The sequence below is a fragment of the Notolepis coatsorum genome (assembly GCF_963971535.1).
Source record: "Notolepis coatsorum genome assembly, chromosome: 9".
NCBI lineage: Eukaryota > Metazoa > Chordata > Actinopteri > Aulopiformes > Paralepididae > Notolepis > Notolepis coatsorum.
The window spans coordinates 75263752-75393751 of record NC_140173.1 but is presented as its reverse complement, the minus strand read 5'-3'; the positions used below and the strand labels follow the sequence as shown (position 1 = coordinate 75393751).

Here is a 130000-nt window from a genome sequence, read left to right as displayed (position 1 = left end):
CAATTCTTTACTTTGTAAGATTGTGTTCATTGATTATTTAGGAATAATCATATTATATGGGGTGTCATATTGTCATGTTGGAGAATACAAGAAATGTAGTGTCCTTCTTAAAGCCAGTGGTTTGGTAGCTACTGTACATGTCCATATCAAGTGGTTTGGTAGCTACTGTACATGTCCATATCAAGTGGTTTGGTAGCTACTGTACATGTCCATATCAAGAGGTTTGGTAGCTACATGTCCATATCAAGTGGTTTGGTAGCTACATGTCCATATCAAGTGGTTTGGTAGCTACATGTCCATATCAAGTGGTTTGGTAGCTACATGTCCATATCAAGGTAGCAATATATGAAGGCAACAATGGATAGGCTGCTACAGAATAACTTTTAAACTATTTGTTTCCATATTGCAGTGCAGTATGATATTTTAAAGTGACCTTACCGATACCTTAATGTAGATACAAAGATAATACATTAAATGATTGCATTCAACATATTTCCTAAATGGTAATAGATAAATCAGAGATAATTAACATGCAAAACAAAGTGCATTCCCTAGATCCTAGAAGTAACCATGTTGCACAGCGGTTATTTCTAACCTGATGCACAGCGGATTAAAAACACATTATTCCCAAAAGAGACTTGAGACTTGACTTGGACTTGTGAGTCGTGACCCAAAGACTTGAGACACAATGTCCTCTAAAGAGAATGCAGGATACTCTGGGGGAATGGCTGTATGGCTTAAGATGGCTGGAAATAGTCATGTTTCTTTACTTCAAGTACACAAATGTATAAACATAAATGTCTTCAGCATGTGGTGGCAACCCCAATGGGCCCCAGAAATGTCTTGTAGCGAGCACACAACTGCCATCAGATCTCACTCCAAGGTTTTTCTGAAAAGTTGGCCACCCTGCCAAAATAGATACTGTACATCCGTCACAAACCAATGCAGTCAGAAATAGCCCCAATTGAGCAGCTTTTTATGTCATTTGTGAACAGGCCACAGAGAGGAGAGACAGAGAGGAGAGACAGGAGTAGAGACGGCGTAGCTGGCTAGCCATGCAGGCATGCACTCAGTTCTGTAGTGGCGGACTAGCTGGCTAGCCATGCAGGCATGCACTCAGTTCTGTAGTGGCGGACTAGCTGGCTAGCCATGCAGGCATGCACTCAGTTCTGTAGTGGCGGACTAGCTGGCTAGCCATGCAGGCATGCACTCAGTTCTGTAGTGGCGGACTAGCTGGCTAGCCATGCAGGCATGCACTCAGTTCTGTAGTGGCGGACTAGCTGCCTAGCCATGCAGGCATGCACTCAGTTCTGTAGTGGCGGACTAGCTGGCTAGCCATGCAGGCATGCACTCAGTTCTGTAGTGGCGGACTAGCTGGCTAGCCATGCAGGCATGCACTCAGTTCTGTAGTGGCGGACTAGCTGGCTAGCCATGCAGGCATGCACTCAGTTCTGTAGTGGGGGACTAGCTGGCTAGCCATGCATGCATGCACTCAGTTCTGTAGTGGCGGACTAGCTGGCTAGCCATGCAGGCATGCACTCAGTTCTGTAGTGGCGGACTAGCTGGCTAGCCATGCAGGCATGCACTCAGTTCTGTAGTGGCGGACTAGCTGCCTAGCCATGCAGGCATGCACTCAGTTCTCTAGTGGCGGACTAGCTGGCTAGCCATGCAGGCATGCACTCAGTTCTGTAGTGGCGGACTAGCTGGCTAGCCATGCAGGCATGCACTCAGTTCTGTAGTGGCGGACTAGCTGGCTAGCCATGCAGGCATGCACTCAGTTCTCTAGTGGCGGACTAGCTGGCTAGCCATGCAGGCATGCACTCAGTTCTCTAGTGGCGGACTAGCTGGCTAGCCATGCAGGCATGCACTCAGTTCTGTAGTGGCGGGCTAGCCATGCAGGCATGCACTCAGTTCTGTAGTGGGGGGCTAGCTGGCTAACAAGCCATGTGTTACAGCTCAGCTCACATTGCCTGCTGACTTGCTCTCAAAGTTGAGCTTTACTGAACATAACACAGGCACATAACAAGACAGGGCTTCGATCAATGAGAGGCAACGAAGGGTGGAGTTACCTGGGTTGTCGATAGATTACGGAAGCCCTCTTCCCATGGCTTGGCCACCTTTAGTTCCTCTCCATTTGCCTGTAGAGCTCTGGCTAGCGCAAGCTAGTGATATGCCCTTATTGGACAGCGTGACCAGGCTGGGTTACTGACAGTTCAGGTGTACACAAGATGGCAGTTTCACACGGACCATAACGTCAAACTGATACTAAACTCATTAACATAAAGATGACGCAAAACAACCTAAACATTAGCAAGTGCTGGAGAATTAGCATCGCTAGCTTAGCTTACTTACTGATGGCTACTCTAGGCTACATCATCAACAAAGGCTTTTACTAAACCAGATTCTGTCTATAATGTTACCCAGCATGATGGCTAAAATGTGTTGCTGGCTATTCATTAGCTAAATTAATAGATGAATTAACTTGCTAAGCTAATATAGCAGCTGGATACAGATTGTGTCAACACTAGTGTTTGGCCATCGTCAGCGGGTGCAGTGAAATAACTGTCTGTGCATCAGGTGTTTCCAATAGATATAGAATACTGTAATCTGTGGCGGCTGGACTCTGTGGCATGTCGATTCCACTCACGGCAGCAGCATTGCTTCTGGACGATATGTCTTCACTACCAACATCCATACAACAGAAAAGTATTATTCTGGCAGGCGTTACAGCAGCCACAAAATGTGTCGCTATGAGATGGAAAGAACCTGAGAATCTCACATTAATTCACTAGTCCATGACATTGCTGGACGTTATTTATTTGGAGATATCGACTGCTCGGGTGGTTGAGGTGGGACAGGCGGGTATTGAAATATGGACTGCGGCGGCCGAGTTGGTCAAAAGCTCCATGTAGCGGCAGAGTGGGGGTGGGGTGTTGGTCCTGGGGAAGGGTCTTGGGAGGCAGGGGGAGGAATGTCTGTCTAATGTCTAATGTCTTTTGTGTTTGTGGTGTGTTTTTGTTTGGTATATTTGTATTTTGTATTTATTAGTTAACACATTGGGTGCCATGCAGTATGCCCATCTTTACCACTCTCTGCCACCGCTGTAACCCTATGGAGTGGCTCACCTTCTTTGCAGGGCTATAACTTTTAAAATATTATAGCTATATCGACATTACTATGGCCCATTCAACATCGGGTATCTATCGTTCCGGATGTGGGAACGTTATATTTTTCCATTCATACATTGTCGTGTTAGTACCATCGAGAATATAAGTATGTTTTTAGACTGTATAGCAGTAATTCCTAGAATGCGCGTTATAGGCCCCAACGCGTATTATACATTATCGATTGACGTTTCGTCCCTATACACGCTATATTAAACATTTCAAATGCATATGATCGCTATACATTATGCTCCATCATGGAAAGGGGGGGGGGTCGTTTATGATTCCTTGATTGTCACTAATGGCTTTCTTTAGTAAGACACCATACGTTGATCGGACAGATTGAAATGAAATAAATGGACAATCGAGCTGGAAATAACGTTAGATTCCTCTTACCTCTGGCCGATGCGTCTGGAGAAAAATAATTCCAATTATTTGACGTCGATCTGCTAGATCCATTTTTCGTTTGTATGACGCAATAAACGCCGAAAGCATATTGATTCTTGCGTCTCGAAAGCGATCCAATGCACTCGAGGTGTGTATCTTGATCCACGTAACATATCTCTTGCGGAGCTTTTTCCCAGATGCACCGAGCGCCACTTCCGGTTTAGAGTGGAGTGTAACTCGCCCGAAATCCACCAGGCGGCGGTATTGAGGCGTTGCAATATCAGACAGGGTCCAGCTGGCTCCCGGAGGCTTCCTGGATGAATTATGAATGCCAATAGCGAATAAAAGAAATAATGATCATAACAACGAGTTTGTCACTCAACGCATGGCGGCCAATAACGAGAATACTCGTTATTGGCAATTAATGTGTTAAGTTTAGATCTGTATTTATTATTTGTTTTGTATTATTATTAGTGCTGTTACTGTTGCCGTATGTTTTTGTTCTATTTATTGTTATTTTTATTATTTCTGAATGTCTTATCGTTATTGTAGTTAATATTGTTGAAGTATGGTCTTGTGGTGTCCCTTGTATTATCGTATTATTATATTGTGTTTTGATTGTTGTGTTGTGAAAAAAAAAAAAAAAGATTTGATAAATATATATATATATAAATATATATATATATAGAATACTGACTGTCCAAGGAGGCTTGTTTTACAATGTGGGACACCATGTCACTTTGAGTTAGACTGTATCCTATCGAACCGGCGCTGAATCACACCGAATGAGTGCCCTATCGATCTGTATAGATACATGTTTAACTGTATCATATCACAGACCCATGTAATGAGATTAATATGGAATCGTCTGAGAGGGTAAGATACACACCCCTAAAAGGCATGTACGCCCACACACATGCACATACATACATATATACATACACACACACACACACACACACACACACACACACACACACACACACACACACACACACCCTGTGACACCACCTGACATCATCTTCTATCTCCTCACAGCAAAGGACAGGAAAGAGAGGATGTAGAGACGAAAGAGAGAGAGAGAGAAGAGAGAGAGAGAGAGAGAGCGAGAGAGAGAGGGGGGGGGGGTAGATTGAAGGAAGCAGGGGAGGGGGGGGGGGGGTGCAGGGTGGTGATTGCGTCAGAGCCTCTCGACAGCTCTGTGAATTTCAGCCCAATTAATCTGGAGCTTGTGAGCAGAGCCTGCATAACAAGACTCGTCTGTCTAACCTCAGGCTAGCTGTGTGTGTGTGTGTGTGTGTGTGTGTGTGTGTGTGTGTGTGTGTGTGTGTGTGTGTGTGTGTGTGTGCGTGTGCGTGTGCGTGCGCGTGTACGTGTGTCTGTGCATGCGTGCTCCATGCTGGTCAGTTGTGTGATAGGCTGTTTCACTGGGTTCTCCAGACACACAGCATCCCAATTGCGTTGACCACTGACTGCTGATTACACACACACACACACACACACACATACGTGCGCGTGCAAAGGGTGGCCAATATCATGCATAATATCTTCATCACCCTCACTGTCACTCTCCCCTACGCATGCACACATGTACACACACACACACACAGGGTGGCAACAGACAGCCACTCATGCATAATATCTTCCTCTCCCTCACTGTCACTCTCCCCTATGTGCGCGCGCACACACATACACACACAATGCATAAACACACCCTGTCATACACACACTCACATAGGCATAAACAGCCAGTCCTGCACATTCTTGCACTCTCTCTGTCTCTCTCTCATCACAGCTCTCTCTCTCTCTGTCTCTCTCTCATCACAGCTCTCTCCCTCTCTCTCTCTCTCTCTCTCTCTCTCTCTCTCTCTCTCTCTCGCTCTCTCTCTCTCTCTCTCTCTCTCACTTACACACATATAGATGGATGCATGAATGCACATAGCACACACACACACACACACACACACACACACACACACACACACACACACACACACACACACACACACACACACACACACACACACACACACACACACTAGGGATCCTCATTGCATGCACCCAGACCACCCTATCAGGGACTGCCTAAACTAAAAACTAAAAACTAAAATTAGATGTGAAAAATCATTTTAATTAACTGAAATAAAAATATATACTAGACTTTAAAAGAAAAAGAAAAACTAACGATAGTGTGTACTTATAAAACTATATATATATATATATATATATATATATATATATATATATATATAGAGAGAGAGAGAGAGAGAGAGAGAGAGAGAGAGAGAGAGAAGAGAGAGAGAGAGAGAGAGAGAGAGAGAGAGAGAGAGAGAGAGAGAGAGAGAGAGAGAGAAAGATCATTTTTACAATTACCTGATACAGTATACTGCAATGAAAATAAAGACAATTCAAGTCAACATATTGTTCATTTGCTTTCTTCAACACCCCTGCCATATTGCTTGATTTGACACAATCAGGTGGGGGAATGTGTAGTCAGGGCCGCCTCAGGGGGTGTGCGAGCAGTGCGGTCGCACAGGGCCTCGCGGGAAGGGGGGCCCTCGCAAAATAAAAAATAAAAAAAAAAAAAATTCGATTTTTTTATTTTTTTATTTTTTTATTTATTTTTATTTTTTTTGCGAGGCCCCCCTTCCCGCGAGGCCCTTTTTCATCACAGACATAAAATCTAGTTTTGCTTATATGCTTATATATTTCACATTAGACCACGTTTGTAGAATGTGTCTGACTTGTTCCTGGGTCTGCAGATATACTCACTATTGGAGCTCAGCCTCTGGGGTTCTGCAGCAGACACACTATTGGTTTCAACGAAGGGAGTGGTTTTACTTACATCATGTGTAGTACACTACGCCCGCGTGAGTCAGCTGCGTTTGACTATTATGCTTAGTTATGCCAGCCAAGACGAAGAAAGAGGTCGGTCATTATCAGTCGGTCGGTCACCAAGGAACGTTGACGAAAGGCGGGACAAATGGCCGGAGCCTTGTCATGATGCAGTCGGGATATAGCCATGATGATGATGTCGGCTAGTAGCTAGCTTAGCTAAAGGCTATCTAGCGTTAGCTAACCTAGAGACATGCAGCCAAGATGAAGAGGATGGTCGTTTGGCAGATGAACTTCGTCAACTCCACGCGGTTGTCTCCATCCTCTTGGACGTTTGGTGAGTTTTTAACCTATTCTATTAACTATATTCTATTCCCGCCGTGGACATCGCTCTCTCTCTCTCTCTCTCTCTCTCTCTGGAGCTAAACTGGCCGACTAGCTATTGTAGTACTACTAGTAGCTAACGGTGTGTGCCTGGTGTCAGCACCTGGCTGTATGTAGCCGCATAGCTTGCTTCTGCGTTAGAGCAATGGTTAGCGATAGCCTGGTTGAGCTAACTGTTAGCCAGTTAGCTGTTTAGCTTCGACGTTAACTGCCGGCTGCGCTCGGCTGGGAACGTTCGTTTGATGCTATCAGTTAGCCTTGAGTTAGCTGTTAGCTTGTGCTACGACCATTGACATTAGCCGTGAGAATAGCAGGGGGTTCTGGCACTCTGACTACGACATCATCTTTGACAGCTAGAAGATGTAGTCGGGCCTGCACCATGACAAGGCTCTGGCCATAGCTTATTTGTCCCGACAGCGAGAGGCCTTTCGTCAACGTGGAGACCTGTGTTGCGGCCTTTCGCCCTGCGTTCCTTTTGTGCAGGTAAGATTAATGAAAATGTCATGACATTACCCCACTCTTCCTTCCTTCCCCTCCCGAATGTTTTGTTAATAACGATGTTTTTTTCCAGGCAAAACATATGCTACTTCACAACATTTGGAGATACGACATGTGCTGTGTGTGAATGTCTTGGTCGTTTGTGTAGCTTGGGTAGCGTTGGGCCGTTGGCCAAAGCTGTGTGTGGCCTGGTGTCACAGTACCTGGCTAGCCTATTTAGCTGATGTCGGCCATTGGCTCCTTGCTGCTTTGGTTTCTCTGGTATAGACCCTCTTCTCGTTGGATTTAAGTGTTGATCTTTGTCCTTTTGGATCTCTCATACATGCTCTAGTCTCTCTCTAACACACACACACATGACAAACACACATGTTCTCTCTCTCTCTCTCTCTCTTTCTAACACACACAGTCTGCCTATGGCGGCCTTTCTCGATGGCTAGGCTGTGCTCAAGGATCTTCAGTCACAGTGCTCAGGTATTCTGCCACTGTGTACTCTCTGTTTAGGGCTAAATAGCATTTCAATTTCTTTCCAATGTGTCTCTCTCTCTCTCTCTCTCTCTCTCTCTCTCTTGGATTTAAGTGTTGATCTTTGTCCTTTTGGATCTCTCATACATGCTCTAGTCTCTCTCTAACACACACACACATGACAAACACACATGTTCTCTCTCTCTCTCTCTCTCTTTCTAACACACACAGTCTGCCTATGGCGGCCTTTCTCGATGGCTAGGCTGTGCTCAAGGATCTTCAGTCACAGTGCTCAGGTATTCTGCCACTGTGTACTCTCTGTTTAGGGCCAAATAGCATTTCAATTTCTTTCCAATGTGTCTCTCTCTCTCTCTCTGTACACTGTATATTGACTGTAGAACGGGAGCTCTCTCTCGCTCTCTCTTTTGCTATATGTTGACTGTATCATGCCCCGCCTCGGGCAGCGCTATTATTTAAGAATATGTTGACGCGTTAAATCTCGCACAGGGCCTCGCATTTCTCCCAGGCGGCCCTGTGTGTAGTACTGGACAGTGGGGAATGTGTAGTACTGTGCAGAGGGGAATGTGTAGTACTGGGCATTGATCCAACCATGATTTCACATTGATCGTTGCGAGTTGCGACCATGTGTAACGTACTCCAAAACGTATGCCGTTGGTGACGATCAAAGCATCAAAAAACTACCCCCCCCCCCTTTCATGCATTCATGATGAAACATAATACAGATTATATACATTTGATTTGGAAATGGTAGCATGTGACCAAAATGGTCTTTTATTCAACACAACAAAAAGTCCATAAGCAGAACACAAAACGTGCAGTCTTTCTCCCACCAGAACAAACTGAAACTGAAAACCAAAAACCATTTAAAGAAAAGTGAGCCAATATGGCACACCTGGGACACCTCAGCTGTCTGCCAGTTGATATATATATATATATATATATATATATATATATATATATATATATATATATATATATATATATATATATATATATATATATATATAAACATAAAACAAAAAGTTCGTAAATTTGTGTTTGGAAGATTATTTCTCAACAATGCTTCTTGGCAATACATTTTATACCGTTGGAAATCCACCAAACAACACAAAACAGGAGTCAATAGCAACTGCAGAATAAGCAGTTTGAATAAGATTTGGCAAGTTTTGGGCGCAACCCACATACTCAGCTGTGCTGCTCATCCCACAAATGCATGCTCCTTACAAATGGCGCACCATTTAAAAGGTAAATAAACAGGCTTTCCAACAGTATAAAATGTATTGCCAACGAGCATTGTTACAACAGAGAAATAATCTACCAGACACAAATGTTGAACAAAACTTTTTGTTCTATGTTTATATATATATAAGATAAGATCCTTTATTGATCCCCTTGGGGAAATTCGGGTGTCAAAGCAGCGTGCATGTGTGCGTGCGTGCCAGCGTGGGTGCGTGCGTGCATGTGTGTTTGTCCAGATACATTTTCATTGTTCATTAGTCCTCATCTACTGATTTGGGGGAAATAATCCAAGATTTGAATTTCTGTAAAAAGCCACCATCTGCTAGTTTAATCTGGTCTCTCCATGGAAAAGTTAAATCTAAAATACATGGTTTAATGACTCTTAAAAACTGCTGGGTTATACGTGGCAAATTGTGGACACTCACTCACTCATTAGGTATGTGGACATCTTGTGGAGGGACATTCTGAGAGATGCTTTGTAGAACGTACACTCAAATCATAGGTGCATCGAGCAACGCCTTTATCTGCATCTCCCAAAATCATCACCTGGAATGTCATTATCCACATTATCCAGCTTTCACTTGCAAAATATCAACAACACAAAAAGCCGCCCCCACTGCTAAAAAGCGCTCTGTCTGATCCAGGCCTTAGACAGTCTAAATTAAGCAGCAGTGCTGCCCCTCATGTCAGGATTTGCAACCCACAGCTTCATCGACTACTTTCGCCAAACTAGTTCACATACCTGCTGGTGTAAATCTGAAGTTGTTGTTGTTGTTTTGGTGTACTTGTACTTGCCTTACATGTGGAACATGACCTATTATAGAATCAAAGAAGCAGGGCAACGCTTCCTACATCAAGGCTGATGGTTGGCCTTGTTTCACTCACTCTATTGCAAAACTAACTGGCTAGATTAGATTAGATTAGATTGTACTTTATTGTCATTATATTTGATTTAGCATACAACGAGATTTGGGACTCAAACTTAAGGTGCAGTAGTGGAATATAAAATCACACAAGTAATAAGAGAGAAACAGAAAATACTAATGTAATAAAACAATGTTACAATACTGTACAATATACAAAATAACAACAATATACAAAATAACAATCACAGTGTCAGACGGTAGTGGGTGGGTATTGCACTGTGGATATTGCACTTGAGGGGTAGGATGTTGCACAATGTGGGAGGAGGGGGAAAGGGTGAATTATTGGTGCATATTAGAGTTCAAGGTGGTGATGGCTCTGCGGAAGAAACTGTCTCTGAGCCTGTTTGTTCTGGCTCTGATGCACCTGTAACGCCTGTCCGATGGCAACAGGTCGAACAGGTGGAAGCCGGGGTGTGAGCTGTACACACCCTACACTACTACACAGCTAGTGACAAACCACATGTCAAGCCAACATGAATGCAGCGAAAGCTAAACATGCCGTCGCTTTCAAAGCTTTTCTGTGGGTGAGAAGATAAACAGGTAAACGCTTTGATATAAACAAGCTTCCCACATTTTTTGCGCTGTCAAGCGGATGTGTTGATAAGTTAACGTATATGCCTTTTTGTGATAGGCCACTCCCACTGTCACACACCCTTTTTGTGATAGGCCACTCCCACTGCCACACATCCCTTTTGTGATAGGCCACTCCCACTGCCACACACCCTTTTTGTGATAGGCTACTCCCACTGTCACATACCCTTTTTGTGATAGGCCACTCCCACTGTCACACACCCTTACACACACACACACACACTTGACCTCCATGTCAGTCTCCTAGGGTGTAAACTGTGGCCGCTAGAGGGTGGGGACACTTCTGTGGACCAACCAACAGAGCGAGCGATAGCTTTCAGCTAGAATAGCCATCACCAGGAGTCAGGGACGTGCACAGGACTTTAGAGGGGCAGGTGCTCAAAGGCTAAAAAAGGCACTATACCTGTGTGTGTTGTAATGGAGCGCGCGCAGCACGCAAGCCCAATTTTTAAGGGCCCTTTTCGGGCGGGGGGGCCCCCTTTTTATGCTTTTTGGGGGGTTTTGGTGATCAAATATTAAATATTGAACTATAATAATCAGTGCAGGAGCTCACTTATCCTTGAAAGACACTTTTATCACTGACTTAAAAGGCCCATACATCTCCATAAATGTTCAGGGGAGAGGGAATAAGTGCTTACCCTACAGACCCCAAGAAGTGCTGTATATTCTGTATTGTTTAATATAAATGCATTTTTTATTCCAATCCCGATTTGTATTTGAGATTCCCAAATCCCATCGGACTTGACTTCTTCGTGTCCCTCAGTGAGTGTAATACCAGCATTCAACTGTATGCGCCACAGCGGTTTCTATCATCATCATCATCACCACCCACGCTATGCATAAAATATATAGGTCCGCGGAGAGGCATGCTGAGGAGGCCGTGCAAACTGCAATGGAATATGGGGCATCTCTCTCTCTTTACCTAATATTTTGATTCTATCCTGACATTTTTCAGTTGGAAGGGCAGTCTATATGCATAACAAAAAAAAACAAAAAAAAAATATATATATATATATATATATTATATACCGGTATATATTTTTTTTTTCTTATTTTTTTTTAAATGGCACTTTTTTTATGAGGCTCAAAAGGGCAGGTGCTCAAGCACCCCTTGGGCTCTATGTGTGCACGTGCCTGCCAGGAGTTTCTCAATTCCTGAAAAGTTGACATTTAGAAATTACAGGATTTTATCCAACAGCATCACATTGTATAGTTCATAAAGTTTTTCCTCCTTTCTCATCTCTCCCTACATCCCCGTTCTCCCTCTTCACCTTCCTTCCCACCCGTCCATCCAGGGCCTGTTGCTGGTGCGGACGGGTCGAGTCCCCCTGGGGGAGAAGGTTCTCCGGGACGCGGTGCAGGCCCACAGCACGGCCCACGAGGCCTGGAGCGGGCTGGGGGAGGCCCTGCAGTCACGTGGCTCCAGCCAGGCCCCCGACTGCTTCCTCACTGCCCTGGAGCTGGAGGCCACCTGCCCCATCCGACCCTTCGACATCATCTCCAGAGAGCTCTGAGGGCCTGGGAGGATGGGATGGGGAGGGGGCCTTACAAAACAATGTGTCATGGTAGTTTGATGGTCATTTCACTTTTGCCATGGTATCTGCCATTGTATAATTAATTTATAATGATAACCACTTTTGCACTTAAATAATACCATGGTATAATCCAATGTAAATCATGATGCCAGCGGTAATGATATGGTATGATGGAAATACCATTATATGTTTTTGCAAGGGGTGTAGGGTCCATGGCTGGATGATCATACTGTACACATTATATTTATATATACTGTCAACAGTGTAATCAGTGGGACAGTGAAGTTTCCTTGGAATTGATTTGATTGGAATTGATTGAGGCAAAAGAGCATTATTTGGCTTTCATGTTAAAACAATGACACATGGTCTAGAAGACCAAACTTCAGATTCAGATTCAGATTCAGATTCAGATTCCTTTATTGAGCCATTTGTGTAAAACACATTGGTAATTGTTGCAGCAATACAGTGTATGCATTCTTTCTTTTTTCACAGTAAACAAACACCAACACAGACAAGAAACGAAAACAGTGCAGTGGGGGATTAATCAATAAATAAAATACATATACAAATAAAATACATATATATATATATAAAGTGAAGTGTGCAGAGAGCCAGTACGGACTAGTGCAGTGCAGTCAATGTCATTGTGCCAGTGTCACTTGGGGGCAGAGGGGGGGGGGTACCGAGGGGGGGGGGGGCCTGAGGCATTGTGTATTGGGACACTTCACTCACTGTCCCAATACTCTACTACACATCTACAACGAACATACATAGTATTTTGGTTAATGGTTACAGAATGATGTTCTGGAGATGTGCCGGGTGCATGTTGGGCTGTGTATTGATGCATAATACAGTATGTGGAAATATATCCCACATATATTGTGTACATGCGCACATGTATATTTTATCAATCATACCAGCCATGCTACTTCAGCATCTTATTTCTTTGATGTCTTTTTGATCGTCCCTTTGATCTACTTTCTGATCTGAATTTTCTAGAACACGCACACACACATACACGCACACACATACGCACACACAAACACTCCCCCTCTAACATTACCAGAATGTTCTTTAGATCTCCCACCTCTTCTGTCAGGGACATTCTTGTGTCATTCCATATCATTCCAACTCACATCAGGAATGATGTGTGTGTCCCTGTTTATATTACTATCCACTTCCATGTACAGTATGTGTGTTCATGTGTGTGCATTGGTGTGAGATAATTCCTCAGGGGTGTTACTGTCAGCCGTGGTTCGGTTTGGTGCAGTAGGTGATTCATCTGTTCATAATGAGTGTTGTGTTGTTGTTTTTTGACTAATTTGTTCATAATGTGTTTTGTGTTGTTGTTGTTGTTTTTTGACTCACTGTTCTGTTCTCCATTATAAACAACAACGGCTTAAAAAAGGAACAAAAAGAAACCCTTCGATGCTGTCGTCTTCACCTGTCGTCACTTGTGACTAATAGACATCACTTCCGAGTGCCTAACTGTATTAATATGAGCAGTGGACATCACTTCCGAGTGCCTAACTGTATTAATATGAGCAGTGGACATCACTTCCGAGTGCCTAACTGTATTAATATGAGCAGTGGACATCACTTCCACTGTGCCTAACTGTATTAATATGAGCAGTGGACATCACTTCCGAGTGCCTAACTGTATTAATATGAGCAGTGGACATCACTTCCGAGTGCCTAACTGTATTAATATGAGCAGTGGACATCACTTCCACTGTGCCTAACTGTATTAATATGAGCAGTGGACATCACTTCCACTGTGCCTAACTGTATTAATATGAGCAGTGGACATCACTTCCACTGTGCCTAACTGTATTAATATGAGCAGTGGACATCACTTCCGAGTGCCTAACTGTATTAATATGAGCAGTGGACATCACTTCCGAGTGCCTAACTGTATTAATATGAGCAGTGGACATCACTTCCGAGTGCCTAACTGTATTAATATGAGCAGTGGACATCACTTCCACTGTGCCTAACTGTATTAATATGAGCAGTGGACATCACTTCCGAGCAGTGATGCCGGTAACGCGTTACTAAGTAACGCGTTATTGTAATCTGATTACTTTCCCCCGAAAATAGTAATCTAACGCGTTAATCTTTAAAAGCCAGTAATCTGATTGCAGTTACTTGTCCAAGTGGCTGTGCATTACTATTTCGTTACTATCTCATCATAAATTCATAATGCATGCGGAATGCAGTATTTTATTTCGTTTTCGACAGTCAAAAATACATTTTTGAGCTGTTTTTCTTATTTGGGAGTGACGTGGTGTGGCAGTGAAAGGGTTACACAAGAATGTGTCCTCGCGGCGTGACTGGACTCTCTGTCTGTGAGTGACTCTGCTTTGGCCCAATCACATTCCCCATCCACAGTCTGCGAATCAGAGGCAGAGTAGGGCGGGTCTTCACAGCACGTCATGTGACATATGCGCCAATCGTCTGACAGCAGGGCTCCGTCGCATTCGTCTGATAATTCCACCCCAAAACGCTTGTCTAAACGAAGTGAAACCGCAAGAAGACTAGAGAGACATTTATAAAAACAATTTAATAGTTACAGTTGATATAATTGAATAGTTCAGCCTGCATTTGTTAGATGTGAATGGATACACTGGTTTTGTAAAACCACTGGCTGGCTGCTCTAATGCTCTCCCACAGTTCTTCAGGTGGGAGAACACGAGTGACAGAGAGAGGGGAGAGAGACGGAGAGAGACACACACACACACACACACACACACAAGCACAAGCACACGCACACACGCGCACACACATACACACAGAGAGGGAGAGAAGGGATTATATTATAATAATAATAATAATAATTATTATTATTATTATTATTATTATATTATTATTATTATTATTATTATTATTATATTAGAGATGTAGGCTGTCTGGGTGGGGTTGGAGAGAAAGAGGCATGGGGTGAGAGAGAGAGAGAGAGAGAGGGGTGAGAGAGAGAGAGAGAGAGAGGGGTGAGAGAGAGAGAGAGAGAGAGAGAAAAGCTCTTATTTGCCAGATTTACAGTTAATTTACATGTTAAAGAGAGACTGATTGTATGTTTATAGAGAGACATTTATAAAAACAATTTAATAGTTACAGTTGATATAATTGAATAGTTCAGCCTGCATTTGTTAGATGTGAATGGATACACTGGTTTTGTAAAACCACTGGCTGGCTGCTCTAATGCTGTGAGCATCATAGACTGTTGCTTTACCATACTTGATGGTACAGAAGCTGAAGCACTAGTTTAACAATTTACGTTATGTGCAGAGAAACAAGTTAAAAACAATTTATGCACTTTCAATAAAGCGTTTAAAAAAAACTGTTGCGGGAACGACGACTTCGTAACCTAGTTACTTTCAAAGTAACTAAGTTACTCTGATAATCAAGTAATCAGTAAAGTAACTTGGATTACTTTTTAAAGGAGTAATCAGTAATCGGATTACTTTTACAAGTAATCTGTGGCATCACTGCTTCCGAGGGCCTAACTGTATTAATATGAGCAGTGGACATCACTTCCGAGTGCCTAACTGTATTAATATGAGCAGTGGACATCACTTCCACTGTGCCTAACTGTATTAATATGAGCAGTGGACATCACTTCCGAGTGCCTAACTGTATTAATATGAGCAGTGGACATCACTTCCACTGTGCCTAACTGTATTAATATGAGCAGTGGACATCACTTCCGAGTGCCTAACTGTATTAATATGAGCAGTGGACATCACTTCCACTGTGCCTAACTGTATTAATATGAGCAGTGGACATCACTTCCACTGTGCCTAACTGTATTAATATGAGCAGTGGACATCACTTCCACTGTGCCTAACTGTATTAATATGAGCAGTGGACATCACTTCCGAGTGCCTAACTGTATTAATATGAGCAGTGGACATCACTTCCGAGTGCCTAACTGTATTAATATGAGCAGTGGACATCACTTCCGAGTGCCTAACTGTATTAATATGAGCAGTGGACATCACTTCCGAGGGCCTAACTGTATTAATATGAGCAGTGGACATCACTTCCGAGTGCCTAACTGTATTAATATGAGCAGTGGACATCACTTCCGAGGGCCTAACTGTATTAATATGAGCAGTGGACATCACTTCCGAGTGCCTAACTGTATTAATATGAGCAGTGGACATCACTTCCACTGTGCCTAACTGTATTAATATGAGCAGTGGACATCACTTCCGAGTGCCTAACTGTATTAATATGAGCAGTGGACATCACTTCCGAGGGCCTAACTATTAATATGAGCAGTGGACATCACTTCCGAGTGCCTAACTGTATTAATATGAGCAGTGGACATCACTTCCACTGTGCCTAACTGTATTAATATGAGCAGTGGACATCACTTCCACTGTGCCTAACTGTATTAATATGAGCAGTGGACATCACTTCCACTGTGCCTAACTGTATTAATATGAGCAGTGGACATCACTTCCACTGTGCCTAACTGTATTAATATGAGCAGTGGGACATCACTTCCACTGTGCCTAACTGTATTAATATGAGCAGTGGACATCACTTCCACTGTGCCTAACTGTATTAATATGAGCAGTGGACATTACTTCCACTGTGCCTAACTGTATTAATATGAGCAGTGGACATCACTTCCGAGTGCCTAACTGTATTAATATGAGCAGTGGACATCACTTCCACTGTGCCTAACTGTATTAATATGAGCAGTGGACATCACTTCCACTGTGCCTAACTGTATTAATATGAGCAGTGGACATCACTTCCACTGTGCCTAACTGTATTAATATGAGCAGTGGGACAGGGCTGCGCGGCTTATGTAATCGTGCCAGTGCAGTTTCTGCCTCCAAACTCGCTCCCCTCCCCCTCGTCTCTCCCCCTTTCTCTCTCTCTCTCTCTCTCCCTCGCCCTCCCCACTTGCCTGATGTGATGTGATGTGGCTCGGTTGCCTAGCAGCCATCCCCTTGTTTGAGTAACTGGGGGAGCTGCGCAATATCTAGTCTGCTGAGCAACACACACACACAGAGGGAGAGGCGGATAATTCTCCTGTTGTGTAGGTTTATGGGCTCGACAGTGTCTGTCTGATGTCAACTGCCACTGTGAGGTATGAGGCGCTGCTGTAATCAATGTCTCTGGCATAAATTGATTTGTGTCATGGGAAGGATCCCTGCTTTCGCTCTCAGCAGAGCCCCGTCTCTTAACGCTTTCCCTCCCGGCCGGCTTGTCCGAGAGACCACCTCTCTGCGATGCTAACGACCCGCCTTCCCGGTCAGTTTGAGCGAGAGAATCCCCCATCCCATCAATAACTCAATGACTCACGGAAGTGTCATTGATCACTGTGGTCGGTTTGCCTTCTGAAATCTATTTTTACTTTCTTCTCTTCCTCTCCTCTCTCTCCCTCGTTCCATTCTCTCCTCATTAGCGGTGTGTGTGTGACACCTACACAGGGGCTGCAGGAGATGAACGCTGTAATCCCTGTGGATGAGGAGTGAAATATTACATGGTGGGCGCACACACACACACACACATACTGTACATACACACTCTCTCCCTCAAACACACGTATACACACTCTCACACACATGCAGTGTATCTCTCTTTCTCACACACACACACACACACCATGGTTAAGGTCTTCTTGACAGGAGCAGTAAAAGGAGACAGATTAATGAATGAAGTGGCTGCAAAGCCTCTCAGAATGACAACAACTGATGAAGAACCCTGGCCACCATCACCATTCACTGGCCCAAGCCCCCTACCCGTGCTGCACGCGCACACACACACAGACACACACACGTAAAAAAGGAAGAAAGAGAATGGGCAAGAACACGTGTGTGTGTGAGATGTTAGTCGGTGTACACTGGCTCCTCTCTGGTTACCCCCTACCCTCTCTATCTGAGCAATGCAGGATTGTGTGCGTGTGAATGTGTATGAGTTCAGAGGGGAGGGGTTTAACAGCAGGTGTCAAGCAGGTGCCTAGTCACCAATGACGGTCTGCGCACAGGCAAACACAAACCACTCCGAACACCACACCATGATGAGTGTGTGTGTGCGTGGGGGGAGGGCAAGTTCAGCGTGAACTTAATGTGGGCCTGGTATTCAGGACTGAAGAGGACGCTTGTAGCTGCCAGGCCCTCACGGGGTATATAGGGGGGGGGGGGGGCTCTGGTGCTGGGCGCCAGGTGGGTAACCATAGGTCATCTGTGATCATTTCTTTGTCCCGACAACAAGACAAGGGCAGTGGGGGGGGGGGGGGCAGTGAGAGATCAGAGGCAGGTGGTTTTCTAAGTGCATTGAAGATTTGATTACTTGACATGAAAGGGAAGGCAGAATCTTCCTTTGATACGGATCGCTCTCAGAGGGTGTCGCCGCAGAGACCAGAGACCACTGGTCTTTCATTGAGATGAGCCGTTTATGAGATTAATAAACAAGTAGCTGTAAACTAACCCCCGACAACACAGGAGCCTCCGGCGTCTCTCTCGGCCCCGGCGTCGTGTTCTGTTCTATCAATCACACTCACCTGATGGCCCACTGCCGAGCCGCTCTCGGTGCCCCGTTCACGCGCCCCAGCGCTTTACCGGCCAAACAATGACCCCATGTTCACTAAACAGCCACCGGTTTCACCTGATTAAACTTTTATACGTCATTTAATAGAAGCGCAATGTTGCGCCTCCGACGCGCTCGTCACTGGGCTGGGGGGTAAAATGACACCTGGTCACCCGCCTGGTGTCACGCTGCCTGGAGGATTCCTTTGCCGGCTAGTCATCACCCCGGCGTGGGCTGTGTTGATGAGAGTGGATGTGACCCGGGACTGGAAAGAGTGGCACCCCTTGGCCTGCTGCAGGGTTTCTTACCACACGGCCCCTTGGCGGGCTGTTTCTCAAGACAAGTCATGTTGTACAGAGGCAGAGAAAAGGGCACTGTGTGAAACTAGGTGGCCATTTTGGTTCAACACAATGTCAAATGGCTGCCCTGTTTTTGTTTGTTTGCCGACCTTCAGTGGCTCTCTGGGAAACTGATAATGCTGTTTACCTCACGCCAAAATCAGATCTTGGGTCTTTCTGCAAAAATGCACATTCCCGAGCAAATAACACCCTTAATGGTTTGCGTTTTTGTCATTCATGTTAAATGAGTCACACATGATTTCCTCAGTTATTTCTTAATTTGATTTCCAGTTGTTTCCAGCCCGGCTATACCACTGGGTTTGGGATCGCCTCCTGCTCTCTAAGCTGCCAAGAAAAAGAAAGAAATCTCCCTCAGCATCAAATGTTGTGGCACAGCTCCTTCTTGATGTGCGCCTGACCTCATTAAGCTATTCCGGGAATCCAAAGTTCATGATTGGGTTGCCTCGACGACCGGCGCTCTGGCACCAGATGCTCTCATGTCCTCAAAATGATTTAATCCCACTGTAAATGTTCACTTGTGCCAACCCAGTTACTTCCTCCCAATGAAGAGGATGTGATGAAGACTCATAGGCTATCTCCTTCTCTGACTTGCTGAATTTCAGTGGAAATAGTAACCAAAGGTTATACCGGATTGTATGTGTGTGCGCATGCAGAGAATGCCCTGTCCTGTGGTGGTGTGTGCTTTGCATTTGCCACCCATTTTAAGAATTCACATGTGTTCTTCCTGTGCCCCAGGACAGTTAAGTCAGTATTTGTGAACACGCACCACTAATAGATGGGGCTTTGATTTTACAAGGCCATAACATGTTTGCGTGAGCTCTTACACCCAAATTTACATTCTAGCATTGCCAGAAGGTCTGAGCATGAAACCCTCATTTGGGTGTAAGGGCTTTATCACAAACATTTTATGACCTCATAAAGTCAAGGCCCCCGTTTAGCGTCAATGGAGCAGCCCCAGATTTTACATCCCAGTTTGAAGGGTGCAGGGAGAGTTCTCTCTTGCATTTCTATACCTTTGGGAGAGAGTAGTGCATGTTCATGAATACTGTCTCAACTGTCCTGGGGGGCACAGGAAGAACATGTGTGCATTTGAATTCAAGTGTGTGTACTGTAAGTGTCTTTGCATCATGTGCAGTATGTACCGTATGTTTATCGCATGTGTTTTTGCGCATTCACGTGTGTGTGTTGTAGGTGAGCGTACAGTGTTATTATATGAGAGATTGATAAGCAGGGAGGGAGGGGTTCCCAGGCGTGCCTGTGGTCGATAGCAGACCGAGAGAGAGAGAGAGAGAGAGATGGCGGGTGCTAAGTCGTCAGTATGAGGCATATGTCAGAGATCAGAGAGAGATCACGGAGATGAGAGGGAAGGAGGGGCAGATTACCGGGGGGGGCTTCATGCCCCGACCACACAGGCACAAGGGCCACTGCATCACACACACATGCACACACCCCTCTCTCTTTCTCACTTTCTCTCTCTCTCTCTCTCTCTCTCTCTCTCTCTCTCTCTCTCTCTCTCTCTCTCTCTCTCTCTCTCTCTCTCTCACTTTCACACAGTTCTCCAGAGGCTGCCTGCAAAGCCCTGTGTTAATAAGATTGTCGTCCTCTCTTCGGCATGGAAGCGTGCGCTCCTTTTGTCCCCAGAATAATGACAGAGGGAATAAGAGCCGGGCCTCGCAAAAACCCCTTCAACCACTCTATCTGAAGAAAGCTAATTGGAAGGGGGGGTTAAAGTCCAGGTCAAACTGATGTGCTGCAATAAAATTCTGGAATGTTCCCTGGATCGTTGTCAAACGCAAACAGTGTGTTCCAGGCACCACGAGTGCAGATGAAAACAATACAATGTAATGAATAGTAATGGATTTAGGGAGATTTAAGATATGTGTTTTCCTGATCGCTAACAGGAAATTTTTTTGTGAAAATCAAATCTAAAACAGAATTCTCTTATGTAATTTTGGTTAGACCGCGGCAGTTAATTTAATATTGTGAACATGAGCAACTCCCTTCCCGAAGCTAGAAAGCAGAGTTAAAGGATCTTCTGTTACACAAACACGGAGCTGCTCTATTTGGACTGAACTAGAGACCGTGTTCTCCTGGCTTGTTTGTTTGAGCCATTACTTCGAAATGAGCTTTATTGCATTGTAGTGCAAACCGCTATGAACCAGAAGATGCGTCCGGTGTTCCCATAAGATCACCCTGGGTCCTGGAGTTGTTACTTCACCCACCATGTCAGGGTGGATTGTAACTGGAGCTGCTGCACGATTCGTCTCCTGGCGGCATCTGATGAAATCCATAATGACATCGAGAGAGTCGTAGGGCCGACTTGTTCATGGGAAGAACCTACGCGCGTAGAACGTCTCTTTAAGGAACAGGTTTTCCCTATTCACATTAAGCCCATCGTACCGTAACTTATACCACTGTTATTCTCTTTGTGCAGGGTCCTATCGACATTGGCGTTCAGAGCCTTACATTATTGCCTGGTGTTTGTCAAGCTCGTAGAGAGGGAGAGAGGGTATGCATTGTAGGTAGTGATAAGAATAGCTGTTTTATTGTGTGCCACTGCCTTGGCCCTAATGTTGAATGTGTTATCTGAGTGTGCAGCATGCCACACTAAGCTATGTGGTGCATGTGACGGATGGCTGAGCAGCATTCCACCTCCTGAGTGCATCGCGGGGCAGAGATAGCAGGAAAGCACAGCGGCAGCCTGCACTGCCAATAGAGAGAGAGAATGGAGAGACAGATGAAGGGAGAGAGTGAGGTGGAGAGAGCAGTACCAGGAACAAGTACTTAAGTGGAATGAAGTACCCCATGTTGTAGATAAGATCCTTCTGCTTCCCCCTTGGCCACCACCACTAAGTAAGATCATTCTGCTTCCCCCTGGTCACCACCACTAAGTAAGATCATTCTGCTTCCCCCTGGGCACCATCATTAGATCATTCTGCTTCCCCCTGGGCACCATCATTAGATCATTCTGCTTCCCCCTGGTCACCATCACTAAGTAAGATCATTCTGCTTCCCCCTGGGCACCATCACTAAGTAAGATCATTCTGCTTCCCCCTGGGCACCATCATTAGATCATTCTGCTTCCCCCTGGTCACCATCACTAAGTAAGATCATTCTGCTTCCCCCTTGGCCACCATCACTAAGTAAGATCATTCTGCTTCCCCCTGGGCACCATCACTAAGTAAGATCATTCTGCTTCCCCCTGGCCACCATCACTAAGTAAGATCATTCTGCTTCCCCCTGGGCACCATCACTAAGTAAGATCATTCTGCTTCCCCCTGGCCACCATCATTAGATCATTCTGCTTCCCCCTGGCCACCATCATTAGATCATTCTGCTTCCCCCTGGCCACCACCACTAAGTAAGATCATTCTGCTTCCCCCTGGGCACCATCATTAGATCATTCTGCTTCCCCCTGGGCACCATCATTAGATCATTCTGCTTCCCCCTGGGCACCACCACTAAGTAAGATCATTCTGCTTCCCCCTGGGCACCACCACTAAGTAAGATCATTCTGCTTCCCCCTGGGCACCATCACTAAGTAAGATCATTCTGCTTCCCCCTGGGCACCATCATTAGATCATTCTGCTTCCCCCTGGGCACCATCATTAGATCATTCTGCTTCCCCCTGGTCACCACCACTAAGTAAGATCATTCTGCTTCCCCCTGGGCACCATCACTAAGTAAGATCATTCTGCTTCCCCCTGGGCACCATCACTAAGTAAGATCATTCTGCTTCCCCCTGGGCACCATCACTAAGTAAGATCATTCTGCTTCCCCCTGGGCACCACCACTAAGTAAGATCATTCTGCTTCCCCCTGGGCACCACCACTAAGTAAGATCATTCTGCTTCCCCCTGGGCACCACCACTAAGTAAGATCATTCTGCTTCCCCCTGGGCACCATCACTAAGTAAGATCATTCTGCTTCCCCCTGGGCACCATCATTAGATCATTCTGCTTCCCCCTGGGCACCATCACTAAGTAAGATCATTCTGCTTCCCCCTGGCCACCATCACTAAGTAAGATCATTCTGCTTCCCCCTGGCCACCATCACTAAGTAAGATCATTCTGCTTCCCCCTGGTCACCATCATTAGATCATTCTGCTTCCCCCTGGCCACCATCATTAGATCATTCTGCTTCCCCCTGGCCACCATCACTAAGTAAGATCATTCTGCTTCCCCCTGGTCACCATCATTAGATCATTCTGCTTCCCCCTGGCCACCATCATTAGATCATTCTGCTTCCCCCTGGCCACCATCACTAAGTAAGATCATTCTGCTTCCCCCTGGTCACCATCATTAGATCATTCTGCTTCCCCCTGGTCACCATCATTAGATCATTCTGCTTCCCCCTGGCCACCATCATTAGATCATTCTGCTTCCCCCTGGGCACCATCACTAAGTAAGATCATTCTGCTTCCCCCTGGGCACCATCACTAAGTAAGATCATTCTGCTTCCCCCTGGGCACCATCATTAGATCATTCTGCTTCCCCCTGGCCACCATCACTAAGTAAGATCATTCTGCTTCCCCCTGGGCACCATCATTAGATCATTCTGCTTCCCCCTGGCCACCATCACTAAGTAAGATCATTCTGCTTCCCCCTGGGCACCATCATTAGATCATTCTGCTTCCCCCTGGGCACCATCACTAAGTAAGATCATTCTGCTTCCCCCTGGGCACCATCACTAAGTAAGATCATTCTGCTTCCCCCTGGGCACCACCATAAGATCATTCTGCTTCCCCCTGGGCACCACCACTAAGTAAGATCATTCTGCTTCCCCCTGGGCACCATCACTAAGTAAGATCATTCTGCTTCCCCCTGGCCACCATCACTAAGTAAGATCATTCTGCTTCCCCCTGGCCACCATCACTAAATCTATTTGAGTACAAAAATGAATGTAGATTATTATGCCTTGCCTTTGGCAGACCGCAAATCTCTCACTTACACACAAACACTTGGCTAAGTAATGAGACCATGGAATTCGTTTTCTTCCTTTTGCACATCTGTGATTTTACTCAAATAATCAAGGTAGTATCGGTGAGCCGAGGACTAGGGCATTGTGGGTCCAAGGTAGGGTTCGCCGAGAACATGCGGAAGAAGAGCTCATGGTTCTCCTGGCCTGCTGTGGCCTCTGTGCCCAGATGATAACCCATCTTCCAGGATGGTTCGTACGTCCCAGGTCCTGGAGTCTTCTGTGGAACGCGCACACACACACACACCAACTTTAACTATTTCAACATGATGTTGTTTTTCTAGTCGCACATTACACCATAGCATTTGTACATTACATACATGTATACAGAGTGGCTCTCAGGCTCAGGGAACATCAGAACTGTTACTGGTGACGTGTTCTACTCACAGAGGTAACACCGTGGAGTCGGGGCAAGGTGGATTTAAAACAAGAGGTGATGCCTTTGGCGGGTCTGGTTTGCAGGTTGTATTTGCATGGAGCAGGCCCTTCTTTCTGTGATGGACAAGATCAGAATCATTTATTGATTGAGTGTCAAAGTTCATAATACATCTGTTCATTCAGCTTGTGAAAACTATGTTGGTACTGATTAAAGATAGGTTTGTCCTAAATATCAGAATCCTAATGTGTGAGCCACGCTATTTGTGAGATCATTAGCTACACCTTGTATTAATCGACCTGCAGTTTAATCAGGGCATCTTTGACTTTTTCAGACCAGGGACCCAAGTGAGAAATGTACTGCATTGGGGGCGCCCCAGTGGCGAACCACATAGCGCGCTCAGCCGCGACACGGCCGACCCGGGTTCGACTCCCGAACCCGTCGTTATTTGCCGAATGTCTTCCCCCCACTCTGTCTCCCATTCCTCATCTGTCTCTCCCTACTGGACTGCCCAGTAGAAATAAAGCAATAAAACGCCAAAAAATAAACCTTTAAAAAAAAAAGAAATGTACTGCATTGCCCTGCTGGGACCCAGGCTTGTGCCAATGTAACGCTGAAGCACATTGCTCCTCTTGTCATGTGAGGGTCCCTCACAACAGCAGCAGGCCAATGCGTCCCGACTCAGAGTTTAAAACCTATCATCTGGCATTATGACCTTGTCCCAGACATGAATCACTAGGTTAGTGCTCATCTCTCCAGTTGTGATGTCAGTACCTTAATTGGTCAAGGGCAATGGTAGTAGTCTTCCTAGCATGCATGTCTTTTGGTGTGGGAGTACCCGGAGGAAACCCATGCAAACACAGAGAGAACATGCAAACTCCACTCAGAAAGGCCCCCCTGCCAAGTTTGAACCCAGAACCCTCTTGCTGTGAGGCAGCATTGCTAACCACTGCCCAGGATAGCCTTGTCACGAGAACACAAAACAAGATGAAGACATTGTTTCATTGCTGTCATTTATTGGGCCAGTAAAACGAGTTCCATGTATTCCCAAACTCCTCGTAATAAACTGCTCCATTGTTTGTAAGCAATGGTGTTTAATGAACCATTTATACAACATCCCTACAATTTGAGAGCGATAAAAAGGTCTTAAATAAATCCAATAAAATGCCACCAGTGAGACAGTCCTTGGTGTCTGACATGGCACTATTAATATGTGATCATGTAATTGCCTAATTGCCCTCTCTCTTTCTCTCTCTCTCTCTCTCTCTCTCTCTCTCTCTCTCTCTCTCTCTCTCTCTCTCTCTCTCTCTCTCTCTCTCTCTCTCTCTCTGTATCTCTCTCTCTCCCTCTCTCTGTATCTCTCTCTCCCTCTCTCTCACTAACCCCCCTCCTCTCTCCCTCCTTGTCTTTCACTTCTCCTTTTCTCCTACCCACTAACACACATTCTGGTCTCCACCGGTGGCGTGCCGGGCAGAAATAGCTCCCACTCTCTCTCCCCCTCCCCTCCTCAGACAGAAAATAAAACACCCTGGTCCCTGAACACAAGCCAGACATTCATTTTCGCCCTTCTCTCTAATAATGCGGAAAGAAAAATGAAAGACAGGGAGTGAGGGAGGGAAGAAGTCGAGAGAAGCCTCTGTTCCTCTCCTCTCCTCCTCGCTTTGGAAGGGGCGCGTGTTATCATCACAGGCCATCTGATTCCAGTGGCAAATTCACTTGATCCTCTGCTGCTGCTGCTGGCCTGCTGGCTCTGTGTGGCCGCCTGTCGGGGCCTGCTGCTCCCAGCCGGAGGTGTTAATGCAGGTGTATTTCACAGGGTCTGGTGGTGAGGACCTGGGGAGTGAAAGTCTCTTGCATTGCGTGTGTGTGTGTGTGTGTGTGTGTGTGTGTGTGTGTGTGTGTGTGTGTGTGTGTGTGTGTGTGAGTGTGTGTGTGTGTGTGTGTGTGTGTGTGTGTGTGTGAGTGAGGGAGAGAGATAGTACCACACTACCACAGGTATGCGTGTGTGTGGGTGTGTATATATATATATATATATATATATATATATATATATATATATATATGTATACGCGTGTGCGCATGTGTGTACGTGTACTATATGTGTGTGTGTGTGTGTGTGTGTGAGAGCCAAGGCACCTGGCCTAGATTCTGACTGGCTGCAGAACGCTAGCACCATTCTCCCACCGTGGCATGGAGAACTGGCACATGCCACAAATGTCTGCTGAACCTGTGACCTTTCATTAATTATTAGTGTCAGCGGGTCAAGCTGCACATGTCCGCTAGTCCAGCGTACAGTTCTACCAGACTGGAACCTCTTCATTCTGCCAGCTTCAAACAAGGCTGTAACCAAGGCTGTAATTACGAGCATCGTCTTTTGTTTTGAAATTCAAAGTAAAGCTTGAATCTTAAGGCAGCGTTTGTTCCTTCCGAGCGCCACGTGCGCCAGACATTGCACACAACACAACACACAGATCTAGGACACATACTGGCCCCAGGATAGAGAAATTAAATCCAATCAGAATAGGAAAAAATAAAGAAAGATTTTCTTTGTTAGGTTCTCAAACTCGCTGGAGATTTCTCTTTAGATATATGGAAATCAATTTCACAATCGGATCCCAGAATGCTGTGAGGCTCTGAGAAATCAAAGGTTCCCTCTTTCCCATAACGGTGCAGTCTTAAGTCTATCTGGCCTTCTACATCACGCCACCAGCGGTACAAATGGCCGTAGCCTTCGGTACCATTCCTTTGGGTTTCACTACTTAAGCTTTGACAATAAACTGGTCTTAGATCAGCTATGACACCACTAAAAGTTTTAAACTGCTCCCAACTCTGCGGTAATAACACCTTTCCTTCTCTTTCACCGCCCAGCAGCTGCCAGTGCAGCTCAAATGTCCATCAGCTACTATGGATACTCTGGCAGGCTGCGCCGGTGTGCGCAATGCAACCAAACATGACCTGTCAGTCAGCGCAGTGCCATAATAGGCATACAAATGGGCCAACGATATAATCAAATAACCATTGCAGTCTTTTTTTATTTGACAGACATGGGTGTCACAAACAACCTCGGCATTATACAAATAATGCAGATACACATTTTGTTATGTGGCCTGTAAACTAAACGTATGAAGGTACACTGTAATACACCCTAATTAACCATCTTTATGGGCACTGGGCAATGGAAAGACTGGTGATAGTAACCATTGGTGCGACTAGATACTCACAGGCGGAAAGATGATACGCTGCACGGTGGAACGAAACATCACATGCCTGCAAGGAGAGAAGAGAGAGAGGGCAGTCGATAAGAGAGAGAGAGAGACAGCAGTCAATAACAGAGAGAGAGAGAGCAGTCAAGAGAGACAGCAGTCAATAACAGAGAGAGAGAGCAGTCAAGAGAGACAGCAGTCAATAACAGAGAGAGAGCAGTCAGAGACAGCAGTCAATAAGAGAGAGAGAGAGCAGTCAAGAGAGACAGCAGTCAATAACAGAGAGAGAGAGAGCAGTCAAGAGAGACAGCAGTCAATAACAGAGAGAGAGAGAGCAGTCAAGAGAGACAGCAGTCAATAACAGAGAGAGAGAGCAGTCAAGAGAGACAGCAGTCAATAACAGAGAGAGAGCAGTCAGAGACAGCAGTCAATAAGAGAGAGAGAGAGCAGTCAAGAGAGACAGCAGTCAATAACAGAGAGAAAGAGAGAGGGCAGTCAAGAGGAGAAGACAAAGAGAGAGAGAGAGAGGGCAGTCAATAAGAGAGAGAGGTGACAGTCAAGAAGAGAGAGAGATGACAGTCAAGAAGAGAGAGAGGGCAGTCAAGAAGAGAGAGAGAGGGCAGTCAAGAAGAGAGAGAGATGACAGTCAAGAAGAGAGAGAGATGACAGTCAAGAAGAGAGGTGACAGTCAAGAAGAGAGAGAGATGACAGTCAAGAAGAGAGAGATGACAGTCAAGAAGAGAGAGAGGTGACAGTCAAGAAGAGAGCGAGATGACAGTCAAGAAGAGAGAGAGGGCAGTCAAGAAGAGAGAGATGACAGTCAAGAAGAGAGAGAGGTGACAGTCAAGAAGAGAGAGAGATGACAGTCAAGAAGAGAGAGAGAGGGCAGTCAAGAAGAGAGAGAGATGACAGTCAAGAAGAGAGAGAGATGACAGTCAAGAAGAGAGAGGGGTGACAGTCAAGAAGAGAGAGAGATGACAGTCAAGAAGAGAGAGAGATGACAGTCAAGAAGAGAGGTGACAGTCAAGAAGAGAGAGAGATGACAGTCAAGAAGAGAGAGATGACAGTCAAGAAGAGAGAGAGGTGACAGTCAAGAAGAGAGAGAGATGACAGTCAAGAAGAGAGAGAGGGCAGTCAAGAAGAGAGAGAGGGCAGTCAAGAAGAGAGAGAGATGACAGTCAAGAAGAGAGAGAGATGACAGTCAAGAAGAGAGAGGGGTGACAGTCAAGAAGAGAGAGAGATGACAGTCAAGAAGAGAGAGAGATGACAGTCAAGAAGAGAGAGAGATGACAGTCAAGAAGAGAGAGAGGTGACAGTCAAGAAGAGAGAGAGATGACAGTCAAGAAGAGAGAGAGAGGGGGGCAGGTGGCGCACGGAGATTACGTTCGTCACCAACACCGGGAGACACTAGGATTCGCCTGTTCGAATCCAGCTCCCGGCGTTGCTATCAGCTTGGCTGTCCTCTCACGCTGATACAATTGGCTGTATCAGGGGGTGGGAAGCTGAAGGGTGGGTCCTGGGCGTTGTGGACAGCGACCCCTACAGTTCGGTCGGGGCGCCTGCTCAGCGAGGGTTGGATCTGAGGAGAGATAGTGTGGCCTCCCACACGCTACACTCTCCCCGGTGAGAACCTGCGCGGCCAGGTTGGCCTGCCCCAGGCTGCACATGCGTCGGAGGAAAGCATGTGACAGTCTCCGGTCTCCCGGACCAACAGTAGGGGAAAGTACGCAACAACCAGGAAGGGTGGGATGGGAGAAAAGTCGGGAAAAAGGAGGGGAAGAAAGATAATTAAAAAAAAAAAAAAACAACAAAAAAAAAGAGAGAGAGATGACAGTCAAGAAGAGAGAGATGACAGTCAAGAAGAGAGAGAGGTGACAGTCAAGAAGAGAGAGAGATGACAGTCAAGAAGAGAGAGAGATGACAGTCAAGAAGAGAGAAAGAGAGGGCAGTCAAGAAGAGTAGACAGAGATAGAGAGAGCAGTCAAGAAGAGAGAGAGAGAAAGAGAGGGCAGTCAAGAGGAGAAGACAAAGAGAGAGAGAGAGGGCAGTCAAGAAGAGAGAAAGAAAGGGAGAAATGGCAATAAAGAAGTGAGGGAGGGCAGTCAGAAAGAGAAGAGAGGGGTGCGTGAAAGAAGCAGAGGTAATGAGAGGCAGGTTGTGTGTTTGAGCTCGCTGCTTAGAAGATGAGAGGGAGAGAGAACTTATCAAACAGGATGATTCAGCTGATCAAGGGAGTTCACAGGATGTCTGCTCCGCTGTGACTCAAGGGATGATCTGACAGGGAGGCGCAGAGTTTAAAAGGAGCCAAGAAGAGAGAGAGAAAAAAACGTGGAGAAGAGCTTACGTGCAGGGGATCTTGTCCACTGGTTTCTCTGTCACATTGTAGTGGCATGGTGAGGTGTTTAGATCCTAGCAGAACGGGAATATAAAGGTGGAGCGATGTTGGAGAATAATGGTGTTGGTGGTCCTACTATTGACCATATTCACACAGTGGCCATTTTGCTCTTATGTCATGCTCAGGTTGGGATTCCTTTCCACCCTAAGGTGGATAGCATCCATATCATCTACACTTGAGTTTGGAGGTACCACAGAGAAGAAAACATGCCATCACACACTGTCATAACACAACACCAGATGAGTAATGTGCTAACATCTGGGGTGCTAGCATCACAGTATCTCCTGAATGGACAACACCCCCCCCCCCCCCCCCCACCACCACCACCACCACCCACCCGCACCTTGTCCCTGATGCCCAGGGTGAAGATGTCAGGCCGGGGGCAGTTCTTGAAGGAGCAGGAGGCCTGACGCATGAGGGCCTTCTGGGTGGAGTCGATGTGGCTATAGGCCCCTGGCAGAAGAAGATCCCCCTGGCGCGTATGCTGACTCTGAGGTGGGGCTCTCCTACCCTGGCTCTTGAAACCATAGGTCTTCTTCACGGGGTTCAGCTCAGCTTCCTCCAGGAAGTCCCGGATGTGATAGTGACCTGGGATGGGTGTGTCCTCAGGGTGAGAGGAGAGTGGTGGGATGAAGTAATGGAACATACCCTCTGCTCTATATATATGTATGTGGTGTAGGTAGGTATGTGACCCAGGTTTGCTGGCTCCCATAACAATGTCACTCAACTCATTATTTGCTCACCTGGTCAAATTATGTGTACTCTGTGTATCTTATATTTATAAAATTATATATACTGTGAATATTCTGTGAATGTACTGTACATATGAATACACATATCCAATCGTTGGCGCATAGTCATACTGTCTGGTTTCATGTCTAACCCAGCTGCACAGTACAACCCATATATGATTATATTCGACCCATCTACTCTTTTGTCTTGTATATATTTTGTCTACTTTATACTAGCTTCATTTTTTACTTTTTACTTTACTGAGTATGTGACAAATAAACTTTGATGTGATTTGATTATTATTCTAGTATGGCAAGGAAAAGGTCAAAAAGAAAAGGCATGATGAAGGCATTGAGGACTAACTGGTCTTCATCAGGAAGAAAAAGTGATATTTGTGTCCATCATAATGCCGTTTTCCCCCGAAGGTATATTTTGTTTGTTTTTTTACAGTTACGTTTTGTAATACGTTTATTGTAATCCCATTACTTCCAAACCCTGATGACACTAATGTATGAGTTGACAGAGAGACCTACTTTCAATGTTCGCAGCCACCAGCCCCCTCTGCTACACAGGTCCCTCTTCTCATTGGCCTAGAGAGATAAGAGAAAAACCAAGATATTCGGTGAGTTCAAAATCAATGGGGCATTTCTTGATCACTTTGGTTTAAGACGCAGTCAGGTTGATTTTTCTGTAAAGGAATGTACAGGCAATAATTCATTTGTTACAGCAATTTTCCAGACGTCAAAATACTAAAAAAGAAAATGCATCGACACATGCCCACGTTCATATACTTGTCCTCCAACGACTGTGCGTATTCACACGCCATCCGAATCTGAATCAGAAAGGTCTTTATTGCCAAGTCGTTTTTTTCCCCACATAGCCTACAAGGAATTTTATTTTGTCGTTTTTGGTGCGACAGACAATTACAGTAGAGTAAAAAAAATAAAAAAAGTGGAATAATATCAAATGGAATAAACAAACTTAAAATAGAAGCACAATAGAATAGAATAGAATTATAAAATAAAATAAGAAACCCACCTTCTCTGGAGCTCTGCCATTCCTCGACATGTCACCGGCTCCAGGGACGTCTTTATCTTCCCATGTGACCACATCCCGCACTGTGCCCCGTCCTTCACTCACTTCTCTCCAGGCATCAGGTGACCGTTACTATAGTTACTATAGCAGCGACTCCACTGTTGATCAATGTTTCAACAAGCTGGCCGCGCAGAGGGCTACGGTTTGAAGATGAGGAAGGAGAGCGTAATAAGAGTCACATGTTAAAAAGTCGGGATAGTGCTGTGGGTTTTGAAAACACTTAATTGTTGTGTAATGAGGAGGATCTGTTCCAGGATGTCACAATGGAGTGATACAACAGTTTCATTATGTCTCCCCTCTTATCCCGAACTAATGTTCCTGTCTTTTTCATTAAGGTTTAATGCCATTGACTTGATAAACGGTTAGGTTGGGGGTTACTTCCCCTTGTTTTGCGTGTCCTATTATGATAATTTGCATGTTATTCTTGTCTCCCAGGACAGTTCAGTCAACATTTGTGAACTCTTCTAAAGCTAGAAACAAACCCTAAAATGTGTGCCGCCACCTGGATTTCAAATCTGGGGCGGCTCCATAGACAATGAATGGGGCTCTCTGACTGTGATGTCGTAAAGTACAATATAGCCAAATCAGACCTGTCGGCAATACAGGTATATATAGAATATAAGCCTCATTTGTGTTTCTGAATTCCCACAATACACACAAGTGTGTGTGTGTGTGTGTGTATGGCCTTATACATACAGTACATACACACACAGAGGTCAGCACAACAACTGAAGACCATCATCTGAAGCCTACTAAGATCTCTCTCTGGGAGCAAGAGTGAAACATTCGGCACTGTTGCTATAAGCTACATGGAACATATGATTCAGGGGAGCCAAGAATTTGTGTTTACGCGGCTTGTAAAAGAATACTCATGTGACCGTCAACGGCGTCAAGTGTATAAGGATTATGCACACATGCTGGGAAGGGGCTGTACTGTCTGGCTGAGGTTAAAGGTCTCTTCTACTTACAGCACCTACTGTTCTTAGCTAAATGTATCAAAGCAGCTGGGAGTATACAAACACAGAACTGTAACAGCTCTTTATGGGTATGCCATTTACTGTGGGGAGGAAAAACGCCCTATAATTGAATGTCTCCAGTCACTGATTCACATGAGCAACTACTCCTATCCCTTTCCCCACAGGACCTGAACCCTTTCACAGTATATGAAAAAAGTGAAAGCTCAGTCATTTCAGTAATGTGCATGGCATAACGAGATCAGGCAGGATTCTTACTAAAGGCATAGCTAGTGAACGATGGGTTAAAATTAAAGTTATGTCAAGATATGCACCCCGGGGAACATTTAATGTGCACACACGACCGGCCAAGACTAAAACAAGGCATGGCCTTTAAACTACAACTCCCAAAAGACGAAGCCTAAAGTACTTTTAAAAGATTCAAATAAGGCATGAATCTACCCAGGCCATCCGGAAGAAGGCATTCATATAGCCTACTTATACCTCAACTGTAGATAGATATACGCTATTCATCCCCTTGGGGAAATTTAGGTGTCCAGTAGCTCAGTCAAAACATTAGTTGAATGTTAAGAGTTGACAATTTACACACAATAGTCTAACGAGAAAAGCAATAAGGCATAAACTAAAACGGTACTAAAAAAAATAGCAGCACAGTAAAATCACTCAATGAGCACTATTGCACATTGTCCAATGAGCTGGTAGATCAAATATATACATATAGAAGGCAAGCGGTTTGTCTTTTCAGTCACTTTAGGATCAAGACACCATGATGGGATCGAGGGGCAACTGGCACAAACAGGCACAGGAGGCAGGGCAGAGGTCCACAATGAGTTTTATTGTCAATCATCAAAATAACAAACTTAGTATCTCTGCAAGCTACTGTAACAAACTCAATATTCAGAAATGAAAACAATACGGGTACAACTATTTACATCATGGTTTCTGATGTACGCTCATCACCTGCGTCTCGTGATTGGGGGCATATGCCAAGTAAGACATGAGGCAGTCAGCTTCTATCTGGTGCAGTGCCAACAGTATCAAACACACGGCCTATTCTAGTCAAAGGGGGCTGGACAGTGCATGGCTAATCTAACGTTGAGTACCATGTGTGCACTTCAAAACAGAAGCCTTTGATCCCACTCAGTGCTTTTATTTGAATGACAAGATTTAATCTGAGCGTAGCTGAACATTAAGAGGCATTGGTTGATGCTCCTCTTTCAGTCCTTGGGTGATTTTACAGGGACACTTTAAAAATGGTAAACATATTTTCATGTGTATTCCAAGAAAAAAAATTCTATCAAAAGGAGCATCCTGTCCTCGATACAAAAATGGGAATTATTACAGCATATACAAACTAAGGATCCATCATAACTGAGAAAACAAGACAATTTTCAAATCTGGGTAGATTGTAAATTTTATTGGAAAACAAAAATATACAACTTGGAATGGATTATTTGAGGCATGACCAGAGGCCATAAAGAAAAATAAAGTAATAGTGAGTAAAACATTAAAAAGCATAGTAAGATTAAAAACAACAAGTTGTTTTCTGGTATATAGAACAGCAGATACAAAAAGAGTTTGTACGAGTACCTAGGAGATACACCCGTGTCATTTTTTTTGCAGTAGTGCAATGCTGAGATTTTCCATATATACTTTGTCCGTTGTCCATGCAGAGTTTAACTCCTCTACATTGTTTCCATGCCAACAGCGTTGCCAAGTGACAACCAGCCGACAGGTTTCCAATGTCGCCATGCGTGGAGGGGGCCTGAGCCCACATGACGGGGAAGATTCGAAGTTCTCCAGCGCCCTAGGGCCTCCACAGGCATCTGGTTGTATGACCGCTCCGTCACTCCAAAACACCATGACAGCAAAAGAAAGGGACATGGGGACAAGAGCCTATGCAGTTTACATGCAGTTCCTTTGGACAGCAGGGGTACAGGGACGAAGGGGGCTATTAAGATTTTACAGATAAATTACACAAAGAAAAAAAGGCAAATTATTTATATAAGAAAAATCTGTACAAGGCCATCACTTCGCCGTCATCATTTGTACGAATTCTGCAAAGGGGACAAAAGGGTGGAGTCAGTGTCAAGCCCAGACTATCCACATGAATCAACTGACTCAAACAAGATATGAAAAAGGAACAAAGGAAAATGGGACCAACCTTCATAGTTGACCTGGCCATCTCCGTCAATGTCTGCTTCTCTGATCATCTCATCCACTTCCTCGTCAGTCAGCTTCTCCCCCAGGTTTGTCATCACATGGCGCAGCTCAGCAGCACTGATGTATCCATTGCCATCCTAAAACATTAAATCCTGTTAGTCACATACATACTTCACAGCAGTTTAATTACGTGGTGGCGGTCGGTAAGGGGTGCTACCTTGTCAAAGACACGGAACGCTTCTCTGATCTCCTCCTCGCTGTCCGTGTCCTTCATCTTCCTGGCCATCATGGTCAGGAACTCTGGGAAGTCTATCGTTCCATTACCTGGCAAACAGAAATGGAAGGAGATTAGAATTTCTGTTCAGTCAGTGTGCCTGAACTGGATATGATGCTGAACAGTGTGTCGAGAGTGGAGTCCTCACCGTCAGCGTCCACCTCGTTGATCATGTCCTGCAGCTCTGCCTCTGTGGGGTTCTGGCCCAGGGAGCGCATGACGGTGCCAAGTTCTTTGGTGGTGATGGTGCCATCGCCATCCTTGTCAAAGAGCGAGAACGCCTCCTTGAACTCTGAGGTACAAGGGGGGGGGGGGGGGAAAGTGAGCTTGAAGGAAAGTTGTAACTACCGGAACTAACGCTAATCTAAAAAAGACAAAATCACCATAAAACCTGCAAAAGTGTGACACCTTATCTACAAACAAAGCATGCGTTAGCAATAGTTCATCCTTGTTGCTCAACTTCACTGTTCAACTGGCAACATAGAAATCAACCCTGCATGAGCAAACAGAGTTGATCCTACCCCATGGTTTGGCATTTACACTTGAAACAAACTCTTGAGAATCTGCTTATGGCCTACAAAAGCACAAGCCAGTTACAGTGCACCGAGTGGCCTTTGTTTACAGTTCCAACTCTGCAGGTTGTTGCTGTATAAACAAGAACCGGAACCATGAGATGCAGCAGCAGCAGCAGGGTAAAGTCAGGCTGCAGCCATGAATGACACTGTGGGTTTGAGAGGACAAGGGGGCCCTTAGTATGATGGGGCAAACTGGCTATGTGTTGTGGCAGCTAGTCATCAGAACCACTACCTGCACTGCGGTTTACTTTCTAGGTAAAAGACTCAGGCGGAACACCCTTTCGTATCAAGGAAGGAATTGTGATAAGCAACTGCCTGCATCCTCCCGAGATAATCAGGAATCCCATTATGAGTCAGTCTACAAAAATAAGTCAATCGTCTAATCTTTCTGCACTTCTGACCAAGGTGTCACAATTCAAACAAGGTTGTGTCTATAGGGGTATTATGTTGTACATACAAACCGACACTAAAGAGATGCATGTTGTCAGCAAACCACAGAGAAAGGGTATATCCACTGAAAGCTGACACCATCATAAAATACAGCAACAGTCTGGACAGTGGTCAGCATATTGTGAAACCTGAGGCCTAAACTGAATACTGCCCAGTTGAAACAAGATACAATCTGACAAACTTCTACAAATCGGCCCGGCCTCACCATGCCTATCCTGGACAAGCATCCAGACTAATCTAAGCATCTCTTCTACTACACACACAATGTGTTGCTTTATCCACACTAGCTTTCTACAGATTCAAACCTTATCCAGCTGCATGCTTTAGACAGCCAACTGGGTTAAACTATGAGGTCATCCATAAAGACTTGGCTTATGTCACTACTGTACTTCACTGCCTTGTAACCAGCAACATCCCACCAGGCACAGTATGTAAAGATGGCCACAATGCCTCATTAGAACACAGCCTTTCCAGATATAATTTATTACATGGCAACCATGAAAATGCAAAGAGGTTTCCGTGAGGGAGTCCTTGAGCGCTACAGAGCCAGCAAGCAACAACCTGTCCATTCATTCCAATGGTTTTATGATCAGGAGGCTGTCCCATGGAAAGCCTTAAAAGGCAAAAGTATAAATCCACTGTAAGTGAAGTCTGGATCCACATGGTGGGCCACAAGCCAGGGTAACAGCACAGAAGCAGCACATCGATGTCTTACCAGCAATCTGCTCCTCTGTCAGTTGATCTGCCTGGGGGTCGAAGAAAGACAAGACAATTAAGACCAAGAATAGAGGTTCGACATAAATTCATATCCAAAATTAACTTTCATATTGAGCTGTACCCATTCTGCAATCTGTTAATACAATTTTCAATCATAGCATGCCAGCCTTGTTCTCAAACCCTTGTGAGTAGAGTATAAAGTTTGACCTGATCTCACTTGAATATCTGTTACACACGCTATAACATTTAAAATGATAGCCAATTGATATGTTGCGCCACTCAGTGGTGTGACAACTCCTGTACAATAAGCATAATCCAAGACCACACAGCCAATCACATTTATAAAAAAGGATGCCAAACAAAAATAACCTGGCAAAAAGACAATCAAAACTTGAATCAATGCTAATAAAATCGTCGTTAGCCTGCCGACTTGGCAAAGGCTCTAACAACGTCACGTTAACAGCTTCTGACAATGTAATAATTAATTAATTACAATTTGGCGGTAAATGTTAGCTGGAAGAAGCTAACGCTAGTTAGCCAGCCAGCATACAAAGACGATAATGACAAGATACTAAAAAAAATCTCGCTAATTGACAGATGTACAAGCAAGTTAGCCTTGTTATGTACATTAAAGTCAGATCATGTTGGTTCCACATTTACACATAGGCGGTTAGCCTGTGAGATCACGCGATAGCTTGGTGCAATAAGGCGAGGGCCCGACACCACCAGGGCTAACGTCATCGAACTCTCGCGTTACTTCAGGCTACATGAGCTAGCTCTGCTAGCTGTCAGCGTTAGCTCATGGCAACCCATGTTATAGTTAGTCTTTCAAGTTGAACCAACGGAACGTTTAAGACTGTCGTCCGGTCATCCATTTGAAGACGAGCTGACCCAACTATGGCGTTTGTAAAATATGCCAATAGTGCCAGTTAGAGTTAACTAATGTTATTAACGTTAGCCGTCATGTCGTCGACAAGCAGTACCGCAGTATCGTTACAGAGGCTTCAGGGTTCAGGATAATGGCGGATATCTCAACGTCATTATGATAACTACACGCAAATACAAAGAATAAGTAGTCACCCTGCCTGCCCGTGTGTCTAACCCTTGGGATATTAAAATATTATTATGCATTCCTTACCATTTCGACGTGAATGTAGCAGCGGGTTGACGACTAAAGTCCGTAGTAACAAACCAACGACGCCAAAGCACAGGAGGCTCAACACGACTGACCGGCTGCACTGAGAGGGAAGCACACTGGACGCGCCTTTAACGGCTCTCCTTAAACCCCGCCTCTTTTCTAGATCCATCCGCCGACTTCCTTTTCCCTCGATTACTAAATCGACCAAAATTATTATTTTTAATAAAACAAACGAAACGGTAAAAACGAGACGCAATTAAAACATCTGAATCTTATGTCAGCGAAGATTTTAATGTGACAATTTGACTATTAAAACGCTCGTCGCTGGGGAATCTATATAACGGCGTACGAATACTTTCTGCTAGTCTGTGATGGGGCTCGCGCGGCACAAGACGTAGCCGGGTGAAATAGCTGCTCTCCCCTGATTGGTGTGTTTGTACCCGCAATGCGTCACTACAGTCTGCGCCGCCGCCGCCGCCGCTGCATCTAGTCCACAGGCAGTCCATCCCACAGTCGGTGGCCCCCAGTAGATAGAGCAGGAGTGGTAGTCGATTAGTGTATAGCTGGTATAATTGGTAGTAGTTGATTAGTAAAATATACCAGGATATAGACAAGGATTGTTGCATATTGCATAATACCGTATACGCATCTCATCCGACACCCAGGAAGATGGTTTAGTTACATGCAGCATTGTGTATCACCTGTAACGGGACACTATTATTTGACCCAATTTGGGTTTGTGTTGATTTTCCTGTTCTTTAGTGCAGCAGTTCAATTCAATTATGATCCTGCTTGTGTTTACTGTCATAACATGCATTTATTTTCTGTATGTTTTTTGTTTCTATTTCTGCTGAACCATTCACCTTTGAATATAGTTATCCATTAGGCTGTCATGAATGTCACCATGTATACAGAAGGTGTGTCGCCTTTTAACACACACACACTGATTAAAAAGTTCCTCTGACCTGGCTGGCGGCTAGCCGGCTACATGTCTGTACCACTTTGAGTTATGTGTTTTGTGTGCATTGGGATGCAGAGTCAGGACTGGAGTGCCAAGGTGCATAATAGTGTGTGTGTATGCTGGCAAGGCCTGTGCGTGCAAGTTTTGATGTGTGATGTGACTGCAGCAGCCATGCTGTCAGATGACTGTGGATTCTCAGTTCTAATTGCACTGCTGGTGTGGATGGGAGTATCTGATAGCCTGATTTCTTATGCTTGGCTGCTCCCCTGGCTCCCACTGACCACCTGTCTCTGGCCCTGTCCCACAGGAGATGCAAAGGAGGAAGAGGGTAGAGAGAGTGTGAGGAGGATTTGAAGAACCACTGAAATAATAACCAGAACGTCTATCCCTAATCCCAAACAGCCACCCTCTGTTCCAATGGCTGTCTCTGGGATCCATGGAGAAATTGCAGCATCCTGGAAAGAACACAACAATACACTGCTGTGATCTTGATGTACGTCGGCGAGTAAAAACAAATGCCACCATTCATTAGACATGGTTGTCTTACAAGCACGGGAGAGCAGATGTGTTAAAATGATACCTCTCGTACGGATGAAAGACAAGAGAATCCAATGTGGTTTTCCTGCTCTGCTCACAGAGCTTGAGAGGTGATGCTGCCATTGCTGTGTGATCTTGTGCGCAGCCTCACTATCAGCAGGGCTCTTTCTCACATACCTAATCTGGAACACACTGGAGTCTATTCACTTCAATCTGTTTTTCTGCCACAGGATTTCTCCTCACACTGCAGATTATGTAACAGCGAAGGAGACGGCACAAAGGCCTAAATCTGTCACAAGAACAAGATAAGCTGGTATGTGTGAAAGAGAACGTGTTGGTGTATGCATGTTTGCGTATGCTTTGAGTATGAGACTCGGCATATACAGCACTGTACGTCCGCTGTATGCAAACGACAACACTACGTCGTATACTTATTTACTTGTGTTTGGCTATGAACAATATGTAGCTCTTCTCTACACATGTCTTGGACTTTATGATGCAATATTTCGGCGCAGTATTGATGCAATAAAATGCCTCCTGACAGACATTGGTTTAGTGCTGTATTATAGGAAATTAGCATAGCCTCTCTAGGTTTCTACTTCTATTCCATTGCTGTGAAGGTACTGTACATACGTTATGCTGTGTCAGCTGTTTGGCTGCTGGATGGCATGCAACTCAGATGCTCCCCGGGACTCTGGGGACGTGCTCCATGTCAAAGGTGACTGTAGGGTAGAGGTTAATATGGAGGGGCTTGATTGGAACCCAGGAGAAATTACTTCATGGTCTATAAAACCTGAAACCAATCTTCATGATGTAAGTCGAGGGGGATTTGCTCTCAGCAGGGAGCACAGTATTGTTGAAAGATTGTTTTTGCATTACGAGTGGTCTGTATTACATTGGCTCTGTACTCCATGTCAACATTAGTGAGTGTGTATGTGTGCGCAAGCGTACGTATGTGTGTGTGTGTGTGTGTGTGAGCATGCATGCATACATGAGTGTATGTGTAAATATGTGCATGGCCTGCACCCTTGTTTGTAAAACAGTATACCTTGACTACCATTGTCCCTATCATGTGCCCCCCACCCTTCTTACTGATAATATTATTAGTGAATGTGAAACTGCCAGAGTGAGACCCTATCGGATACAGGCCAGCCCAGAACGATCTTACACAATAGATGCTTTCATTTCCACACCACAGGGGTCAAGGGTCATTCCAGTTTAGTGGAGGCAGGGCTATAGGCATGGATCCCACCTCTCCATCTCCATTAACATCAGCTCTCAATAACGAGTAACATCACTCCCGCTGATAAAAGATAACAGTTGGTATTGTCCTCTTAGCAAAAGGCCACCTTGTGGGTCAATCTAATTCTGTGTCAGAGGTCATCCAGGGAGTGAGGAATCATTATTCCCATTGCTCAATCTTATTCTCAACTAAAGCAGCTTCTAAGGAGAGCTCAAGAGAGAGGCTAATTTATGAGCATAAGTGGCATGTGAGGACTTCCAGGGTAAGAGCAGGTGACAAATATGAGAAGATGTTCACCTGTGTAACTGGAAGACGTGGCCATCATTAATGGATGAAGCTTTGTAATGCACCTGTTGGCTCCGTGCCAAGCATGTGGCTCACCTTTCATGAGAGAGAATGGCTGTTGTTTGTGTGCAATGGATGTGGATTACTACCAGTGAAAAGAGCTTCATATTGTGCACGTGTGTGTGTGCGCGTGTGTGTGTGTGTGGGTCGATGTGTGTGTGTGTGTGTGATAGAGAGCCTGCATGCTTTGTGTGTTTATGTTTATGTTTATTTAGGATCCCCATTAGCTTTTGCACTTGACAAAAGCTATTCTTCCTGGGGTCCGGCACACACAACGATACAACAACATTCAATACATTACATCATTATCAACATCAACATCAATTACATCATCAATTACATCATTATCAATATCAGTTAGGATGATAGATATTGTACAAGATATTTATTAGTAAAAAGTACTAGTGTGTGCATTCTCTGTGTTTGACTTCACGTTCTTTTGGCTATGCATGTATGTCTGTGTCTCCGTGTGCTTGCATATTTATGACAACCACTATGGGGGGGGGGGGGGGGGGGGGGAGGGGTGTGTTCATGCATGCATGTATTTTTTATGACCTGCAAGCAATTTCAGCTGGTTCTGACCAATCTCCTTGGAGAATTCCTGATGGCCATTAGTGTTTTCCCAGCACATGCTGGCCAAAGGTCTGCTTCTGTCAATGGACAAAGGTGACACACCGGAGCCAATACACTCCCACTGAATATGAATGGCTGCGGAGGCGGCCACTCTTTATGGCTTTATGGGCGGGCGATAAAAGACGTTACCAGTATAAGGTCCAACAACACACCAGCAGCGTGTAGCCAATCCCATCAACCCGGTAGCCTACCTGCTACTGAGAAATCACTCCTTTATCCAAATTACACCATGGGGCCAAAAAACGATTAATGGGCCCCAAATCGGATAAGAGGATTTGGTCGGAGCAGCTATTCCCAGCCTATTTCAATCATGATGTGATGAAATGGATACAGTGTTAAGCATGCTCTCAGGCTCCCGCCCCCCGTCGGGTGAAACAGGACCTCCACTCGATCCTCGGTCCCTTTATATGCAGGGATCTGAGGGACACCACCACCTTATTAGCTGTCCAATAGGATCCACGCGGTTGATCCTCACTCACTCAAAACACCGGTGGTGGAAGAAGTACACAGTTCCTTTACTTGAGTAAAAGTAGAAATACCCAGATGAACGAGTACTCGTTTGTGTATTCCAGTGCTCGGGAGCATTCAAGCCTCGATCCATTGACCTCTAAAAGGTTAAAGGTTAAATGTTAAAGTGATATGTGGTCCAGTTATGCTGCTCTGATTACGTCCTCTTGAATTTGGCAGGCTTCAAATGTGAAAGTATATAATCCTCGTACATTTTTGCCATGTTTTCTATGCTAAATCCTTTTCTTCAAAGTAACTAGTAACTAATGGGTTCAGATAAATGGAGTGGAGTAAAAAAGTATAAAGTTCCCTAAAATGAAAATACATACTTGAGTAAAAATACTTACTTACTGTACTTTCCACCACTGCCAAAAACACACTCACCATTTCTCTCCTGGCCTCTCTTCACCCCCCCCCTCCCTCCTTCCCTCCCTGTCCTCTGTTCACCCCCCCCCCCCCTCTCCTTCCTCCCTCCTTCCCTCCCTGGCCTGCCTCCAGGTGTCTGCAGCAGTCGGTGGAACTCCAGTTCAAACGGCGCAGCCTTCGACTGAACATGAAGCAGCGCTCCTGATGGAACCTTCCAGAAGAGGGTGGCAGCATCGGGCTCTCTCGTCATCTTCAACTGCTCTCTTGTGTTGTTGTCACTTTCGGTAGCTACTTCTGTCAGATGTGCCGTCTCTCTGTCTCTCTCTCTCTCTCTATCACACAGGTGTCATGGCTGGGTTTGTTGCCGCGTTAATTGCACTCTGTTCCAGAACCTTCTTGCACCCAATGCTCTCGGTGTAGCATTATGACATAATTTCAGTTTACTCTATTGGTAAGCCCTCTGGAAACGGAAGCCGGAGGAATTGAGAGGCACTGCAGAGGTTATGCAGGGGTAGTGTGTTTGTGTGTGTGTGTGTGTGTGTGTGTGTGTGTGTGTGTGTGTGTGTATAACCACTATCAGGAAGTGGGTTAGGGAGAGTGCTTTGCAGTGCCCTGCCCTTGACCCTGGCTGTAGTGTGGTCCTGGTCCGTCTCTGCAGTGGCGAGGAGCTGCAGGACTGCTCGGCTCCCCTCTCAGATGATCTCATCTTGCAGGGGGCACCAGGCTTCGCCGCATGCTGCGGCCACTTCCAACCAGATGAAGGCTGCAGAGCAGGTGTCTGGCTGCGAGTGTGTGTGTGTGTGTGGCTGTGCGTGTGCGTGTGTGTGTGTGTGTGCGCTGCACAGTGCCTTGCTGCTTAAACCCACTCACAAACAAACGTGATTGATCAGTCTCTGTGGAAGACTCAGCGCTGACACCAGGTGGCAGGGAGAAGGGATTGCAGGCAGCTATGTGCTGAAGTGATGCGATACGATGGCGTAGAGACAGCAGCCTTATCTCACTGTTGATACAGCACAACGGCCCAACTGAAGGCAACCAAACTACTAAAGGTGACACGGTTGCTAGAATACGGTCTTATTTACCCCCACCCTAAGTTACATGGATAATTTTGTCCTTCAAAACTTTTTTCCTTCAAAATAAACACATCACATTTATTGATACAAGTCATATTTACAAATAGTTCATTTTATTTGCAGCAACATCCCACGTTCACAAAACAATCTCCGTTGAAACACGGAATTACTTTCCCTGTAACGGGTGACACATCCGGTAATAAGAGAATTATTCTGCAATTACACATTAGGTAATGCATATTGAATTGAGAGACTATGAGCGTGAGGGCTGATATGGCTAATGATAATGGTGCTACCAGGCAGAGTGTTGGCCTTGTGTCAGTAGGGAACTGAAGAACGCTGCAGTGGTTTACTTTTCATCACCATCCCCAGCCAAGTATTTTTTTTGCTGGGTCATACTGTAAACTGTTGTCCAGGCTAAAAAACTCTAACTTGGCAAGTCCATTGCTGAGCATTAAAGGAAGTGGGTCTAATTTACTTTAAAAGTCTCTTGGGTTTAATTACTTATATTAACTTATATATTAATTACGTATAAAATCATTCATCCTGTCATTACAAAACATATACAGAGCATGTGTTTTTTGTGTGTGTGTGTGTCCTTGTATGTGTGCATATCTGTGTGACTGTGTGTGTTTGTACAGTATATATACAATGTGTGTGTGTGTGCTTGTATGTGTGCACATCTGTGTGACTGTGTGTGTGTATTTGTATGTGTGTAGGTGTGCACTTTGGTTGGGTGTGTGTCCTTATACGTGTTTGTGTACATATCTGTGCAACTGTATGTGTGCATGACTGTGTGTGTATGTGGGTGTGTGTTATCTATGGTGTTTTCTGAGTGTGAGGTCGTCTATGATGCGCGGGCTGCAGTGACTGTTGTAGTGCAGGGCAGGGTCGTTGTAGTTGAAGGGCGGTGGGTTGTACTGCTCCTGCATGTTCTCTGGCAACAAGTGGGGAAGACTGAAAGAAAAAACAACAACAACCAATCAGAACGCGGCAATCGGAGGGCCCCCCCCCCCGAGGCAATCCTACGAGGTACTTTGTAACGGAAATGTTGTAACATGGTTGTCAAGGTCAGGGTTAACTCGCTTATACAATTCAATCCGTTCAGGAAGTGTTGGATCTTCATCAATTATTTAAATGTCCTGCAATCTCTGTTTACACTTTGAAATTATATAATTGAATTGAAATTTAATTGACTCCAACCCCCCCCGCCCCCCCCCCCCCCGATAAGACTGGGAAGAGTTGTAGCTCCATTTATTAATATATCTGTACGTCACAGATGATGGAATCTGACACTGATACTGATTAAAAGATGAAATATGCACGCCAAATGCTTCCTAAAACCATGCTACTGTGTACCTTCAGGTTTAGTCCAGTTTCTCTGCATAAACACCTGTGCATCGTCTTTGATAAATGAGGCCCAAGCTGCCCAACATGCACACTATTAATAATACTGTACGTTTATTACCCCCCCCCCCCCCCCCCCCCCCCCAAAAGAAAAACTTGGCATAGAATTCCTGCCAAAATTGCCTGTCAACTGCACACTGCATCAAACAATAGAGGCCTTGCACGGAACTTTCAAAATAAAACACCTCGTTTCTGTGCAGTGGTAGAGTAGGTAAAAACACTGGTAAAGCATGATACTACCATTCTACGGTTACTTGTTTACAAGATGCAGCAATAAAAACACAAAGTATTACGTTTGTTGTTGATATAGTTTGCATGATGCAGCTCAACCGTTGTTGTTTTGCACATATAGCAACCGTTGTTGTTGCTATTGCCCCGCTCTATCGTGTCCTTTAAATCTGGGGCATAAGGTAAATAAATCTGGGGCACACCATTATACTGCATAATCCAAATAACGTTTCCCAGCTGTCTAGTAGTGAGACTACAGCGTATCCTCCTCCTCCTCCTGACAATGGTTTAGTTCTAATCGAATGACCTAAACCCTACATCGCTGGCGATGCTCCAGGGCCATTATATCCATAGGGTCTCTAGGGTAGAGAGAGGGCATGGAAAACAGGTCGGACTTCAGAGAGAGAGAGAGGGGGGGGGGATTATATATGTCTCTGTCCGACACCTGGCGCAGATGCCATACATCTGTACACGTACACCGAGCCACAAGGACACACATAAGTGCACTCAGGACATAAACACATGGGAGAGTGTGGTACATGCACACGCACGTGCACACACACACACACACACACACACACACACACACACACACACACACACACACACACACACACACACAGACAGATGTGCCAACAGGGATTTTCCCAGGTCAAAAGAGTTGGAGGATTTTCGTTTGACATGGTGTGTTCTGTACTACATGTAAATCCTAATGGGATCTAATGTGTCTAAGAGTTGTCAGAGGAGTTTAACCTCTGGGCCCTCCGGGAGGCTGCAACTCGAAACTGGCCCCTGCTTTAAATACCCTAACCCAACCCCCCCCCTCCAATGTACAGTAAATGTCCTAACCCAGTAATACACGAGACTAGGGCTGACCTTCAAAGCTTTTTTTGGCAATCGAAGCTTCGGGGCCGAGCTTCGATTTTAATTCGAAGCTTCGATTAAAGGGGAACTATCTTATAAATGGCCTTTTTGAGTGTTTAGCATTGTTTCCTAGCTATGTGAACTTATATTAATATGATCTATGTCTAAAAATTCTCATATTGGCGCATTCTTCCAATTCTCCTCTCACAATATTCACCCTCACTGAACTGAGTCATTTTAAAATGTGATGATTTGTGATGTCAGAAAGACACCGCTGCATGTTAATGTTGAGATATAAGATGAGCTGCACACAGTGGCTGGACCTGGACCTGGAGCCCAGGCTCAAAACGGCTCGAGATCTTGAGGTAGAAAAATGCTGTTTTTGAGGACTTGATTAGAAATACAAAACAATGAATAAAAAAAATATATATATTACAGAGGTGTTCCATAGACTCACAGGAATTGTGTAAAAGTGCCCAAATAGTGAAAGAAATAGTAAAATAGTTCCCCTTTAAAAAGAATAATAATAATAATAATAATAATAATATATATATTTTTTTTTAATCTTATGTTGTGGGACTTGTACAGCACTTTGGTAAACTTTGTTGTTTTTAAATGTGCTCTATAAATAAAGTGGGTTGGATTAATTAATTAAGTAGCCCCTTTCGTGACTGTGACGCATCCAACAAGGTTTCACTCGGCTGTGTGATTTAATTCAAGGTGGATCGCTGTTGTCGTTTGAACAACTTCAGATTTCATGGGAACTACCAATCCCCCAAATCAAGAATGTTTAAGATGAATGAAGTAAGATTTTGATTATTTGAAATATGGCCTGTGTAGACTAAACTATGCACAGAATTATGTCAGTCTACAAGGTCCGGATTCTACATGGTCCGGCAATGTAGACCTTGTAGACTCCACTACAGACCAATTATCAGTGAATGTTCATGCATTTTTAAGAAGGGCAACTTCCACAAAAAAACAAAGAACTCACCAAAACATCTCGGTAGCACCTTATCTAAATGTTCTATTTCATATATGGAGATTCATATTTATTTATGTATTGCATGCATTTCTACATTTTATTTCCTATTTTGTTTATTCATCCCAGTATCTTTCTTTCTTATGTGTGGAATTCTACAAGGCATGTAGGTGTATATGTGTTTGAGGATGATATCCTTCAAACAGGCAATAGTGATGATATAATTTGGGCAGTGCTGAGCTGGGTTACTTTCCTCCAGTGTATTTGTCCCCCGGCCCCACCCAATGGCCCCATCCATACACACACACACACACACACACACACACGCACACACACACACACACACACAAATCGAATTAAAAAATTTAAATAAAAAATGAAAATCGAAAAGCGAGAGACTAAACCTAACGCACACAACACCAGAGGGAGCTCCACAAATCATGTTAACCCCAGATTCGGCTCAAATAAGGGACTAAACACGTTTCGCAATTATGCCACATCAATGTGGAACGCCCTACCCACAGCTGTAAAGGAATGTGAATCACTACCCACTTTCAAAACCACTCTCAAAGAACACCTACGTGAGACTGCAATTCGAAACTGGCCCCTGTAAATGTCCTAACCTAGTTGTACAGTAAATGACCAAGTAAGGCTTTGTCAGTATTCCAATGTACAGTGTAAAATGTGTGTGTGTCCCCTATCATGATTTGTTGAGCTTCCTCTGGTGTAGTGGTTGTGGTATTCACTGACCTTTGGGAAGTAAATTGAATGGAAGTTGAATGGATAAACGTTATTTAACATTGCAGAATGGGTACAATACAATACGGCTCAATACAAACAGTTGTTAAGGGGGGGTGCAGAGTCATCAACACAATGTACCACCAAGAGCAGAGAGTTTATGTCTCAAAAAGCGAGAGACTAAACCTAACGCTCTTGTTGTTGTTAGCTTATATGCTAACGTGAATGGGATCGACCATAGCATTGCGGCTAGGCTAGCTACCATAGCAGTACAGCAGCTAGTTGAATGGACAAACGTTATTTCGATGGCACAAGCTTCGAACATAAAAAAAAATCGAAGTTAAAAAAAAACATTTTTTATTTTATTTTTTTTTAAACTCCGATTTTTTTTTTAATGTTCGAACCTTGTGCCATTTAAGACAGCCCTACACGAGACCCTCTTCTTGGACCTAGTAAGGTTTTGTCGATAATCCAATGTACAGTTACCCCCCCCCCCCCCTGCCTACCCATCCCCCCCCACCCCACCCCACCCACCGCCAATGTACAGTCCCCCCACCCCCCACCCAACCCCACCTACCCAACCCCACCTACCCAACCCCCCCCCACCTCCTACAATGTACAGTTTCTTCGTCAAATGTATACTCTCTTCTTTTCTTTTTTTTTACTCTTTTTGTATCACAAACAGTACTGTATTTGTAAATCTGGTATGTCATAAATGTATAGATGTAGCAGTACTGTCTATCTGTATGTCATGTATGTCATATATATAAAATGGGGGACCCTGATGTAAACAAGACGAAAGTCTTTCTCTGGTCTGCATCCCCTTAACACTTGTGTGTATTGAGCCGTACTGTACTGTACCCATTTTGCAATCTGTTAATAACATTTTCAATCAATCAATCTCGTGGTTATTATTACTGTGCTGTACTTGGGCAGTGGTAGAAAGTAACTAAGTATTTCTACTCAAGCATTGTACCCAAGTACGGTTTTGAGGAAGTTGTACTTTACTCAAGTGTTTTCGTTATAGGAAACTTTGTACTTTTACTCATTTTGTTTTGATATAGAAGCAGAGTGGGAAGTCCACCCTCTGACAGCCAAACACACTTTGAGAAAGTGAGTGGAGGATGGGACTGAAACCCATGCAGTCTTCTGGGCAGAATTGTATTTCCAGGTGACTGTAACTCGACTGCTCGGAGGCACTCTGTGTAACACATGCAGTGTGTATGTGTGTGCAGGGGTGTAGCTCCAGAATCTGGGCCCCATGAAAGAATGTATTTGTAGGCCCCCAGTGAATGCGAGCGCGCGTAAGCGCGTGAGCGGAATTTTTTTTGGCCATTTTTTTATTGATGAAAACGCATAATATGGTTTTTACCTATACATTCGGATCAGCAGTTCAGCACCTGCACTGTTGGTGGGTGAGCCTAGTAAAGGATGTCGCATTGCGTTCATCTTCAATGAATGGACCAATGCAATAGTCTACCAAAGCCCCCCCTCTCTCTCTATATATCTCACACACACACACACACACACACACACACACACACACACACACACACACACACACACACACACACACACACACACACACACACACACACAAACACAAACACACACACACTTCAGAAACAAACATAGTATCAATGAGAGCATCAATAATACACCTGAGTGATGTCTAGTAAAAAAAATAAAAAAAATTTGGGGCCCCCTTCCAGTGCTGGGCCCTTGGAATCATCCTAAGCTACCCCCCCCCAGCTACGCCCCTGTGTGTGTGTATGTATGTGTGTGTGTGTGTGTGTGTGTGTGTGTGTATGTGTGTGTGTGTGTGTGTGTACAATGTATGTGTGTGACCTTCGATTTTTTTTGGAATTCGAAGCTTCAGGGCCGAGATTCGATTTTAATTCGAAGCTTCGATTTTTTTTTTTTTTTTATTAAATAAAATTATTATACTTTTTTTTTTTTTTATATATGTTGTGGGACTTGTACAGCACTTTGTTCAACTTTGTCAGTGCTGTAAAGTTTAAACCTTTTAAAATCTTAGACAAACTAAACACTTTGCTTCCATGAAATATTGTAAGCAGTCATTTGAGGCTTTATAAAAGCAGCACAATGAACACAAATCTGTCAGTGCCGAGTCTGACCTCATCTTAAATAACAAACAGCATTGCTTGTTGTAGTTAACAAAGAGAGGCAGAGTTGATTTAGCACACAAAAAAATATATATATTCATATATATATATATTTTTTTTTTTACATAATCGAATTTTATTTTCATATTCGAATCCCATGCCCATCGAACGAAGCTTCAAAGTATTTAAGACAGCCCTACTCACTCTCCGGTGACTCTCTTCTTGCGGGAGCAGCAGAAGCAGGCGAGCGCGGCCAGGAGCAGCAGCAGCAGCAGGGGGATGCCGATGCCCAGGACCAGCCCCAGTATCAGGGGCTTCTTATCCTCCGCTGCCTGGACCATGGCCACCTCGGTCTGGTTCCCCCCGTCCCCGTCTGGATGGATAGGACGGCATGAGTCAGTGTGTGTCTGTGTGTCTGTGTGTGTGTGTGTGTGTCTGGGGGGTGAGCAGAATGGGCAGAATTGGCACTGTACACGCAACAGTTTACTTTTGCTCCTCAGTAAGTACCATCAAAGACCACTTAATGATGCTATATCAAATGTAAAAAAATAAAAAAATAAAAAAGGCCTACAGTTTCATTTAAATGTCATAGTAATTGTTTTTTTAGCTTACATTTGATTTTGACATTTTACTGATTAGATTTTTGGTATAATATTATTATTATTATTATTATTATTATTATTATTATTATTATTATTATCATTATTATTATTATATATTTATGTGTGTGCATGTAGTCTCACCCTTTGGATCCTTACCCAATGTTTCCCCTGAAAAGAAATTCAACAGCGGTGCTATGCTGTGCGCACGCTGCCGGAATCCATATTTGTGTGCGCGCACGTGCCGCCGGAATCCATATTAGCGCACGCTGCCGGAGAAATAACTTAAAACTACCTTAGAATTGTTCGAGATTCCTGAAAAGCTGAGTTATAGGGCGCTATGTGAATTTGACTAGAGTCGTTGGCGTTTCTCGCCTGGACACGCTACTATTTCCAAATCAAATGTATATAATAGGTATTATGTTGATGTCTGATCGTCATCAACGGTTTTGAATACTACATACGCTGATCAGCTGGATCTATATGAAATCATTGTAGGATCAAGGTGGAATTGACATCAGATAGTCCTTACCTTTGATCGGGGCTATTCCAAAAGGAATATTCCAATTGTCTGATCGCGATTTCCAGTATTGGTGTCCATCGGGTCCCAGACATAATCCAGCACAACACATGCATTGAGTGTCCTGGACGCGTTCCAATGTGATCGGGTGAACCGCTAGGCTTGCCTGGACCAGAATTCTGCCCCCAGAGGGGTTTAGATGTGACACAGGGTCTGGAACAGGGTTTCAAAGGGTGGGCGATACTGCCACATAGCAGGATCTGGCCGGTACTGCACCCTCGGGATCCCAGTATGCCTTTTAACGGTAACATAGAGGTCCGTGACACTGAATAGAATATTAAAATCGAAAAGCGTAATATTACATGTTTGGCGCCCAACGGTTGTCGAGCAAACACATAATAATACATGGTTGGGGAGCTCCCGTAGCTCACCGCATATCTCGGCGCTATTTCGGCGTCGGGGAAAATCGTGCTCGTCACGGATCTGGGGTACACGAGTTCGATTCCCGGACCCGCCGTATTTTCTCAGAGTGTCTTCCCCTGCTCTACATCCCATTTCAACCTGTTTCTGTCGGTCATGATTGACCAGAAAAGCGATAAACGCTAAAAAATAAAGTAAAAAAAAAAAAAAAAAAAAACATGGTTGGCGCAGAATGAGTTAATGATTATTATTTGGGTAAAGTATCTAAACTAAGGCAGGCTATGAATATTTCAAACAACCTTAAAACAAATGACTGTATTAAGTATATTATAATGAAAGACAAAATTTGTGAATTTGAATTTCATCAGGCTGAAGTCAGAGTGGTGGAGCGGTTACTCCGCTCTCTTCCTGATAGTAAGTTAGCAGGCCTAGATAACCTGGATAGTAAAGTGCTGAGAATGACTGCTGGTATCATAGCATCTCCTATATGTCATATTATGAATAGATGTTTGGATGTGGGCCTATGTCCAAAGATGTGGAAGGAGGCTAAGGGTTTTCCTTTACCTAAGGATATCAAAACGAATGAGGGGAATTCTAGACCTATAAGTACTTTACCTGTCTTGAGCAAAATCATGGAAAAGTTGGTGCATTCACAAATTCAAGAGTATTTTGTTTCAAACAAGCTTGCAACAGATTCTCAACATGCCTATAGAGCTGGGCCCCGTTCCATGTACCGGGATAACCGAGTTAGCCGGATAACTTTAGCTGGATAACTGGGTTAGCCTGACTTTCCGATTTCATGTACCTGGATTTCCCAAATCACCATGACAACATATCCAAAAGTTTGAGCCTGCTCGAAAGCAGAGTTCAAGTTCAAGTTAGCCTGAACTATCGCCACGCCCCCGCAAAGAAGTGACAGCCCGTTTCCTGAAACTATTCCCACAGTCTACGATCTGCATTATACCATTCTGAATTACGTTTTTGTGCTCCATTCTTCCAGAGGGGGCTTTTGAAATGTAAAATAGACCCAAAATGCTGATATTAAATTCACTTTGTCCTAAATAATGCACGTTATATATACCGTGGCGACGGTGGCGCTCGCTCGTGCGATGTACACATGATGTGGTTATTTTAATTGTAACTGGGATTAAGATGTCTGATGAGATGCGCTGTTTGACGGATTTGAGAAATTGAATGAGCCGTTGACGTCACATTAATGAATGAGGATAAAGAGATAAACTTCATTCAAAACAACGGATATTCTAAACACGGGTCTCTCGTTCATTAATGTATAAACAATGAATTTATCCCATCTGGCCCAGTGGCCCAGCGGTAGTGCTCATGCCTGCCAATTCAGCGACCGGGGTTCAAATCCCCGTGTTTCCAATATGATTTTTTTGAATATAATATTAATGATTATACGCCAAAGTAGCCTGGTTTTAAGTTAAAATATTATAAATCTACATGCATTGAGGATGTCATTCTTTATATAGCTCTCAACGTGCACCAAATTGAATTATTCCTATATTGCAAAAAGAAGGAAAAGACTAGGGCCTTGAACCCCGGTCGTCCGTGTGAAAGTCAAAAGAAGAACCCGTTACACCACAGAGAAGATAAGTAAAAGATTGACTATACATCAATCAATGGGTAAGAGAGCCGTATCGTAATTCTGTATAACAGTTAACTAATAATTTTCGCTAGCAAGATCTCATTTGATTATTCAATCCAGCAGGCAAGTTTAAAGAAATATAATCTGATTGATTGAGGTAATGAGGGACTTAGAATTAGCCTATAGATAACGCATTTAACTTGTCGGCGAGGCGATTGAGCCTATTGCAATCTGTCAATAAAGTCTTAAATCAATTAATCAATCAATGCCGTTGAGAATCAGGGTCTCTGCCATCGATACGTGCTGGCTTTCCACCTAAAACGGGAGCGCGCATCTAGCCTGACTTGAGCCTGACTCTCAAGTCTGGCTTGAGTTAACGAGACTGAATCCTCCTTTGTGAAACAGGAAAATCCCGGCTTTGAACATCGGGTTAACTGAAGCTGGATAATGGACATGTTGATCGACTTAGTTGAACCACGTACATGAAACAGGGCCCTGGTCACTCTACTTCTACTGCTTTGATACAGATGACTGATGACTGGCTTAGATAACTCTATGCTGGTGGGAGCTGTGCTGTTAGATTTTAGTGCTGCATTTGATGTGCTGGACCATTCTCTACTGGTTGAGAAACTTAAATGTTATGGTTTTAACTCTCCTGCTTTAAAGTGGATACTACTGGCAGCCTGTCCAGTAGCAGAGGTCTAGACTCTAGGAAGTTGCCTATAGGACCTTTGCTCTTCTCTGTATTGACTAATGACCTATCTTGGGCTACCAAATGTGCTACAACAGTTCTTTATGCAGATGATTCGACATTGTATTACGCTGCACCATCATGCAATGTACTTAATGAAGTTTTGAGCAGAGAACTTAAAGTTGTGCATGACTGGGTAGTATGTAATAGACTTGTCCTTAACATCTCCAAGACTAAATGTATTGTGCTGGGAACAAGGCACAGGTTATCTACAAATCTTCATTTAAACTTGTGTAATTCGGCAGTTCAACAAGTTGAAAGTACTAAACTCCTTGGAGTGATGCTGGATTGCACTCCGTCTTGGTCTCAGCATATTAATTATATTGTTTTGAAAATGGGAAGAGCAATTGGTATTTCCAGGAAATGTGCTTCTTTTGTTGCCCGTCCCCTTTTATGTCAGATAGTGCAAAGTTTAGTTTTATGTCATCTTGACTATTGCTCTACAATGTGGTTATCTGCTGCCAGTGGTGACCTCAGGAAGCTCCAGGTGGTCCAGAACAGGGCAGCACGGTTGGTACTGGGCTGCTCACTAAGGTCTAATGTGAGCCGTATGCATGCCCGCCTCTCTTGGCTTAACGTTGAAAATAGATAGTCTTTAATACATTTGTGCTGTTCAAGTTGATCATGAGCAGTAAAACTCCTGTTTTTATACATAAACAGATTGTTTATAGTAATATTGTGCACGAGCATTACACTAGAGCAGGGGTGGCCAACCTTTTTTGAACCAAGATCTACTTTTTTATTTACCACCTAGCCCGAGAGCTACCAGCCAAAATTGTATATTGTAAGCAGTCATTTGAGGCTTTATAAAAGCAGCATAATGAACACAAATCTGTCAGTGCCGAGTCCGACCTCATCTTAAATAACAAACAGCATTGCTTGTTGTAGTTAACAAGGAGAGGAAGAGTTGATTTAGCAAAAAAAAAAAAAAAAAAAATTTTTAATAATCACATTTTATTAATCAAGATCTACTTGAAATCAGCCCGCGATCTACCTGTCGATCGCGATCGACTGGTTGGGCACCACTGCACTAGAGGTTCCAGTAGTGGGCAGCTTGATTTGCCAGGTCCAAAAACCAATGCTTTAAGGAGATCTTTTATTTTTAGATCATTAACTCTTTGGAATAACCTGCCTCAAAACCTCTGCTGCATTTACAGTAGATTCACTTTTTAAAAGAATCTTAAATTGTATTTAACACTGTAAAGTATTTTGTTTTGTTTTTTTGTTTTCTGTTTCATAGCGTGCATGTAATTTTAGCCATCTCAATTGTTAGTTTCATTATGCATTGTGTGTTGAGTACTGACTTTTAATAATTTAGTTTTGCAATAATAATTTTTGTATGTTTTTTTTGTGTGGACCCCAGGAAGTGGTCAAATCAAATCAAATCATGGGCCAGCTTAGTGTCAGCCCCACAGCCCCCAAACAACTAGGGACTCGTTGCGAGCAGCAGTGAGCAGGACACATTCGACAATCGCGATCGCCTAGAGTGAACTATTGGATATTATGAAGAAGAAGACAAAACGGATTATATTGATGATGATTATGGACGATAAGGTGCGTTTCCACCAGACTATGTTGGACTATGTTGGACTCAGCACTACTGGTAAAATGTAAAAAAAAAACTATAATCAAACCAACTGATGAGGAAACCTATTCGGCTCGGTCTAGTCTGGCCCGAGCAGATGAAGAAGTGAGAAATGGAGCACCTCTAAAACAAAGGTAACGTCTATTTTACGTGTACTTTATCGAAACTCCATCATAAAACATGCGTTTGTATGATCGCAGCCTCGGATAAACGACACCCCCCCCCCCCCCCCCCGGCTTTGTGAAGAAAAAAGGTAATGTGTTTACCTTTGACCTGGAAATAATATAGGTTTCAAGCGAGCAGCCACGAGATTTGCGCACACGCTGCACAAAACACACTTTATCTCACAATCTAGAAAACCAGCCTGGATTATTTTGAAACGGGGCAATGTTTATCTTGGGATTGTGAACAAACGAGGATATATGTAGAAACAAACTCTTTTTTACATGTTGGACTATAAATAGTGTCTGTCAAATGAGCCATACTATTGTCTCCATAGCTATAATATTGAATATACAATAGCTCCGCAAAGATCGTGAAAATGGTAAAAAGCCAGGCAGTACAGATGGGAAAAGAGCGTGGTGCTCAATGAGTTAAGCACCCCCCACAGCCCAAATGGAATGATAAAAAAAAAAATATATATATATATATATATTTATTTTTTTCGGGGGTAGTCTACGTAGTTCATAGCAGTGGTGGTCCTGATTCAGCAGCGGCGCAAGGACACTCTGCTTACCTAATATGCAGGATTGCATCTCGTCCACGTCAGTCGTGCCGTTGCACACACATCTGTAGCCGCCGTAGGTGTTGGCGCAGAGCGCAGGGTCGACGCACGCCGCCTCCTTGGCCTGACACTCATCCAGGTCTGTGGGAGTGGACAGTTGCAGAGCCAGCGGGAGAGAGAGAGAGGGGGATGCTGTTACCAGCACTTTCTTTTTGCTGTAAAGCAATACCAGTATTTCTGCAAATAGTCTTTTCCCCAATGTATATAATCTCCACACACCGTTTCCTGTGTGTATGTTTAACATTCAGTCTAGTTGCCACTATTACATCTAATGGAAATCTGCTTTCCAATCAACGTTACATAAGCATGTAATGTCACGTGGCTAAACAGAAATAAATGTTTTTTATTCTAATGAAATAAATGTTATACTCGGCATAAGACAGCAAATTAAAGGTTTCATATAAAAGCGCAATACAGTACAAAATAAAAAAAAAATACAGATGATCCCATTCCCAATTATTACTTTATTTTTTTTTTAAACTTTGACCAGTCAGCTGGTTCTTTTAGCGTTTATCGCTTTTTTCTGGTCAAGCATGACCGACAGAAACAGGTTGAATGGGGTATAGATCGGGGGAAAGACACTCTGAGAAAATACGGCGAGTCCGGGAGTCGAACTCGTGTACCCCAGATCCGTGACGCGCACGGTTGTCCCCGACGCCGAAATAGCGTCCGAGGTACGCGGTGAGCTACTGGAGCTCCCCTCCCAATTATTACTTTCAAATCAAAAGCAATTCCGATAGCTAATGACTTAGTCATTTCAGAATGACTTCAATTTTAATATCGGGATTTCATTTTGTGTTTTTTTTTTTTTTCAAATGACACCCAAACATAATACAGTGACCTCCTCACACGTGACCTCACATCACACCCTGACCTCCCCATGTTGACTGGGTGGCAGACTGACCTACGACCTCTGCAGACCTGATGATATAGTAGCGACTGACTCTGGCCAGGTAGTCTCTGATGTACCAGTGGGGCGTGTCACTGGAGACGTTGATGCGGTATTCGTCCATCCCGGGGCCGGACCCCTGGCGCGGACTCAGGCTGGCGTTGTAGAACTTGTTCTGGAAGCCCATCGACAGAATGGTCACCAGCTGAGGGACAGAGAATCGTACAGTAGAGATAGCAATACAGGGTCAGTATGCACTCGTCACTCTTTTTTATGTTTACTCCGTAGCTTTGTCATATACTACTCCACATATCCACATGTTACACTGTATAATGCTATGCACTTTACTGTTTACTTTGCACTCTGGTGCCAACTGCTGCCAATAGTTGGAGAACTAACGGCTGGAGAACTTGAGAACTGCTATGACTGTCTGACTCTTAATTAATAAACACTGCACGGACTCTGGAGCAGTGGGCTACTACTATGTACTGTATATCATGTATACTATTATCGATAGAATATACTGCCATAAATATTTATTATTATTATGTTCTATTATTATTTATCTTTTACAGTATTTGATTATTTATATTATTTTATATTATATATTATTATTATTATTATTTATATTATAAAACATTTTCCTGCTTGTACCTCCCCTCCCCTAGGCTGTCCCACATGCTGATATGATGCCTGTATTTCCCCAAGGGGTTAATAAAGGAATACTTGACTTGTTGTACTGTACAAATTTAATGTGATGTACTGTAATCTAATATGTACTGGGCAAGTGATCCACATAAACTGAAAAAGTGTTTTAAAGACCGCCTAGAGACATACACATGCACGCAGGCGCACACACACACACACACACACACACACACACAGACACACACGCACACATGCATGCATGCGACAACACACTCTGGACCCTGCTGACAGGCGTATCCTTAACACCACGTCATCAACACTTGTCATCCCCCCTTCAGATGAGCCAACCCCCCCCCCCCTCTCTCTCTCTCACACACACACACACACACACACACACACACACACACACACACACACACACACACACACACACGCACACACACACACACACACACAAAATACAACACATCACATACCCTTTTGAGTCCCTCACTCCTGTCACTCTTCCAGCCCATGGAGACGTTGAAGACATTAGACCCTGTGGAAAACAACAGTCATGTTCACCAGAAAGCAGGATGTTGTATCAGGCTACGGCACCCACTACTGCTTGACCTGACTCCTAGAACCCACCTCACCCCTGCACACTTTGCCAACCTAGGATGGCTTAGAGTAGACGACAGAGTACAGCAACTTGCAATGGGCCTGGGCCCTCATTCATCAATAGTGTGCGTAGAACATTTCTATTTCCACACGTAAGCACGGAATGTAGAACTAGTGTACGCACAGGGAAGTCGGGATTCATCACACGGTGCGTACGCAGGCTCTATGTCCCTCCGTGTTGATGAATACCACTTTGTTCTACCGTCAATGCTCGTGCATGATTATCCATATATGGTCATGAAAATGAGGAAACACCCCCCATGGGATGTGAAATAATGGACTGACCCGAGCGGAACCCTGAGAAACTCCACGAAGATTGTTCACTGCTGTCGAACCAAGAAGACACTATCGCGTATTGTGGGATAAATAATAAAAGGCGGACTTGTAAACGGTGATGTCAGATATCAACGGCTCCCTAAGACCATTGCTGCAATTCTGCCTGGACAGCTCAGAATACTAATAAAGACCGTTCGTTGACCACTGTTTGGCGTTGGTTGTGTGTCATTATAACCGTGCTGTAATATGAATGCCTTTATTAGTTGTGTTCGATTGGCTATATGATTTTTAGAGGCATCTATTTTGTTGTCGGCTAATAAAGACCGCACTGGAATATGACTGCCTTTTCCCGTGTTGTTTGATTGATACCCAGGGATTAAAGTTCTCCTCAATTCTATTCCAAATCGCGATGGATCTCCCGTCAATTTTCTACCTGCTGCATATGATTTCTAGAGGCATACTACAATCTATTTTGATGTCAGTATTGGGTAGCCTATATAAACAATAATAGAGAGCATATACAAGAACAATGAATCTCACTGCATGTATGATGTAGGCATGCCTTTCAATACATGAACTTGAATTCCATCATGTTTGTGTGCGGGACTCACAAGGCTGTTGTCACAATGGGTGGTACCGGTACAGTAATAATTACAGTCCACACAATATCACGATCCATGCCATAGCCTATGTTCTATTAGGACATGATCTGTGACGACAAATGTTCTAGAATGTTTGATTAAGATATCATACTCTGACAGCATGCCTATGAGCAACAAAAACGCGAACTTGAATCCCATCATATACATAGTCTGTCCACTATCTGCATGGTGTCATTGCAATGCGTTTTCTATTCTTTCTTATACAGTAAAAAGGGGGAAGAACACTATATTCATATGACTTATTCTGCTTACAGCTTCGAAATTCCACTTGTTTCGTTTAACGTAAAGCCTTTTAAATATAATCAAAACGTTCCCGTGTTTCGGCGGTCTGTGCGCAAAATAATAACGAGTTGAGCTTTATGATTTATGATGAATTGAAAATGGGGGACCCTGATGTAAACAAGACGAAAGTTGGTCTGCATCCCCAATTAACAATTGTATGTACTGAGCTGTACTGTACTGTACCCATTCTGCAATCTGTTAATAAACTTTTCAATCAATCAATCAATCAAGCTACGCGGAGCGCAGTCAGTCAGTAGCCTACACCCCGTATATTCCGATAACGCTATATAAACCATGCTGCATTCATTCTGAGAGAAAGATCTATTATTCCAAATGCTATTTATAGGGTTTTGACCATAATTACACTACTGTTGCTATTTTACAATGAACTATAATGAACTACGGTTCGTACAGAACATGCCAGTGTTATTATGCACATAAGCTCATTTCCTTGTTGTAATAATATATTCTACCACTGGGCGCCAGGTAAGTGTGGTCTGACCTGTGCGTAGATGTAAGCACGGAGTCAAGTTCAAATAGAAATTGATGAATCCCACTCTTTGCTTAGAAATGATCGTACGCACAGGGTAAGCACAGATCTGTGCGTAGAACACGTTGATGAATGAGGGCCCTGGTCTACAAGATACACTACACGACCAAGGTACCCATGTACATGTCAAAATACTTCCCAAAGGTCAGTGAATACCACGATCACAACACCAGAGGGAGCTCCACAAATCATGTAAAACCCAGATTCGGCTCAAACAAGGGACTAAACACGTTTTGCAATTATGCCACATCAATGTGGAACGCCCTACCCAAAGCTGTAAAGGAATGTGAATCACTACCCACCTTCAAAAACACTCTCAAAGAACACCTACGGGAGACTGCAATTCGAAACTGGCCCCTACAAATGTCCTAACCCAGTTGTACAATAAAGACCAAGCATGGCTTTGTCAGTATTCCAATGTACATTGCCCCCCCCCCCCCCCTACCCAACCCCCCCCCCCCCCCCCCCCCCACCTCCAATGTACAGCCCCACCCAACCCCACCCCACCTACCCAACCTCCTCCAATGTACAGTTTCTATGTCAAATGTATGTCAGTATTCCAATGTACAGTGTGTCCCCCCCCCTACCCAACCCCCCCCCCCCCCCCCCACCTCCAATGTACCCAACCTCCTCCAATGCACAGTTTCTATGTCAAATGTATATCCACTCTTTTTCTGGATTTTTTTAGTATCACAAATAGTACTGTATTTGCAAATCTGGTATGTCATAAATGTATAGATGTAGCAGTACTGTCTATCTGTATGTCGTGTGTGTCATATGATGAATTGAAAATGGGGGACCCTGATGGAAACAAGACGAAAGTCTTTCTCAGGTCTGCATCCTCTTAACAATTGTATGTATTGAGCTGTACTGTACTGTACCCTTTCTGCAATCTGTTAATAAAGTTTTCAATCAATCAATCAGGGACCGGCCAGAGAGCTGTGATTTGGTGACTCTTACCTGGTGGATTGGCAGAGTCGCCTGTAACAAAACACACCAGAATCACTTTAGTTTACATTTCTGATATAAAGTACAGTTGCATTGCCAATATACAGTAGCTATCCTTGAGCAAGACACTTAACCTCTAACTGCTCCCGATGAGCAGGTTGGCACCTTGCCATCGGTGAATGCGTGAATGTGAGGCACAAGTTGTAAAGCTCTTTGGATAAAAGCGATTTAGAAATGCAGTCCATTTACCATTACAGTTTAAATATAACAGTAGAACACAGTAAAATACAGTGCTAGCTACTGTAGAAATCCTTCCACCGTATCTCTCTCCTGCATTAGAAGTGAAGAATCTTCCAAACAATTCCCCTAAAAGACTAAATCATCACATGAGCACATACAAAAGCACATCAAATTAGGTCTTACACACAAGATAGTTCAAAATAAGGGTCCGAAATATCTTCTTTTTTTTTTATCCACTTTTTCTCCCATTTTCTATATTTTCTCCCATCCCAATTTCGTATCATCCAATTCAACCCTCCCCTGTCACGAACGCTGTTTCTTGCCTCCCACAAGCCGGCTGCAATGTGGACTAAGTCATACATAGCACAAGTCCCCTCCGGTACTTGAGGTAACAGCAGTCGCATCTTTTCACCTGCGCAGCTCGATCTCTCAGTGGCGAGGAGTAACGTGTGGGAGGCTCATGCTGCCCCCGACACTTTCCTGATTCTACTGCGCAGGCGCACCAACCGACCTGTAGGAGTCGCTGTCCACAACGCCGGATCCCCACCCATCAGTTTCCCACCCCCTAATACGGCCAATGTGTATTAGTATGAACGACCAGCTAAACTGAAAACAATGTGGAGCGCTGGGCTCGAACAGGCGAGCCCAGCGTCTCTGCATTCGTGGCGAGCGCCTTGCCCACTACGCCACGTAGCCGCCTAGGGTCCGAAATATCTATCCAATTACTTCAATCGCTTCCATGACAATCATTCATATTCCACTAGAAGGAGCAGTACAGATTTTATACTTCCAAAATTCAACTCATTAATGGGCATGAATACTTTTTTATATTCTGCCGCATTGGAGTGGAACAAGCTTCCAGTGGCCCTGAAAAGCATTGAAGAGGGGGGAAGCTTTAGACGTGCCACAAAGAAATGGCTAGCCAGTGAATTGTACAGTAGCCACGTCTAGGAAGGAGAGGGTAGGGCGTATCTGTCTATAGTCTCTTGATAGTAGATGTAGAAGTGAAATACAGGTTAATGTTTTATGGGGTTGCTATATGTTTGATTATGATGCTCTATGTTTTTATTATGATGATCTATGTTTTATTATGATGCTCTATGTTTTATTATGATGCTCTATGTTTTATTATGATGCTCTATGTTTTATTATGTCTGTCCATGTCCAAAATCAGGGACCATGATGGAAATAAGTGCTTGCACTTTCTCATGTTTTTATCCATTGGATGCTGTCTTTTACTCCACAATAAAAATCAATCAATCAATCAAACCTTAAGTGACTTGCACACCAAGCACACTTATTACACTGTATAATAATACATTTTTAATATTTTATCTGCTGTTTACCAGTTTACCCGTTTACTAGTTTACCTTGAATTGTATAGATCATTGTGTATTGTTGTCTACCAAAACGTCTAAGGTTGAGGAGCCGGGAAAAACAAGCCTCTCACGCTGGATCTGAATCTTGGGGGGTTGGAGGCAACAATGCAGGAAGTAATATGTAAAACGCGGTACCTTCTACCATAGCGACATCTGTAGTGTGTTCGAGATGCAACGAGAAGCTGCTGATCCAGTGCCAGCGGTGTGTACATACCTCAGCCGTCAGACTCCTTGGTACTATGGTATCTACAGTGCCAGCGGTGTGTACATACCTCAGCCGTCAGACTCCTTGGTACTATGGTATCTACAGTGCCAGCGGTGTGTACATACCTCAGCCGTCAGACTCCTTGGTACTATGGTATCTACAGTGCCAGCGGTGTGTACATACCTCAGCCGTCAGACTCCTTGGTACTATGGTATCTACAGTGCCAGCGGTGTGTACATACCACACACCACAGCCATCAGACTTCTTGGTACTATGGTATCTACAGTGCCAGCGGTGTGTACATACCTCAGCCGTCAGACTCCTTGGTACTATGGTATCTACAGTGCCAGCGGTGTGTACATACCTCAGCCGTCAGACTCCTTGGTACTATGGTATCTACAGTGCCAGCGGTGTGTACATACCTCAGCCGTCAGACTCCTTGGTACTATGGTATCTACAGTGCCAGCGGTGTGTACATACCACAGCCATCAGACTCCTTGGTACTATGGTATCTACAGTGCCAGCGGTGTGTACATACCACAGCCATCAGACTCCTTGGTACTATGGTATCTACAGTGCCAGCGGTGTGTACATACCACAGCCATCAGACTCCTTGGTACTATGGTATCTACAGTGCCAGCGGTGTGTACATACCACAGCCATCAGACTCCTTGGTACTATGGTATCTACAGGAGCAGCGGACGGAGCCTGGCGTGTTCACACACTCAAACTTAGCATTAGGACACGCCGACGGGTCCTGGCACTCATCTACATCTGCAATACACAGAAAGAAGAATGGCTGTATTGTTCAAAACAACAGTTGGTATTGAGCAACATTAAAAGATGAGGGCCCGTCCTCCCTTTTCCTGAGAATTAAATACAGGTTGAATGAATGAATCTAGGCCAGGTGCTGTAAGTGGTATTTTATTTGTTTGTTAAAATAAGTGGTCTACATGTTAAAATAATAGCTCTACACGCCGTCACTGATATGTTTGGTCAGTAACATGGGTCTCCCAGTCCCTCCGCTCTGCAGTAAAAAGAAAATACATGTTAACACATTATCAAATCAGGAGAGAGAACACCACACTGCAAAAATGGTCTGACAAAAAAGAAATAAAAACGAGTTTTCTTTGTATCAAATCTTTTTATTTTTCCTTTTTCTTTTACATGAAATATAAAACACAAGACACCACACAATACAATAATAATAATAATAATTATTATTATTATTATTATTATTATTATTAATAAGAAGAAGAAGAAGAAGAAGAAGAAGAAGAAGAAGAAGAAGAAGAAGAAGAAGAAGAAGAAGAAGAAGAAGAAGAAGAAGAAGAAGAAGAAGAAGAAGAAGAAGAAGAAGAAGAAGAAGAAGAAGAAGAATAGACATGACTTCACAGGACAATAATAACACTAACAATAACAATAATGACAGTAGAATCACAAAAATAATAAATACAGAACCTAATAATAAAAACAATTATATTACCACAGACACCACAAAAGACATTTCCTCCCCCACCCCCCCCCCCCCCCAGGAACCCCCAGACCCCCCAGGACCAACACCCAATCCCGCTCAGCCGCTATATGGTGGTCTTAACCTTCTCGGACGCCGCGACCCACAGCTCAATGCTGGCCTGTCCCGCTCCAACCACACGAGCAGTCGAGATCTCCAAATAAATAACATCCAGCAATGTCAGGGACCAGTTAATTACAGAGTCTCTCTGGTTCTTTCCATCTCATTGCAATCAGCTTTTTGGCTGCTGTAACGCCTGCCAGAATAATAAGTTTCTGTTGTATGGATGGATGTTGGTAGTAAAGAAATATAGTTTAGAAGTAATGTTGCTGCCGTGAGTGGAATTGATATATTACAGATGTTTGAGAGTTTAGTTGCTATAGATTTCCAAAAATGGGCTACTGGTGGGCAATCCCAGAACATAATGCATATAGAGAGCATAAAGTGCACCGGGAGTCGGCCACCAGTCCCATAGCAAATAGCTTCCTAGGTGTGAGATACGTCCTATGAATATAATTAAGATGTATTTGTTGGTGATTAGGGTTGCGGGAGGCTAATATAACGAGTTTTAAGCAAATGTGTCCTTGAAACAAGTAAAATAATCTACCAGTGCTGTAAGAGCCAAAGCTATATATATTTCGGTTATTGTATTATATGAATGTTTAATATTGATTGGATTTAGATAAAGTCATTGAACTGTCGTATTTGTCATAATAGAGCATTCTGGAACCTAGAACCTTCTAGAACGTTTGTGGTGATGTCATAATAGATCTTTCTGGAACATAAAACAGTCCGGAACGTGTGGGGTGAGGTCATAGTAGTACATGCTAGAACGTAAAACATTCTGGAACCACCGTATGACGTCATGATAGAAGGTTATGGAACCTTCGTGATGTCACCGTATAGAATAGAATAGAATATAATAGAAATACTTTTATTATCCCGTGGGGAGGTCATAACCGACATTCTAGAACCTTTGGGTCTCTATATAAGCGGGTGTTTCCTCAGAACGGCAGTTTTGCATCTTCGACCAGACTGAACTGGACCGAAAGGATGGACTCAACAATGGACTGAAGCCAGAAGCCAGCAAGTGGATTTACGGCTGGCACACTACGAAGGAATTTTCATGTGTGGAGTCGGCGGTGATTTTGGAGACTGGGAAAATACAGTTTTCTTACCTTGTACCTTGTATGTGTAGTATTGACAGGAATATTTAGGAGAGTAAATTTAGGACCACTTCTGTAAAGAGAGACTTTGCAAATAAACCATTTGGATATCTTTACTTTACCCCGGACCGGCTGTGGACATTGCTTTTCTTTATCAACGGACGTACTACTCACGAGTAAGTAATTTGACCAGTGGTGTGGATCGCCGGCCCTCACAAGTGCAGTAAGCTAATTTGGCTTGGCAAGATCACTTGAAATAAGGACAAATATCTAGGGTTCTCTCCTAATTGGATAAAGTGCGAAGGGATGCCAGGAAATGTATTTTCTGTTTACTGCAGAGCTGAGGGACTGGGAGCCCCATGTTACTAACAAAACATTCTATATCAGTTCAAGTTTCAAGTTTCTTTAATAGTTGTCATACAGAAGTACAGAATACTTTTATACAAAATGCTTCTTACTGTTACGCTCCAGAGACTGTGCTAGACAAGATAAGTATGAAATAAAATAGTATAGCATGTAAATTAGAAGTAAAAAAAAAGAGGTCACAGTGTTCAGTATAGACATATGTACAATGTTCGATGCAGAATAGAAGTAACTGAGTTACCATAATAATATACAATATACTATGCAGTGTACTAATATACAATACTTTATAGTGCAAAGCAGAAATGAGATGAGGTACAATTTAGGTACAATTTACAGTAAGGTGTACGAGTTGTAGTGCAAATCCTTTATCAATAAATATAAAGTGTGTTTAGGTGTTCTAAAGTGTGGAGAGTGGGTGCTGCAGTGTGTTGTTTGTTTAAAGTGAGTGTGTGCGTGTGGATGTGTGTGCTGTGTGCATTTGATGGTTGTTGTATAGTGTTTATTGTTCGTTGAGCAGCCTGATGGCCTGGGGATAGAAGCTTCTTCTGAGTCTTTCTGTGCTCGCCTTGAGACTCCGGTATCGCTTGCCTGACCGCAGCAGTTCAAAGAGGCAGTTGTTCGGGTGGCTGGAGTCCTTGATGATTCTCTTAGCCTTACCCCTGCACCGCTTGTTGTAAATGTTCTGGAGGGTGGGAAGCCCCCCTCCAATTGTGCGTTGGGCTGAACGTGTCACTCTTTGTAGTCTGCTTCGGTCTTGTGCGGTGCTATTCCCAAACCAGGAGGTGATGTTGCCAGTCAGGATGCTCTCTATTGTACATGAGTAGAAGTTCTTAAGGATCTTCTGACTGACTTGGAACTTCCTTAGGCGCCTGAGGAAGTAGAGGCGTTGTCGTGCCTTCTTCACAACACTGTCAATGTGTGTGGTCCATGTCAAGTCCTCGGATATGTGGGCTCCGAGGTACTTAAAACTGTTCACTCTCTCAACCATCAGTGATGGTTGTTGGAATGTAGAGCTATTTACCACTTATTTTAACAAAATAAAATACCACTTATAGCACCTTTAATGAATGCAAATGTCATAGTTGGTTGTGTGGTCATTACCTGTGCAATTGTATCCATCCCCGGTGAAGCCAGGTTTACACGCGCAGGTGTACTCGTAGCCGGTGCTGTGGCAGTCGGCCATTTTGTGGCAGGGAAAGGGATGGGGAGGCAGGCAGAAGTCTGGGAAGGTGAGACGGAGAAACAAGAATGAGGACAAGTATGATGAATGGGGTCAGGTGTTTTTCCCAGACCCCGTAACGAGAGCGGGAGAAAGGTCCGGGCGTGGGAATCAATCGTTCCTTAACGAATGCAGTGCTAACAAGCCAGCGGGCTAATTCTGACACATTTACAGTAATGCGTATCGATGTGTCCTTGTTTAAACAAACGCTAAATTCATTACTGGGCCACTGACCATTCTCAAAGCACTTGTATCCCTGCTTGCCGTCGTGGACGGTGGGGTGAGGACATTCTCCGCAGCTGAAGTCATCGGGTGGCGCCTGGGGCTGACACTCCACGCCGGGGAAACACGGCTCCCCTCGACACACGTCCACCGTGTCCCCACAGAACTTCCCCCTGAAGCCCTTTGGGCACAGGCAGCTCACAACCTGGCAGGGAGGACGGGCGAGATGGGGAAGAGAGGGGAGAGAATAGGAAAGAGAGAGAGAGAAAGAGGAAGAAATAAAGTGCGGAAAGAAGCAAGCAAGAAAGAAAGAAAGTGGGGAAGGACAAAAGGAAGGAAGAAGAGAAGGATGAACAAACAAACAAAGAGAGACCTATATCAGACACATATCACATATCAGACAGGCACATCAAAATAAAGGATACATCGTCCCAAAGCCCCACTGCTAGTTGACTGAGCGTGACCTCCGTGCCCGTACCTGGAACTTGCCCTGCAGGTGGTTCTCTGCGATGCTGTCATACTGACAGCTGCCCCCGTTCAGACAGTTGCAGACCTGCAGGATGGGGCTGAACAGGGAGCTGAAGAGATGGTCGGTGACCTTGATGGTTAGGTGGACGGGCTGGATGTTGAAGGGTGTCCATGTCAGGTACCCGTCGCCTGGTAGAGGAGAGGCAGGGTTGTTAAGTGTGTCTGTGTGTATGTGTGAGATTGAGTGAGTGAGTGTTTGTGCATTTGTTTGTGTGTGTGTGTGTGTGTGTGTGTGTGTGTGTGTGTGTGTGTGTGTGTGTGTGTGTGTGTGTGTGTGTGTGTGTGTGTGTGTGTGTGTGTGTGTGTGTGTGTGTGTGTGTACTGGGGGTCGGGTGTCTCACTGTTGCCGATGGAAGCCTGTGGGGGCCTGGGGAAGAGCAGCGAGTAGGTGACGGGGTCTCTGTTCGGGTCTTGTGCGACGATCTGGATGTTGACAGTAGAGTTGACTTTAACAGTGATCACCGCCGGCTCCACCACTAGGGGAGGCATGTTGCCTAGACGACAAGACAGCACACAAGTCAACGGAACCTTATCTGAAAGTGCATATAAAGACATACACTGGTAACGTTATAGCTCTTTAAAAATTTTATGAAATTTAAAAAGAACTCGTAAATAATTTATCACAAAAAATGTTGGCCGGAGTGTCGGCCCGATACAAGTAAATATCGGTTACTGGGTGACTGGCTCCCCATTGTTGAAACACGCATGTGTGAGTGTCACACTGGCCTGGCTGTAACATCATGTGACATCATGTAACATCATGTGACATCATGTGACATCATGCCAGTGGAGCAGCTTCAGGCAGCGTCATCAAGTATAAAAGCCTGAAGCTGCTCCATAGACAATGAATTTGGATATATTTGATAGATGACACTGAGAATGGTCTGAGTTAATAGATACATTTGCTGTTCTCAGAACTGAGAACACTACTATAGAATAAAGCTCTTTTAATAATAAATAAATATGTTCACATATATTGATTGAACTGTCTTAGGCCATGGAAGTAACATATTATAATTTTTTATTTGAGTGGAGTTCCCGTTTAACTAGGCTTGCCTCATCTTGTTTCAACTGTAGGTATGAAGGTTGTGTTAGTTGCAGTATGGGGTTTAGCATAAGTTTCTGTAAAATAATTCAAGATATTATCAGGCATACATTAGATTCACCCAAGCTCAGTGCATGTATCCAGTGCAAGATCATCTGGTAACCTTCTCATTACTAAATCTTGTTTTATTATTGATTTATTATTTTGACTTGCGTGTTCAAATGATCTCACTTCTAGAGCAGGGGTTCTCAAACATACTGCACCACTCTGAACTCTGTTACCCATACTGCACCACTCTAAACTCTGTTACCCATACTGCACCACTCTGAACTCTGTTGCCTATTAATAGACCACTGCACTTCCGCGTTACATTGAGCTCATGGAGGAGAGAGCGGGGGGAGAAAATGAATGAATGTGGATGAGAGCCTTGACATTAAGTGGTTGTAGCTACGGCTGTGGGGGTGCTGGAGACATGATCCAATAGACTTTTATACGCATGAGTCTCCTGAACACGGAGCGACCAATCCCAAGTCGATCTGCACTTTCTCGGCCAAGCTATAGTCACTTTCCCGCACCTACTCCTGGGCCCTCATTCATCAACGTGTTCTACGCACAGATCTGTGCTTACCCTGTGCGTACGATCATTTCTAAGCAAAGAGTGGGATTCATCAATTTCGATTTGAACTTGACTCCGTGCTTACATCTACGCACAGGTCAGACCAGGCGTACCTGGCGCCCAGTGGTAGAATATATTATTACAACAAGGAAATGAGCTTCTGTGCATAATAACACTGGCATGTTCTGTACGAACCATAGTTCATTATAGTTCATTGTAAAATAGCAACAGTAGTGTAATTATGGTCAAAACCCTATAAATAGCATTTGGAATAATAGATCTTTCTCTCAGAATGAATGCAGCATGGTTTATATAGCGTTATCGGAATATACGGGGTGTAGGCTACTGACTGACTGCGCTCCGCGTAGCTTGATTGATTGATTGATTGATTGAAAAGTTTATTAACAGATTGCAGAATGGGTACAGTACAGTACAGCTCAGTACATACAATTGTTAATTGGGGATGCAGACCAGAGAAAGACTTTCGTATTGTTTACATCAGGGTCCCCCATTTTCAATTCATCATAAATCATAAAGCTCAACTCGTTATTATTTTGCGCAGACCGCAGAAACACGGGAACGTTTTGATTATATTTAAAAGGCTTTACGTTAAACGAAACAAGTGGAATTTCGAAGCTGTAAGCAGAATACAAGTCATATGAATATAGTGTTCTTCCCCCTTTTTACTGTATAAGAAAGAATAGAAAACGCATTGCAATGACACCAGATAGTGGACAGACTATGTATATGATGGGATTCAAGTTCGCGTTTTTGTTGATCATAGGCATGCTGTCAGAGTATGATATCAGAACATTTGTCGTCACAGATCATGTCCTAATAGAACATAGGCTATGGCATGGATCGTGATATTGTGTGGACTGTTATTATTACTGTCTGTACCGGTACCACCCATTGTGACAACAGCCTTGTGAGTCCCGCACACAAACATGATGGAATTCAAGTTCATGTATTGAAAGGCAGGCTACATCATACATGCAGTGAGATTCATTGCTACCCAATACTGACATCAAAATAGATTGTAGTATGCCTCTAGAAATCATATGCAGCAGGTAGAAAATTGACGGGAGATCCATCGCGATTTGGAATAAAATTGAGGAGAACTTTAATCCCTGGGTATTAATCAAACAACACGGGAAAAGGCAGTCATATTCCAGCGCGGTATTTATTAGTGTTTGCGCTGCCCAGGCAGCAATGGTTAATAGATATCATATCCGACATCACCGTAAGTGTACACGTCTGTCAGCCTGTCTCATGACACGCTTCCCTCGGCTTAGTCCATTTTTCCACATTTCATGGGTGTATTCCATTACCGTATATGGTTAATCGGGGCGTTTCTGGTATGCAAATACGTGAAAGCGTGCACGAGCCGCGGCGCAGAGCCAAGGTGGGATTCATCATGACAGGTGTGCGTAGAGCCTGCGTACGCACGTGTGATGAATCCCGACTTCCCTGTGCGTACACTAGTTCTACATTCCGTGCTTACGTATGGAAATAGAACATGTTCTACGCACACATTGATGAATGAGGGCCCTGAACTACACATCCATATACTCTGTATGATAGCAGGTACAACAGTGCTGTATATACTACTGCATATTTACATTTATATATTTTATATCATTTATATCTACCCACATGTGTCTGAATATACCTGCATATAACTCCACTATATACTTGCTTATACACCTGCACATAACCCATAGCTCTGTATGATAGCATGTACAATAATACTGTATATACATATATATATATATATATATATATATATATATATATATATATATATATATATATATATATAGTTATTCTCACTGCATACCTATCCTCACCCGTCTGTACATAGTCCTACATCTAATCTATATCTGTACATATACTACTCTTACTAGTACGCTGCTGGCCAGTAGTAGTCATACTGTCTTTATTTATTATACTACAACTCTGATTAGCACGACACTCAGTAGTACTAATTTGTATATTTTGTACCCAGTTTAATCACCTGTACATTGTATATTGCTGTTGCACTTTACGGCTACATTTGCACTCTGGTTGGACGCCAAACCTCTTTTCGTTGTACTGTACTTGTGCTGTATAATGACAATACATTTGAATCTAATCTAATCTAATCTAAAGTGGCCAGTCGAGCGCACTCACCAAAGACCAGCGCCAGTTTGAGGTACTTATCCTTGGCCTCCAGGACCTGCAGGCCCAGGTCGGGGCTCCCCGAGGCCAGGGTGTCGTGGACACACTGCATGCTGCCCTGACAGATCCTCCGGAGCTGCTGCACCGCGGCGGGACTTAGCCCGGCCAGAAGCTCCTCCGTGGAGGCCGGCACCAGCGGGACCAAGGGGGGGACGGAGAACAACAGGCTTTCTGGGACTGGGACCGCCCCTGGAGGACACCCACAGACATGGAAACGGATGCAGACAGACGTCAACACAGACAGACACACAGTGTAAACAGAGTAATATAAACACAGACAATTAAAAATAATGGACAAATAATGGAAGGTGCCGCAGCAAGGTTTTTAACTGGAACGAGGAAACATGACCTATTTGTACAGCCGTTTATTAAGCGTTCCTTCACTGGTTACCTGGGAGTTATAGAATTTAAGATGTTGTTGATCACTTTTCAGGCTCTCTAGGGGCTTGTCCCTAAATACATATCTGAACTTTTAATACCCTGTGAGCCGGAGATCCCCAGACACGGCCCTACGGGTACATTTTGATACTAATAAAAACTAAAAACATATTTGATGCATTTTTTATTGATCCGTTTCTATTTTAGTTTTTTTAATTTTACTCTTGTTTTATTACTTCTGCCCCCTCTGTTCTATGTTTTACCATGTGTAAAGCACTGAAAGGTGCTATACAAATAAAGTGTATTATTATTATTATTATTATTATTATTATTATTATTATTATTATTATTATTATTATTATTATTATTATTATTATTATTACAGGGTTCCCACAAACATTGCAAAATGAAATTCAAGGCACTATTATTACTACTATTCCAAGCACTATTTTTCATTTTCAATGATGTCACTCGAAGGATACAATTCACTTTTAAATGCTGTTTTTTTTAAGCATCTTCTTGGCCTGCTTCTCAGCTAGAGCATCACACGCAAAGAAATGAGGAAAAGCAGTAGGAGCGCGCGAGACAGCGACTCGTCAGATTTGATTAAAACGGAACAAAAAAAAGATTTCTTGATTCAGAACAATTTGATCATGGATGAACAAAACATTCAATGTGAATGATTGATTTGAATTTCAAGGACTTTTTAAGCAGCTTGTTAAAAATGGGCTGTTTTCAAGGAATTCCAGGCCTTGACTTTTTTTTGTAAAAAGTCAAGCACTTTAAGCACTTCAAGGACCTTGTGCGAACCCTGTTATTATCATTATTATTATTATTATTATTATTATTATTATTATTATTATTATTATTATTATTATTATTATTATTACTATATAACCAGACTTGGACTTCAGATGTAAATATTTCCGCATCACAATGAAACAATTGAACACCTGTGTAAGGATTTGACCTGAGAATTAGAGGATTAACGGTATAAAGACACATGGTAATCATGTTGACCATCGCATCTCTCTATCCGTGTGCAGGGCCGAGGCCTTCATGTGGCCTGGTCACAACAGAGCCAGTTAACATAATGGAAGTGTATGTGGCGACAGTCCCACTCACAGGACAGGCCGAAGCGCTGCAGGTTCTCCTGGGAGGGAGGGTTGAGGTTGGGCGACGGCATCAGCGTGCCGTCGGACAACAGGAAGTCGTCGGAGCGGTTGGAGCTCCAGAGGCCCAGCAGGCCGACGGTGCGGTTGTAGAAGGTCTGGGGCACCTCCACCAGCGCCCCCAGCTGCCTGCTACCCTCGCTACGCCACACCGCCACGTGGAGACCCCCGGCGTACACGGCCGCACACCGTCTCACCGACGTGCAGCGCATGGCGAAGCCCTCCTCACCAACGTGCACTACCCCTGGGATGACAGCAGGTGGCGGTGTTAATCCAGTTGGAGTTGACTGGTCTGTACAGGATGTTTTACAGTAACACTTATGCTTAGTAACACATGATGCCCTGTTTCAGGGCCAGGCGTTTGTCATTACCGACAGAAACTGGGATGTTCACGTCGTCAATGAGAACCTCCAGTCCCTCCCCGTGGTCCTCACACCTCCACTCTACCTGAGAACACACACACACAGAGGTCAGGAATGTTATGTTATAAGGTAAATGGACTGCATTTATATAGCACTTTTATCCAAAGCGCTTTACAATTGTGCCTCACATTCACTCACACAGCCAAGTCCATTTTGAGGTTTTATTTGGACAGCCCGTGTGTTTTCACTGGTAAAGACATCACCCCGAAAGTACTCAAGTACTCAGTGCCTTCATGTATGAATAAATGGGACACATTACAACTGACCATGGTTAGAGATCGAACTGTGGACCTTTACGATTACCAGACGATCATTCTACCTCATGAGCCACTGTCAGTGTTATCAATCAAAACACACTCTTGCTTTCTGTATCTCTTTCTCAAGACAAATTACACAAACAGGCATGTGGACACACACGCACACACATATCACTTTTCTCCAACTTTCACCACTTGCCTCCTCACTCTCCCTGAGACACAACCCCCTCCCCCCCCACACACACACACACACACACACACACACACACACACACACACACACACACAGACAGACAGACAGACAGACAGACAGACAGACAGACAGACAGACAGACAGACAGACAGACAGACAGACAGACAGACAGACAGACAGACAGACAGACAGACAGACAGACAGACACACAGACAGACAGACACACAGACAGACACACAGACAGACACACAGACAGACACACAGACACACAGATGTAACGGGGAAGTCCGTGGGGTCCACAGTCACTGAAACAGGTGTGTTGACGGGTGACTGTGGCAGTGCGGGCTGGTAAATTAAACTCACTTCCCCATAACAGGGTTAATAGACGCATAGGTACGGTAGTTAGGAGTGGATCCACTTCTTAGTGCAGCGGTCTGTGTCGTCGCCCGCGGACGCGGGAGCCCCCTGTTCGACTCCCCCTTGGGACATTCTCATTTAACATTTAACATCAAACACAACGCAGACCAATATGATCCGTCACACAGACACACAGACTGACACACAGACAGACACACAGACAGACACACAGACTGACAGACAGACAGACACACAGACAGACACACAGACACACAGACTGACCTTGCCGATCCCCTGGTGGAAGGCAGCCATGCGCACCACGACGGGGACCTGTCTGGGCCGTGCATTGGTCTGCAGCCGGCCTGTCTCCCCTTGCAGGGTGAAGATATTGGAGCCGGTGCTGGAGGAGAGACGCACAATCACAAACTCCCCCAGGGCCTTGAAGGAGTACTCGGTCCCATCGAAGGTGATGAAGTGGAGGCTGCCGTACACCATAGCTGCAGAACAGGAGCGCTTACATTACAGGCTGTTACTGTACATTACTGTTACATTACAGGCTGTTACAGTGGTGCAGTCGTAATATGGGCCAAGGCCAAACGCCACGTGCACGCGCGCTCCCGCCCAACACTCCAACACACGCACACACACACACGCACACACACACGCACACACACAGTCTAGGTGATAAGTGCCGGCCGGGGTATACGGCGCGACGAGTCATTTTTGTGTCGTCGCGCCGTATAGGCACCCCGGCCGGCACTTATCACCTAGACTTTGCATAATAATAGGATGCGCGCACTTCTGCCTCAGTGACGTAGCCTAAACGTCGTTTGACCGCGTATGCCCACCACTGCATACCTGGTTACAGTACAGGATGTTACATTACATTACTGTTACATTACAGGCTGTTACATTACAGGCTGTTACATTACATTACTGTTACATTACAGGCTGTTACATTACAGGCTGTTACATTACAGGCTGTTACATTACATTACTGTTACATTACAGGCTGTTACATTACAGGCTGTTACATTACAGGCTGTTACAGTACAGGCTGTTACATTACAGGCTGTTACATTACAAGCTGTCCCGACAACAATGCATTTTCTACAAAGAATACATCATTTTCTCACAGTATTTAACATACATGTACGCAATATATTTACAATGTAGGTTTTGCTTGAGTGCTGTGACGCAGGCTACTCTGCAGATGGTGAAGGTGTCCTTCTACTGAGCAGGTGCAACTTGCTGGTTGACTGACAGATGACCCACAATGCAATTATCTATATGTTTCATCTCTAAAATCAATTCATGTTCTTTTTTTTCTTCTCTCGATTGTTTTATCTTTCGGTTACGTTTTACAGAAAGTCTTCCTCACCGACACCCTGTGTTGCCTTCTTGCCCGCGATGCAGCGCTCTGGGTTGATCCAGCCGTAACCCCGGCAACGGTCCATGGGTCTCTTGGTGAGGTAGAGGTGGCAGAGAGGAGACTTAATACAACACCACTGGAACGGCAGCAGGTCCCCATCTAGAGAGAGAGAGAGAGAGAGAGAGAGCAACACATTATGATTGAAATGTTATTTCCGTGTTAAAATGAATACAATAGAAATTATTCTTTTAAAGTTGCATAACATTTCCAGCACCTAATTCTAGCAGCTTTGAAATCTTTAGATGAGGAGCCATATAAGTCCTGTTTTATAGTTTTTTCAAACCTAATTATCTAACCATGGTCCGTTGTAATGTTGTGTCCCATTTATTCATACATGAAGGCACTGAGTACTTTCTGAGAAAGCTGAGTAGTTTCAGTCTTTACCAGTGAAAACACATGGGCTGTCCAAAAATAAAAGGTCAAATAAATCCCTCAATGATCTAAAACATCTCGTCGATCATCACACTGAAAGGGCCATCTCATACATACAGCTAATCATACAGATGATTCAGATCGGGATGCGTTACCGATATGCTGCTGTATGCTGTGTCCGGAGAAGTAGCGCTCGGTGTAGCCGGCCTGCAGTGGTCCCTGGGGGTCATAGACGCACCTCTTCCCTGAGCCGCGTGGGTTGGTCAGGATGGACTGAAACACGTGGCCCCCGCTGCCCCCCCAGCGCAGTTCCCTCAGCTGCCTCACCCTGGAGGCCTGCTCGCTGGGCACAGACTCCGGCCCGAACGCCAGGTCCTCCAGGGCCTGGGCGCGGGTACACGGGCAAGAAGACACCCCTGACGCCCACACCTCTGGGTCGGGCTCCGTCATGGCCCACGCTTGGCACCTCATGCCCTGGGCCGGGTCGGCCCCCGTGGTGGGCCCCGTTAGGTCGTACACCAGCTGTCCTGCTTCTCCCAGGGTCCCGCTCACCTGTTGGGGTCTGTATCGGCCCCTGGGACCAAACAGGTTTTCCGGCGGGGTGGTGGTTTCGTTGTGGAAGTGGCTCTTTCCGTCCGTGTAGCCGATGAGAGCGTTGTGGTGGACCCTCTGTCCGGAGCCCCAGCGCATGTCCCCGTACCGCAGCAGGGCAAAGGAGCGCACTCCGTCCGTGGTCAGGATACACTGGAAGGTGTTAGTCTGCAAAACAGCCCCCAGGTGGCGCCACATGGGGGGGAAATAACACAGGAGACTCTGAGAAGGGTTTCGACCAAATCTCTCCCTTCTTCTCGCTGACACTTAAAGGGCTCACGTTGCACACACAACAATGGAATGTAAACCAGGACAAATACCAAGGCAGGCGATGCCACACCTTGCTCCAACCATACCTCTCACTAACTCATTTCCAAGCAGGGTTGGCTTGATACACTGCATGGAGGTGATTAATGATATGAATCTCCTGCCCCAGGGATTTTGGCACGAGGGACAACAGATTTACCATACAGGGTATACCGTTTACCCAGAGCAGCTACAGTAGCTCGCACACACACACACACACACACACACACACACACACACACACACACACACACACACACACACACACACACACACACACACACACACACACACAATTCAGAACTACACAAGGAAGTCTGGTAGGCAAAGGCGGCACATTACCAAACAAGACTAGTAACAAGACTCCAAACAAGACTCAGAACCTGGTATACAGTATGACTGAAACGTGTATTCATTACACCGGCATATCCAGTACTTTGGCTTTTTTCACGGCCGCGCCTACTTTTGGGGGGAAACACGGACACCATTCCTATTGACCGCTGTTGTGCTTCCTCATTTCCCTAACTGAACATTTAATAGTACGCTTGTGAATCTCCAAGTGACCTAAACCTAAGAGGTGATGACTATTTCTGGGCCTTGATAGTCTTTGGCGTGATTTATGCCCTGTGTTTTGTCCTAAAGTTGTAGTTTATGAACAAACGGCTTTATTCCCCAAGTTGTTTTCCCCAGAAGATGCGCGGTGTGATGAAAATAGAGGCGTGGCGTGATGAAATAGAGGCGTGGCGATGTGGCGTGATGAAAATAGAGGCGTGGCGTGATGACAATAGAGGCGTGTCGCAATGAAAATAGAGGCGTGGCGTGATTAAAATAGAGGCGTGGCGTGATGAAAATAGAGGCGTGGCGTGATGACAATAGAGGCGTGGCGTGATGAAAATAGAGGCGTGGCGTGATGACAATAGAGGCGTGGCGTGATGAAAATAGAGGCGTGGCGTGATGACAATAGAGGCGTGGCTCGATAAAAATAGAGGCGTGGCGTGATGACAATAGAGGCGTGGCGTGATGAAAATAGAGGCGTGGCGTGATGACAATAGAGGCGTGGCGTGATGACAATAGAGGCGTGGCGTGATGACAATAGAGGCGTGGCGTGATGACAATAGAGGCGTGGCGTGATGACAATAGAGGCGTGGCGTGATGACAATAGAGGCGTGGCGTGATGAAAATAGAGGCGTGGCGTGATGACAATAGAGGCGTGGCGTGATGACAATAGAGGCGTGGCGTGATGACAATAGAGGCGTGGCGTGATGACAATAGAGGCGTGGCGTGATGACAATAGAGGCGTGGCGTGATGAAAATGAGAGATTCACATAGTGAGCGGCTGCTACAGTTAGTGACATTGCCAGTCATACAGATGCTTCACTCTAAAAACTAGGATACATTATTGGCGATTTATATTTTTAATGGTTGGACCTTTCTGTTTTGACAGATGTGTCTGATGGCCCTGCCTCCATCACAGGGCTGACTGCCACTCAGCTCTCCTCTTGAAAATAGTTAGCAAGTCTTGTCACTGTTAGCTTATTAAATATGACAAGAGCAGAGCCTCCCTAACCGGTTTTAATCAGATCTTGTACTTTATCCTTCTGCACAGACACAGAGCTGATTCTCATTTGAGGTGAATGCCTCCAACAGTGACACACATACTACTGCCCACACACACACACACACACACACACACACACACACACACACACACACACGCACACACACGCACGCGCACACACACACGCACACGCACACACACGCGCACACACACACACCCGCCCAACAGCCCCACCTCCTCCCACTCAGCACACACACACACAGAGCTGATGTCATCTGATATATTAAACTTATCCTCTCAGAGCGTTTTGTCCCCTCCTGTTTCAAGTCATCCACCATTGTTCCAGTGCCAAAGAAGAGCGGGGTAACATACCTGAATGACGCCCTGTTGCCCTCCCTCCCATAGTGAGCAGGTTCTTTGAGAAGCATGTTTAAGAAATTAATCTGTAGCGGACTCCCAACCATCACTGAAAAAGACCCTCAACAATTGACCTGCTGGCTAAACAGATCCACAGACGACGGCACGATAGCCACACGCCACTCCACAGCGCCCTCAACCACCATGTGAGGATGCTGTTCATGGACTGCGGTTCAACATTCAACACTATAGTCCCCGCCAGACTCGACACCAAACTCAGGAACCTAGGTCTCTCAACGCCAGCCTGTGCAGCTGGATCCAGCTGGACTTTCTGTCAGACCGATGCCAGGTGGTGAGGATGGGACCCAGCACCTCTGCTGCCCCTCTGACCCTCAACACAGGAGCCCCCCCCCCAGAGTCTGAAAACATTCTTTTTTTTGGGCACTTTGCCCATTGTTTTCAGCATACACAAGGAAGAGGGTTTGCATTTTGGATTTGATTAAGCTCTTGCTGATGTTTTTGTAATGGTCACATAATCAATCAAGGTTTTGGAAAGCATTAAAGAACCGTTTTTTTTCCAATCTTGTTGGCATTGTGTAACAGAAGGCATGTCAATGACTGATACCGTTGCACTGGTTCTTTAAGTATAGACGCATTCTAAAAGCGTCTTAGCCTTTTGAAGTCCTTTACCAAGTACACCAGTGGTCAAGGAAGGAAGGAAGAATGGTGTATTTACCTCTGATTGGTTGACCTTCTGGTATGACACGGCCATCACATGGTCCCAGGTGATCTTGAGGATCCAGGCCGGGGAGAAGGAAGGCCTGTTCCGCTGCACCTCGAACACCGTCACGTCCTCCGCCGTGCGGTTGAACACGATCTGGGAGTAAATGTCTGACATGTTCAACGTGTGATATTCCTGAGAGACAAAGACAGAAGCAGAGCAGGAGAGTGAAGATGAGAATGAGGAGAAGATGAGAGAGGAAGGTCACTCACGCCTTTCTCGTGAACATTTTAGGAAGCGAGAAATAAAGAAATACGTTTATTTATCCCTCATAAATGGACTGCATTTATATAGAGCTTTTATCCAAAGCGCTTTACAACTCATGCCTCACGTTCACCCATTCATTCACACACCGACGGTGGAGGCGACCATGCAAGGAGGTAGGGAGGTAGAGCAGTCGTCTGGTAATCCGGAGGTTCCCGGCTCGATTCCCGCTCCTACGGGCAGCGCGTCGAAGTGTCCTTCAGAAAGACACTTAACCCCTAACTGCTCCCGATTAGTTGCCTCCGCCGTCGGTGTGTGAATGTGTCAGTGAATGGGTAAAATGTGAGGAACAAATTGTAAAGCACTTTGGATAAAAGCGCTATATAAATGCACCATTTACCATTTACCATGTAAGTGTCTTGCTCAAGGACACTTCGCACACGCTGCTGGGAGTGGGAATTGAACCACGAGTTTCATTAGCCAACTAAAGAGCCTCAGAAAGCACAACTCAAAAATGGACTAATTGACTAATCAATTTGAACCAAAATTGATTAGTAGAAAAAGCCAGATGATAGAAATATATAGTCGAGGTTGAAAAAACCAGAATTATCCTATAAATAATCCCTGGGGCAGAATTGAGGTATTGGTGTAATTCTTGATTTTATATCCTCCTGGTAGTTCTTGGACTCTACACACTGACCCTTGACCTCTGATGACCTCTGACCTGATATAGCAGCCGTCCCTCCCCCAGGGTGAGGTCAGCGTCGTCCCAAAACACAGCCAGCAGGGCCAGGCTCTCGTTGCCACGGAAACCCTCAGGGAAAGGGGCGGGGAACAGGAATTGCTCGTTCTCAGCGACCGACTGGAACTGGACCAGGCCGTTATCAGAAAACTGAAGAAAGAAAGAAAGAAAGAAAGAAAGAAAGAAAGAAAGAAAGAAAGAAAGAAAGAAAGAAAGAAAGAAAGAAAGAAAGAAAGAAAGAAAGAAAGAAAGAAAGAAAGAAAGAAAGAAAGAAAGAAAGAAAGAAAGAAAGAAAGAGATGACAAGAGAGAGGGATCTAATAGAATATTGTGTTTGAAATGCCATTTATGACTGATTCTGCTATCATGATCGTATAGTATATTGTATTTTCTATTAAAAGTAGAGATTGAAGTTTGATATTGAATGTAATTAAGTATGAAAAGTATGCATTATACACATGTATTCCAGTGCTTCGGAGCGTTCACAGCTCGCACCATTGACCTATAAAGGTCATGTTATGTATGTAAATGTAAGTGGTATGTAGTTCAGTTATGCTGCTCTGATTAAAGGTTATGTTAAAGTGGTATGTAGTTCAGTTATGCTCTCTGATTAAAGGTTATGTTAAAGTTGTATGTAGTTCAGTTATGCTGCTCCGATTCTGTCCTTTTGAAGCTTCAAATTTGAAAGTACATAATCTTCATACATTTTTGCCACATTTTCTATGCAAAATCTAGTTAGTTAGTACAAAGTATGGTAAAAAGAAAAAACACACAAAAAAAACACATAGTTATCATCACTGCATTTTAGTCATAACATATCATTCATTTTATTCTTAACCTCAATCTCATATCAGATCTGTATGTAGTACATGTGTGCATGGATGCTCACATAAATCCTGTGGTACAATCTTCCCATGAAGGGGAAGCCCATCGGTGGTATGATGTAGGGAGAGGTTCCATCTGCCCCCTCCACCTCCACTCCGCCGTCTCCCACCTCATCTCCATAAGGGTACAAGTCGCTCTCTGAGGGGGAAACAGGGCCAGTCAGGTCATGGCGCACACCCAACATGGGCTCTAGTCAGTCAGCAACACTATTATCAAATTGACCCATCTCAAATCCCGCCCCTTTGTCCGAGGGAAGCAACAGTTGTGATTGAAGGATCAAGAAAAGAGGGCGCAGGGATTGAGATAGATCAAATAACAAGTGCATATATTTCACTGTACAAAGCACTGTAAAATCACCAAAACTGGATGAATGAAATGATACTGTACATCTAAAAACTTTTGATAGCCACATGTGTATAGCGGTACAGAGTATTCAGAAGACATCCAGTAAGGCAGACTTATAGAGGTATTGCCCACCCTGTCTAACCATCTCTTTACACACTGTGCTGTTAGCGAGACAGGAGCAGCTGAAGGACCCTGGCAGGTTGGTACATGACGTGTGTCCAGGGCATGCCGTGGGTGACGCACACTCGTCCCGATCCACGCACCCTCCCTCTCCGCGCCCCCTGTGCTTTGTGGTCACCCAGCCCTGGCCGCATTGGCACGTGAACCCTCCTACGTGGTTGGAGCAGGTGGCGCCGTGGTGGCATCTCCCGTTGTCCTGTTGACACTCGTCCAGATCCACGCAGAGCGGCCCGATCCCAACGAAGCCCGGCAGACAGGCGCACAGGAAGGACCCCGGGGTGTTGAAGCAGCGGGCACGGGCGTGGCACGGCTTGCTCAGGACGGCGCACTCGTCCACGTCCTCGCACCAGGTGCCGTTGCCCGCGTGGCCCCGGGGGCAGTGGCACGAGAAGGTGCCGGGGCTGTTCCAACACCGGGCCAGGGGGTGGCACGGCGTAGCCTCACATTCATCCGTGTCGACGCACGCTCCCTCCTCCTCGTGGAACCTCTCTGGACAGGAGCAGTGGTACGCCCCGGGCGCGTTGGCGCACACCTGGTCAAAGCGGCAGGTGCTATTGTCCGCACACTCGTCTATATCCTCACAGTCCGGTCCCGCTGGCGTATACCCGGGCACACATGGACACAGGAAGGAGCCCACTGTGTTGTTACACACTGAATACTCAGGGCACGGGGCACTGGAGTCCTGGCACTCGTCCACATCCTGGCACTCTGTGCCGCTGAGAACGAAACCGCCATCACAGGGGCAAGAGTAGGTCCCCGGGCTGTTGACGCAGGTGGAGTGGGACTTACACACACTGTGCAAGTCTGAGTGCACTATATGTCTCGTGTATGTATGTGACGAATAAACCTCTTGAATCTTGAATCCTGAGTTACCGGAGCACTCGTCAACATCCACACACTCCGTGCCGTTACTCCAGAAGCCTCGGTTACAGTCGCAGTGGTACGAGCCTATGGCGTTCACACACGTCCCGTTGGCGCAAAGTGGCCCCGCCTCGGTATCGTTGCACTCATCGATATCCACACACAGGTGGCCTAGACTGAGGAATCCTATGTCACACGGACACGCGTAGCTTCCGTCGATGTTGAGACACGCGCTGTGCTCGGGGCAGGTGGAGTGGTCCAGGCATTCGTCGACATCCTCGCATCCGGTGTCGTCCCCCCAGTAACCGTCGTGGCACTCGCAGACGAACCGTCCTTCCGTGTTGAGGCAGGTGGACATGTCGGGGCACTGGGCTAGGCCCAAAGAGCACTCGTCTACATCCAGACACAGGGAGTTGTTAGCGGCGAAGCCCGGGTCACAGGGACAGACGTAGCTCCCGTCTGTGTTATTGCAGGTGCTGCTGTCGGGGCAGGAGTGGCTCCCAGACGAACACTCGTCCACGTCCAGGCAGTGGGTCTCGTTGCCGTGGTAGCCGCCCCAGCAGTGGCAGTCGTAGGAGCCCTCCCAGTTGGTGCAGTAGGAGAACGCCGGGCAGACCGCGGACGGTCCCAGAGACGGGCCACACTCGTCGACGTCCCGGCATTCCGTGCCGTTGCCGTGATAACCGTCCGGGCAGCGGCAGTAGAAGGAGCCGTGGTCGCGGAGGCACTCGGCTCGGGGGTGACACGCGCTGCTGGCGTTCAGGCAGTCGTCCTCGCTCACGCAGGTGCCCCGGTCGTACGCCAGGGCCAAGATGCAGATGCAGCCATAGGAGCCGGGCACGTTGTAGCACGTCATGCTGGCGCCGCAGGCCGTGGCCAGCCGACACTCGTCCACGTCCTCGCAGACGTAGCCGTCCCCCCGGTACCCGTCCAGGCACTGGCAGAGGTAGGACCCGTCGCTGTTGCTGCACAGCCCCAGGGAGCTGCAGTTGTGGGGCAGCGTGGAGTTTTGGGCACACTCGTCCACGTCCTGGCACTCGAAGCCAGTGCCCTCTGTGCCAGGCGGGCAGGCACAGGCGAAGGCTCCTGGCGTGTTTGTGCAGCTGGCGACTGGATGGCATCCTCCATTTTGGATTTGGCACTCATCAATGTCTATAATTTATCCAAAATGGGAAAGTGTCAGGGAAAACATCCCCACATGGTGCTAAAGGAAAGCTCAGAGGGGCAAATTAATCATGTTATGGATATATATATTATATATATATATATATGATGAGGTGCAGATGCTTACCAGAGCAGTTTCTCCCATTGCCTGTGAAGCCACTGAGACAGAAGCAGTGATGACTCCCCACTGTGTTCTCACACCGAGCAAACTCACTGCACTCCTGCTGCCCTGTCTCACACTCGTTCACATCTGGGAGGAGAGATAGAGAGAGAGAGGGCGATTAGGCAATTACATTATCACATATTAATAGTGCCATGTCAGACACCAAGGACTGTCTCACTGGTGGCATTTTATTGGATTTAAGACATTTCTATCTCTCTCAAATTGTAGGGATGTTGTATGAATGGTTCATTAAACACCATTGCTTACAAACAATGGAGCAGTTTATCACGAGGAGCTTGGGAACACATGAAACTCTTTTTCCTGGCCCACATGTCGTGTTCTGTCAATAAATGACAGGAATGAAACAATGTCTTCATCTTGTTTTGTGTTCTTGTGACAAGGCTATCCTGGGCAGTGGTTAGCAATGCTGCCTCACAGCAAGAGGGTTCTGGGTTCAATTTTGGCAGGGGGGCCTTTCTGAGTGGAGTTTGCATGTTCTCTCTGTGTTTGCATGGGTTTCCTCCGGGTACTCCCACACCAAAAGACATGCATGCTAGGAAGACTACTACCATTGCCCTTGACCAAGGTACTGACATCACAACTGGAGTTCCCTGTGAGTATGTGGCTTCCCACTGCTCCTCCGTAGTTAGGGTGGGTCAAATGCAAAGGAATAATTCCCCCATATTAACTGAACTTATTTAATAATAAAACACGAGATACGTGCCCTAATGATAAGAACAAGCGCTCAATGAAGAAACCCAATCCCATTGCCAAAAGAAAGTCTAACATGTCTATAAATATACTAAATTGAAGTCCATCTTCATCCAACACCTTTATCAAACCCCTCATAACTGTCTCCTATCCCTTCCTTTCATTTGCACTAGGCCACTTAACTCTAGCTTTCTGCCCACAGCTCTCCTCCTCCTCCTCCTCCTCCTCAGTGACAGGGTTGCGTCATTACTTTTACCAACCGATTTCCAGTTCCGCGTTCTGCGATCTGATTGGCCACTGACGTTTCTGGTCATGTGACATCTGCACCAATCGTGTGACGCCTGTTTCTTTCACCGGTTAAGCTTAGGCACTCTTTCGAAGTTGGTTAAGGTTAGAGTTTGTCTTAGAGCAGGGCGATAGAACACCAGCCCTGATTCCAAACTCTAACCTTAACCAACTTCGAAAGAGTCGCCTAAGCTTAACCAGTGATAAACTAGGCGTTAGGTAGTTTGCAGGCTGTTCGAGGCGGAAATAGGCACAGAAACAGGCGTCACGCGATTGGCGCACATGTCACATGACCAGAAACGTCAGTGGCCAATCAGATCGCAGAACTGGAAATCGGTTGGTAAAAGTATAGACGCGACAGGGTTACTGATATTGCATTCATCCTACTCATAGCGCTGTTCTCTATAGTCCTAGTTCTGGAGGTCTGAGATACTGTCCTCCATTGAACCGCTCATCCAACTCATAGTCCTGTCCTCTCCATGTACCTCTGCCTGTGAGTATTTGGATTAGATTATATTTAAATAAAAAACTGGACATTCAAAGGGCAAATGGCAGGGCAGTGGTGGTCTGAAGGATCTGAAGACCAGATCAGTAGGTAAATCTAGGTTTGGGAAGGAATGATCAACAACCAATGCTGAGGTGCCCTTGAGCAAGAGGCACCAAACCACCAGCTGCTCAGTGACCAACAATAGATGATTGTGGTTGCACTGGGTAGCTCCCAGATGTGTGTGTGTGTGTGTGTGTGTGTGTGTGTGTGTGTGTGTGTGTGTGTGTGTGTGTGTGTGTGTGTGTGTGTGTGTGTGTGCGTGTGTGTTCAAGTTTCTTTAATAGTTGTCATACAGAAGTACAGAATACTTTTATACAAAATGCTTCTTACTGTTACGCTCCAGAGACTGTGCTAGACAAGATAAGTATGAAATAAAATAGTATAGCATGTAAAAATAGAAGTAAAATAGAAGTCACAGTGTTCAGTATAGACATATGTACAATGTTCGATGCAGAATAGGAGTAACTGAGTTACCATACAATATACAATATACTATGCAATGTACTAATATACAATACTATATAGTGCAAAGCAGAAATGGGATGAGGTACAATTTAGGTACAATTTACAGTAAGGTGTACGAGTTGTAGTGCAAATCCTTTACCAATAAATAAAGTGTGTTTAGGTGTTCTAAAGTGTGGAGAGTGGGTGCTGCAGTGTGTTGTTTGTTTAAAGTGAGTGTGTGCATATGGATGTGTGTGCTGTGTGCATTTGATGGTTGTTGCATAGTGTTTATTGTTCGTTCAGCAGCCTGATGGCCTGGGGATAGAAGCTTCTTCTGAGTCTTTCTGTGCTCGCCATGAGACTCCGGTATCGCTTGCCTGACCGCAGCAGTTCAAAGAGGCAGTTGTTTGGGTGGCTGGAGTCCTTGATGATTATCTTAGCCTTACCCCTGCACCGCTTGTTGTAAATGTTCTGGAGGGTGGGAAGCCCCCCTCCAATTGTGCGTTCGGCTGAACGTGTCACTCTCTGTAGTCTGCTTCGGTCTTGTGCAGTGCTATTCCCAAACCAGGAGGTGATATTGCCAGTCAGGATGCTCTCTATTGTACATGCATGTGTGTGTGTGTGTGTGTGTGTGTGTGTGTGTGTGTCTGTGTGTGTGTGTGTGTGTGTTGTGTTTATTTTATTAGGATCACCAATTAGCTACAGCGTATTGCAGTGGCTATTCTTCCTGAGGTCCACAAAAAACGTACATTGTGACCTTTCAACACAACACTTACATCATGTAACATGTATCATTGCAAGTAAATATGACAAAGGACTAGTAGTACACAGTCACACACACGCACGCACACACACACACACACACACACACACACACACACACACACACACACACACACACACACACACACACACACACACACACACACACACACACACACACACACACCTTACATTATAGGGTGAAATATTAATTACAGATAAACAAATAGTATCTTACCAATGCACTTTGTCTCATTCCTAGTGTAGCCCTGTTTGCAGACGCATGCGTAGGATCCGGGGATGTTGACGCACTGAGTCTCATTTTGGGGACATACGGTGTCCCTCTGGCACTCGTCTATGTCGAAGCAGGTCAGCCCGTCGCCAGCGAAGCCCAGGTCACACACACACTGGTAGCCGGCCGGGGAGGGGTGGCACAGCCCATGAGGGTGGCAGCCGGGGTCGCACCACGGACTGGGCGGCACGCAGGTGTCGTTGTAGGCCACAGTGCCGTTCAGGCAGGAGCACACGTGGGACCCGGGGGAGTTGAGACACGTGGAGATGGACGGACAGGTGGAGTTGGAGAGCGCGCACTCATCCACGTCCTGGCACGAGAAGCCGTTGCCGTTGAAGCCCTGCTGGCAGGAGCAAGAGAAGTCGCCGGGCACGTTGGTGCACAGCGCCCGCGAATGGCACGCTCCCTCGGTGGAGCATTCGTCCACGTCCTCGCAGTGCGTGCCGTTGCCCACGAAGCCTCGCTTACAGGTGCAGGTGTGGGAACCCACGGTGTTGAGGCACGAGGCCTTGCTGTGGCACGGCTTGTCCCGGCACTCGTCCACGTCTGCGCAATCCATGGTGTCGGCGGGGCGGGAGAAACCGGACTGGCAGGGGCACTCATACGACCCGTCGGTGTTGGCGCACTGCTCGTTGACGTTGCACGGGTCGTTCAGTTCCTGGCACTCGTCTATATCCTGGCAGAGGGTCTTGTTGATAAGTATGAAGCCTGCTAGGCACAGGCAAGAGAACGAGCCCTCGCTGTTCACACACGTCGCCCTGTTCCTGCACCCTCCGTTAGCCACCAGACACTCGTTCACATCGCTACACTGGAGCAGCCCGTCCCCGGAATAGCCCACCTGGCAGCTGCAGTTAAAGGTGCCGGGCAGGTTAATGCAGATGGCCTTGGAGTGGCACTGCTGTGCCAGCGAGCACTCGTCCACATCCCTGCAGGTGATGCCGTCGCCCTTGTACCCGGCCGTGCACTCACAGGTGAAAGAGCCCGGGAAATTGGCACAGGTGGCGTCGGGGCTGCAGCGGCCTATGGCGCACTCGTCCTGGTCGCGGCACCTGGAGTTATTGTAGAGGTAGCCGGTGCCACAGTCGCAGTGGTACGAGCCGCCAGTGTTGACGCAGGCGGCGCTGGCAGGGCAGATTCCGGGCGTGCTACACTCGTCGATGTCCGTACACCGCCGTCCGTTTCCCAGAAACCCCTCCAGACAGGAGCACTCGAAGCCACCCAGCAGGTTGATACACAGCGCATTGGGGTCACAATCGTTGTTTCCGTTGTTACATTCGTTGACGTCGACACACGTCAGTCCATTCCCCGCAAAACCTTTCTTACAAGTGCACCTGTACGAGCCGACGTTGTTCACGCAGTCCGAAAACAGACTGCATATGTTCTCTGCACACTCGTCGATGTCCTGGCAGTTCTGTCCGTTGCTCTCGTACCCACTGCTGCAGGTACAGCGGTAGCTTCCGGGCAGATTCTTACAGCCTTTATAGCCGGACGACGCGGAACACACTCCCGGGGTCTCTGAGCACTCGTCTATGTCCAGACACAGGTAGTTCCCGTTGCCCTTGTACCCGGAGTTGCAGGTGCACACGTAGGAGCCGGGGTTGTTGGTGCAGGTGGCGTTCCAGTGGCAGATCCCGCTGTTGGTACACTCGTTAATATCCGTACACTGAAACCCGTTTCCTGTAAAGCCCGCTCTGCACTTGCACTCTCGCCCGCCCTCTGTGTTGGTACACTGGGCATTGGCATGACAGCCTCCATTGGCCTTCTGGCACTCGTCGTTGTCCTGGCATCCGATGCCGTCCCCATGGTATCCGCTGAGGCAGGCGCAGCTGTAGCTGCCCAGAGTGTTATTGCAGACAGCCTTGAAGTGGCAGCCATGCAGCCGCGTGGTACACTCGTCGATGTCCGAGCACGTCAGCCCGTCGCCGTAGAAGCCCACGCGGCACACGCAGGTGAAGTTGTTGACGAGGGACTTCAGACAGTCGGCGTCGGCGTGGCACCGGTTGCCCGCCGCCTCGCAGTCTGACCGTTCAGCAGCTATAGAGAGAGACCGGGGGAAAGAGAGGAAGAGAGAAGAAGGTGATCAGTATATGATTATTGTCTCAATGGGCTTCACAAACCGCCAGACACACCCTGACCTGACCCTATTATGAAGATGAGGGAAAAACTCCTGAGGTCGAGGATTCGAAGGAGGGGCCGGATATGTGTTGAGGTGAGCAACAATTTGGTAGAGAAATAAGAAATGAAGGAATAATAATAATAATCAACATAAGGAAATCATAGATAGGTATACTGGGTAAGCGGAAGCAACATAAACTACGTACATAGAGACACTGTGACGACATGGACTTTTGTATCAAGGCAAGAATGACTTGAAATCCACATGTCAAAAAGACTGCGGTATGGTCCTTTAAGACACAACTCCGTGAGACAGTGCAGGGTGGAGATGGAGGCCAGGCACACTCCAACTCCATCCCACACATCATACCAAAACAAAAGATGTAAACAAAGTGCAATACCAAGCAGGGCTCTTTTACTATAGTGTTTGCTGTTTGAGAGCATTAGGAGATTATATCTCTAACAACAGATATCATCAACAGATACCGTCTGTCTTTTGAGTAGAAACCAACAACGACAGTGAATCTTTCTCTTTAACCATTTCACTACCACTACAAAGGGTTAACCCTTTCACTACCACACTATAGACAGTTAACCTTTTACTACCACACTATAGAAGGTTAACCTTTCACTACCACACTACAGAAGGTTAACCTTTCACTACCACTACAGAAGGTTAACCTTTCACTACCACACTACAGAAGGTTAACCTTTCACTACCACTACAGACAGTTAACCTTTCACTACCACACTACAGAAGGTTAACCTTTCACTACCACACTACAGAAGGTTAACCTTTCACTACCACACTACAGAAGGTTAACCTTTCACTACCACTACAGACAGTTAACCTTTCACTACCACACTACAGAAGGTTAACCTTTCACTACCACTACAGACAGTTAACCTTTCACTACCACACTACAGAAGGTTAACCTTTCACTACCACACTACAGAAGGTTAACCTTTCACTACCACACTACAGAAGGTTAACCTTTCACTACCACACTACAGAAGGTTAACCTTTCACTACCACTACAGAAGGTTAACCTTTCACTACCACACTACAGAAGGTTAACCCTTTCACTACCAAACTACAGAAGGTTAACCTTTCACTACCACACTACATAAACAACACTTTCACAGCCACACTACAAAGGGTTAACACTTTCACTACCACACTACAGAAGGTTAACCTTTCACTACCACTACAGAAGGTTAACCTTTCACTACCACACTACAGAAGGTTAACCTTTCACTACCACACTACATAAACAACCCTTTCACAGCCACACTACAAAGGGTTAACACTTTCACTACCACACTACAGAAGGTTAACTGTCTGTAGTGTGGTAGTGAAAGGGTTAATGATGTGACTCACCTGTGGAGTATCGTATCATCGCACATAGACACACCAGCCATAGCAGTGGAAACCTATGGGGAGAACGTGAAGACAATAATGAGAATGGAGAGCTGCCATCATTTTGGAAAACTATATTTCAATTCGTTTTTAATTGTAAAATTTTTATAAAAACATTTCAATCGAATGCCTCCATTTTTGTACTTGATCGAGGCCCCTGGAAATGCCAGCCTATTATACCATTGAATGGGAAAGTAGGTAAGTCCTAATTCATACCGGAGTATATTATGTTACATTTTACAGTATCCTTTTTGTTTTCATAGCCCACTTCCACCCTGAACAATAGTGGAGAGTCTATTGTTACTGCCGTCTTAACACAGGTAGGCCTATTTCCTTAAGGTTAATCCAAGCACCACCCAAAGAACGTCAGGGACAAATCACTGTTGTTCTCCTTCTCTTGCTTACACTGTAGCTGAATCATACCTGGCAATTGTTGATCTCAAACACATCAAATCAAATCAAATCAAATTTATTTGTAAGGCCCGACAACACACATTAATGTCCCCATGGGCCGGACATGTCTTCTTTAAACAAGTCAAGAAGAAACATAACAATAAGTCAAGAACAAAACAAGAACACCATAAGGTCCAACAAATTTAAAATAAATGCAAAATAAATTAATGAATGCAAACACTTCCAGACATACCCCACGCAAAGGTAAGGAAAAACTCACTAAAACCTAACAATAGGAAAGAAATGCACCACAGGCAGTGTGGAGGAGAGAAACCTTAGAAGGGCCATTCAAGGGGGGATCTCCCTTCTTAGATGTCAAGTCAAGTCAATTTTATTTATATAGCACATTTCCAGGCAGCGGCAGCTGGCACCAAAGTGCTTCACAGGCAGGTTGATAAAAACAAAATAATGTGATGCAAGATATAAGATTAAAAACATAGTAAAGCAATGAAAGTAATAAAAAACAAAATAATATGATGCAAGATATAAGATTAAAAACATAGTAAAGCAATGAAAGTAATAAAAACAGGTAGGGCACAGTAAAACAAAGAGGATAGAAGGGCCAGGGGTCTAGTAGTGATTAAGTGGGGGGGAAGGCCAAAGAGAACAGGTAGGTTTTTAAAAGTGATTTAAAAGCCTGCACGGTCTGGGCGGTCCGTACGCTGAGGGGGAGGCTGTTCCACAGTCTAGGCGCTGCAGTGGAGAAAGCTCTGTCTCCCCTAGTCTTGAGCCTAGTTCTAGGCACCACCAATAGCAGCTGGTCAGCTGATCTGAGGGATCGGTGGGGGGGGTGGCGGTGCAAGAGCTCAGACAGATAGGGAGGAGCCGTGCCATTTAGTGATTTAAAAACATTTAGGGCTAATTTAAAATCGATCCTAAAGCGAACAGGCAACCAGTGGAGCGAGGCCAAAACTGGGCTGATGTGTTCATGTTTTTTTGTTTTGGTGAGGAGGCGCGCGGCTGCATTCTGCACCAGTTGTAGGCGGCGAAGCAGGGATTTGTCGATGCCCGTATAAAGGGCATTGCAGTAGTCGAGGCGAGTGGTGACAAAGGCATGTATCACCGTCTCTAGGTTGCTTTGGGAGAGGTATGCCTTTGTCTTCGCCAGGAGTCTAAGGTGGTAAAAACTGTTTTTGACTACGGCGCTGACCTGTTTGTCAAATTTAAAATTGCTGTCGAAGATGACCCCGAGGTTCCTGACAGAGGTGGAGAGGTTTGGACCCAGGGGACCAAGTGTGTCAATGAGGGGGGCCGGGGGGGCACTATTAAAAACAATTACCTCAGTTTTCCCTTCGTTTAGTGTCAGGGAGTTTTCAGACATCCAGCACTTGATTTGTGCCAGGCATCAACATCAGGCATGTCGGTGATAGTAGTGTTGCCGACTGACAGTTGGTAAGCATGCACTCATATGTGTAGTGAAACACAGATGAGTGCATGCAATAGCAACTGAACATTTTGAAAAATTAAAGATAGAGCTGATAGCGATAGCAACTGAACATTTTGAAAGATTAAAGATAGAGCTGATCGCGGATCTATTTGAGGCACAGGAGCGGCGCAAAGAGGGTCGCGTCCTCCCCGTCTTAATCACGGGACGTTCAACACTCCGGTCATCGCTCCGAGACAGCCGGAGACAAGGAGATAGGGGGCGGCGCAAACACATATGGTTTGAGTTTCACCTAGGGTTAGTAAATTAGTGCAAATAATGTAAGATGTCATGAGGATACTGCAGATAAAGATGATATATATATATATTAGTGCTGTCAATAGATTCAATTTTTTTTACTAATTAATCTCACAATTTTCTGTAATTAATCTAGATTAAAAATCACATTTTTCTACTTAAGACCGAAGTTTGTAACAGATATTTACTTGAGTAAAATCATGGAATTAATGTAAAATCAACACTAAGAAAGTATATTTAGATTCAAAGACTATTTTAATAGCTTTCTTTGAATACAGTTTCTCTCCTGTGAAATACAAATGTTCAACAAAACCATCTACATTGACTCAGCTAGACCGCTTTCTTATATTATATTGAACATTTTTCACTCCATAGATTAATCTAGATAAAGAATTGTTTACGCTTTAAATAATTTAAATTAATCTCCAGAGTTAAAGCATAAATTTTGACAGCCCTAATATATCAAATATATCAAGTAAAGTAAATTGACTGTATGTGTTAATAGGGTTGGTTCTTCTGTATTTCCCTACCAAAGTTTACCTTCATTAGAGTGAGTGCTATTAATGTATGGTATAACGTATAGAGTAGTATAAAGTGCTATTTTTGTATGTTAATCTCAACCTACATAATATTGGTTGGACCCAGTTTATATAGGCAGCCCATATGGAAAATATTGGTTGGACCCAGCTTATATAGGCAGCCCATATGGAAAATATTGGTTGGACCCATCTTATATAGGCAGCCCATATGGAAAATTATTGGTTGGACCCAGTTTATATAGGCAGCCCATATGGAAGATTATTGGTTGAACCCAATTTATATAGGCAGAACATATGGAAAATAATTGGTTGGACCCAGATTATATAGGCAGCCCTTATGGAAAATATTGGTTGGACGGACCCATCTTATATAGGCAGCCCATATGGAATATATTGGTGGGACTGGGACCCAGCTTATATAGGCAGCCCTTATGGAAAATATTGGTTGGACCCATCTTATATAGGCAGCCCATATGGAATATATTGGTGGGACCCAGCTTATATAGGCAGCCCATATGGAATATATTGGTGGGACCCAGTTTATATAGGCAGAACATATGGAATATATTGGTGGGACCCAGCTTATATAAGCAGCGCATATGGAAGATATTGGTTGGACCCAGTTTATATAGGCAGCCCATATGGAATATATTGGTGGGACCCAGCTTATAGGCAGAACATATGGAATATATTCGTGGGACCCAGCTTATATAGGCAGCCCTGGCTACCTCAGTGTTGATCAAGTGAAGTTTTGTGAACCCATTTTCATACTTATGGCCATGATATGAGGTTTCTAAGAATGATTCATCAAGCAGAATGCCAAGGAATCTTATAGAAGGCACATTAGTTATAGGGACGTTATCAATTACAATAAAGAAAAGAAAAAGAAAAAAGGAGTTAAAAAACCCTATCTTTTAGATTGCTTAAGATCTCCTGAACCTCACCTTCTGTAACCAGTAAGGAATTAAAAGTATCATTGATTGGATAATTCATAAAGTATGGTTGCTAGGTGTAATCTTGAAGGCCAGAGTTAGACCAAAAAAGATGATGCCTCAGTCCTCCTTAGCCAGGCTATGCCACTCACTCCACCTGTGCCTCATTCCATCCACCCCCCCCCCCTAAAACTCCAGGGACTTGGGACAATGTCATACCAAACAGCTCCCTGACATAAAGAAGGGGAACACACTCATATTTCCCTGAGTTATATATTGGCACATTAGAATTCAGCATATTAGAATTGAGCATATTCAAAAAAGTCAGTTAGCCCTATTACATTGAAATAGAAATTAAGGTTGTTCAAACAAAGACATATCATAGTTCATAGATCCGCATATTATCATAGTTTGTTGGCACATTGCGAACATTGATATGAAGAAGGGGAAAGTCCCTCTTCATTTCTTTAGGATTTATAGTAAATGTGCCAAGGTTTTCAAAGTGAACTCATTCAGAATGTTGACAAGGCAGGCTGGGGGCTCAACATTCCATACCCTTCAGACTGCAAGCGGAGGATTCTGTGACGTTAAGGCAGTGAATGAGTTAATCGATAGGAAAGTGAAGTGTGATGGGAAATATGGGGGGTGGTGACATGAAACATGGGTCTTGGGGCAGATTCAAACCCAGGTCAATGCAATCAGGTCTGGTATGCTCCGCAATTATATATATTTCCAAAATGACTTGGTCTTAAGGCCTTTCTCCGAGAAGTCAATCAATCTGATGAAGACTCGTGGAGTGCAAGATTTTTTATTCACAATCAGAGTGCCTGGGATTCTTTGCAGACTGCCACATCCACTATAAGTAAATTGGACAGCCTCTGTATTTAATCTCATACCAATCGCTCCATCCTTAAAGAGCACCTGATTCTTTCCTTCTACATTACCATCATCACATTATTTGACCCAGTGCAGCACTCTCTGTTTATTCTTCAACCCTAATTAGTATTGCCATAAAGCATATTCGAATTCAGCCAAAGTTTCAGTTAGCCTTATTACATTGAAAGAGAAGTCGAGGTTGGTCAAACAAAGGCATATCATAGTTTATAGTATCATAGCTTGTTGGCACGCTGCGAACACTGATATGAAGAAGGGAAAAGTCCCTCTTCAACAGAGGATTTAAGTTCATTCTAATGGTAGTAATCAGATATTCCCAGAGAGTCTAGTTTCAGTTGACTTCCACAAATCAACACCTGTTGAAGGTTCTTGTTGAGAGAATATATCCAGTTCTCTTTGGGTTGGTCAGAAAACGCGCAAGGCCTCTGGGTGAACATTCGATGTTGTTGTTCACACGGTGCCCTGGGCTTAATTGTCAGTCATCCAAATAATATGTTTACAGACACTAAGCACGTAAAGGAAACTAAACGTCAAGCTGAATAGAGTAATACGAGGATAATCTCAGTTTATTCTGATTGAGTTACCAGCTAAATGCTACAGCTCACTCTAAGCCAGGCAGGGCTATTGTCTGTTGGGGTTTTAGGGGAATGGCAGTGGACATCGATGTCTGTTACTGAGGCTAATGGAATCATTATCTAAAGACAGAGCCGTCTACTGTAAGTATCACCAGACTCCCCTGGGGACCCCATTACTCATGTATACATTTACAGTGACTCCACAGGGTGACTCTCCTGTCTGGCAGATAAGATGCTCCTGTCTTTAAAGATAGCTTTGTGGGCGTTCCTGGCACGTATTAACTTGGTCCGGGCTCCAACCCTCACCAGGATTCTGAACCTCTAGTTCGCCTGAAGCGCCATGATTCACCAGAGTTCTAAGTATACCAGCCTGCCTGGGCTTTATTTGTCACCTAAACACCATTTTATGAATAAGAGTTGTTATAACCAATTAAATATGTTACTATAGGGCGCCCCAGTGGCGAACCACATAACGCGCTGAGTCGCGGCATGGCCGGCCCCGGGTTCGATTCCCGGACCCGTCGTTATTTGCCGAATGTCTTCCCCCCACTCTGTCTCCCGTTCCTCCTCTCTCTCTCTCTCTCTCTCTCTCTCTCTACTGGACTGCCCAGTAGTAAAAAGTGATAAACGCTAAAAAATAAATCTTTAAAAAATATGTTACTATGTTTTTTTGTTGTTGTTGTTGACCAATAGACACCACACAAAATACCCTATGACATTTTTCCATATTAACTTATTAAAATCATAGTTTTACTGCATGTACATAATAATTATTTTGTGATTTGGGGGAAATACTTAAGGTCGAACAATAGTTTTCTTTTAAAGGCCGATAAAGATAGTTTGGAGCAGACACTGCCTGGTTTGGGCCTAATTCTACATGTGACTAACGTTAATCAGCCTGGCTGTAAAGCGGAGGCTTGTGTGGTTCTATTGAGTACATTTTCATTCCGATATCTTGAGGTCAGAGGTTATGAATATGAATATGAATTGAAAATGGGGGACCCTGATGGAAACAAGACAAACGTCTTTCTCAGGTCTGCATCCCCTTAACAATTGTGTGTATTGAGCCGTACTGTATTGTACCCATTCTGCAATCTGTTAAATAAAGTTTTCATTCATTCATTCATTCATTCATTCATTCATTCATTCATTCATTCATTAATTCATTCATTCATTCATTCATTCATTCATTCATTCATTCATTCATTCATTCATTCAAGGGACCCCTTTAGAAATAGTCATGCCCATGGCCTTTTCCTCACATCACATTTAAGCTTAGATTAACATCTAAATGATATATATTTCCAAAATGACTGTTTTAAGGCCTTTCTCCGAGAAGTCAATCAATCTCCCTGATGAAGACTCGTTGAGTCCAAACACGTGGGAGGATATTCATGCTGCAATAAAGGATTTTTTAATTCACAATCAGAGTGCCTGCTGGGATTCTTTGCAGACTGCCACCTCCACTATGGACTCCCACTATAAGTAAACTGGACATTTAATCTCATACCAATTGCTCCATTCTTAATTAAAGAGCACCACGTATGTATTCTCTCCCCACCGTATGTATATTTCTCTCCCACCCACCCACCCACCCACCCACCCCCTCCTAATGTACAGTCCCCTCCCCATCATATGTATATACTCTGTCAGGATCTATGGGTAACAGTACTGTATATTTGCATATCGTATATATGTCACAAATGTAACAGTACTAAATACCTGTATGTCATGTATGTCCCTATGCCATAAATGTCATGTATGTTGTGTATGTCATAAATGTCACTATGAATTGAAAATGGGGGACCCTGATGTAAACAAGACAAACGGCTTTCTCTGGTCTGCATCCCCTTAACAAGTGTGTGTATTGATTGAGCCGTAGTGTATTGTACCCATTCTGCAATCTGTTAAATAAAGTTTTTGTTCATTCATTCATTAATTCACCTGATTCTTTACTTCCACATTACCATCATCACACTATTTGACCCAGTACAGCACTCAGAACAACACAGTTTGTTCTTCAACTGCTGTGTAGCTCCCGGTGTAATTCTAGACGTTGTCCATGCAGAGACCAAAGCTTCTATATATTTCATTATAATCAGATTTCTTTTTTGTAATAAATAACAAAAAAACAAGTAGACTAAGCAATAAGAAATGGATTGGTGGTGAATATTGTTACTCTATCTTGACAATAGTGATGTACGACAATGTTCACTCAATGGCACACACTGATTAGTGTCCCAGTAACACTTTTTGGCTTTGACTATTTGAAAATGAAAAACGTGGAAAAAGTCCTGAATAAATCCCACATCAATCTGTCAACATTGTGAAAAGCAATGCACTGCACAACTACTGCATCATAACTAACAGTATCTCAACTGTTTCCCTAAGCAACGCAGATCCACTGAAAAGTGTATAATGTTTGAAATCCCACGACATTCTGGCCACAGGCATGTACTCACTGCATAATTCCCAGCGTTCTGGTGGTCTAGGAGGCCGTCATTGGGGCTGCGAGTGAGGGCTTCCCACCGCTGAATCTCTCTCCCGCCGTCTCTCTCTCTCTCTCGTTCTCTTTCTGTCCCTCTCTCTGTGGTCGATGCCTCAGTCCTCCTTAGCCAGGCTATGCCACTCACTCCACCTGTGCCAGATTCCCTCCACCCCCCCCCCCCCCCCCCACCCCCACCCCCACCCCACAAAACCCCAGGGACTTGGGACAATGACACATGTTACCAAACCAAACAGCTCCCTGACATGTTAAACCTCTGAGAAGGGGAACACACCCAGTTATATGTCGCCCTCACACAATGACTGGACTCATCCCCCTACCCAACCCCCCCCCCCCCCGGGCGATCTTCACTGTAAAGAACAACGTATAAGGACACAAACAGGGAAGGATCACAAGTCAGTCTTCATTATGGGAGAAAGGGATTTAGAGTTCATAAGAAGGAAGGCATCTAGATGTTACATGTTCCACTATACTGTGACAGGGGTTTGAAGGATGTTTGTTAATATTAGTTCAACTACATGTAGTATAGCCTGTCACAAAGCCATTCTCCGTTATCCGAGTAAACACCTAGGTTCACAGTGCCTCAATAATAATGAGGAAAGATAAAAGTTTAATATCGTGTTGGGAACTGCAGGCCACAAACAGGCAAATGACGTGAATCGGCATAAGGGAATCAGAATTGTTTACATTTTATGCCTTTTTCCATTATGAACCCAGAAGCTTTATTTCTCAACCATTCAGAAAATAAAACCCAATATGCACTTCCTAGATCAGGAATCAGGATAGGACAAGATGGGTTCACTGTGGGCTTGCTTTACGTTTCTATACTGTAGGACAGGTAATAAATCCTTGACGGCTACTGGGCTGATAAGACAGGCGTAGACACAGGTCAGATGGCTGGTTTATGGGCTCCATCCACAGGTAGGATAAGGGGTTGCATTATGTAAACTACGGTTTATAGCATGTCATAAAGATTATATTGTCCGATCAATTGGGCCAATACAACTGTTTGAGATTGGTCGACCTCAACATGATCAGTCATAAACAATTATTCTGTGGATTGTTATGACGGTGGTTAAAAAAATCACTGTTAAGGTTATGGGTATTCAATTCAAATGTATTTAGATTATGTTCTTTTTCTTTACTGCATTTGAGTCTCTGGGTGTAGCTTAATAGCATGTCATTGTAATTAATAATCATCAGTTATCACACAACTATGTAATTCGTTTTATTAGTAGTAGTAGAAATAGTAGTAGTATTGTGGTTTTATAGGATATCCTAGGTGCTGATAAATGTGTGACAATTCATCCTTAATGCCAATAAATCACAAGTGATACAAAAAGTAAATATAGGTTACAGCAGCACATTTATCAAGCATTAATTGAGTGGAGTGTGCGTAGGCTACATTAGTTTAGTGGAGTGTGCCTAGGCTACATTTGTTTAGTGGAGTGTGCCTAGGCTACATTAGTTTAGTGGAGTGTGTCTAGGCTACATTAATTGAGTGGAGTGTGTCTAGGCTACATTAGTGGAGTGTGCCTAGGCTACATTAGTTTAGTGGAGTGTGCCTAGGCTACATTCGTTTAGTGGAGTGTGCCTAGGCTACATTAGTTTAGTGGAGTGTGTCTAGGCTACATTAATTGAGTGGAGTGTGCCTAGGCTACATTAGTTTAGTGGAGTGTGTCTAGGCTACATTAATTGAGTGGAGTGTGCCTAGGCTACATTAGTTTAGTGGAGTGTGCCTAGGCTACATTAGTGGAGTGTGCCTAGGCTACATTAGTTTAGTGGAGTGTGTCTAGGCTACATTAATTGAGTGGAGTGTGCCTAGGCTACATTAGTTTAGTGGAGTGTGCCTAGGCTACATTAGTTTAGTGGAGTGTGCCTAGGCTACATTAGTTTAGTGGAGTGTGCCTAGGCTACATTCGTTTAGTGGAGTGTGTCTAGGCTACATTAATTGAGTGGAGTGTGTCTAGGCTACATTAATTGAGTGGAGTGTGTCTAGGCTACATTAGTTTAGTGGAGTGTGCCTAGGCTACATTAGTTTAGTGGAGTGTGCCTAGGCTACATTAGTGGTGTGCCTAGGCTACATTAGTGGAGTGTGTCTAGGCTACATTAATTGAGTGGAGTGTGCCTAGGCCACATTAGTTTAGTGGAGTGTGCCTAGGCTACATTAGTGGAGTGTGCCTAGGCTACATTAGTGGAGTGTGCCTAGGCTACATTAGTGGAGTGTGCCTAGGCTACATTCGTTTAGTGGAGTGTGCCTAGGCTACATTCGGAGTGTGTCTAGGCTACATTAATTGAGTGGAGTGTGCCTAGGCTACATTAATTGAGTGGAGTGTGTCTAGGCTACATTAATTGAGTGGAGTGTGCCTAGGCTACATTAGTTTAGTGGAGTGTGCCTAGGCTACATTAGTTTAGTGGAGTGTGTCTAGGCTACATTAATTGAGTGGAGTGTGCCTAGGCTACATTCATTTAGTGGAGTGTGTCTAGGCTACATTAATTGAGTGGAGTGTGCCTAGGCTACATTAGTTTAGTGGAGTGTGCCTAGGCTACATTAATTGAGTGGAGTGTGCCTAGGCTACATTAGTTTAGTGGAGTGTGCCTAGGCTACATTAGTGGAGTGGAGTGTGCCTAGGCTACATTAGTTTAGTGGAGTGTGCCTAGGCTACATTAGTGGAGTGTGCCTAGGCTACATTAGTTTAGTGGAGTGTGCCTAGGCTACATTAATTGAGTGGAGTGTGCCTAGGCTACATTAGTTTAGTGGAGTGTGCCTAGGCTACATTAGTTTAGTGGAGTGTGTCTAGGCTACATTAGTGGAGTGTGCCTAGGCTACATTAGTTTAGTGGAGTGTGTCTAGGCTACATTAGTGGAGTGTGTCTAGGCTACATTAATTGAGTGGAGTGTGTCTAGGCTACATTAGTTTAGTGGAGTGTGTCTAGGCTACATTAATTGAGTGGAGTGTGGCTAGGCTACATTAATTGAGTGGAGTGTGTCTAGGCTACATTAGTTTAGTGGAGTGTGCCTAGGCTACATTAGTTTAGTGGAGTGTGTCTAGGCTACATTAATTGAGTGGAGTGTGCCTAGGCTACATTAATTGAGTGGAGTGTGCCTAGGCTACATTAGTTTAGTGGAGTGTGCCTAGGCTACATTAGTGGAGTGTGCCTAGGCTACATTAGTGGAGTGTGTCTAGGCTACATTAATTGAGTGGAGTGTGCCTAGGCTACATTAGTTTAGTGGAGTGTGCCTAGGCTACATTAGTGGAGTGTGCCTAGGCTACATTAGTTTAGTGGAGTGTGTCTAGGCTACATTAATTGAGTGGAGTGTGCCTAGGCTACATTAGTGGAGTGTGCCTAGGCTACATTAATTGTGTGGAGTGTGCTAGATGCTACATTAGTGGAGTGTGCCTAGGCTACATTAGTGGAGTGTGCCTAGGCTACATTAGTTTAGTGGAGTGTGCCTAGGCTACATTAGTGGAGTGTGCCTAGGCTACATTAGTTTAGTGGAGTGTGCCTAGGCTACATTAGTTTAGTGGAGTGTGCCTAGGCTACATTAGTTTAGTGGAGTGTGCCTAGGCTACATTAGTGGAGTGTGCCTACTAGAAATTTCGTCCTGGTTTTTGTAAATAACATTTTTGTGTCCTCAGTTGTGGTCAACGATATTTAATAAACTATTTTGTCTCGTTAGCGTCACATGGTATTCAATAATGTGACGTCACGTCTCGTTGTCATCATGAAAAAAACCTTCGTTGACGAAGATCTTTCGTCACCATTTTAGTTGACAAAATTAACACTGGTGCCTAGGCCTCTATGCCTTCTACAACGGTGCTCAGTTTCCGGGTTTCTCTGATTGGCCACTAAGCCCACGTGACCGCGCGCTAGCACGCCCCCCTTATCGCCCGCTGCCGCGCTGTGAAGCGGAGCATAGAGGCAGCGGGGCGAGGCGGTGGTTTCTCCCCGGCTCGGCGGTGGTTTCTCCCCGGCTCCGTGCGCCGCTGACTCGGTCCAGCTCCAGCGGCTCCGAGGCGGCTCGTTCTTATTAATCCCCCATTGTTCAGGTCGACATGGTCGCACAAACACCCGTTGGAGGAGTAGTGGGGGAGAAATGAATGAATGAATGAAAACTTTATTTAACAGATTGCAGAATGGGTACAATACAGTACGGTGCAATACACACAATTGTTATGCAGACCAGAGAAAGACGTTTGTCTTGTTTACATCAGGGTCCCCCATTTTCTATTCATATCGACATTTATGACATACACAACATACATGACATTAACATGTCTGACGAGCACAGAGTTGCCAGTCGATAATTCTTGCTATTTAAAAATATTCCTCTTCTTCTCCCCCACTACTCCTATGTTGTGTATGTCATATATGGCGTACCGAGCGGCGTTGTAGAAGGCATAGACGCGACCCTGATGTAAACAAGACAAACGTCTTTCTCTGGTCTGCATCCCCTTAACAATTGTGTGTATTGCGCCTTACTGTATTGTACCCATTCTGCAATCTGTTAGATAAAGTTTTAGGAGCCGCTGGAGCTGGACCGAGTCAGCGGCGCACAGAGCCGGGGAGAAACCACCGCCTCGCCCCGCTGCCTCTATGCTCCGCTTCACAGCGACACAGGTAGGGGGTATCTGCAGAGCCGCAGAGCCAGGCTGGACGGGTTGGAGGCGGGGCTTCGTGGTCTGGACAAGTATTAGTGGTCTGGACAAGTATTGCGGATGGGGGGGGGGGCTCTCTCGCTATGTGTTGGAGTGCGCAATGTGTATGTGCATGCGTGTGGACTGGAGCACGTGAGAGTATAAAGAGTCCATTTTTTGAAACCCGTCCAATCTTTCGCCGTCGACTAAAGACTCACTACTTCAACCATTATCTGAATAAAAAAAATCTAACCCTAACTAACCTTACTGTGAATGAATGAATGAATGAATGAAAACTTTATTTAACAGATTGCAGAATGGGTACAATACAGTACGGCTCAATACATACAATTGTTAAGGGGATGCAGACCTGAGAAAGACGTTTGTCTTGTTTCCATCAGGGTCCCCCATTTTCAATTCATATAGACATTTATGACATACACAACATACATGACATTTATGGCATAGGGACATATAGGTATTTAGTACTGATACATTTGTGACATAGGCGGTATTCAAATATACAGTACTGTTACCCCTAGATCCTGACAGAGTATATACATATGAGGGGGTGGGTGGGTGGGAGGGAAATATACATGCGGCGGGGAGGGAATATATACATGCGGTGGGGAGGAGACTGTCTATTAGGAGGTGGTGGGGGTTTTGGGCATTTACGGTGGCCAGTTTCGAATTGCAGCCTCCCGTAGGTGCTCTTTAAGGGCGGTTTTGAATGTGGGCAGGGATTCACATTCCTTTACAGCTTTGGGTAGGGCGTTCCACATTGTTGTGGCATAATTGCGAAACGTGTTTAGTCCCTTGTTTGAGCCGAATCTGGGTTTAACATGATTTGTTGAGCTTCCTCTGGTGTAGTGGTTGTGGTATTCACTGACCTTTGGGAAGTATTTTGACATGTACATGGGCACCCCGGTCGTATAGTGTATCTTGTAGACCAGGCCCATTGCAAGTTGCTGTACTCTGTCGTCTACTCTAAGCCATCCTAGGTTGGCAAAGTGGGCAGGGGTGAGGTGGGTTCTGGGGTTCAGGTCAAGTAGTAGTCTGACCAGTTTGTTTTGAGATGTTTGTAATTTTGTTTTAAGCGCCTTTGAGGTGCTTTGGTACCATGAGGTGCACGCATAGTCATAGTACCCTTGAATGAGTGCTCCTGCCAGAGTCTTCAGGGTATTCTTGTTTACCAGAGAGGAGATCCGGTACAAGAATCTAGTTCGTTGGTTGACTTTTTTTATTACATTGGATGCCATTTTGTCACAGGAAAGATTTGCCTCTAGGATGGAACCCAGGTAGGTAATTTCGTCTTTCCTTGTGACAATATTGTCACCCACTGTAACTGAGAATCCGTCGGTCTTGCTGAGTTTGTTATTTGAACCGAAGAGAATGGACTCTGTTTTGCCCATGTGTAATGATAGTTTGTTATCAGCGAGCCATATGCAGATTTTGCCTAGTTCCGTGCTGAGGGTTTTTTCAACCTGCAATTTGTTCTTGTCAGAGACCAGCAGGGCTGAGTCGTCCGCAAACAGGAACAAGTTGCAGTCACAGGCTGACGACATGTCATTTGCATAAATTAGGAAGAGTAGCGGTCCTAGTATGCTTCCTTGTGGAACACCACAGCTCACTGTGAGGGGGGGGGATAGAGTACCGTTTACCTCTACCATCTGTTCTCTCCCCTCCAGGTAGGATTGCATCCAGCTCACTGATAGGCTATCAAAACCAATTGCTTTTAGCTTGTCCATTAGAATGGAGTGATTGACAGTGTCGAAGGCCTTTTGTAGGTCCAGCATGACCATGCCGCAGTATTTGCCAGCGTCCACCTCTTGTTTGATGTGGTCGTTCAAATAGAGGAGGCATGTGTCAGTGGAGTGGGACGTTCTGAAGCCAGATTGGAATTCGTAGATTAGGTTTTTTTCCGCCAGGTACTTTTCGACCTGTTCGTAGACTATTTTCTCCATGACTTTCGAGATGGAGGTAAGAATAGAAACAGGGCGGTAGTTGCCTGGGTCTAATTTGCTGCCCTTTTTGTGTAGAGGGGTCACTCTCGCAATTTTGAAGTCCTTGGGGACGTGCCCCTGTCTTATAGAGAGGTTTATTATGTGTGTGATGACTGGGGTGATGGCGGCTGCTGCGTCTCTGAGGAATTTGGAGGGGATGTTGTCATGGCCAGTGGCCTTGTTAGGTTGGAGGGCGCTCAATTTTTTGAGTACCTCATCGGTTGTTACCATTTCAAGTTTGAAGTCGTCTTTGTGGACCCCTAGGTTTTTGTAGTATGCTACTATGTGTTCTACCCCATAATGCCCTGAGTGGGAGGGTAGTTTGTTTACCAGTGTTGTGGCTATGTTTGTGAAGAAGATGTTTAAGTAATTGGCTACATCCAGCTTGTCTGTGATGAGCGTGTTGTCCGTCTTTATGTTTATGTTTGAGAATCTGGTTTTAAGTTTTTTACTGCAGCCTAGTTGATTATTGAGTAATTTCCAAAGTTCGCGGGGTTTGTTTTTGTTTTCCTCAGTTTTGTCGTTGATGAAATTTCTTTTTGCGGTTCTGATCATGGTGTTTACGTCATTTCTTAGTCTGTTTCTTTGGATTTTTAGTTCAACCACGTGGGCTTGGAGTTCACTGTTTGAGCTTTTGGACTGTCATGCTTGGACTGTCAAGCTTTTTTTACTGTCATGCACTTGTCCTAATAAACTAACCTACACTGTAGCACTCAACACTTTATGAACATTGTTACTGAGACAAAAGTTAAGTTTACTCTATTATTACTAGATCTGGTATGTCATAAATGTCTAGATGTAGCAGTACTGTCTATGTACAAGTTTACTCTATTATTACTAGATCTGGTATGTCATAAATGTCTAGATGTAACATTACTGTCTATGTACCTATGTAAACAAGACGAAAGTTACGTTGAAAATGGGGGAAGGTAAGTTGAAAATGGGGGATCTATGTAAACTAGCATGGCTTTGTCATTATTCCAATGTATGTCTTGAAGTTGTATGTCATAAATGTCTTGATGAATTGAAAATGGAGGAGCCTTATGTAAACAAGACACAAGTCTTTTTCTGGTCTTCATCCTCTTAGCAGTTGTTAGTATTGAGCTCACTGTACCCATTCTGCAATCTTTTTAACAAAGTTTTCAATCAATCAATCAATCAGCTGGTCCATTAATTTGTGCTAAGCTAGGCTAGCTTGCAGTCAGATACCTTTCTACTGAACGTACAAAGAGGGAATTGGTATCTATCTATTGCATGCACTCATCTGTGTTTCACTACACACATGCGTGCATGCCAACTGTCAGTCTGCAACACTACTATCACTGACATCTAAGAAGGGAGATCCCCCCTTGAATGGCCCTTCTAAGGTTTCTCTCCTCCACACTGCCTGTGGTGCATTTTTTCCTATTGTTAGGTTTTAGTGAGTTATTTCTTATCTTTGCGTGGGGTATGTCTGGGAGTGTTTGCAATGCATTCATTCATTTATTTTGCATTTATTTTAAATTTGTTGGACCTTATGGTGTTCTTGTTTTGTTCTTGACTTATTGTTATGTTTCTTCTTGACTTGTTTAAAGAAGACGTGTCCGGCCCATGGGGACATTAACGTGTGTTGTCGGGCCTTACAAATACATTTGATTTGATTTGATTTGATCTTCTTGCCTGACTCTGGAGAAGACAGTAAGCACACTTCCCATAATGTTGGTGTATTCCTTTAACTATTCCCTGGACCCCACGTTGAGAAGAAATGAGAACCACTGCTCTACAGTGATTGATTAGAGTAAACAGATTCCATGCTGTTGTAGCTTACAATGTGTTGATGTGTCAGCTGAAAATATGTCCCTAGAGGCTGAGGGTGTGACTCAGCAGCTACACTATTGTCACTCAACAGGGAGTGAGGACTGACTCACACCATCAGCTTGTTTCAGTCTGGTAACAGTTTCCCTCACACAGAACATGATGATGTCACATGGTTTGAACAAAGTAAGGCATATTTCACATTGTAGGTTAAGTTATATGCAAAATTGTACATGAGAGTAATTTGGAACACCACTCAAAACAAAAAATCTAAATATGTCACTTCCTTGGACTAAGACAGTTAAATCAATAATAAAAGACAATGCTCTCAGTGTCATCTATAAAATATCTCCCAATTAATTTTCTACGGAGCAGCTTCAGGCGTTATACTTGATGACATCACAAATCTGCGTTTTTCCACTCTTTTTGGATTTGGGAGAGAGTTGCTCAGTTTCACTAATAGTTTGGTATTGTCTTAGACCAGAGGAATAACATGTATGCATTCTTAAATTGGGCATAGTTAATTAAAACAACAATAATAATAATAATAATAATAATAATAATAATAATAATAATAATAATAATAATAATAATAATAATAATAATAATAATAATAATAATAATAATAATAATAATAATAATAATAATAATAATAATAATAATAATAATAATAATAACAATGATGACAACAACAACCACCACAACAACAACAACAACAACAACAACAGTCAGCAACAACAATAATTATATGATGTATGCTAAATTATTTGGCAACAATAGATTCTTTTTTATTATATATTTTTTTTTTAACTTTATTACAGCATATTTGAGAGAGAGGGGGGGTGCTGTCGACCTTATGACAAGGTGTGACTGTAGCTAAACTAAATTATATATTTCGACAAAATATTCTTGAAGATATTTCTGCTAGAAGGGTCTTGGCGGAATGTTGTGTAGGTAGGACTGACAGAATTCTACATCTATTTATTGATTTTTATACTGTATAGAGTTAAAAATCGTCACAGAATTACACACACACACACACACCAAATATGGTCATGGCGGGGGGGGGGGGTTGGGAAGGTGAGTCTGAGGTAACAATCCCCTCCCCCTTCAAATCAAACTGACGTCATGAGACTACTGGTCTTCTGGTCTTATAAAAATGTGTACCAAGACAATCATATTTAATCACATTGTGAGGAACAATCAAGTCGACCATAAATAACTGATATATAATAAAAAGCATATTTGAAATAACAAAGCACCAGTTACTCTCCATACTGCTGCTGTTGTTGTCTGTTAATAATAAGACACGACCTCACCCGAGTTTCTCTCCAAACAGGTTGAACAAGGTTGAACTCACCTGTGTGAGTGGGGGGAGGAGAAAAGGACGCCTGTGTGCCCCGGTGGTTCACTAGACCTGCGAGCTCGGTTGGGGAAGGACGGATCATATAAAGCCGGTTGGAAAACGAATTCATTGATTTAACCAAGTCGATTTAATTTTAGCTATGATGAAGAATTGGATTGTTCTTGTTCTTCTTGCGACCATCGCTTTTGCCGGAGCATCGGCTCAAGAAACATGTAAGTAGTAGGCTATTTTAAATGTGTTACTCATTGCAGGCCTATACAAGTCTTTCTCTGGTCTGCATCCCCTTAATGGTGTGTATTGAGCCGTACTGTATTGTACCCATTCTGCAATATGTTCATACAATGTTTAATCAATCAGGAATAACCCGCTGAAAGAGTAATTAAACCCCGACTATAACTATATTTAATTGAAAATGTGTTACCACAGAATCGACACCCTGATTATGTATGCGGACATTACACCTCATTGCATCCTTTTATCTCGCCGATTTCAACTTTAAATGTGACGCGTTTGATAAGAACGTGATGATGGATCTACTAATTGTTCAGCTTGAGTATCTGCATGCACATTCAGTGTGACTAAAGCTATTTTGCCTCCCAGATGTAGAGTTTCGGTGCAAAATGCACGAGTGGGGGGGTTGGGAGTAGTTGTTTTGTGTAGCCTAACTAACCAACGCCCAGTTGACCAGTTTACCTGGTGGTGGCCCAGGTCAGGCCTACTACCCCCTGGGATTGCCCAGAGAGACCCTGGCTGTTGCAATACTATGACTTTTTAAATTGATTTTAAAAGATTGCCTACATTCGGACTGACTCGACCAGTTTTGATCTCTTTTCTCCACCTCCTCAGGTAAACCCTGCGCCACTTCCAAGTGGGCTACGTGCGATGGCACACCATGCAAGTGTACCATTCTGGTCGCAGCTGGTGTCAAACAGAACGTGGACTGCACCAACTGTAAGTTACACATAATATCCCCCCCCAATATCCCATTTTGAAGGTTGGTTGTTGTTATATATTTTGCTTGTGACCTGACTTACAAAACCCATAGCTTCCAACTACGGCTGACCTGTCCTGCCTTTTTATTTTCAACAATCAATGCATCTAATGTTTTTGTTTTTGTCCTTACCCAGTGGTGCCCAAGTGCTACTTGATGAGGGCTCAGATGTACAGAGCCAGTAAGGGCCTGGACACGCGTACCCTTGGGGGAAAGCCGGTGGAGACTGCTTTTGTGGACAACGATGGCATGTATAATCCGGACTGTGAGAACGACGGCAAATTCAAGGCCAGGCAGTGTAACGACACAGAGGTGTGCTGGTGTGTCAACAGTGCCGGGGTCCGCAGGTCCGACAAGGGAGACAAGACCCTTGTCTGTGAGAAACTGGTGGAAACCCAGTAAGTAGCTCTCTTTCTGCTTTTATTTGCACATGACTATTGCCTGATGCAGACGCTAGATTCATTACACTCTAGTTCTAAAGGTTAAAATGACGAGAGGTTAACGCTTAAATCTTAATCCTCCCATCTCTAGTATGTTGCGTTTGGAGCTGACACACAAAGAGGTGACCAAGGACGTGGATGAGGCCAAGTTGAAGGAGTAAGTATATATTTTAGATGTGTTCCATTTTCACATAGACCGGTATGGACGTCCAAGCGGCTAATAAGATGAGACCGTTTAATTTGTGTCAGAAACTTGGATGCATAGAGTAATGGCCACCACCTTGTCTTGCTACAGCGCCATTGGACAAGCCATCTTCACCCGTTACAACTTCAACAAGGACCTTGTGAAGGAGATCCAGGTGAGAACCGCTAGACGGATGTGTCTCGTCTGTTGCTCGAGCAGAGTAATAATGAAACCAGGTCCTCGTCAGTTGTGCATGGTACTAATCTGCCTTCCGTTCTGCAGTATGACCCCAAAGCACGTCTGATCGTGGTGGACATCGAGAAGACCAAGGGCGAGCGTAAGACTGACCTGGCTCGGCTGGCGTACTACATGGAGAAAGATGTATGTACTTCCCCCTCCCTCCCTATTTGGTTGATGGTGAAACAAGATAATTGTAACGCCGCCTCATCGCTTTTTTGACAAAAACACTTCTTATCGAATTGATGGGTTCGCTGACTGCACTTCATTGCCCAGTAAAGGTTGACGTGGTTGTAAATGATGAACACTACAATCCAATGTGGACAGAACCACTGCTTCATTTTCTCTCGCTCTCGGTTCCATCATGTCTTTTCCTTCTCGTCGTCCCCAGGTGAAAGAACTTCCCCAGTTCAAGGACCAGACTAAGTTTGAGCCCATGGTGGACGGCCAGAAGCTGGAGATGGCGAACATCCTGGTGTACTATGTGGATGAGGAGGCCCCCACTTTCACCATGCAGAGGCTGACCGGGGGAATCATCGCCGTCATTGTGGTGGTTATTCTGGCTGTGGCTGCTGGCCTGCTGGTCCTGGTGAGTACACTCGTACCCTACAAGACGCACACACACCAAACAACATGCACACACATGCTACACAATAACGCACACCAGAGAGTCCTACCCTGTCTCTCCGATCTTCCTGTTTGACAAGAACACAACATAATGGTGGATCAGGAAGTATTACTGATCTATGATCAGTAGGTTAGCTAACTAACCACTAGTTCTAATAAAAAAAACTTTACTTTAAATCTCCATCACAGCTACTGTTATTTTATACATATGGCACATGGAATATTTGAGTCGTTTTCAACCAATATTTTTGGTTGACTGTAGTCTAATGTTGTTCTGTCCATTTCTTTGCCCCTGTCAGTTCTTTGCCAGAAGGAGGGAGCTGCAGCGGTACGCTAAGGCAGAGGTGAGTGGTCCAGTACAGCACCAACAGACATTGTGCGCTCCATTTTGAGTGACTTGGATTAAAATGGGAGACTAGTGCTTGACATTATTTTGTCTTTTGTCTTTGTGTTTCAGCCCAGAGAGTTGGAGGCCATGTAAAGTCTTCCCGTCGACATTGTGTCTAACTGTCAACTGCTTGTACATTTGCCTTTTTTGAGCAAGGTGGCTTGTCATTGTAATGAGTGCACTGTTTTTAATTTTTTTTGAACTTGTCCCTTGTGGAGGATTGTGGATTGTTAATGAATGATCAATGTACCTTTTTTTTGAACTGCTGCTGTTACTATTTCATTTTATTTATGAGCTGTAAAGTCTTGTGCATCTTGCCATCTGTATAATACCAAAAACAGCTGCTTTTAAAAGAAAATAAATCACGACGTGTCCCATTTTCTGGAAGTTAAAATTAATTGGTCATATGGAGAGCCATTATGTCATAGATTGTACAGTTTCTTAATGTATGTTTTGATGTATTGTTTTTAATAAAATGGTGATTTAAAAAAAGAATCTCTTTTGTGTCCGGAGTGATCTGTTTGGTTCTAATGAGGGCTTCAACTACAAATGTTTTTTGAGAGAATAGGTGCTTGTGTCTCCATGGAAAAGTACTGAGGGCGGGGGAGGGAACGGGTGGGGAACTGGTTTGCGCATGTTGCTGGTGATTATATCTAGTCTTAACAAGTAAACACTGTGAAATGACTTCAGTGCTCAGAGGATCATATTAAATCAGGCCTACTACAGCATGGAACCTCTCGGCTTAGCCAATTGTATAGCGTCACGAATATCCCAGTATCAGACCAGAAAGGAGAACTAGATTGTTGACTCAAGCGTTCTGTACCTCGGATAACCTGTATGTTTTGGCTCAACACTTTTGACTATCTGGATGCATTTGGTCTCTATAGACTCCTGAAAGAAATCTTCATATTTGTCCTTCCTGTATTTTAACATACTTAAAATGGAGTTTCACAAGCCTCTTGCTCTTTTTCTTAAACATAAAATCTTTGCTCTATGTTTTTTTTAACAAGCCCCCCCCCCCCATTGTTTACTTGGAAGAATTCTGTTGGTGAATTCTCCGCTGAGGTGCCTGATGGGAGTGGCAGCGGCTCTGTTTTGTATGCGTCTGCTCCAGTATCTGGTACTCTGAGGCCTGAAAGGAAATACGCGGTCACCTCCATGAGTCATATCATCGTATAGCCCACTATCTATTAATGCATTCTCATTAAGATGTTCTTTAACCGTTTAACAACATGAGACAAGATATTCCTTTATTGATCCCCTTGGGGAAGAAATTGAGAATTTCCCCATAGAAACAAGGGAAATGTGCTTGAAAGACCATGTGACTGTTTATGCAAAGCACATGACTTGAAATGACAAGTGACTACCATGGTTTATATTTAAGTATTGGTGATACAGGTTGTGAATAATAATGGTTCTATCCATTAGTGGAGGGAAGTGGTTAGTCAACACTGCTCTCGCTCTGAAACTGTCCAACCTGTCGGTCAAGTTTTCAACATGTACATCTGTTTCCACACACACACACCCACACTTTTAATTGAGTGGTGTAGCAAGATGCATGATGTAATCATTAGCAAAAAGTAAAACATTAGTCACAACTCCTGAAGGTGAAATCGGTACAGTCAGTCTAGAGGGAGAGTCAGCCACGGGATGGAGTGATAGAAAGATCATAGCCTCATCTTTAATTGCAGTGTGGTGCTGAGCTCCTGCTCCTGTCACAACTTGTTCACATTGATGAGAATAGTGTTTGTTGTTTCGCTGTGAGAGATCCTTCAGACTGACGGTGAGTGGGTTGTGTACTTCTTTGTTATTAGCAAAGTACACTTACATTTAGTAATTTAGCTGACACTTTTATCCAAAGCGACTTACAAGTTCTCAGGTCAGCAGGACGTGTACAACTCTCAGCAAAAGTAAAGTAACAAGACACAATTAGCATAGTAGGTAGGGTGACGGGGCGACAGTGGATCAGAGGTAGAGCGGTCGTCTGGTAATCGGAAGGTTCCCGGTTAGATTCCCGGGCAGTGTGTCGAAGCATCCTTGAGCAAGACACCTAACCCCTAACTGCTCCCGATGAGCAGGTTGGCACCTTGCATGGTTGACTCCGCCGTCGGTGTGTGAGTATATGGGTGAATGTGAGGAACAAATTGTAAAGCGCTTTGGATAAATGTGCTATATAAATGCACCATTTACCATTTTAGTAATATAGGCAAGGAAGATTATTTAGTAACAAAGTGCATGATAGTAAAATACTTTTAAAAGTTTTAAAATGTCAGATATTGATTGAAGAAATGTGTTTTTAGTCGACAATGGAAAATTGGGCGGGTTTTGGCAGTCCTGACTGGTGGGAAGTTCGTTCCACCATTGTGGAACAAGGACAGAATAGCCGGCTTCTCTTTGATGACCCCCCCCGAACCTCGTAGTACATTTTTATCTTGCATCCTTATATGAGATTATATATATCCAGGAAATGTAATGTATGGACATGGATATAGAGTTCCTCTCTGCAATTCCATTTCTTTGTTCCCCTTTTTATTTATTTTTAAATGATCAACAGTCAGTCATTTCATTATGGATATTTACTGTACGTCAAGGGTCATTGAAATGGTTTCGTTATTAATCATTTATCAGTTTCACCATACTTCGTTCCCTTTGCCTTACTCACTCCCTTCCTCCCTTACGTCCTTCCTAGTTCCTACACGCCTATCTCCAAGGCAACGCAAAGGAAAAGCCTCTGGAGCTAGTACAGACAAGTTTGGGTGTCGTATGTCCTTCCCATCCCCCACCCCTTCTCAGTGTAGAGCTACCTGGAATGAGGGTGTGCCAGTTCCCAGCATTCCCTATTGCAGGTATCTGAGCGTCACTCACACTGCTACCAATGAGGAGACAGGACAAACATTATGGGGAGGATGGTAGCTGTGAGACGGCCCTGGGGAATATTGTGTCATGGATTCCCATTGTACCAATGTTATTGTTTCTGCTCAGGTTGGGAAATGGGTCTATGTTATTATATTATGACAATAACGGATTATTGTAATGAAGGGAGCGCAGGTTGTCACAGGGATCCTTATACTTGTTGGAACCAGCAACTGTCTGTTAATTTGTTTATTCAAATATTACATTTGTATGATGATTATGACAATTATTGTAAAGACATATTTTACATAGAACTATTTCATATGAGAAATAAATATAATACCTAACAATAATTAAAACAAGTCCATATTCTCTCGTGGGGAAATAATAAGGGTAAACAAAACAAAACAAAACAAATCAAAATAGCATGCCTCTAAAAGCATATCAAAGTACTAAACAGGAGAACATTTTAATGCCTTCATGCAGAAAGGATTAACTGGGCCACAGAGGCCATATCCTGTCAGATTCTCTCAGAACCTTCCTGGCTGTCACACCCTGTCTGTGTACACCTTTGCTTTCTTTGTTACGACTTGCTAAACACGATGGGGCAACAACTTATCATTTCCCATATGGCAACACTGATGTAGACAGTTAACTGAAAGCAACTGGCCAACTTTGGTTTTGTTCGAGGGTTTCACTCGACCCGGCAAAGTAAAGGGGTATTTTTAGATGATTAAGGATTCACCACACACCAGGCTACTCAGTAACTCAGAGGACACCCAGGGTGCAACCAGCTCTCTACAAAAACCAACAAAAACCAACATCTCTCTTCTCTCATAAGCCGTAGTCTTTCCCAACACACCTGACTTGCCCAATCTTTAACAATCAATCAACCCATTAGACACGTTCCCATTGCCAACAGTCCACATAACGTTCCAAAAGCCTTTTTTATTTTTTAATTCGTAAGCCTCCTTAAATTATATAATCACACAGGCCAGCTCTGCTTTAAGGCCAGCCACCATGGTTAATGTATCATCAATGCGTTCTTCATCAACAGCCAAATGTACAGTATCCTTCATTACACAACGACAAGGTTAAACAACTTGGTCAGTCTGTCTGTTTTGTTTTATTTCGTGAAAGTGTCACACTATATTCTCTATGGGCAGGCATCAGAAACAGATATCCTCTTATACTTTGTTAAAAGCATTATTGTTGGTTTCTTTTGTATGACTTGCATGATGCTTGAATAGGGAAATACTTGGTAAAAGTGAAATAACTTAAAAGTACCTCCTTCAATGAACCTCTTTAAAAAGCAAATAACGCCACACACACTGAAACAAAATGGAATGAAAGGTTTCAGAATGTTAACTCGGTTGGCCGATAAATCGTTGCTGTCAGCATGCAAAAAGAAACACAACAGAGACCGAAAATGTCCCGGGAAGCTGCGGCTGAACAAAGTCACTTCAGTTCCTGCTTTACAGGCCATTGTACCATCTTATAAATCATTACACCGGAGCTGCCTGGTCACTACCTCTTTCAATGGGGACTTAGGAACAGACACAGTTCTCTGACAAGTGTACCTGTGCACTCCTACATGAGAGCATGGGAATCAAGCTGCCATTTTTAAATCTGAAGAAGGACCAAACGTGAATTAAACTCAGATAATTCAGGGACTTTCCTCTTACAGTCCTCCAGGCCTTGATGATGTAGTGTTAATTCTGTCCACACACTGTGCTCACAGCAGAGTAGGTGCTTTGCTGGGTCTGCCCACTGCAGGTGGTGATTTGCTCCTCAGTTCTTTGCTCTTGAGATTGAAAGGCTGAGCCACCATTAGGGCTGGGGCAGAGAGATGGTGGGCGGCGGCCTTCTGCTGATGGGCGCTGTTGATGTAACTGGAGATGAGGAGGGTCATCTCCCTGATCTGTCAATAAAATAAAACAGGGGTCTCAGTGTGTGTGTGTGTGTGTTTGTGTGTACTTTCTTCACTTTACTTGTGAGAACCAACTTGACAAACCGCATTTATGTGAGAGCATTTTTGGGTTGTGAGGACATTTTGAGCCTCACACCAAAAAACACAGATTATCGGTTTAAGGTGGGCGGCTAAGTGGCGCAGTGGGCAAGGCGCTCGCCACTAACGCAGGATATGCTGGGTTCGAGACCAGCTCTCGGCGTTGCTACCGGCTTGGCTGGTCATTCATACTAACACAAATTGGCAGTGTTAGGGGTGGGAAAGCCAGTGGGTGGGGATTGGACGTTGTGGACAGCGACTCCTACAGGTCGGTTGGTGTGCCTCTACAGCAGAATCAAGAAGTATTGAGGGCAGCGTGAGCCTCCCACACGTTACTCCTCGCCACTGAGAGATCGCGCTGTTCAGGTGAAACATTCGACGGCTGCCTCCTCGTGTACCGGAGGGGACACGTGATGCAAGGCTTGGTCCTCACTGCAGCCGACCAGTGGGAGGCATAGTCTAGCAACGTTCGAGACAGGGGAGGGGAGAATTGAAGGGAGAATTGGCGAGGCGAAATTGGGATGGGAGAATTTTTTTTTAAATAAGGAGAAAAAGTGGATAAAAAAAATAAATAAAAAAGATTTTAGGGTTTTAGGTTAGGGTTAGTATTAAAATTATATTTAGCTAAAGGATAATAGGGTTAGGCATATAGCATGTAAGGTTAAGGTCAGCGTAAGGGGATAGGACATTTATGTAAGTCAATACGATGTCCTCACAAGTATAGTAAAACAAGTGTGTGTGTGTTGGCGGTCTCACACTAACCTTGGAGGCGGTCATGGCGAAGAGATGTTTCTCTGTGGGTTTGTCTTTGGTGGCGTTTGTACCAATACTCTGTCCCACCACCAGCATGAAGTCCTGTTTGCAGCCTCCGAACGTCATCAGATTCTTATAAGGATGGGACACCAGCAGCTTCTGAAGAGACAGCAGACATACCATAGATAGCATCACCGGATGCCATGGGGACATTCCAGGTCAACATACTGAGCTAATTATTACCTGCTTGCTCTAGCTTGACCTGACATACCTGCATCAAATGATATATCAACCGGATTTCTGATTGGGCTTTGAGTGTGAATTGCATCATAAATATCAACAGCGCAGGTGTGCAAATATTGTACAGAGATACACACGTTTTCAAAAATATGTAGAGTCAGCTATACAGAAATATGCGATGGCTAATGTGCGAGAGAGAGTATTTTATGGTCTACACGTTATGTGAATTGTAAATATTGTGTTGAGCCTGTCGTTTTCTCTGGGGCCTTAAGTCACAGGGATGGTATGCTAATAAAGCAGGTGGCTGAGACGGAGGTAGAGGGGCTTACGATAGAGTTGTGCTCCAGCACGCTGATGCCGTCTTCGTGCACTGCCAGCCACACACGCACACCCTGCTCTGGAGAGGGTGTGATTGACTAAAGAGAGAAAGACAGACAAAGACAGATTGACCAACACTGTTATAGATAGCTTCAGGTCCTTTGGTCCTACACTATAAAAAAATACACAGTCACTGTACCTGTTGTCTAATGTTAGCCTATTCAATCAACTATGAAAACGGTGACACGTTTCTATTCCTGTTTTAAATTATTTTGCTGGTGGGGCTATTCATTTCTTTACATTTTAAATGGTGCATTTATATAGCACTTTTATCCAAGGTGCTTTACAATTTTGTTCCTCACATTCACCCATTCACTCACACACCGCTGGGAGTAGCGGGAATCTAACTAGGAACCCTCCGACTACCCGACGACTGCTCTACCTCCTGAGCCACTGTCACCCCCAACATTTGGATGACAGATTGGGCCTTTTAACGTAAATAGACCTTAGATGGGGTAATACATACTATTAATGTAAAGGCCATTATGATGTTCTATTCAAGCTTTCCTTAACCCGTTTACGGCAACAATACAGAAGGTTAACCCTTTCACTGTCACACGACAAAGGGTTAACCCTTTCACAACCACACTACAGAAGGTTAACCTTCTGTGGTGTGGTAGTGAAAGGGTTAAGGTCTTATATTGCTGAGTACACTACAGTACCAACTAATTTCAGATAAGTTCTTTATTAGAAAGAGCTAATATTGACACACATAACAGCCCACTGTTTATCTCTGTGGGGCTGATACTAGTTCAAACACAGCTTTGAGAGTCCTCTTGCGAGAGAGTCCTCTTGCTTTGTCTCACTCACGCACGCACGCACACACACACACACACACACACACACACACACACACACACACTCACTCACTCACCTCGGCCTCAAACAGTTTGGCCCCGAAGAAGGGCCACTTCCTAGCCACAGTCAGGTAGATCCTGACACACTCAGGTGAACTCCGGCCCCTGAGGGAGGCCCAACGGGTGGAGAGGCGCTGGACCAGTTGTCTGTAGGAGGGTGGAGGAAGGCCCGTCAATCAATGAAGAATGACTGTCATCTATTTATGTTGACAATGGAATAATTGTTTTCCACTCAGTTAAGTGTTATTCACCTTGTTAAACCCGACTATGATTTTATTACTCACTCCTTCTTTCACCAACTCTGCTAATAAATTAAACCTAAAACATATATCAAACCTGGTGAGAACTATGCCCAGTCAATTCTCATCTACAGTATGGTTTACTACCTGATTTGGTCATCTGTTATGGTCTTGCGGTAGTGTTTTGGGTAGAACCGCTCCAGAACCTGTTTGAGGGTCTGGCTGGACTTGGTCTGGGCGGTTCCAGGGGCGGAGAATGGGCGCTCGAAATCCCCAAACTCCACCTGGGGACAAGGATAAAGTCAGCGTCTGCCTACAGCCATGTTGGCTTTTCGGGTGTGGTACATGTTGTTGCAGAATATGCAGGATATACAGCATATTGTTCACTCTTCTCTCCCTCTAGTTTACAAAAGGCTTGGCAAGTTGCACTGCGCCATACAATATCCCATTCATGCGGCGGCTGGGTGGCGCAGCGGACATTGTGCTCGTCACCAACGCAAGAGACACCGGGTTCGAATCCGGCCGTCGGCGTTGCCTCCGGCTTGGGCCGGCCGTCATACTAACTCAATTGGCAGAGTTAGCGGGTGGGAAGTCGAAGGGTGGTAGTCTGGTCGTTGTGAACAGCAACTCCTACAGGTCGGTTGGGGCGCCTGCACAGCAAAGTCAGGAAAATGGCGGAGGCAGTGTGAGCCTCCTACACGTTACTCCTCGCCAAAGGAGAGTCCGCGTTGGCAGGTGAAAAGATGTGACAGGCTGCCTGCACATGTATCGGAGGGGACATGTGACAGGCTTCTATCCTCCCTACAACCGGCCAGTGGGGGGCACATGCGAGCAACGATCAGGACAGGGGAGGGAGAATTGGCACGAGAGGTCAATTGGGATGGCGAGAAAAATCACAGAAAAAGGAGGAGAAAAAGTAGATTTGTATCTCTTCTTGTGCTCCTCTGTCCCCTGTGTGTTACAGTTATACTGTACTTTGTGCTCCCCTATCCGCGTGTTGGCCTACTGTTGTCCTAATCTCTGAATGTACTGTCTTGTCCTGCTGTGCCTTTTTGTATTTGAGTATTTTATAGTATGACATTTTATGCTCTGATTGTACAGCACTTTGGTTGGCTCTTGAGTTTTTAAACGTGCTTTATAAATAAATGACTTGACTTGACTTACAACACCGACGGCAGTTATTCACACCCGCCAACACATTTAGGACGTCAGGTACTTGTGTTTTAGGGATGTGAGTGTGTTCCCTGGAGACAGACCTGCGCCAGCAGGGCGGCCATCTCTAGTGCCAGCTCCTTGTTGATGGGGAAGTGACCCGCTACGATGGTCTCATTGGTCTGGTAGGCCATCAGCAACCTCTCCCTCTCGGACTCACCCCTCGCCTGGGGAGAGAAGTACAGCCTGGGGTGGGAGGGAGGGAGGGAGGGATGGAGGGAGAAACACAGATACAAAACACAAAGATAGAGAGAGAGAGAGAGAGAGAGAGAGAGAGAGAGAGAGACAAATGTAGTTAAATGTACACTGTAAGAAAAAAATCTGCAAGAAAACGGTAAATGTCTGGCATCAATGGTTTCCAAATACTTATAAAATAATACAGTGAATTTCCTGTGATTTTTTTTTTTTACAGTGTAGTGCAGCGTAAGTTCAGCCAAGAAGACAATGTGCATGTGTATCAGTTCATTCATTGTCAGCATTCTTCCCATTCATCCTATCAGAGTCAGTCATTGATCCTCTTAATCTGAGGGAACCGAACGCTGCCGCTCATCACATCACGTCGATGGAGTCTAATCACCAAAGACTTTTATATTGCAATTGAATGTCTTTCACCAAAATATTTTGTACTCTATCTGGAGTGTTGCTTGTGAACCTGTTATAGTTAGTGGTGATTGGAGCACTATAGGGCTGACCCCTATTAGTCGATTAGTCGACTAATCGGTCGAAAGGAGCCGTAGTCGACTGCCAACCTCTTAGTAAAAAATTTTTTATCAAAAATTTATCATTTTTATTTTTATTTTTATCATTCTTTCCAAAAGAAAAGAGGACTAGAAGCGTGGCTAACGCTAATGGCACGCATACCAGAGACTAACTGCCTACGAAAACAGGCACAGAGGCACTGAAAGAGGATTTCACCCATCTAATGAACACACACTAGACTAGACAAATATCAAGATGTATCCATCAGTGGACCAATTGCATGCTTTTGCAGAGAACAAGAAGCCTTCCGTCGACTCCTTCAGACATTAAGCACCCCCCACAGCCCAAATGCAATGATAAAGAGGAAAAAGAAAAAGAAAAATGTAAAATATATTATACTTTTTTATTTTCTATTTTTTGTATTTTTATTATTAGTCGACCAATAGTCGACTAACGGCAAATTTTGGCCTATCATAGTCGACCATCCAAATGCTTAGTCGGGGACAGCCCTAGTGCACCACGATGTCCTGCTCCTCCTCTCTACCTGTTCTTGTAAGTAAGGCGGACGGTTCTGGTGTTCTCCGATTTGCCCGTGTGCTGATCCTTAGACGCCTGCTCCCACTTGGAGATGATGTCACAGATCTGTGTATGTGATGATAGGAGGAAATAGAGGAGTATTTTGTGTTTAGTGCAGTGAGATCACTTGACTGAAACAAGCTGTTGAAAGTATTTTGGGTGTTTGTATTAATGTGCATGTTCCTGTGCTCCTCCTTGTGAAGGCAACATTCCACACCCTTTTCAAGTCAGCGATAGAAGTGGGGGGGGGGGGGGGGGGTATTAGGGCCAGGTTTTTGGTGGTTAGAGGCTCTAACTTAGAGGTAAAGCTATGGAATGAATGTAAGCCGATGAAATGTCCTCACAGTATATGATTCAAACGTATGTGGCTGTGTGTGTGTATGTGTGGCACTGGGATACATACAGTACATGGGTGTATGTCTGCTGTAAAGGGAGTGAGTGTGTGTGTGTGTGTGTGTGTGTGTGTGTGTGGGTGTGTGTGTGTGTGCGTGTGTGTGTGTGTGTGTGTGTGTGTGTGTGTGCGCGCGCGTGTGTGTGTGTGTGTGTGTGTGTGTGTGTGTGCTGTATATGAGTATATTTGTGTGTGTGTGTGATGTAGGTGGCCATGCCCGCCTAGATTGTGCAAAATACAAATAAATAAAATAAAAGATAAACATGATGAAAAAAGTCATAAGAATCAAATACATCAGATTTTTATCATCAATTACTAACGGCTTCGTATGAAACCCTCCACCTAGACTCTGTTTGGAGGAGGGATATACCAGACCTAGAAAAAGATTTTGATTGGCAAGAAGCCTGGGCAAATGTTCGACTTGCATCAAGGAACCCGGACCATCAACAAATCAATCTTAACTATATTCATAGGACATACTTGACTCCTATAAGACTGAACAGAATGGGTCTCAAACAAGACTCCAAATGCTCCTTATGTACAAATGGGGACGAGGGGACATTTATGCACATGTATTGGGACTGCCCACCAGTTAAGATATTCTGGGAAGAAGTGACCCAGCAATTATCAAATCTCTTAATTCTGAATATACCTGTACACCCCTCTATATTACTGCTGAATGATCTTTTTGAATATGCAGTACCTATACAGCAAAAGAGATTGGTTTTATCTGGTATTACAGTGGCTAAAAAACTGATAGCATCACGATGGTTTCAACCGGAAAAAATGTGCCGAAAGGTCTGGATTCTTACATATCTCGATGTGATTTATCTAGAAATATATACAGCAAGAATTTTGGGTCTCAATGAATCCAAATTGACAATGTGGTTAGAAGTGGTGGAGAGAATAAAAGCGAGCATTTAATGGTAGTGTCTGGTTAGGAGCGAAGGATAATGGATGGATTATCCATTGGGGGGTCCAGGGCGGGGGGTGCGAGCAAGAGCATAATTTGTGTAGGGGAATAGATAGCAGGTATTAGGGGTATATCTTGTATAAGACATTTATCCAAACGGTGAGTTAACTGATGTACACTGTTTTACAATGCTTGTATATCTAATCGTGTGTTGTCATGTTTGTTTATGTGTTTGTTTAAAAAATAATAAAAAAATAAAATACAAAAAGAATCAAATACAATGCTAAACGTAAGAAGTAAAAGGTAATAAGTAATAAGTAATAATATACAATAGTATACAAATGTGTCTATGTGCAGTGTGTGTGTGTGTGTGTGTGTGTGTGTGGCACTGGGTATGTACATGGGTGTATATCTGCTGTATAGTGTGTGTGTATATGAGTATGTGTGTGTGTGTGTGTGTGTGTGTGTGTGTGTTGTGTGTGTGTGTGTGTGTGTGTGTGTGTGTGTGTGTGTGTGTGTGTGTGTGTGTGTGTGTGTGTGTGTGTGTGTTAACCTGACCTTGATGCCCCCTTGCAGGCAGTGCTCCAGGTCTCGTCCAGTGGGGTCGTCAGTGTAGAGGCTGAACCCTGACTGGCCAGTCTTCCTGATACCAGTGTCCTGGTTCAGGCGACTCTGAAACTCGTCTACTGTCGTCGACGCGTCGAAGCTCACCACCTGCAGACAAGACGCTGTCCGTCAGTTAAATACATGTCCACACTCAAGTAAATCTCCCCATTCCTCTTCGTGTATCACTGGATTTTATGACTCGGAGGGATCCTATTAGATCCTTATTAGATCCTCTGAAAATTTAGATCCTCTGTGCGTGCGTGCGTGTGTGTGTGTGTGTGTGCATGTGTGTGCATGTGTGTGTGTGTGTGTATGCACATGTCTGTCTGCCCATAAGTATGAGAACATTGTATCTGCGTTTTTGGTTACCAGACCTTCTTATTTTACACTGTTTATTTTTATAATATTTTCTCTCATATTTTGTATATTCAGATCCAATTTTATCGTCTATATTTATGTATTTCTACTATCACCATGCCCATCCCTGTACCTCCCCCCTCCCCCCTCCCCCATGCTGCTATGGCGCCCCCACATTTTATTATTTGGGATATGGGGGGGGGGGGAGAGGTATACAAATAAACCTGACTTGACTTGAATATCTGAAATCGTCATGTCCCCCGGACGTATAGGGAATGTCGAATGTGCAGATGTAGAGGGAAGCGACCGTTGAGATTGGAGGGTCAGGAAAAGGGGTCGAGACTCAAGATGTACATGTTCTCGTCCACAGATTCCGTGCAGGCCCCACGTATGAACCTGTACGCCTGTGTCCCACTGTGATGATGCGTCTCACCTGGTAGGTGTTGTTGAGGAAGTGGACGGGCACACTGAAGGGCAGCGAGTGGTGGTAGGGGTTCCTTAGGAGAATGGACAAGATCTCCATGCGGGACGGCCTGGCCTGTCTCTCCCCCTTCTGCTGGGTTCGCTCCAGCGAGCGCTGGCAGTAGATGGCGTACTTCCCTACCTCGGTCCTATAGGGTGAGGGAAGTGAGGGAGATCATAGGCAAAGTCTAGTCAAATACAGGGCCGGGCAAATGGGATACTGGGTCATTTGCGTTGTGCAAATGTAGAGCGACAGCCAAAATAATGTGCGTGTTCACAGTGTTAGTCGTTGTAGTAATTGACCCATCCTGTAATTATTCAGATTCAGACAACTTTATTGATCCCATGTGGGGCAATTCATATTGTAGCTTTGCACGAGTAACAAACACATCTCAACGACAACAGAGCAACAACAACATTCCATGCTATACTGTCTGATAGCCGAGGGGACAAAAGATTTAGCATAACGGTTGGTCCTACTGAAAGATATTGGTCATAATCAGCCAGTATCACCTCGTCACCTGTGTTCGTGAAGTTTCTGCGTTGTGTTTATCTCTTACTCCGAAGTCGACCTTCTCATACTGGCTGTACAACTGTTTCATCCCTGTTAATGCTATCCGTAATCAGAAGAATTCGACACTGGAAAACGTGGTACCTTTCTTGGAAAAACGTTGTTTATTCCATAAACATAGCCTCTGTACCAGATGGAAACACCGTTCTGTAATGTCCTTGAACAGTCTTAATTCATTCTTCTCTACCGTCTCTTATGCTATTAGTCCAATGGTTCTGGGCCTCGTCGTCGGCCAAAACCTCCCCTGTTAGCCGAAGCTAGCGATGATGTGGCATATTCCCCTCCCCCACCCAGCGAGGGTGAGGAGGGATCTCGAAGTCTCTGATCAGCGCGTCTGCTCGATTGTGCGTCGTGTCTCAATCTAACTAGTCTTCTGAAGACCCCACAGCTTACCGTCTTCAAGTCTCGCAATGTTGACCTCTCTCTCGTGACTGTTACTATGGCAACGCCACTCTTGACCCAAATCACTATAGCAACGGCGATGTTGATATTACCGCACCTCTTACCCCAAAACAAACGCTGTGGCTTGGTAATGCACTTTCTCCAGATCGAGTAACCTTGACGCTGTGGCTATCAGCTGTTGATGTTAACAGCACAGCCCAAATCCTCATCTGCTGCTATCAGTCTGCTGCTAACACGCACTCTCTCTCTGTTGTCCTCCTCCTCTGAGATGGCTATGAGTAGATGCTGTCATCCACCGATATTTTACATTATATACACATTGAAAAACATAGATTCCTTCACTACTCAACGGAATGTCATAACGGCGGCCAGAAGGCAACAGCGAAAACCGCTGAGACAGAGCATGGAGAGGTTGATTTCTGATGCTCGTCCCCTTCTTGACCACGTGGTCCGTCCAGAGAGAACCTAGGTCTCTCTGTTTGACTCCAATTATTTTGGAGCACACTCTAACAATGTTCTGTAGGCTGTATATTTAGACGGAGCTGAGTAAGTCGCTTCATCCGAGCACTTCGAAACACATCTGGCACACTCAATCCATAAATTGTGCCAAATTATGTCCGGGACCAGATGGACACCAATACTGGAAATCACAATCAGACAATTGGAATATTCTTTTTGGAATACCACCGACGACATCAATTTCAGCTTGATCCAACAATGTTTTCATATCCATCCAGAAAAAAAAACGACCCCCCCCCCCCTTTCATGCATTCATGATGAAACATAATACCTATTATATACATTTGATTTGGAAATAGTAGTGTGTCCAGGCAAGAAACGCCAACGCTTATAGTAGAATTCACGCTGCGCCCTATTACTCGCTTCCCAGGAATTATCCCGGATCACTCTGAAATTATATTTATATTCACCACGGGATAACGCGTGAATTTTTTTTCTCTCTTTGTTGCATCTTGGACGGAAGAAAGTTAGTGTCAAATGACCATAGTATTGTCCCCATAGCTATAATATAGAATACAGATATAGCTCTACAAACAAGGTGACGCACTCCTATCTAAGCGTGGCATAGCTACAACGGGACCCGGCTAATCCCTGGCGCTGAATGAGTTAATAGATAGGCCACTGAACCAGCAGATTACAGGTTGTGTTAAAGGGGCCTGGTGTGAAAATGGCCTTTTCCTGTGTTGTTGTTAGAGTATGAGGGGTTGTCTCAACATTGAGAAAATGTTAAATATGTACATAGAGCTGTTTCTACAGATCAGCTGTGACAAGAACCCTCCCTCTTTTCTTTTGCAGCCACAGTCGATGCACACAGTTGACGTGTGTGTGTGTGTGTGTGTGTGTGTGTGTGTGTGTGTGTGTGTGTGTGTGTGTGTGTGTGTGTGTGTGTGTGTGTGTGTGTGTGTGTGTGTAGCAAGGTACTGCTCAGTATCAGCTATTATAGGAAGCCGCTCAATTTGGAGGAGGCGTTGTTTCCTTTACCGATGATTCGTGTCCGATGTGTCTGACAAGTAGTTCAGCCATACTGTATGTAACAGCGTTCTGCCATCCATGCACTTTGTAACTGACTGTTCTTCTTTCATACTTTCTGACTGCACTGGCAGTGTTTATGTCCTTTGTATGAGGCTTCCTTGTACTTCTGTTCATGTGGACATAAATAAACATTTCAAATGTGTGTTTTGTTTGTGTCTAAACGTTAAAGTCCATGTACTGTGTCTGTCCATGTACTGTGTTTGTCCATGTACTATAATGCAATGTCTGTAAAGTGCTTTGTGTGTAAGGCGCTATGTAAGGCGCTATATAAAATAAATGTATTATTGTATTATTATTAAATAACTCCGAAATGAGGCACAAGGCAGGTGAGCGTGAGTGTGTGTGTGTGTGTGTGTGTGTGTGTGAGTGAAGAGATCTTGGAAAAATTTGCATGTATGAAATGTCTAAATGTATAAATCTTCTCTTTTCTAACTAAAGTTGAACCTAAAATATGTTTCTATGCTATTGCTGGATCTCGAGGGGTATAGAGGCTGCTAGAATGCATAATGCACATTGTTTTTACCCCCAGAAAAATAGCCTCAAAGACCTACATTAACTTGGTGGAAATGACTACAACATGTCCCCTTTAATACTGTAGTATTTTCCAAAAAATTTCTCTAGGGGGTGGAGAAAGAGTGCCAGTGCTGCAGCACGCTTGTAAAATCTGAGATTTCAGTGATGACTCTGTGTGTGTGTGTGTGTGTGTGTGTGTGTGTGAGTGTGTGTGTGTGTGTGTGTGTGTGTGTGTGTGTGTGTGTGTGTGTGTGTGTGTGTGTGTGTGTGTGGTGCGCTCACCTGGAGTCTCCATGTCTTTTGAGGTGGACTTGGAGAAGCCATAGGAAAGGGTGCTGAGGGAGAAACAGTCCAACACACAAGGCTAGGAACTGCCAGCCCTGCAGAAGAACACCATAGAAAACACACTGTCAAATAACCCTGCTGTTCCCAAAGTATGGTCTAGATCCAAGAAGGTCCTCAGCAAAATTACAAATAGTTTATATTTCAATATTGTCTGATTTAGTGTAAGTTAGTACAATTTGAGAAGGTATAATGGTGTCTATAGGTTCACCTTATAGTCGTAGGTTCATCTCTCCACTTATGTAATAGAAAATGTTAAGTGATTCTGTACTAAATCATAATCCAACGACAAATATCTTCTCACATTGTGGTAACTGGGAAAATCCCATATCAAGCAGGGAGCCCATGGCTGGAAATCCTGAAGGTTTGGGAACGCCGAACGCGTATAACCCATAGGAATGAACAACATAGTAATACCTCCACCTAGTGGTGAGAGTGTGTACCTGCAGGGGCCCGGGCTGGCCTTGCGGCTGCCTCTTGCGGGTCTGTTTGATAAGCTGGCAGAAAAACTCGTTCTGAAGCTCCGGGTGGGTCAGACACACCTGCAGAGCACTCTGGGCCAGGGACACGTGGTAGTCGATGGCCGGAGCGTCGATGGCCACGTTGATGAAGAGCTGACAGGTCTGAAGAGAGAGAGACGGGGTGAGAGAAAGTTCAAATAAATAAATAAATAAATAATAATTTATTTTTAAAGTATCATTTGGTTCCTTGCCCTTAAATGACCATTACATTTACATTTTACATTTAGTCATTTAGTCATTTAGCTGACGCTTTTATCCAAAGCGACTTACAAGTTCTGTACGACAAGCCATCAGGAAGGGCACAACTCTATCAGCTGAGTAACAATGTTCATCAAAGTGTTGAGTGCTACAGTGTAGGTTAGTTTATTAGGACAAGTGCATGACAGTACGGTTAGTTAGGGTTAGATTTTTTTTCTTCTTTTTTAATTCAGATAATGGTTGAAGAAGTGCGTCTTTAGTCGACGGCGAAAGATTGGACGTGTTTCGGCTGTCCTAACTGGGGTGGGTAGTTCATTTCACCATTGTGGGGCAAGGATTGAGAATAGGCGACTTCTCCTTGATGACCCTCCCGGAGCTTGGATAGGAGTAGGTCTGAGGCGGCCAGAAGATGCAGAGCGTAGGGGTCTTGAGGGTGTGTAGTTAGAGACCATTGACCGGAGGTAGGCGGGAGCGGTTCCCTTTGCCGCACGGTATGCTAGGTCGAGGGCCTTGAAGCGGATTCGTGCAGCAATGGGGAGCCAGTGCAGGTCCCTAAGAAGTGGGGTGACATGGGCCGACTTCGGTAGGTTTGAGATCAGGCGGGCCGCTGCGTTCTGAATGAGTTGAAGAGGCTTAGTGGCAGTGGCCGGGAGGCCAGCGAGCAGTGCGTTGCAGTAGTCGAGGCGGGAGATGACTGTTGATTGGACGAGGAGTTGGGTGGCTTCTTTTGTCCGGAAGGGGTGGATCCTTCTGACGTTGCTCAGGAGGAATCGGCAGGTTCTGGTTGTCGCTGCGATGTGAGCAGAGAAGTTCAACAGGTCGTCGAGGACAACACCAAGGTTCTTGGCGGTCGGGGACGCGGTCACAGCTGCATTCTCGACTGTGATGGAAAGGTCGGTCAGGGGGGAGGATTTGGCCGGCAGGTGGAGCAATTCTGTTTTGCTTAGGTTCAGTTTGAGGTGGTTGGTCGTCATCCAGGCGGAGATGTCGGACAGACAGGCCGAGATCCGCTCAGAGACGTGGATATCTGAGGGAGGGAAGGAGAGGAAGAGTTGAGTATCGTCGGCATAACAATGATAGGAGAAGCCATGAGATGTGATAATGTTACCCAGTGATTTAGTGTAGAGGGAGAAGAGAAGGGGTCCTAGAACCGAGCCCTGGGGGACACCCGTCCGCAGGGGGCGGGTGGCCGACAGGGTCCCTCTCCATTCATACACTGTCAAAAGTCAATATATTTAGGTGTGTGTGTGTCTGTCTGTATGATTGTATGTATTGTAAATGTGTACGTGTAGTTTGTTGATTATACTCATATCCATATTTTTCCATAATATAATTTACATTCCATAATAATAATAATAATTCATTGTATTTGTAAAGCGCTTCTCAGGAACCCGAAGTACATTACAATGCACTTCACTGCCCCTTTGCACTCTGGTTAGATGCTAACTACATTTTGTTGTACTCTATACTTGTACCCTGTGCAATGACAATACAGTTGAATCTAATCTGATCTAATCTAATGTCTGTGAATGTGTGTGTGTGTGTGTGTGTGTGTGTGTGTGTGTGTGTGTGTGCATGTGTGCGTGTGTGTGTGTGTGGTGTGTGTGTGTGTGTGTGTGTGTGTGTGTGTGTGTGCGTGTGTGTGTGTGTGTGTGTGTGTGTGTGTGTGTGTGTGTGTGTGTGAGGCACCTTGAAGAGTTTGATGGCCTCAGTCTGCAGGGCCTGCGAGGGAAGAGTGGTGAGAGGAGACAGCAGGCCCTCCTTACTGAAACACAACATGGGATGTCTCCAGATCTGAGAGTCTGAGAGAGAGAGAGAGAGAGAGAGAGAGAGAGAGAGAGAGAGAGAGAGAGAGAGAGAGAGAGAGAGAGAGAGACAAGAGAG

At 44.5% G+C, this 130000-nt stretch overlaps 6 protein-coding genes across 6 annotated transcripts in view; 2 read left to right on the top strand and 4 right to left on the bottom strand.

Moving 5' to 3' along the window:
• Positions 1-12687, top strand: part of ttc7a (tetratricopeptide repeat domain 7A) — a 109136-nt gene extending 96449 nt beyond the window's left edge. The window contains 1 exon segment of the mRNA XM_084321919.1: positions 11803-12687. Within this exon segment, the coding sequence (XP_084178045.1) occupies positions 11803-12021 (219 nt within the window). The 3' untranslated portion in view covers positions 12022-12687.
• Positions 12688-18021: 5334 nt separating this feature from the next.
• stpg4 (sperm-tail PG-rich repeat containing 4) lies at positions 18022-31760 on the bottom strand (the record flags this gene model as incomplete). Its single annotated transcript, XM_084321918.1, has 8 exons — positions 31671-31760; positions 31166-31222; positions 30244-30504; positions 29850-29914; positions 27524-27569; positions 24314-24418; positions 24036-24146; positions 18022-18039 (listed from the first exon to the last, which is right to left on the bottom strand). Exons 1-8 carry the CDS (start codon positions 31698-31700, stop codon positions 18022-18024), a joined length of 693 nt encoding a protein of 230 aa, XP_084178044.1. The 5' UTR covers positions 31701-31760.
• Positions 31761-33516: 1756 nt separating this feature from the next.
• Positions 33517-38133, bottom strand: calm2a (calmodulin 2a (phosphorylase kinase, delta)). The gene is made up of 6 exons (XM_084321407.1): positions 38019-38133; positions 36879-36909; positions 35287-35430; positions 35082-35188; positions 34866-35001; positions 33517-34758 (listed from the first exon to the last, which is right to left on the bottom strand). The coding sequence occupies exons 1-6, from the start codon at positions 38019-38021 to the stop codon at positions 34730-34732; spliced, it is 450 nt and encodes a 149-aa protein (XP_084177533.1). The 5' UTR covers positions 38022-38133; the 3' UTR covers positions 33517-34729.
• A 6365-nt stretch (positions 38134-44498) lies between these two features.
• On the bottom strand, positions 44499-73692 carry LOC311234672 (mucin-like protein; the record flags this gene model as incomplete). The annotated part of the gene is made up of 13 exons (XM_084321917.1): positions 44499-44640; positions 50233-50401; positions 56249-56377; positions 57201-57390; positions 58310-58371; positions 61224-61244; positions 63690-63809; positions 67182-67301; positions 67534-67726; positions 68000-68178; positions 68391-68543; positions 71883-72119; positions 73434-73692. The coding sequence occupies 13 exons, from the start codon at positions 73690-73692 to the stop codon at positions 44499-44501; spliced, it is 1974 nt and encodes a 657-aa protein (XP_084178043.1).
• Positions 73693-108545: 34853 nt separating this feature from the next.
• epcam (epithelial cell adhesion molecule) lies at positions 108546-111969 on the top strand. The gene is made up of 9 exons (XM_084321435.1): positions 108546-108819; positions 109454-109558; positions 109735-109996; positions 110130-110195; positions 110334-110397; positions 110505-110603; positions 110851-111048; positions 111386-111430; positions 111544-111969. Exons 1-9 carry the CDS (start codon positions 108747-108749, stop codon positions 111565-111567), a joined length of 936 nt encoding a protein of 311 aa, XP_084177561.1. The 5' UTR covers positions 108546-108746; the 3' UTR covers positions 111568-111969.
• Positions 111970-114278: 2309 nt separating this feature from the next.
• plekhh2 (pleckstrin homology domain containing, family H (with MyTH4 domain) member 2) overlaps positions 114279-130000 on the bottom strand; it is a 110982-nt gene continuing 95260 nt past the window's right edge. The window contains exons 18-29 of the mRNA XM_084321634.1: positions 129806-129918; positions 127841-128020; positions 127338-127435; positions 123990-124167; positions 123152-123307; positions 121258-121355; positions 120059-120200; positions 118950-119086; positions 118581-118710; positions 117658-117744; positions 117098-117247; positions 114279-116248 (exon numbers count right to left, since the gene is read on the bottom strand). Coding sequence (XP_084177760.1) covers positions 116063-116248; positions 117098-117247; positions 117658-117744; positions 118581-118710; positions 118950-119086; positions 120059-120200; positions 121258-121355; positions 123152-123307; positions 123990-124167; positions 127338-127435; positions 127841-128020; positions 129806-129918 — 1655 coding nt within the window. The 3' untranslated portion in view covers positions 114279-116062. The remainder of the gene's footprint in view (positions 116249-117097; positions 117248-117657; positions 117745-118580; positions 118711-118949; positions 119087-120058; positions 120201-121257; positions 121356-123151; positions 123308-123989; positions 124168-127337; positions 127436-127840; positions 128021-129805; positions 129919-130000) is intronic.

Bases quoted from the DNA above. Each gene is read 5' to 3' on its own strand.
- calm2a (XM_084321407.1), bottom strand. The intron at 35,189-35,286 runs GTGAGGACTCCA...TCTGTTTGCCAG, and splicing joins CAACGAGGTGGACGCTGACG to GTAATGGAACGATAGACTTC. The intron at 35,002-35,081 runs GTAGCACCCCTT...TTAATGTTTTAG, and splicing joins CGTTCCGTGTCTTTGACAAG to GATGGCAATGGATACATCAG.
- epcam (XM_084321435.1), top strand. From the start codon at position 108,747: ATGATGAAGAATTGGATTGTTCTTGTTCTTCTTGCGACCATCGCTTTT. The intron at 109,997-110,129 runs GTAAGTAGCTCT...TCCCATCTCTAG, and splicing joins GAGAAACTGGTGGAAACCCA to TATGTTGCGTTTGGAGCTGA. The intron at 110,604-110,850 runs GTATGTACTTCC...CGTCGTCCCCAG, and splicing joins CGTACTACATGGAGAAAGAT to GTGAAAGAACTTCCCCAGTT.